General features: G+C 47.2%; 2 protein-coding genes across 5 annotated transcripts; one reads left to right on the top strand and one right to left on the bottom strand.

The window, feature by feature from the left end:
* The first annotated feature begins 215 nt into the window (after positions 1 to 215).
* Positions 216 to 18,650, top strand: LOC147103435 (schlafen-like protein 1). Its single transcript, XM_085963028.1, has 3 exons — positions 216 to 1,466; positions 5,515 to 6,192; positions 16,030 to 18,650. The coding sequence occupies exons 1-3, from the start codon at positions 1,131 to 1,133 to the stop codon at positions 16,213 to 16,215; spliced, it is 1,200 nt and encodes a 399-aa protein (XP_085819154.1). The 5' UTR covers positions 216 to 1,130; the 3' UTR covers positions 16,216 to 18,650.
* A 411-nt stretch (positions 18,651 to 19,061) lies between these two features.
* On the bottom strand, positions 19,062 to 80,031 carry LOC147103436 (CTP synthase 1). 4 transcript variants are annotated; one of them, XM_085963023.1, is made up of 20 exons: positions 79,869 to 80,031; positions 66,391 to 66,570; positions 59,327 to 59,497; positions 56,960 to 57,060; positions 55,006 to 55,122; positions 53,990 to 54,016; positions 52,940 to 53,023; positions 48,597 to 48,677; positions 47,624 to 47,775; positions 42,004 to 42,139; positions 40,464 to 40,552; positions 38,853 to 38,947; positions 37,234 to 37,296; positions 35,616 to 35,659; positions 33,534 to 33,630; positions 30,536 to 30,591; positions 29,481 to 29,577; positions 24,039 to 24,183; positions 22,641 to 22,734; positions 19,062 to 21,018 (listed from the first exon to the last, which is right to left on the bottom strand). In XM_085963023.1, the coding sequence occupies exons 1-19, from the start codon at positions 79,954 to 79,956 to the stop codon at positions 22,647 to 22,649; spliced, it is 1,911 nt and encodes a 636-aa protein (XP_085819149.1). In that variant the 5' UTR covers positions 79,957 to 80,031; the 3' UTR covers positions 19,062 to 21,018; positions 22,641 to 22,646. The 4 variants fall into 4 exon arrangements, with proteins under 4 accessions (XP_085819149.1, XP_085819150.1, XP_085819151.1 ...); XM_085963024.1 differs by having other exon boundaries at positions 42,004 to 42,136; positions 79,869 to 80,022; XM_085963025.1 differs by lacking the exon at positions 53,990 to 54,016 and having other exon boundaries at positions 79,869 to 80,030.
* Between the last annotated feature and the right edge of the window lie 64,148 nt (positions 80,032 to 144,179).

Consider the following 144,179-nt stretch of genomic DNA (forward strand, 5'->3'; position numbering starts at 1 on the left):
CAGCAGCGATCGCCGGAAATTCAGCTTGAGCGCCCCAAGAGGGACACAGGGCGAGGCTCAAGACGCTCCGCGTCCCTCTTGGGGCGCTGAAACTGAATATCGCAGCGCAACATGCTGCAGCGCCACACGCTGCGGCACGGCGCGCTGCGGTACTGCAGGCCTTCCTCCCATTCTTAAGGGGGAGGGGCCTGCACCGAGGAGAAGTGCCGGGCTCTTGGAAAACAGCTGGCAATGCCGCGGGGGGAGAACAGGAGGCCGGGGACGGAGGTGCTGGCAGGCGGCCGTCGAAAAAAACGACCACCCCGCACCTCCACCTTAATTTGCGCCACTGCCGCCACAGGTAGGCCCCGTGAACCGGGCGCGATTAGCGAGCAGCGCTACAGAGGCGGTCGCTGCCAAATATCGTGATCGGGGCGCTGCGCACACCGATGACATCATCGGTGGCGGCGCAGCGCAACAGGCTAACGTCGCCATTAGCACCCCCGCTAAATATCGCGGGAGGCGTGGCCAGTGGTGCTAAAGCCACTGAGTGCCCTCTTTAGGCGCTAACTGGTGGCGCAGTCCACCGAATTTCTCCCCCATAGACTTTAGCCCAGAGGTGGTGAAGCTGGAGGAACGGGCAAGACAATAGAGGGATTTATAGACAAGGGCAAGAATTTTCAATTTGAGACTTTGGGGAATCAGGAGCCCATGTGGGTGGTAGTGGGATTTGCTGCAGGGTAGAATATGAACAGAATCTTGGACGAGCTGCAGTTTGCAAGAGGAGGGTGATGGGAGGCCAGCGAGAATACTGGAGTATGGTGAGGTGAGCAAGGCATAAACGAGGATTTCAGCAGTGGAGGGGCTGAAGTAGGAATGGAGGAGGAAGGTGGATGTAGGTGGCCTTCATCACTGAGAGGATTTGTGAATGGGAATAGTACTACTGATTACGGTATTATGTCTGAGATGTCTGCTTTGTGCAACTTCTCTTTCAGGTAGAGAATTTCTGCCCTTAATTAAGGGGAAACCCCAGCAAGAAATTTTGACCGTCAAAATCTTATGGGACAATGGAAACATCACACGCGGCGCCAAACATCTAAGGGTTTGCTCTAGCCTCAACAAAATCCGCAAAATGCTTTGTTGGTAAAGCAATGGATGATGACAATGTCAAGGCTCCTTGTTTGTCATTATTTGTGGGTAACTTAAATCCGGATTACTCCAAGGAGCTGCTGAGTTACATGCTGAAAGATTTACTGGCTGCCATCGACATTGTCCTGCAAAGACATGACATAGAAGTCTTCAAGAAGCACAAACGAGCCCACGCATTCATCCGCCTGAAGACAGAGAGTGGCGTTCAAAACATCGTGAAACAACTCCAGGACCCTGCCATTTTGGATCACAACGACATGAAGGGGTTAGTAGTTAAAGGGAAAACGTTAAAAGTTGCCAAAGATATCCGTGACACTTCAGAATACACCTTCGACAAGGTAAGGGGAGTTTCATGATTTCATTTGCCTTGATTTTCTGGTCAATATTATTGCTTGACCATCGGTAACGAGTTTATTTTATAAAGGGATCAAGGGATATGGGGAGAAAGCAGGGACAGGGTACTGAGTTTGGATGATCAGCCATGATCTCATTGAATGGCGGAGCAGGCTCGAGGGGCCGAATGGCCTACTCCTGCTCCTATCTTCTATGTTTCTATAAATGGCCATATTTAAATAACTCCAATTGGGAAAATCTAGGTTCCAGAGTCTGTAATACAGGATGAAATCAGCCCAGGACAGAGGTTAGTGTGGGCGGTAGCAGTGGGAAGCTCTCTCTCAAAAAGCAGTGGATGCTCGCTCAATTAATTTTAAATCTGAGATCGCTAGATTTTTGCTGGCCCAGGATATTAAGGGATATGGAGCCAAAGGCGGATGGATGGAGTCAGACTACAGATCAGCCATCACGATCTCTTTGAATTGGCAGAACAGACTCAAAGTGCTGAATGGCCTCCTCCTGTTCCTAAGGCACAGGGTAACCAGGCACAACCAACACAGTTTAGTAAAGAGCTGGTTCTGCTTGACTAATTGAATTGAATGTTTTGAGAAAGCCATGGTGTGCATAAATAGCATGGACATAACTTTAATCAAACACCATACAATAGGATTCCATCGGATATATGGCACAGAAACAGGCCATTCGGCCCAACCAGTCCATGCCGGTGTTTATGCTCCACTCGAGCCTCCTCCCATCTTTCCTCATCTAACTCTATCAGCGTAACCCTCTATTCCTTTCTCCCTCATATGCTTGTCTAGCCTCCCCTTAAATGCATCGATACTATTCGCTTCAACCACTCCCTGTTGTAGCGAGTTCCACATTCTCACCACTCTCTGGGTAAAGAAGTTTCTTCTGAATTCCCTATTGGATTTCTTGGTGACTATCTTATATTGATGGCCTCTAGTTATGCTCTTCCCCACAAGTGGAAACATTCTCTCTGTATCCACTCTATCAAAACCTTTCATGATTTTAAAGACCTCTATTAGGTCACCCCTCAGCCTTTTTTCAAGAGAAAAGAGACCCAGCCTGTTCATCCTTTCCCGATATGTATACCCTCGTATTTCTGGTATCATCCTTGTAAATCTTCTCTGCACCCTCTCCAGTGCCTCAATATCCTTTTTATAATCTGGTGACCAGAACTGTACGCAGTGCTCCAAGTGTGGTCTAACCAAGGTTCGATACAGGTTTAGCATAACTTCCCTACTTTTCAATTCTATCCCTCTAGAAATAAACCCTAGTGCCTGGTTTGCCTTTTTTATGGCCTTGCTAACCTGTGTTGCTACTTTTAGTGATTTGATAGGAACTTGTTTTACTGCCATCAGACCCAGGCAGTTGAAAATAAGTCATCGTTTAATCAATTTTGCAACAGGAAACCCAGTTTATTGTTCCTTAATAAATTAAATATACTTATGATTCCGCCCATTTAAAAACAATTTTTGTCAATTTCCACTTAAGCTGCTTTTAATTTTGGTCATTTCCGTGTCCACGCTACTTCTTCGCACAAGCTTTCTGAGTTCATTAATAATTCTGCAGTTTAAATTTCCAACCTAGGCCTTCATTTATGTTTAACTTGGTGCTCAGTTAGTCGTGGAATGGGCTAGGTACATTAGATTTTGCCGACAGCTTTAAATAATTCACAAGCGCTACTTGTAAGCAGTATAAATAATTCAAGCTTATTAAGCCACGATGTGGCAAATCCATCTCCTATATTGGTTGTGAGGTTGTTCACACAAGTCTCAGCAGCACAGTCCTGTTGTACGGATTTTACTTCTGCTGTACCGTGAAAGGTCCCATTGCGTATGACGTAAGAAAACTACCAGGCACTTGGTCTAAGCGTTAAACAGAGCTTTAATTAACTGTTTTACAACATGGAGATCTAGTTGTGTCCTTCACTAGTTCCTGTTAAAGAATGTCCTGAGCAAGCTGGGCCTGTGCCCGAGTATTTATACTCTCCCTGGACAGCGCCACCAGCAGGCCGCCCAGTATTATTTCATAAGTCATTTCCACATGAACGACAAGGTTCATGTCAGCGTATACACACGAGAGAGGCAGTGATTTAACAAGGGCTTTCGCTTGGAAAGAGAGACAAGACTCGCAGACGAACCATCCCAAGCATTGCCTCACGCTTGTCAGAGGACAAATCAATACTGGGATTGGCAGAAAGGGCAGAGCAGATTGGCTGCCCTCTCACCTTAGAAAATGGTGGGGGTGCGCGGATAATCTAAAATAGGTGAGAAAACAACAAAAAAATGGACAGAAAGTATACATATATGAATTTTTTAACTAGTTTAAGCAGGCCCTGCCAAACAGACAGACCGGAGAATAACTACTAAATAATAATTTCACTGTATTTGTGAAGACTAGTGAAAGGTTATAAAAAGACATCTTGCATTTCTACAGCGCCTTTCACAACACCAGGATGTCCCAAAGTGCTTTACAGCCAATGAAGTACTTTTTGAAGTGTAGTCACTGTTGTAATGTGGGAAACACGGCAGCCAATTTGCGCACAGCAAGCTCCCACAAACAGCAATGTGATAATGGCCAGATAATCTGTTTTAGTGATGTTGATTGAGGGATAAATATTGGCCCCAGGACACCGGGGAGAACTCCCCTGCTCTTAATGCCATGGGATCTTTTACGTCCACCTGAGAGAGCAGACGGAGCCTCAATTTAAGGTCTCATCTGAAAGACGGCACCTCCGAAAGTGCAGCGTTCCCTCAGCACGGCACTGGAGTGTCAGACCTAGATTTTTGTGCTCAAGTCCCTGGAGTGGGACTTGAAACCCACAACCTCCTGACTCAGAGGCGAGGGTGCTGCCCACTGAGCCCCAGCTGACACATTTACATTGCTGCCTGCGTCTAGTCATTGACCTTTCCAAACACTACTTTGGTTTGAACAGATGAGGCCTGAAATCACACTGTAATATTAAACTGTATATGATACATCACATAGACAAACCTATAGGAAGAAGATTTAAATGCATGTGCCCCATCAATAGTTCAGAATCCAGTTGTATGGAATTAGCAAATCCCAGTTCTATTCCAGTTTCCCTCATGCCCTGATTACAGTAATGCACAGACAAGCTTCTTATATTTCCATTTATTATTCCTGGCTCTACATACATACGCAACAAGTTATGGATGAAATTTACCCTGAAAGTCTACATCCATACATTTATGCTAAACAGCATTTGAGCAACATTAAAGAAGATTCCAATATTTCTCCTCCAGCCGCACAACCCTCCGAGATCTCTGCGCTCCTCTAATTCTGGCCTCTTGCGCATCCCCGATTTTAATTGTTCCACCATTGGCGGCCGTGCCTTCAGCTGCCGAGACCCTAAGCTCTGGAATTCCCTCCCTAAACCTCTCCGCCTCTCTTTCCTCCTTTAAGACGCTCCTTAAAACCTACCTCTGTTTTGGTCACCTGCCCTAATTTCTCCTTATGTGGCTCGGCGTCAAATTTTGTTTGATAATCGCTCCCGTGAGGCACCTTGGGATGTTTAACCACGCTAAAGGCGCTATATAAATACAAGTTGTTGTTGTAGTAACATCCATCAACCTATGCTTGGGTTGATATCTAAAACTGTTACTACTTCTTGATTCGGCTGAGGGGAAAAGCTTATTGTGGGATGTTTAGTTTGGCTCTCCGTTCAATGGCCTCCTGAGATGCTGATTGGGGAAATGAGGTACCTCCCGCCACAGATCTCAGTGGGCAGGTCGATGTGATGTGTTCCACGGTCTGGGACTCATGGCCACAGTCTCACTTCGGGTCGTCCCTCCTCTCCCACTGGTGGAGCAGGAGGTCGCATCGTCCGCGCCCCGTGCGGATTGGGCTGAGTGCCGTCCACTGTCTGCGAGGGAGGTCGCAGCCAGGGACCTCTGCTGTTGGGTCAGTGACGAGGTGTCGGTTTCTTTATGGTTATGTTACTTAAACTGCAGGACCTGGAAGGGTACTGGACCTGCAACTTACTTGTGCATTTTTGACTATTCCCAGAGCAGTTCTGCAGATACATCGAAACCGGAATCCCAGAGTCAACCACAAAAGGACAAGAAGAGACTGGAACAAACACAAGAAACGTTAGGAAGCCCCGCAGTGAAACCTATCCACCTGGGAAACAAAGTCATTGACCATTTAACAACCCCTCTGAGTGGCACAAAGTCAGACAGCGCCATAACTGGTGGGGAGATTGCTGGACAGCAGCGTTTGTTTTATGGAGCACTGATGGGGAGTGAAACGAGGAATGTCGAATTCAAGCGAGGTGGAGGAGAGTACCTAAACATGGCTCTGAAGAACCACGTTAGGAAATATGTCTGTGCGTTTCTGAATAGCGAAGGGGGCAGTCTGTTTGTGGGTGTGAATGATGACGGCACCGTGTGTGGAGTGGAATGTAATCACAAAGATGAAGATCGGGTTAGACTTCTGATAGATTCAATTGTGAAAGGGTTTAAACCGCCGCTCTTCCCAAATTCCTACTCCATCACCTTCCTTCCAGTTATCAAGGATGGGGACACCGGGATGTTTCTGAAGGTTGTGAGGTTAACGGTGCATCCGCCCAGGAAAGATGGCGATGTTCTACTCTACGAAACTGACCAGGGTGAAGCGTACATACGCAGAGATGGCAGTATCCAAGGTCCACTATCGGGAAGTTCCATTCAGGAATGGTGCAGGCAGGTAATGCACAAGCTTCAATCAATCATTAAAGGAGCGCTCTGCTGACGCATTTGGGTTTGGCGATGTAATATCTTTTTAAAAATGAACACTTATTCCTCCTTTTAGGTTTAGAGTTTAGATTGAGTAGACTAAACTCTCTGGAGTTTAGAAGAATGAGAGGTGATCTCATTGAAACATGTACAATTCTTACAGGGCTTGACAGGGTAGATGCAGGGAGGATGTTTCCCCTGGCTGGGGAGTCTAGAACCAGGGGTCACAGTCTCAGAATAAGGGGTCGGCCATTTAGGACTGAGATGAGGAGAAATGTCTTCACTCAGAGGGTGGTGAATCTTTGGAATTCTCTACCCCAGAGGGCTGTGGAGGCTCCGTCGTTGAGTATATTCAAGACAGAGATCGATAGATTTTTGAATATTAAGGGAATCAAGGGATATGGGGATAGTGCGGGAAAGTGGAGTTGAGGTAGAAGATCAGCCATGATCTTATTGAATGGCGGAGCAGGCTCGAGGGGCTGAATGGCCGACTCCTGCTCCTATTTCTTATGTTCCTAACAATGAAGTCTGAGTTGAGAATTAAAGCCTGCCAAACAATCACAGTCTGAACGTGAAGGATGGCAACTTGGGTGAGAAACTGGAGGGTGACCAGCACCCGTGGAGCTGTGCTCTGGTCTCAAGGGGCAGAACATTGTGGGGAGAAATGTTATAAAGTATAATGGAGCTTAATTAATGTTCATAACTCGCCTTGAATAGTTGGTGCCAACCAGAATCGAATATCCAAGATTCCAGAGTGTGGCCTTTTTTGCCTTTAAATGTTCACAAGCATGATGCCAAATAAATTTCTGCTTAACTTAAAGCCAGAGGTGAGGAACTCTGTAATTCCTGTAACACACCCCGTTTAAACTGAAGGCATTGCCCCAGTAAAAGCCATTGGGGGAAAAATTGGGTTGATTTGCGCCGCTCGTTAGCGCTCCACCTCCTACTTGGGGCGCCACTACTGAATTTCCGGCGGAGGAGCGCTAACTTTTTCGGGGCGCTTATCTGTTAGCGCCCCTAAAGGGGCGCCACCCAATTTTTTCCCCCTCAGTATTAACTAATATTCAAATCACAATTAGCATGGAATGCTCCTTTAAAGGAAATATTTATTATCTACAACAAATAAACGCAATTGGCGATGTAATATTTTTTGCAAAATGAATACTTATCCCTCCTGTAGATTTAGAGTTTAGATGGAGTAGACGAGGCCTGTATTCCCTAGAGTTTAGAAGAATGAGAGGTGATCTCATTGAAACATATACAATTCTTGAAGGGCAAAAATCTAGCTGTACACTTTTACATGTGAATTGATTTGTGCCTATAGTTTGGAGGAAATGGTTATTATCTTAAATGTGACCATTAATTCCTGTATATAATAGCAGCTGGTTAAGAATGTGGAAGATTGTAGCATTTGTTTTTGTGATGCTACTAGGTAAAGTTGAAATTTTTCTAGAAGTTGTTTTACAGAAAGATTGCACCCTTTGAAACTGCCTAATCCAAAAGACGGCACCTCCGACAGTGCAGCACTCCCTCAGTACTGTCCCTCCGACAGTGCAGCACTCCCTCAGTACTGTCCCTCCGACAGTGCGGCACTCCCTCAGTACTGCCCCTCCGACAGTGCGGCACTCCCTCAGTACTGTCCCTCCGACAGTGCGGCACTCCCTCAGTACTGTCCCTCCGACAGTGCGGCACTCCCTCAGTACTGTCCCTCCGACAGTGCGGCACTCCCTCACTACTGTCCCTCCGACAGTGCGGCACTCCCTCACTACTGTCCCTCCGACAGTGCGGCACTCCCTCACTACTGTCCCTCCGACAGTGCGGCACTCCCTCAGTACTGTCCCTCCGACAGTGCGGCACTCCCTCAGTACTGTCCCTCCGACAGTGCGGCACTCCCTCACTACTGTCCCTCCGACAGTGCAGCACTCCCTCAGTTCTGCCCCTCCGACAGTGAAGCACTCCCTCAGTACTACCCCTCCAACAGTGCAGCGCTCCTTCAGTACTGCCCCTCCGACAGTGCGCCCTCCCTCAGTACTGCCCCTCCGACAGTGCGGTGCTCCCTCAGTACTGACCCTCCGACAGTTCAGCGCTCCCTCAACACTGCCCCTCCGACAGTGCAGCGTTCCCTCAGTACTGACCCTCCGACAGTGCAGCGCTCCCTCAGTACTGACCCTCCGACAGTGCAGCGCTCCCTCAGTACTGCCCCTCCGACAGTGCAGCGCTCCCTCAGTACTGACCCTCCGAAAGTGCAGCGCTCCCTCAGTACTGACCCTCCGACAGTGCAGCGCTCCGTCAACACTGCCCCTCCGACAGTGCAGCGCTCCCTCAGTACTGACCCTGCGACAGTGCAGCGCTCCGTCAACACTGCCCCTCCGACAGTGCAGCGCTCCCTCAGTGCTGCACTGCAGTATCAGCCTGGATTATGTGCTCCAGTCCCTGGAGTGGGACTTTGAACCCGCAACCTTCTGACTCCGAGGCGAGGGTGCTGCCCACTGAGCCACGGCTGACTGTAATGTTATGCGATCACAGTGATGATCAATATCAGTACTGTAATTGATCACAATCGCTGAGATACATTTTTGGTGTTGCATTTATGTTCTCCAGTTAAACATTTGGTCGTTATTATTTATTCGTTATTACTCCAGATTTAAAAAATGAATCCAGTGGCAATCATGAATTCCAAGACACGTTGGCCTAGAAATTCGGTTGTTTGCGCCAGTGGTTAGCGCCTAAAGAGACCGAGAATGGGGGCGTAACCTAATGTTGGGGCGGGCGCAATGAAGATAGCGACAACTCCCATATTGACTATACATTTAACGCCTGCGCTAAGTGTTTGCACGCGCCCGCGAGCGCAAGCAGATCATGACGTCATTTCAGTGTGCAACGTCTTTTAGGGGTGCCTGAGCGGATATTGGGTGGCGCCCGGAGCCTTTACGCCTAGCGCTATTAGTGACAGTTCGAAGGAGCGTTAGCAGGCCCTTCTCAGAGTCGGGGGGTGCTATTTAAAGGGGACAGCTCTAGTACAGAAGCTTCAGCCACTTGGCCTGTTCATTGCGATCATTGGTGGAGAGAGTTGGTGAGCTACTGTGGAGCAGAGTTTTTGGAATTTAGCATTAGAGTACTTGGGACCCTCAAACCTGTCCGGAGCAGTTGGAGCACTAGACCTAACAGCCTTTTGACCAACTGGCATCGGAATGGGAGATGCTTTGGAGGGCGACGGCCTCATGGCCGAACACTATGAAGGGGCAGAGAGACGGCGGGAGAGAGGGCCGGGATTGGCCAGAAGGAGGAGGGGCAATGGAGGTCGGCCAATCCGAGGGTATGCTGCGAGGGTCTGTAGGCAGCAGGTGTCATACCTTGACATGTCGGAGGAGCAGTGTGTGCGAAGGCTCCGATTCGGGATGGACGTTGTTACTGAGCTGTGCCACCTGCTTGCTGAGGATCTGCAGCCGCGTCTACGGTGCATGACCTCTCTGTCGGTGGCCGCTAAACTGACTGTTGGCCTCAATTTTTATGGCAACGGATCCTTTCAGTGAGCCATTGGGGACATCGCGAATATCTCTCAGGTTGCAGTCCACTGCTGCATCGGGCAAGTTACAGCTGCCCTTTATAGGCGAAGACGTCAATTCATCACCTTCCCTCTGACCCTGGAGAAGCAGGCGGAGGAGGAGGAGGAGGAGGAAGATGGAAGGGCCCCTGAAAGTGGAAGGGCCATCCGTCACAGGCTCACGAGGACTCGTATCGAGGCCCCTCTGGCGGAATGATGAGTGTCTTAACTGCTGCGCACTTTGGATGTTTGAAAGCCTCTGAAGGCCAGCATCACTGTAATTAGTCACGTACACCATAGCACATTTAAACTTTATTGTCACACAAGTCTTTCATTACAGCAAAACAACGTCATGTCAACAGAAACCATAACTAACAAAATAACAGTTAACTCTTCGGCAAAGCCGCTAAACTAAACAAACTATTTCCAACAATTCCAACAGGTGAGGGTCTCCTTGATTTTTGGCCAAAGAAACGTCTCAGCACCTCCCTCTACTGCTGGCCCCTTGATGGAGAACGACTTCTCTTTCGCGCTCGGCCCCTTCCTTCCCTGCTGCTCCTACGTAATTGCACCCCAGTGGCGGGGTGAAGGCTGGAGGACGCCTGCTGACTGTCTGGAAGCGCAGAAGCCCCTGAGGGACGGCCTGGCCGACCTCTGGGCTTGGAGGGTGCGGACGCAGGATGCTTGATCTGAGCATAGCTGGAAGCAGTGTGCCCTGCAGGTGGTGGCAGCTGCACTGCAGACGTGCCAGCGCTGGCATGTGCAATGGTCACCTGCCGAGAGAGGACACCTGCACCATTGTCGGACGACACACTGGCTCTCTGAGGGGACCGGCTCAGCTCATCCGCCACAATCGCATGCTCCACTGATTCCTGGCCTTGTATGGGACTGGAAGGGCTCGGGGTGATCCTAGCTGATGCAGATAGGGTGGCTGCAGTGAGAGTTTGCGTTGCCTCAATCTGGGTGTGGACGAGGCCGGCAAGTGACTGCGTGGCAGCAGTGAGGACCTGTGAGCCAGGTGCCAGTGCTTCGGAGAAGCCCTGGACAGTTCTTTCCATTGCTTCAGACAAGGCCGGTGCTGACCGCTCCACTGCCTCAGACAAGCCCTGCACAGACCTTTCCAGGGATTGTCCGAAGCCCTGAACAGTCCTTTCCATAGCGGCCCCGAAGCCCTGGACAGTCCTCTCCATTGTTGGCCCAAAGCCCTCGACAGACCTCTCCATTGTTGCCCCGAAGCCCTGGAGAGTCCTGTCCATTGTTGCCCCGAAGCCCTGGAGAGTCCTCTCCATTGTTGCCCCGAAGTCCAACACACTCTTTGCCAGTGTATCTATTGACTGAGGAATCCTCCCCACTGCAACCATCAGCTCAGTGTGCCTGAGCCGGGCCTGGGTGCTCATTTCAGCCAGGCGACGCACCTCCTCTGCACTCTGTGCAGCAGTCATCACTACCTGCCTTGCCCTCCGGGGAGACGGTGGCCGAACTTGCCTACCCCCCTTGCGTTGCTGCATGCCGCTTGGTCCGGCAACTGCCTGATCCTCAGAGCCGCCCCCCCCCTCCCCTCCAGGGAACTACTATCCCCAGTCTGTAGATGTGTATGCTCCCCTGAGATTGGAACGGATGGTCCGGCTTCCTCCTGATCCTCGCCTCCGGAGGCACTGGCACTGGCAGCTTCAGGGCGTGGAGCCCCAGTTGGTGATGTATCATCTGAAAGCAGGGAGGTGGAAGAGTGGCTTTAGCAAAAGGACAGGTTGCGGAAAGGCATGGCAGATTGCGGCACACTGAGGAAGCATGCTGGCGGGGGGACCAAGTGGAAGGAGACAGCTGCAAAAGGTGAGAGCCTTATCCTCGCTGTCGAGAATGAGGTCGGCAGCTACAGTGGTAACAGGACCAGACAGACTTCCTCCAAGAATCTGGTGCACTCTCTCCTCGAGATCCGTGAGAGTGACCACTTGTGGAGGTCCGCCACCGGTTCAACGCTGCTCCTTTCGCATCGTCGCCAGCTTAGACTGCAGGGGAAAGAAGGGGAAGTTCTGTAACATGATGCCTTGAGAGATCATCTCATGCCCCCCATGGTGCAAGAGCCCTTACATGTGGCCTTGAGTGAAATGTCCATGTGTGTTCCCAGAAAGGGCCATGGGTGCTTGCTGACAGATGGCCATTGGGGCATCATGGCAACAGGGTCCTCGAAGTTAGGTGCAGATGGAGGGAATCAGAAGTTTGCATAACCAACACTCACCCTAACGACCCGAGTGAGGTCGTTGAATTTCTTCCTGCACTGAACAGGGGTCCTGGTCGCCATGCTGTTGGAGTTGACCCTCTGAGAAACCTCCCTCCAAGATCGCCATTAAGCCTTTTGATTCGGCCTCTTGCCATTGTCAGGATACAGAACATCTTGACGGCGCTCAACTGCAGACACCAACTGGTCCAGAGCCTCAGTGCTGAAGCGCTCTGCTCTCTGTCTCACCTTCTCCATTCTCACCAAGTTTCTTGCGCCAGAGAAGGGCGAGCGCCGATTCTGAGGCCTACAGGGCGTTGAGTGTAGCAGCTCAGGCTGACTGACCCACCCCTTTAAGAACCGGCCAGCGCCTGGAAGTCTCGTGGTTTCCGATAATTGAGATCACCTGTGCTGCGCCCGTCCGCGCCGATATTGGGTAGCGCCTGAACTTTTGCGCCTTAGGAGCCCCGTGCAATGTCTGAGTTCGCGCCTCAATCCCCTTTGGGGGCGATGCAACCCAATATCTCGCCAGGCAGCGATAAGTTTCGTCTGGCTATAAACTTTGCGCAGCGCCAGTTCTAACGCCTCAAGCGGGGCTATACCCAATTTCTAGGCTATTGTGCCTTCATGCTCAATGAATGTGCTTTCCATTCTATGAATATACAAAAAAATTACCATGACATGGCTTACAGGGAAAAAAGGAAATACATTGTGTATCTAAGCAAATATTGTGCCCCTCACCTATCACATTTGGATAAATCTGTATCATTTAAAGTCTTGAGCCACACGTGCAAAGTTTCCATCTTACCATTATCTGATTAAGTCAAATAAGCATTAAAGTTAACTACTGATTTGCTCAAAGGTAGAAAGGTAAGAAAGCTGCCAATAATAAACCAATGGGCAGGTTAGGAAAAACTCCAGATTATGTTTACGGCATTGGTCCAATGCAGTTTCTGAGGTGCTGCTGCACCTTAAACGTGACGGTGATTCACGCATCGCTGCAGTATAGCAATTGTACTGAAGCTATTGTACTGAGGCAAACATCTGACTGATACCAAACATACAGGGCCTCGTGGTCCCCTTTTTTTTTTTGAACAGGGGTCACATTTGCTAGCCTCCGGTCCTCTGAGCACAATTTTTCTCATGCATAGGAACAGGAGGAGGCCATTCAGCCCCTTGGGTCTGTTCCGCCATTCAATGAGATCATGGCTCATCTGTACCATTTACCACTGACACCCTTACCTAACAAAAATCTATCAGTCTTGAAAATTTCAACTGACCACGTCTTTTGGGGAAAGCGAGTTCCCGATTTCCACCACCCTTTGTGTGAAAAAAGTGCTTCCTGATTTCACTCCTGAATGCTCTAGCTCTAATTTTAAGATTATCCCCCCCTTGTTTTGGATTCCCCCACCAAAGGAAATAGCTTCTCTGTATCTACCTTATCAAATCCCTTATAATCATGTTAAATACTTCGATTAGATCACCCCCCCGACCTTCTAAACTCAAGGGATTACACCTCAAGTTTTTGCAGCCTGGTCTAATAATTTATCCCCTTGAACCCCGGTATCATTCTGGTGAATCTGCGCTGCACCCCCTCCGAGGCCAGTATATCCTTCCTGAGGGGCGGGGCCCAGGACTGAACCCAGTCACTCCAGATGGGGTCTGACCAAGGCTTTGTACAACTGAAGCATGAATTCCTCACTTTTGAATTCCAGTCCCCTTGAGGTAAAAGCCAACATTCCCATTAGTCTTTCTGATTACTTTTTGTACCTGTGCAGTAACTTTTAATGACTTGTGTACCTGGACACCTCAATCCCTTTGCTCCTCCACAGCTCCTCGTCCATCACCAATAAAACAATATTCCAATTTCTCTTTCTCAGATCCCAAATCTCACACCTCCCCACACTGAACTCCATCTGCCATAGTTTGGTCCTCTCACTGGGTCTGTCTACGGCCCTTTGTAACTTCCTGCTCCCATCCACAACTTACTGTGCCTCCCAACAGTGCCATCTGCAAACTTGGATATACAACTCTCTATTCATTCATCCACGTCATTGATATAGGTGGTAAATAGCCGAGGCCCCAGTACAGATCCCTGGGGAACACCACTTGTCACATCCTGCAAATCAGAGAACAAACCCTTTATCCCGACTCTGTCTCCTACTTCCCACCCAATTACTGACCCATGTCACAAGGTTATCTGCCATTCTGTGCGCTTTTATTTTTCCACAATCTCTTGTGCGGACCTTATCAAAATGCCTTCTGGAAGTCCATATAGACAACATCCATCGACACTCCACTATCCACATTGGTGACCTCCTCAAAAAAAAAAAAGTCAACTAGATTCATCAGACCCTTCACAAATCCATGACGACTCTCTCACATCAGCTCTCAATTATTTCCACTTGAGTATCGTTTTCCTCAACTTTTCTATTTTTATACTGAACCTAATTGTGGCCACAATTTCTCCAATGTTCCCCTACTTTTAGGTCACCTATTTGCTCCATCTCATTAATCAAAACCAGTTTAAGAGTTTCCAGCATCCGCAGTATTTTGCGATTGTATTACTGTTTAATTCACTGCCACCTCTCTTCCAGGAATGCCCACCTTGAAGAAGTTCTGCTCTTCTCTCCGACGGGATTTCCGTTTGTCTCCTTTACCTGGTTCATCTTCATTGCTTTCTGTTTCTCTCCTGCTTTCCATCCTATCACAGACCTTCCCTTTTGTTCTGTTCCTCCCCTCCCCTCCCCCCTTTCCTGAACATCGGTTATATCTCTTAACTTTTTCCAGTTCTGACGAAAGGTCATCGACCTGAAATGTTAACTCAGTTTCTCTCAGATGTTGCACGGCCTGCTGCGGGTTTCCAGCATTTTCTGTTTTTATTCCAGATTAAGAATTTATATAGTGCCCTTCACGACCACCAGACATCTCAAAGCGCTTTACAGCCAATGAAGTACTTTTTTTGAAGTGTGGTCACTGTTGTAATGTAGGAAACACGGCAGCCAATTTGCGCACAGCAAGCTCCCACAAACAGCAATGTGATAATGAGCAGATCATCTGTTTTAGTGATGTTGATTGAGGGATAAATATTGGCCCCAGGACACCGGAGAGAACTCCCCTGCTCTTCAAAATAGTGCTGTGGGATCTTTTACGTTCACCTGAGAGAGCAGACGGGACCTCGGTTTAACGTCTCACCTCTGACCATGCAGCATTCCCTCAGCACTGCACTGGAGTGTCAGCCTAGACTTTTGTGCTCAAGTCCCTGGAGTGGGACTTGAAACCACAACCTTCTGACTCAGAGGCGAGGGTGCTGCCCACTGAGCCACGGCTGACCCTGTGGTTGAGAACGGAGTGCTGTCTTCTTTGTTGGAGAAGCATTATTTGACTGAGAAAACAACCCTGTAACACAAGAGCCTACATATTTCATGCAAAATATTTTCCTTATTCCAGCGTACCTTTAGATTATTAAAATCTCCTCGTTATAACTGTTGTGAACACATGCCTGCCTTTCTAATTTGTCTGCAAATTATATCTTTTCACTGTTCAGCAATCTCTAACATAGGATATACGGCCCAGAAACAGGCCACACAAATACAATAGCAAAACGCTGGAAAAACTCAGCAGGCCAGGCAACATCCGTGGAGAGAAAATAGAGTCAACGTTTCGGGTCTGGGACATCTGATGAAGGATCCCAGCTGAAAAGTTAACTCTGTTTCTGTCACTCCACAGAAACAGGTCACTTGGCCCAATCAGTCTATGCTGGCATTTACATAGAAGATAGGAGCAGGAGTAGGCCATTCGGCCCCTCGAGCCCGCTCCGCCATTCAATGAGATCATGGCTGATCATCCAAATTCAGTACCCTGTCCCTGCCTTCTCCCCATATCCCTTGATCCCTTTAACCTTAAGAAATATATCCAACTCCTTCTTGAGTATAAATAGAAACAGAAGATAGGAGAAACATAGAAAATAGTTTATGCTCCGCTTGAGCCTCCTCCCGTTCCTCATTTAACTCTATGTAAAGTTAGTTTTTTTTTTGTTTTCTCCTAAGAAATGGACAACAGAAATAAAGAAACTGCAGGATACAATCGACAGCTTAGTTAAGGAGGAGCATCGTTTGCAGGGAGAGCTTCGGCAACACCAACAATCAATCCTGGAATTGCAACACATGCAGCAAGAACTACAGACCATGAATTCAGACAAGGGCGCCATGTCGAATCTCTGCTGCGTAATCTAACACCGAGGGACAGCAGGCCAAGCCCAGAGGAGGGCAGCTGCCAGCTCCCAATTGAAAATCTTACCTCGAGTCACCAGGGGACATGATCACAAAGCAAGCAGCTCGGGAAAGACGGTTTAATAAAAAAAACTCTGCCGCAGAACTGAAATTCTCAACCAGCCTCAAAGGATTAATGTGGTGCTCCAGATTTTAGTACTTGTATTCAACTTTTGTCATTATTGAGGATAGGGATCGTGAGTCCAAATGGGCTGTGATTGGGACTTTATTAACTTCCTGCTCCCCACTTTTAATGCACCCTACACCCGTACCTGGTACAAAGTGGTTCATTTAGTTGCACCTCAATTTAATTATTGCCCAGAACGCCAGCAGTAGAAGCGAATGCTGCAGCATGTTAGAGGACACATGACATTCTGGGTAAGTCGAGGTGTATTCTGCAGCAGGCCAGCTCAATTGAGCTCTTTAGCAATGGAACCAAACAAAAACAACACCTTGCATTTATACGGCGCCTTTAACGTAGTAAAACGTCCCAAGGCGCTTCGCAGGAATGTTAACAAATGAAATTTGACACCGAGCCACATACAGATATTAGGACAGGCCAAAAGCTTGGCCAAAAAGGTAGGTTTTAAGGAGTGACTTAAAGGAGGTGGGGAGGGAATTCCAGAGCGTAGGGCCTCGACAGCTGAAGGCACGGCCGGCAATGGTGGATTAAAATTGGGAACGCGCAAGAGGCCAGAATTGGAGGAGCGCAGAGATCTCGGAGGGTTGTTGGGCTGGAGAAGGTTAGAGAGGGAGGGCATGGAAGTACTTGAACACAAGGATGAGAATCAAGGCGTTGCCAATGTAGGTCAGCGAGCACAGGGATGATGGGTGACCTGGACTTGGTGCGAGTTAGGACACGGGCTGCAGAGGTTTGGATGACCTCAAGTTTACAGAAGGTGGAAAGCAGGCGGCCAGCCAGGAGAATGTTGGAATAGTCAACCAGGCCACGTCAGGAGAAATTAGGGCAGGTGACCAAAAGCTTGGTCAAAGAGGTAGGTTTTAAGGAGCGTCTTAAAAGGAGAGGGGTAGAGAGGCAGAGCGGTTTAGGGAGGGAATTCCAGAGCTTAGGGCCTAGGCAGCTGAACGCACGGCCACCAATGGTGGAGCGATTAAAATTGGGGGATGCTCAAGAAGCTAGAATTGGAGGAGCGCTGAGATCTTGGAGGGTTGTGGGGCTGGAGGAGAATACGGAGATAGGGAGGGGCGAGGCCGTGGAGGGATTTGAAAACAAGGATGAGAACCTTTGATGAGAAGGCAGAGAACGTTCCCATTGCTCGCCAAGCCCTTTTTGTTCAACAGGTGTCCCTGACGCTCCTCCTAAAATGGTAGTTATGTGATTGTAAAGTAGGGAAGTCACATTAGCACATTGTTTGCCAGTGCCATTTGAGACACGTCAGAAATGAATGTGCAACAGCACAAAATCCAGCCTGGGCAGTTTGCAGCTTCTGGACCTTCTTTGGCAAATAAGAACTGATTTGCATCAGAAATCGAGGACACGACGATACGTACGATTATTATACAAGTCAGCTCGACTGATTGTTCATGCAATAAAATATTGTATTCCAAGCAGGATTCTTTTTATAACTCAAGTTGTGTGTCTGTATGGTCATATGCAAATGGTTTTAGAGTCTTTATAACTTGTAAAACTTTTTAGCAGCCCCCTTTATGTATCCGATTGAAGTCGAAGCCCTCCATACCTAATCGCCTGAGAAAAACTGGATCGGCTGGGGTTGTTTTCTTTGGAAGAGGAGGCTGAGGGAAGACCTAATGAGGTGTATATTATGAGGGGCCTAGATAGAGTGAAGAGGAAGGGCCTATTTCCCTTAGCAGAGAGGTCAATAACCAGGGGGCAGAGATTTAAAGTAATTGATAGTAGGATTAGAGGGGAGTTGAGGAGAACTTGTTTCACCCAGAAGGTGGTGGGGGTCTGGAACTCACTGCCTGAAAGGGTGGTCGAGGCAGAAACCCTCATCACATTTAAAAAGTACTTGGGTATGCACTTGAAGTGCCGTAACCTACAGGGCTACGGACCAAGAGCTGGAAAGTGGGATTAGGCTGGATCACTCTTTTTCAACTGGCACAGACCCGACGGGCCGAATGGCCTCCTCTGCTGTAGATTTCTATGATCAGTTGTTCAAGATATAGATAGAAAAAGGCACGGACCAGATTAGCACCTAAACATCGTAAGTGTACTCGATTGGAATCTAGAACTAGGGGGCATAGTTTCAAAATAAGGGGTCGCCCATTTAAGACAGAGATGCAGAGGAATTTCCTCTGGGGGTCGTGAATCATTGGAATTCTCTACCCGAGAGAGCTGCGGAGGCTGAATCAGTGAATATATTCAAGGCTGAGACAGGCAGATATTTGAGCTACAGGGGAGTCAAGGGTTATGGGGAGCGGGCGGGAAAGTGGAGTTGAGACCAAGATCAGATCAGCCATGATCTTATTGAATGGCGGAGCAGGCTCGAGGGGCCGAATCCTGCTCCTATTTCTTACGAGACCAGAGACTACTTCTGAGCAACATCATGGGCCATCAGAGTTTAAATATAGAAACCATGACTGAACGTGACCTAGACACTGAACCCACGTACCCATTCAGAAACACCCATGGCCAGTAAAAGAAAGTGTTCTTAAATGAAAATGGGCAACAGTTGCACAAAATGGGCTTTCCCAGTCTGCAGAGTAACCGACTGAAGAGTCATGAACCCAGTTTGCAAACACAGCTCATATAGGAATATTTGACAATTTTATTTTAAAAAGTGGCTCCTTAAAACTAAAAGGCATAATTCACACATCTGGAAGCGGTACAGTATTTCCATTCATCTTTATTTCAAAACTATATCAAGAGTTTGTTTCCATGATAAAATATAAAAAGCAGGCACAGTTTAATTTCAAGTTGGGTGCTGCCATGGGGGACACCATCAATACCTGCCGACTTTCCCCAACACTCGCCCTGTGGCTTCTCTCACGGTTAAAATCAAATTGCAATAAAATAAGGCGAGGGGCAAGCCCAGTGATGCATGATCTTGTTATATGGGAATAATTTGTTGATAAGATTCAGAATCTTTGCTTTTTAATACAGCGAGGCAAAATGGCAAGTGTGAGAAGAGTGCTGCGGAAAAGGGGGGGGGGGGGGGGTAGCCATGGACTGGATACATTTTTACTCTGCCATAGCAGTTTGCCAGTTCGAAGCTTCGAAGTGTTGCATACACGAATAAACAAAGCTCGTTAAAAGTTTGGCTTCCCGTAATCTATATCCTTAAGTTTGTAGTATCATCACGGAGCCAAATGGACTTCTCGTGGTTAGCGATTCCACTCTCATGACCAAACCAGGCATTTAGTCACCATCTTAACTCCAGCCTCAATATAAAGTTACTCGTCAGTTTAAGTTGGGGGGGGGACAAAAAAAAGGCATAAAATGTGTCTAATGCTAGACTTATTGAAAGCCAGTGGGAGTGTGGAAGGGAGGGGCGCCTCGAAGGTTCTCACTCCAACTACAAAGAGCATTTGATCGCGTTTTCACCACGAGCTGGCCTTAAATGGGAGTTTTGTACACCATTCTGTTCCTATCCATTTCCAGGCTCGAATCCAAAGAGAAGAGCAGCGGAGAGTAGGTGAGGCAACAGGGTCGATCCGCCACTCCCAGGCAGGATCGCGGCTTTAGCGAGTGGCTAGCCGGCCTGGGAGAGGAGCCTCGGCCGATTTTTTTTTTCTTTTAAACGGCCAGCCCTCGTTTTTGCACGCCGCTTGCCGAAGAGATGTGAAAAAATGTCTGGGAGCAGTCGGACGGGATTCCGACCACCTTTTTGGGGATCAGGGAACGTTTGAGACCACCTTTTGTAATACTGGTTTTGCTCGGAGCATTCTCAGATTTAGTCACTTGAAGAAGGCCGAGGTCCTGAGTAATTGTGCTTTAAAAAAAAAAGTTCCATATCTGCTCTGAGCGATAAAATCAGCTGTAGCTCACTTGATTGGAATGAATGGAAACATGAAACAGACTGCACCACAACCCCAATTACAGCCTGGTTTTATTTTTGTATGGCAGTACTTGGATTGTATTTTCTGAACAAAAATCAAGTGTTTTTCACCCTTGTGTAAAAATAAAAATGTTAAATCTTTCATCAACGTAAAACAAACTGTCCCAGTTTCATCCCGAGTGAGACAGAATGATGCAATCGTTCTGACCCTACAGAGACACCTGCAACATATTGAGGTATAAAGAAAATACGTCAGGAGGACCTTAAACTAATCACACACAAGTCTAAATAAAAATAAAAGTAGTACATTGTGTAGGTCACGTTTTGCAGAGGTAGTGTCGGGAAGAAAAAAATACCATCATTTAAAATGGAGTTTGGGAGATTGAAACTTTTCGAAACGAACAACTGGCGTAACGTAGCGATGTCCCAAATGAATGCCACATGATCAGCTTCCTAATTCCAATACAATGTCTCACTTTGATTTTATGTGGCTGTAGAAAAAATACAAGATTCAAAACTTAACTCTAAATCTACGCGGGCGGTCCAGAGATACGAACAAAGCGCAATTCCTTTTATAAAACAATTGGATAGAATTTTCGCTGATTAACATCACACCGCAAACAGCAACACTAAATTAAACAAACAAAAAATGATGGCTTTCTCGACAGCGTGATGAGTGGACAAGACCAACAGACCGGAGAATCGGCACGGATATGTAATACTGTAAAATTAAACAGATGTTGCAGCTCAGACGCCAACTGTTCAGATCTGTCGAATTAACCGGCACCTGGATGGAAAGAGAGAGATTGAAGATTTAGGAGGGCCCAGAACTAGGGGGTCATAGTCGTGTCAGCTGTGGCTCAGTGGGTAGCACACTCGCCCGAGTCAGAAGCTTGTGGGTTCAAGACCCCACTCCAGAGACTTGAACACATGAGGGAGCGCCGCACTGTCGGAGGGTCATGAGTGCTGCACTGTCAGAGGTGCCGTCTTTCGGATGGGACGTTATCTCAAGATAAGGGGTCGGCCATTTTGGAACGCGACGATGAGAAATGTCTTCAGAGGGTTGTGAATCTTTGGGCCGTGGGTGCTCAGTCGATGAGTATAGTCAAGACTGAGATCAAGAGATTTCTGGGCACTAAGGGAATCAATGGATAGGATAGGAAACTGGAGCTGGTGCAGAAGTTCAGCCATGATCTCATTGAATGGCGGAGCAGGCTCGAGGGGCCGTATGGCCTACTCCCGCTCCTATTTCTTATGCTCCTGTATAATAACTAAAATTTAGAAATTTTTTCCACCTATTTTCTCCTTCCGCTCTTGAAGGTGTCGAGTCCTTGTTGGGGAATTTCACAGGTGCCATTCTCCAGTATTTCACCCAAGTTTCCATCCTTCATGAAAATCTAGACAGTGTCAGTAGGCTATCTCACAATCGAGTCCAATCTTGTCCTCATCCAACGTCCACACGCACACTTTCTAGGGATCACTTGATAGCAATTGGGAACAGCAATCCTGGCATAATTGTCCCCCCCCCCCCCCCCTCTCAAACCCAAGGGCAGAGGCCCAACAATTTACTGCCGCCTTGACTGAGATGCAACCTGCTGGGACTTCCCTTACTTGTACAGCTCACCTGCTCAATACCTTTACCAGCTGAGCCACCTGGGGAGCAGATTGATGGTTAAGGTTCAATGGTCTCCAATTTGTAGCAGTAGCTGAAGATTTGAATCAAGCGTCGTCCGTGGCAAAATAGGATGGATGGAATACAAAGTTCCACTATCCAACATGGACACCAACGTTCCCTCTAACTTTTCGGCCCGTGCGACCCCTTTAACGGGCGTTTTTTTTCTATTTAAAGGCCGGCTCGCCGGCGGCGTGGGACCCGCAGAGTTCTGTGTGGCCGCGCAGCTTAAAGGGAACATCGATGGACACTGACCAACTTAGTGTGCACAAAATAAATTACACCTCTGGAAAAGAAAATATGGAAACGCTGCCACACTCAATCCCAGTGAACCAAGGAGGGTTTGGCACGGACATAAAAGATCCCACGGCACTATTTTGAAGGAGGGCAGGGGGAGTTATCCCCGGTGTCCTGGGGCCAATATTTATCCCTCAACCAACATAATAAAAACAGATTATCCCGTCATTATCACACTGCTGTTTGTGGGAGCTTGCTGTGCGCAAATTGGCCGTTATACTTCAAAGTGTTTCATTGGCCGTAAGGAGCGGCTTTAATAAATAATCACCTTAAGACAAATACTTAAAATCTCTCTCCTTATATTGCGCAAGATTTTTATTTCTTTTCCTTAAAGGAGCACCATCCAAAAACTTCTCGTGATCTATGCAGACTTACGCTGTTAACCATGGTAGAGGCTACCAGGACAGTTTCCAAATCTTAAGACCAGTCACAAAACCTACCGTCACTCATGTGCTGGAGTAGGTCGCTGGCAGCTTTAAATCAGCAATCTCAGAATCTGGTGAGCTACCTCCACTGTGATCACTGTACGTATCCCTGGAGGGAGCAAATCACAGGACAATTTACATACACACACACCCCTCCATCCCGAGCATAGCTGACTGAGAGACTAAGAGCAGGAGCCCTGAAGGAACTGTCCCGTCGCTAGCCCAGAGCAGTGCCAGTGCTCCAACCGCTGCCATGTCTGAGATCGGCAGAGAGCAGGAATCAACTCTGGGAACCTCCTGCTCGGAATGGCTTTTAAGCCTCTCCCAATGACTCAGTGGGGCCATACTAAAACACATTTTTAATCTGCAAGCATGTGCCTCATTAAAAGCCTCGTTAAATTCTACAAGCTGCAGAATACGGAAATTCAAAGTTCTCTGCTCTCACTGCCATTCAAATCCGACCAGATAGGCCAGCTAGTGTCGGCCGTGGCTCAGTGGGCAGCGCTTCTCGCCTCACAGTCAGAAGGTCGTGGGGTCAAGTCCCACTCCAGAGACTTGAGCACAAAAATCTAGGCTGACACTCCAGTGCAGTGCTGAGGGAGTGCCGCACTGTCGGAGGTGCCGTCTCTCAGATGAGACATTAAACCGAGGCCCCGTCTGCTCGCTCAGGTGGACTGAAAAGATCCCACGGCCAGAGGAGCAGAGGAGTTAGCCCCGGTATCCTGGCCAATATTTATCCCTCAACCAACGATTTTAATCGCTCCACCATTGGTGGCGGTGCCTTCAGCTGCCTGGGCCCTAACTTTGGAATTTCCTGCCTAAACCTCTCCGCGCCTCTCTCCTCCTTCAAGACGTTCCTTAAAACCTACCTCTTTCATCAAGCTTTTGGTCACCCGCCCATATATCTCATGTGGCGCGGTGTCAAAAGTTTATTTGATAATCGCGCCTTGGGACGTTTTATTACGTTAAAGGCGCTATATAAATATATAAGTTTTTGTTTCTGTATGTTTGCTGGGCTGACTGTCATCAATTACGTAGAACTTACAGCAAAACAGGCCATTCGGCCCAACTGGTCCGTGCCAGTGTTTCTGCTCCACACGAGCCTCCTCACACCCCCTTGTCATCTCACCCTGTCGACATATCCTTCGATTCCTTCCTCCCTCCTTCATGTGTTTATCCAGCTTCCCCCTTCAATGCGTCTCAGCTGTTCGTCTCAACAATGAAGTGGGGAAATATCACGGCAGCTGCATTTTGGGGACAGGTTTTTCCTGAACCAACCAGAAACGGTAGAAGCACTGCCAAATGAGAAATCTCAGCCATGGCCCTACACTGAACCGATTAGAAAGCCCACACGCCAGCCTATCTATAGATAAAAACACACAGTGAAACAGATAAGCACGCATCTTGTGTTACCTAGGCGACAGTCTGCAACCCCTTTCCAAGTAACGTTGAAGCTTCCCAGCAGCAGCCAACATAAGACCAAAGTAAGGCGGAGAAGGTTTCATGGGCCTGGAGGTGAACTCTGGGTGATACTGGACACCAACAAAGTAAGGATGATCTGAAAAAAGGACAGCAGTCAGAACATTTCCGCAAAGTCTCCGTTCAGTTACGAAGCTGCAGTTTTCTTGAATCAGTCAATTAATCTCGAAGGAAAAGAGATTTCAGCAAGAGCCATTGGGCGGAACCAATCTTAGCCTCAAACAACAAACTGAGATGAGGAGGGTCAGCCATGATCTTACTGAATGGAGCAGGTTCGAGGGGCCGTGTGCCCGACTCCTGCTCCTAATTCTTATGTTAACAAACATAGTCAGGAAATGGTATATATCATCAGAAAACCAAGACACTTCATTAAGATACATAGAAACATAGAAGATAGGAGCAGGAGTAGGCCATTTGGCCCCTCTAGCCTGCTCCGCCATTCAATGCGATCATGGCTGATCATCCAAGTTCAGTACCCGGTCCCTGCTTTCTCCCCATACCCCTTGATCCCTTTAGCCTTAAGAAATACAGGAAACTTTTGATTTACCGGCACCTAAATAACCGGAATCGGTTAACCGGCAAAATTCAGGAGTAGATTCAGATAAGTTTTACTTCATATTACTTGCCTTCCTCGATCTGTTGCTGTGCAATTGGGTGTGGCTGCAGCTGTTGCTAAGTTACAGAGACGCTTGGAGCTTGTGGCCATTGTTCTGCACCTGTTGCTAAGCAACAGGGTTTGTTGCTTTATACGAGGCTCTCAGCTCTCCGTATCTTTTACTATAGCTCTCGGTTATCTGGAATTTTTGATCAACCGGCACCACGTCGGTCCCGGATAAAAAAAAGTTTCCTGTATATCCAACTCCTTCTTGAATATATTTAATGAATTGGCCTCTACTGCCTTCTGCGGTAGAGAATTCCACAGGTTCACCGCTCTCTGGGTGAAGAAATTCCTCCTCATTTCTGTCCTAAAAAGCCTACCCCTTATCCTTAGACTGTGACCTCTGGTTCTGTATTCCCCGACCATCGGTAACATCCTTCCTGCATCTAGTCTGTCCAGTCCTGCCAGAATTTTATAAGTTTCAATGAGATCCCCTCTCATTCTTCTAAACTCCAACGAGTACAAGCCCAATCGCCCCAATCTCTCCTCATACGTCATTCCTGCCATCCCAGGCATCAGCCTGGTGAATCTTCGCTGAATTCCTTCCATGGCAAGAATATCCTTCCTCAGATAAGGCGACCAAAACTGCACACAATACTCAAGATGTGGTCTCACCAAGGCCCTGTACAACTGCAGCAAGACATCCTTGTTCCTGTACTCAAACCCTCTCGCTACGAAGGCCAACATACCATTTGCCTTCTTAACCGCCTGCTGCACCTGAATGCTTACCTTCAGCGACTGGTGCACAAGGACACCCAGGTCTCGTTGCACTTCCCCTTCTCCCAATTTATTGCCATTCAGATAATAATCTGCCTTCCTGTTTTTGACACCAAAGTGGATAACCTCACATTTATCCACGTTATATTGCATCTGCCATGCTTCTGCCCAATCACCCAACCTGTCCAAATCATCCTGTAGTTTCTCGGCATCCTCCTCACAGCACACACGCCCACCCAGCTTTATGTCGTCTGCAAATTTGGAGATAATGGCCCAGAAATTCGTGTCGGGGGCTTCCCGCGGGTGCAAGCCCCCGACCTACACTTACCTAGCGCACCGGCAGTTGAGGCCTGGGCCTGCGTGGATTTCCTCGCTGTGGCCCGGTCCAGCTCCCGGCGCGCTGTGCTTGCGTGATCCAGCGGCGTACTTAGTGCGATGCGTCGGCTGGGATCACGTGAGCACTGGGCAACCAATCGGAGGAGGGAAAAGTCCATTCATGAGTTTGACAGAAAGAACTGTCAAACTCATGAAAACTCCGGGCGCCCAAAACAGTACTTAACCTTAAAATAAATTTGAAAAAAACATCACACTATTTAAATCAACTATAAATAACATTAAATAACTATTTTAAACAATAATAAAAAAAGGTGACTCAACCGTGGCTAACAAGGGAAATTAGGGATCGCATAAGATCCAAGGAGAGGACATATAAATTGGCCAGAAAAAGCAGTAAACCTGAGGATTGGGAGCAGTTTAGGATTCAACAAAGGAGGACAAAGGGATTAATTAAGAGGGGGAAGATAGAGTATGAGAGTAAGCTTGCAGGAAACATAAAAACTGACTGTAAAAGCTTTTATAGATATGTGAAGACAAAAAGATTGGTGAAGTCAAGCGTAGCTCCCTTGCAGTCAGAATCAGGGGAATTTATAATGGGGAACAAAGAAATGGCAGACCAATTAAATACATATTTTGGTTCTGTCGTCACAAAGGAGGACACAAATAACCTCCCAGAGATGTCGGGGAACATAGGGTCTAATGAAAGGGAGGAACTGATAGAAATCAGTATTTGTAGGGAAATTGACGGGATTGAAGGCCGATAAATCCCCAGGGCCTGATAATCTACATCCTAGGGTACTTAAGGAAGTGGCCCTAGAAATAGTAGATGCATTGCTGGTCATCTTCCAAAATTCGATAGACTCTGGAACAGTACCCATGGATTGGCAGGTAGCTAATGTTATCCCACTGTTCAAAAAAGGTGGTAGAGAGAAAACGGGGAATTACAGACCGGTAAGCCTGACATCGGTAGTGGGGAAAATGCTAGAGTCCATTATAAAAGATGTAATAGCAGAGCACTTGGAAAACAGTGACCGGATCGGACAAAAGTCAACATGGATTTACAAAAGGTAAATCGTGCTTGACTAATCTACTGGAATTTTTGGAGGATGTAACTGGTAATATAGATAAAGGAGAACCAGTGGGTGTGGTGTATTTGGACTTTCAGAAGGCTTTCGATAAGGTCCCGCATAAGAGATTAGCGTGTAAAGTTAAGGCACATGGGATTGGGGGCAAGGTATTGACTTGGATAGAGAACTGGTTGGCAGACAGAAAGCAAAGAGTTGGAATAAACGGCTCTTTTTCCGAGTGGCAGGCAGTGACTAGTGGGGTACCAAAGGGATCGGTCCTTGGACCCCAGCTTTTCACAATATATATTAATGATCTGGACGAGGGAACTAGAGGTAATATCTCCAAGTTTGCAGACAACACAAAGCTGGGTGGGCGTGTGTGCTGTGAGGAGGATGCCAAGAAACTCCGGTATGATTTGGACAGGTTGGGTGATTGGGCAGAAGCATGGCAGATGCAATATAACGTGGATAAATGTGAGGTTATCCACTTTGGTGGCAAAAACAAGGAGGCAGATTATTATCTGAATGGCAATAGATTGGGAGAAGGGGAAGTGCAACGAGACCTGGGCGTCCTTGTGCAGCAGTCGCTGAAGGTAAGCATGCAGGTGCAGCAGGCGGTTAAGAAGGCAAATGGTATGTTGGCCTTCGTAGCGAGAGGGTTTGAGTACAGGAACAAGGACGTCTTGCTGCAGTTGTACAGGGCCTTGGCGAGACCACATCTTGAGTATTGTGTGCAGTTTTGGTCGCCTTATCTGAGGAAGGATGTTCTTGCCATGGAAGGAGTGCAGCGAAGATTCACCAGGCTGATACCTGGGATGGCAGGAATGACGTAAGAGGAGAGATTGGGTCGATTGGGCTTGTACTCGCTGGAGTTTAGAAGAATGACAGGGGATCTCATTGAAACTAATAAAATTCTAACAGGACTAGACAGACTAGATGCAGGAAGGATGTTCCCGATGGTCGGGGAGTCCAGAACCAGGGGTCACAGTCTAAGGATAAAGGGTAAGCCATTTAGGACAGAAATTAGGAGGAATTTCTTCACCCAGAGAGTGGTGAACCTGTGGAATTCTCTACCACAGAAGGCAGTAGAGGCCAATTCATTAAATATATTCAAGAAGGAGTTGGATATATTTCTTAAGGCTAAAGGGATCAAGGGATATGGGGAGAAAGCAGGGACAGGGTACTGAATTTGGATGATCAGCCATGATCGCATTGAATGGCGGAGCAGGCTCGAGGGGCCGAATTGGCCTACTCCTGCTCCTATCTTCTATGTTTCTATGTTTGTATGAGCTCTGCAGAGCATCCGATGGCCCACACTAGGCCACCAGGGCGGCGTGGTGCCGTGGCCGTAGCCTGGCGGAAACACTTCGTGGAGCTGTGCAGATTAAGGAGGATAAAACACAACACTAAAGTTTTATTGCATCACTCGCATTTTTCAAAAAAAGACAACAAATTTTAACGGCTTTTTGAAGTACAGGTTGAGCGTCCAAAAACCGGAGTTCCGGATTCCGTAACATTTTACAGATTCCGGACGACCCTGTCACCAATCGTCCCGGAGTCTGGAACTCCAGATTTTGGATGCTCAATATTTTGATCACCATAAAAGTTATGGCAATATCCCGAGAGTCAGCAGCCACAAGAGCTTTTTTTTCTTTACTAATCAAGCACACCATAATTAGTAACATCGTCATGCAAATTAGATAGTTATGTGACAAGAGGCTGTGTCTAAAAGGATGCCCAAATCTAAATTGACTATAAAACTAAGAGAGGTGTCATTTTAAATTGACGGAATGTTTTCCCAAGATAACATTTAAGCAGTAAATTTTACGGGGTTGCCTATTTAAAACTACAGTCAGCAGTTTGGGGATATGTTCAAAATGTTACTACTGCACGTACGACAACATTTTATCCAAAATGTTGATGCAGATAGTCTGGGCACCACACTTTGGGAATGAAGTGAAGGCTTAGGAGAGGGTACAGAAGAGATTTACTAGAATGGTTCCAGGGATGAGGGATTACAGTTACGTGGATAGACTGGAGAAACTGGGGTTATTCTCCTTGGAGCAGAGAAGGCTAAGAGGAGATTTGATAGAGGTGTTTAAAATCATGAGGTGTTTAAAATAATTAAGGGTTTAGACAGAGTAAATAAAAGAGAAACTGTTTCCAGTGGCTGACGGGTCGATAACCAGGGCACAGATTTAAGATGATTGGCAAAAGAACCAGAGGCGACAGGAGGAAAAACTGTTTTACGCAGCGAGTGGTGAGGATTTGGAATGCGCTGACTGATAGGGCGGTGGATACAGATTCAATAGTAGCCTTCAAAAGGGAATTGGATAAATACTTGAAGGTGTAAAAATTGCAGGGATGTGGGGAAAGAGCGGGGGAGTGGGACTAATTGGATTGCTCTTCGAAGGAGCCGGCGCAGACTCGATGGGCCGAATGGCCTCCTTCTGTGCTGCACTATTCTGTGATTCTATAGTAAACTTTACACAAGGACTGCGTGATCAGTGATCGAAAATATTTTTGATAGAAGAAACAGCAGAGCGTTCGAGCTCGGTTTCTAGCCGCTTTCTCCGGTTACCGACTCTCCTCACTTACCATCAAGTTCTATTATTTCCATTCGTTCTCCTTCCACGTCCTGACCAACAAACCGAAATCCCTTTTCTTCAAAGCTGCTTTTCATTTCGGGATTTACCTGAAAGACATCAACAGATCGGAGGAATTTTTTTTTTTCTTTGCTCCAACGTGATTAGGTAGAATTTTTGGGTGAAATGTGATTGGGAATTCTCTGCCCCAGGGGGCTGTGGATGCTGCGCCGTTGAGTATACAGGAATCCCGCCCCAACCGCGGTTTTGCCATACGCGGATTTCAAGTGTACACGGTTTTCTCTCTGCGACAACTTTTGCCAACCGCGGCAGTGAATTCTGTGTATACGCGGTTTTTAATTTAGGATTAAGGTAAATAGCATGATTTTATATATTTTTTTATTATTTGAACATTTATACTGTATTTGCCAACCGCGGTTTTACTAATCACGGGGGTTTTCAGGGAGGTATCCCCCGCGGTTGGGGAGGGATTCCTGTATTCAAGGCCGAGATTGATAGATTTTTGGACTCCAGGGGAAATCAAGGGCGGGAAAGTGAAGTTGAGGTCGATGATCAGCCGTGATCTTATTGAATGGCGGAGCGGGCTCGAGGGGCCGAGCGGCGGAGCGGGCTCCAGGGGCCGTGCGGCGGAGCGGGCTCGAGGGGCCGAGCGGCGGAGCGGGCTCCAGGGGCCGTGCGGCGGAGCGGGCTCCAGGGGCTGTGCGGCGGAGCGGGCTCCAGGGGCCGTGCGGCGGAGCGGGCTCCAGGGGCCGTGCGGCGGAGCGGGCTCCAGGGGCCGTGCGGCCGACTCCTGCTCCTAATTCAGATGGAAGAAAGGTTTGGCATAAAAGGATTAGCGTGCAATGAAAACAGCCAATTGGAAAAGCAGAAAAACGTACACTTAAAACTGTAAGAAAATTGAGACACAGACAGACTTGATGTTCACAGCAGGTTCGAGAAGAAATTTTTACAATAAAATGGCTGCACGTTTTTATGGACACATTAAAGAAACTGAGTTTTCCAAACTATAACTATAGAAAGCGCTAGGAAAAGCGAAGCTGTTTGTACCTCGTATCGATGTCTGTGTCGTTCTTCAACATAGTCACGATCCTTATACAACTTCCCTAAAAGTCAAAGAAAGCAAATATTGAAGGTTTTGAGAACAGTGATTTAAAAAAACACTAACTGGCCAGTTCTGATGAAAGGTCATCGACCTGAAACGTTAACTCGGTTTCTTTCTCCACGTTCTGCCAAATCAGCCTAATTAGTTAATGAGGTGCCAGTGTCTGATAAAATCGTAAGTACGAAAGCACATTGCTGGCCTGTGCAGGTGGGCAGACAGTTCAGCCCATCTACAATCAGACCTCAAAAGGGAGACCTAAGCTACCTGGCAGTATGTGGTGTTTCTATTTTCCCTCATGGTAAACCCTGTTCCAAGACGTTTGAATCATAAAAGTTTACGGCACAGAAGGAGGCCATTCGGCCCATCGTGTCTGTGCCGGCCGAAAAAGAGCTCTCCAGCCTAATCCCACTTTCCAGCTCTTGGTCTGTAGCCCTGTAGGTTACGGCACTTCAAGTGCATATCCAAGTACTTTTTAAATGCGATGAGGGTTTCTGCCTCTACCACCCTTTCAGGCAGTGAGTTCCAGACCCCCACCACCCTCTGGGTGAAAAAAGTTCTCAACTCCCCTCTAATCCTTCTACCAATTACTTTAAATCTGTGCCCCTGGTTATTGACCTCTCTGCTCGGGGAAATAGGTCCTTCCTGTCCACTCTCAGTTTTGCGGCTACCATTGACGGCAGGAACTGAATATCACAGGATCGCTGCGGGCAGCGCCCTTACCAGCCCAAGGTAACCCTGCAGTACAGGAGGGAGAGGAAACAGATGTCTTGAAATAAATGCTGCAGAATCCATGCGCTCACTGAAGTTTAATTAGTTGCAGCATCCTCAAAATGCACCTTCTCGTCGCATTTCTCAAGGTAGTTAATTTCATCCAGGACCATTTCTACGCTCCTCACACTCTGAGCTTCTCTGATGTAGATTACACTGGACCTGGCATTGGCTCCACTTACTGACAAAGCTGGCATTTCAAACCAGCTGGGAGACCAGCCAGTGCCAAAACTGCAGAAAAATATTACAGCTGCACCAAGTATCCAGGACAGTTTGTTGGATGACGCGAATCAGGGACACTCAAACCGTCCGTGCAATCTACATCAGTGGCTCCAGGTGCGAACTGAGGCCTTAAACAGCGAGACACTCCAAAGGACGAAAAGACAAAACCAATGCAACGGTCCTTAATTTTCTGTTGTTGTTGTACAGATTGCGGACGGTTGGGGGTGGGGGGGGGGAGCACGGTGCACTCTACACCTCCGCCAGGCTTTCTTTCTCCTTAAAGAAGTCAATACGCACATGCACTCTTCTTATCACAAGCTCATTAACTGGTTAGGGTCTGTAAGGGAATGGTAGCATAGTGGTAATGTTACTGGGCTAGTAATCCCGAGGCCTGGACTAATAATCTGGAGACTCGAGTTCAAATCCCACCACGGTAGCTGGGGAATTTAAATTCAGTTAATTAAATAAATCAGGAATATAAAGCTAGTACAGGTAGACTACCTTTTACCCGAACTTCCGAAAACCGAAACCCTCTAAAAACCGAAGGTTTTTTCGTTCAGCGTAAGTCGTGCGCACGACATGACCAGAGTGGCGCACGACCCCCCGCGGACACCGACCCCCACCCCCGCCGACTTACGCTGAGCAGAGGGTCAGCGTAAGTCGTGCGCACGACCCCCCGCCGACACCGACCCCCACCGACCCCGACTTACGCTGAGCAGAGGGTCAGCGTAAGTCGTGCACACGACCCCCCGCCTACCCCCCCTGCGGAACCACCTGACTCTCTTCCAAAGGCTCGAAAGCAACGAGAGCTCTGAGCCCGCGGCGGTGCCGGCCCCTGTTCCAACCGAGCACGACGACCTGTTGGTGGAAATGCGGAACTTCATTGCATTCCAGGCTAGCAGCGACGGACAAGCCACGACTGCGGACCCCCCCGGACCCCGACCCCCCCCCGCCAACGCCGACCCCCCCGCGGACCCCCGCCGACCCCCCTGCGGACCACCGCCGACCCACCTTCCAAAATCCGAAATTTTCCGAAAACCGAAACACAGCTGGTCCCGAGGTTTTCGGATAAAGGATAGTCTACCTGTATCAGCAATGGTGACCATGAAACTACCGGATTGTCGTAAAAACCCATCTGGTTCACTAATGTCCTTTAAGGAAGGAAATCTGCCGTCCTTCCCCGGTCTGGCCTATATGTGACTCCAGACCCACAGCAATGTGGTTGACTCTTAACTGCCCTCTGAAATGGCCTAGCAAGCCACTCAAGGGCAATTAGGGATGGGCAATAAATGAACATCCAGAGAATGAATAATTTAAAAAAAAATCTCCTCCAGCCTCACAACCCCGAGATATCTGCGCTCCTCTAATTCCGGCCTCTTGAGCATCCCCCGATTTTAATCGCTCCACCATTGGCGGCCGTGCCTTCAGCTGCCTGGGCCCTGAGCTCTGGAATTCCCTCCCTAAACCTCTCCGCCTCTCTTTCCTCCTTTAAGACGCTCCTTAACACCGACCTCTTTGACCAAGCTTTTGGTCGCCTTTCCCTAATTTCTCCTTCTGTGGCTCGGTGTCAAATTTTGTTTGATAATCGCTCCTGTGAAGCACCTTGGGACGTTTTACTACGTTAAAGGCGCTGTGTAAATACAAGTTGTTGTTGCTATGTGGAGAGGCCAGGCAGTTAATTTTATAACGAGTGAAACAGTCACGTAACAAATAAACATTTTGCTTTCACACAGCTCGGGTCCAATGGTTTGGTTTGGTTGTGTTTCCAATACGAACGGGCAATTCAGACCCGCTAACCAGGGTCTCACCCCAAGGCACGAGTCCGCAGCCCAATTGCTGCTCTTTCACCCATCGGAGCTTCTGTGAAGCAGCAGCTGGAAGGGATGGGGAAACAAGGACCAAAACAAGAGAACCAAAGATGTGCAACTCAAAAATATAGAAGCCAACTCCTACTTAGTATTGAATTCTTCCCCTTGAGTATTGTTTTTCTCTTGCCGAGTCTCATGGTTCCTCCCATATCCCCGGAATTGTGTTCCGGCATGTCAATCACCTGCACAAAATGCGAGACAGAATTTAAAAATCTTCAAGTAGTACAGGACACCAGCATTGAATTCACTATTTAGAATTAATTTTCCTTTCCCTCGGTGTTAAATGACCCGCAGCATGGTGCGTTATAGGTGTTAAGGCAACATGACTTCAATTGTATGTCAAAGGCAGTAGAGGCCAATTCATTAAATATATTCAAGAAGGAGTTGGATATATTTCTTAAGGCTAAAGGGATCAAGGGGTATGGGGAGAAAGCAGGGACAGGGTACTGAATTTGGATGATCAGCCATGATCTCATTAAATGGCGGAGCAGGCTCGAGGGGCCGAATGGCCTACTCCTGCTCCTATCTTCTATGTTTCTATGTACATATTCAGCATTCCATTTCAGATGCCTTGATGTTTCGGACCTCCTAGAGCAGGGCGAATTATTAAGGACACGTAGCCCTAAGTACTAAGGCTCTGTTTCCTTAATCTCTTTCTCAGTCTTGCACTGGTAATTTACTGAACTCCCCCCCCCCCCCCTCCCCCCGCTTACATAAGGAGGCTCAGGGCGTCTCGTATGTCTGTAGGATAATCAGAGTAAAACGAGCTCGGACGACACCTCAACAGCCCAATTGCACCCTTTGGCATATCTGTATCTCTCCAAGGTTAGTAACAAACGGTAACACAAGTCAATTTTACAACAGACTGAAGTAAGTATGATTCTGATAAGTCTGATGCACTACACAATCTGTTGGACCAGTTCCCCATCCTCCCGCCATACCAACCATGCTCATTGTGGATGGCAAGCGAGACAATCAACATACTTCTTTAGATAAGTTCGCCTTCCAGTACCGGCAGGAATGAGTGCGACCAGTCCACCCTCTCTCAATCAATGTGTCCACCATCCCACCTTAAAATTGCTAATCTGCCTTACAAGTAAACAGTTGTTTGACAATCAGCATTTGGAGCTCTAATCAACACTCATGCATTGCTCATATAACTAGATACTCTGTCCATGCATCATTTAGCCCGAGCTCCTAGATAAAGCCCTGTGCTCCTCTCTTTCCCCCTCTCTGCTCCCCCCTTTTCCTGCAATTCTAGAATTGGATTTAAACCTCCGAGGAGGAATAAAAAGGAACAAAAAATGATTTTAAAAAAACAAACAAAACAATACTAGGTTACAACCTGTGATGCAATACAGGACATGGGGATGGATTTTTTTTTAATTTTTTTAAATTAAATCAATTTTAAAAATCCGTATACGAGATCAGGATTAGCAATGAATGAGGCAATGAGCAAAAAAGAGAGAGCATTATATCTTCTAAAGGCTGTTGCAAGGGGAGAGTGCAATGCCAACCAGCCCAGAGACAGGCTGCAGGTGAATGGGCATTTCACAGCTGGGTCACCAGACGACCAACTCCAGAGAAAATGAATCAGGTCATGACTGGTGGAAACAAAGCACGGCGCTTTTTTGGCATGTCCTGCGCAAAGGCAAGTGGACCTTCTTGTCAAATAGCAATGTGACTAAAAGTTGAAAAGAAATAGGAAGGACCTATTTCCCCTAGCAGAGGAGGTCAATAACCAGGGGGCACAGATTTAAAGTAATTGGTAGAAGGATTAGAGGGGAGTTGAGGAGAACTTTTTTCACCCAGAGGGTGGTGGGGGTCTGGAACTCACTGCCTGAAAGGGTGGTAGAGGCAGAAACCCTCATCACATTTAAAAAGTACTTGGATATGCACTTGAAGTGCCGTAACCTCCAGGGCTACGGACCAAGAGCTGGAAAGTGGGGATCAGGCTGGAGAGCTCTTTTTCGGCCGGCGCGGACACGATGGGCCGAATGGCCTCCTTCTGTGCCGTGAATTTCTGCGATTCATTGTTCAAGAGGCACAACACAAAGATAGGCTAAACTGAAATTCCTATTTGTTTCATGGGAAACGATCAACCAATTCGGCCTGAAATGTAGGAAGTTAAAAAAAAGTTAACAGAGTAGATATATTGCATACATACCACAGGGTAGTGTGTATTAGGGTCAAATTCAGTAGAATTGGCATCTGTGAAAGCAAATATGAAACACGTACAATAAAGCGCACTGTATGTAAATCACAACTTTTATATCTTTCTTACCCCCGATGAATAAACCGAACTACAGAATTGGCAATGATATAGCGACACTGACTGGAAAAAAAAGGGCTGATTTTTGGAAAACATGTTACATCCGCACCGCGCTACTCAGTGCGCATTTTTCCCTATTTAAAAAAACGGGAGCATTAGAAAATAAATTTCCTCGACGGGAAAATTAAAGCAATGAAAATGATCATTTTGTAAAAAAATGTTTGCCAGATGCACGGATTCAACTGAAAAAAAGCAGAGTGCACGTTTAGAGCGGTAACATTGATAAACGAATATAAATGACCACATGTTTTGTCACAGTTGAAAATGGGCTCTTGACATCGAGTCATTGCCGTCATCCAGAAATACAAATGGAAGTCGCCAGGAAAAAAAATCACTTGAGCCTGGGATGGCAGGAATGATGTACGAGGAGAGATTGGGTCGATTGGGCTTATACTCGCTGGAGTTTAGAAGAATGAGAGGGGATCTCATTGAAACTTATAAAATTCTAACAGGACTAGACAGACTCGATGCAGGAAGGATGTTCCCGATGGCGGGGGAGTCCAGAACCAGGGGTCACAGTCTAAGGATAAGGGGTAAGCCATTTAGGACTGAGATGAGGAGGAATTTCTTCACCCAGAGAGTGGTGAACCTGTGGAATTCTCTACCACACAGGGCAGTTGAGGCCAATTCACTAAATATATTCAAGAAGGAGTTGGATATATTTCTTAAGGCTAAAGGGATCAAGGGATCTGGGGAGAAAGCAGGGACAGGGTACTGAGTTTGGATGATCAGCCATGATCTCATTGAATGGCGGAGCAGGCTCAAGGGGCCGAATGGCCTACTCCTGCTCCTATCTTCTATGTTTCTATGTTGAGCCAATGTTAAAAATCATGAAATCACCCCCACCCCCCCGATATTTCAAAAATTGATCAATAGCAAAATGATAGTCGGAGCCACAATTCAATAAATGCCAATTTATGTTTCTGCGGCACTGCTTGTGAGTGGCGATTTAAAAAATATCAATTTGGGATTGAGTGGCCTCAGCAATTGCAACCTGCGATTGTGCTGGCTCATAAACTTAGTCCCAGGTCTGCCCTCAGTTACAAGTTTCATCTTTACAGTTATTGCAACTTTCAAATGCTTGGTCTTTATTTCAGCAATGAAGCATAATAATTGTGTTCTCTCTGTTGTAATTCTCTGTTCTGATTGCTCCCCGCTGATCACTTGACTGATGCCACATGGCTGGCACGGGCCCCAAACGTTCCCTGCTAGCTGCATGGCGCTCCAGGGCTCCCGTGCAGCCGGTTCACCGGCTTTTAAATTGAAAAAAAAAAAATGGCACATGCGGGACTTTTGAATGTGCCGCGTGGCCCCTTTAACGGGCCAAAAAAACACAAATTACGGAGAACATTGCACGGGCCCCCATCAGAAAGCAATGCAATTAACACTACACTCGTACATTAGCACAAACACTAAATATTTCAATAAATAGATGGGATATGTCTGTCCATACCTGACCAGTTAAGCTCATTCCGTGCAAACTCCACAACTGCTAGCTGCATCCCAAGGCACACACCTGAAGAAGATAGACCGATTCAACTATAGCACAGCAAAAAGCTGGTGAGTCTGTAGCCATTTAAGAATCAAATGTGTGTTTGGGGGAGGTGGGGGTTTGAAATTTTTCTTTAAAATAGCGTGAGGCATAGATGGAAGATATTTCACTTAACACAGAACGAGATGTAGCGGTTTACAATTTACAACCCTTGAGAAGATACCCTCCTCTCAGCTCATCCCACCACAGGGTAGTGGATATGTTTAATACACTCCCGGCATAGTTGTGTCAACTCCGAACAGTGTCAGCTGTGGCTCAGTTGGTAGTAGTACCCTCGCCTGAGTCAGAAGATCGTGGGGTCAAGTCCCACTCCAGAGACTTGAGCACAAAAATCTAAGCTGACACTCCCAGTGCAGTGCTGAGGGAGTGCTGCACTGTCGGAGGTGGCGTCTTTCGGATGAGATGTTAAACCGAGGCTCCATCTGCTCTCTCTCAGGTGGGTGTAAAAGATCCCATGGCCACTATTTGGAAGAGGAGCAGCGGGAGTTCTCCCCGGTGTCCTGGGGCCAATATTTATTCCTCAATCAACATCACTAAAAACAGATTGTCTGGTCATTATCACATTGCTGTGTGTGGGAGCTTGCTGTGCACAAATTGGCTGCCAAGTTTCGGGACATCCTGAGGTTGTGAAAGGCGCTATAGAAATGTAAGTCTTTTTTGTAACAGTGGTCGCACATTGCTACTTTTAGTAAAATGATTCAAAACTTTAATTTGGAACAACGTGCGCTACAATTAGTATGGTTTCAGTATTTATTAATATCCAAGGTCCTGTGGTAGAACATTTATAAAATGATCTGAAATTAAACAAAAGACAGACTCTAGTTTATTCATCAATCAAACTGCAGCAACATAGGTCGAAGAAGCCACAACATCGCTGTATAGCAAGTGATGCTTTTAACTCAGTGCTGCATTTGGTCATCTGGGAGTGTGAAATGTTTTAATGATCCCACGCTCCCAGTCAGCGGGGTCAGGAAGTTAGCAATCCACCCCACGATTTTCCAAGTAACATCTCGGGGAATCAAGGGATATGGGGACCGGGCGGGAAAGTGGAGTCGAGGTCGAAGATCAGTGATGATCTCATTGAATGGCGGGGCCGTGTGGCCGATTCCTGCTCCTAATTCTTAGGTTCTTATTACAATTAACGGGAGCGCCGGATCAAAGAATCATCCCAAGTTTTTTGTTGTCATTAGGGTGTAACCGAGTTGTAAGAATACGGTATAATACAACAACAGCTTGTATTTATATAGTGCCTTTAACGTAGTAAAACGTCCCAAGGCGCTTCACAGGAGCCACATAAGGAGAAATTAGGGCAGGTGACCAAAAGCTTGGCCAAAGAGGAAGGTTTTAAGGAGCGTCTTAAAGGAGGAGAGAGAAGTAAAGAGGCGGAGAGGTTTAGGGAGGGAATTCCAGAGCTTGGGACCTTGGCAGCTTAAGACACGGCCGCCAACGGTGGAGCGATTAAATTCGGGGATGCAGATGGAAACTAGAAATAGACAAATGAATTAGATTTATCCTCCTACCCAAAAAAGGTTTCTTCTGTCTCCTGGCCCAGGCAATAGCGAGAATCTTTCCTTCTGTACCTCGAATACCAAAGCCGCCAGGAACCAAAACTCCACTGTAGGAAGAGACGATGGGGATCGAGTGACCACAGCAACAAAGATGCACGCAAATACAGCAATTCTGTTATTAGGTTTGCTTGCTATACTGGGCTCTTTAAGAACCCCAGGGACTTTGAAGTTGGTGATGTACCAACCTGCTCAGTAGGGAGGGACAAAAAGTAGAATTCTTTCTACAGTCTTGAACCAGGGGGCACGGTCTCAGGATAAGCGGTCGGCCATTTAGGACTGAAATGAGGAGGAATTTCTTCACTCAGAAGCTTTGGAATTCTCTGCCCCAAAGGATGCTCAGTTGTTGAGTTTATTCACGGCTGAGACAGAAAGATTTTTGGACTCTAGGGGAATCGAGGGATATGGGGGATTGGGTGGGAAAGTTGAGTTGAGGTCAGAGATCAGCCATGATCTTATTGAATGGCGGAGCAGGCTCGAGGGGCCGTATGGCCGACTCCTGCTCCTAATTCTTATACTTCCGTTTCCCTTCCCCAGCTTTCTGAGCTTGTATTGCTCTACATTACGTGACCTCTGGTATTGCTCCATTGCCTTTTCAAAGCACAATGTCTTCCTGGGTTTACTTATTGAGATCTTTACCAAAAGTAAAATTGCTCTTGAAACAGAAAATTTACCCTGAATATTTAATAACTGCAAGTTTCTACTGAGGGGGCACTTTCCGAGTTCAAGGTCTGCAATATGTCACTTCAACACCTTTCAGACATTCTTCATTGCTCTATCAACTTTTCTCAGGCAGGTAATTTACTACTGGTGTCCAAGAAACGATGGCGTTAAAAGCAAGGTGCGCTGATTCAAACAGCTAATTTGTATTTATTCTTAACTAGACCAGCCACATAAATACTGTGGCTAGAAGAGCAGGTCAGAGGCTGGGTATTCTGTGGCGAGTGTCTCACCTCCTGACTCCCCAAAGCCTTTCCATCATCTACAAGGCACAAGGCAGGAGTGTGATGGAATACTCTCCACTTGCCTGGATGAGTGCAGCTCCAGCAACACTCAAGAAGCTCGACACCATCCAGGACAAAGCAGCCTGCTTGATTGGCACCCCCTCCACACCGTGGCTGCAGTGTGTACCATCTACAAGATGCACTGCAGCAACTCGCCAAGGCTTCTTCGGCAGCACCTCCCAAACCTGCGACCTCTTCCACCAAGGACAAGGGCAGCAGGCGCATGGGAACACCACCACCTGCAAGTTCCCCTCCAAGTCACACACCATCCTGACTTGGCAATATATCGGCTGATCCTTCATCGTCACTGGGCCAAAATAGCACTGTGGGAGTACCTTCACCACACCGACTGCAGCGGTTGAAGGCAGCGGCTCACCACCTCCTTCTCAAGGGCAATTAGGGATGGGCAATAAATGCTGGAGTTGCCAGTGACGCCCACATCTCAGGAACAAATTTTAAAAAAATTCACCTCATCAGAAAAGTGCAAGAAGAGCATTTTACTGGGATATTTATGTGGTATTATGGGACAAATGGGCCAGAGAGAATTATTTTAAGTACGTACTTGGCACTACACAGGTTCTGCCAGGCCTCATGGTACTTGACTGGATCTTCCTGTTGCCTACCAAGTTCCAAATCTGCAGAGTCAATATACTGTGAAGAAAGAGGTTACAAATTAAGCTGATCTTTTCCTCACTTTGAGCCTTACACACTACACGAAAACTAGCAGACAGATCAGCAACATTAAAAAAATCTGTGGTACTACATTGTGACCTTTTCAGAAAAGACGATAACCTTCATATATATTATCCTCCTACTTAGGGATCTCCATACAACAAATAATCAAAAGGCAGATCTACTCAGGCTTCTGCCAAAGCTGCTAGATTATTGAGACGACTCGAGCTTTCCAACCCCACACAAGCTGCTTTCCTATTTAGCATCCGATAGAACATGGGAGATTCCTAACTTCAGACACAAACTTACATTCCTCTTTACTAATGAAATGGCTGTGTGTCCTAAATTGTGAGGCAGTTCAAGCCAAATAAGATTAAATTCTTTGTCTGGAAAAAAAAATGATATCTTCTAACAACGTAAGAATTCGGGCAGGAGTCAGCCACACGGCCCCTCGAGCCTGCTCCACCATTCAATAAGATCATGGCTGATCTTCGACCCCAACTCCACTTTCCCACCTGATCTCCGTATCCCTTGATTCCCCCTAGAGTCCAAAAATATATCGATCTCAGCCTCGAATATACTCAACGACTCAGCACCCACAGCCCTCTGGGGTAGAGAATTCTGAAGATTCACAACCCTCTGAGTGAAGAAATTCCTCCTCATCTCAGTCTTAAATGGCCGACCCCTTATCCTGAGACTATGACCCCTAGTTCTAGACTCTCCAGCCAGGAGAAACCTCTCAGCATCTACCCTGTCAATCCCCCTCAGAATCTTATATGTGTCAATGAGATCACCTCTCATTCTTCTAAACTCCAGAGAGTATCGGCCTATTCTACTCAATCTCTCATCATAGGACAACCCTCTCATCCCAGGGATCAATCTAGTGAACCTTTGTTGCACCGCCTCCAAGGCAAGTTTCACCTTAACACTAGTGTGAAGAACAAACAACCACCCAGTAATGTACAGTTTGATAAAAATCTGATTTAGTTTTAAAAGATTTGAAGGACATCTATTTTTATCCGTTCAACCCCATTTGTTACCGTTAACATACGAACATACGAATTAGGAGCAGGAGTCGGCCACTCAGCCCCCCCCCCCACCGAGCCTGCTCCGCCATTCATATCATGGTTGATCCGATTACTCCACATTCCCGCCTACCCCTCGATAACCTTTCACCGCCTTGCTTATCAAGAATCCATCTACCTCTGCCTTAAAAATATTCAAAGACTCCGCTTCCACCGCCCTCGGAGAAAGAGAGTTCCAAAGACTCACGACCCTCTGCGAGAAAACATTTCTCCTCATCGCTGTCTTAAATGGGCGACCCCTTAAGAATTACAGTGATGGTTCGTAATTCAAGAAATACAACTATTCAGTTATTGCACTGCAAAGTAATTAGCAAGTGCATCTTAGTAAAGAGTTACTTGGCTCACCTTGACTTCCAGTTTCTGGTTAATAGCCAGAGCAGAGTGTTCCAAGGCCTTGATGACAGAGGCATACGAGTCAGAGAGTTTGGTATATTTACCAACCAACGCAACGGAGCAAATTTCTAACATGCGATCATATCTGCTTTTAGATTTTTGCAATTAGAAAGGAAGGGAATAGAACAAATGTCACAGAAATGGCCAAGCTGAATAAAACGCACACTTCAACACGAATAAATAAATAAATCTTGTACTGGATCTTTTGCGAGGAGTTCAACTATTCAAACAGTGAGTTTCACCATCAGACTAAAAGAAAGGATTTCCATTTCTACAGCGTCTTTCACAACCTCAGGACGTCCCACAGCGGTTTACAGCCACTTAAATACTTTTGAGAGTGTAGTCATTGTTGCAATGTCAGGAAATGCAGCAGCTAATTTGCACACAGCAAGGCCCCACAAACTGCAAAGCGATAAATGATCAGATAATCTGGGTTTTTTTTTTAGTGATGTTGTTTGAGGGGTGAACTCTCCTGCTCTTCTTCGAAATAGTGCCGTGGGGTCTTTTACATCCACCCGAGAGAGCAGACGGGGCCTCGGTTTAACATCTCATCCGAAAGACGGCACCTCCGACAGTGCAGCACTCCCTCAGCACTGCACTGGGAGTGTCGGCCTAGATTTTTGTGCTCAAGGCCCTGGGGTGGGACTTGAACCCACAACCTTCTGACTCAGAGGCAAGAGTGCTGCCCACTGAGCCATTGGCTGACACTAAAAAAAGAAGGCACCCCAATTTTTATATCCTTTTATTCAAATAAATAAATATGTTCAAACAAAGCGAGTGACGAGAACATTGGCAGGAGATTAGGCCAGCGTCATTACTGATTCTGCGATGGAAGTAAATTAATTCACAAGGCTGCTGAAGAATCCTGGCATGATGCAGGCGACAGGGTAACAAAACCGAGTGTGATATATGGCACCAGATGATTGGAATAAGTCGTTTTCTGTCAGCAGATCACCATGGAATAAGACGCATGTTTATATTTCATTTAAACTCTGGTTGTGTAAAGCTGGAAAGAAACAAAATCTCAGACGGGACCATTTCCGAAGAGTTTGCTCACGTGGCACTCTTCGAAGCTTGGTTAATCAGTCAGGTGCTGCAGCCCCAACGCCAAACCAAATGAATAACATAGAAGATAGGAGCAGGAGTAGGCCATTCGGCCCCTCGAGCCTGCTCCGCCATTCAATGCGATCATGGTTGATCATCCAAATTCAGTACCCGGTCCCTGCCTTCTCCCCATACCCCTTGATCCCTTTAGCCTTAAGAAATATATCCAACTCCTTCTTGAATATATTTAATGAATTGGCCTCTACTGCCTTCTGTGGTAAAGAATTCCACAGGTTCACCACTCTCTGGGTGAAGAAGTTCCTCCTCATTTCTGTCCTAAATGGCTTATCCCTTATCCTTAGACTGTGACCCTGGTTTCTGGGCTCCCCCGCCATCGGGAACATCCTTCCTGCATCTAGTCTGTCCAGTCCTGTCAGAATTTTATAAGTTTCAATGAGATCCCCTCTCATTCTTCTAAACTCCAGCGAGTATAAGCCCAATCGACCCAATCTCTCCTCATACGTCATTCCTGCCATCCCAGGTATCAGCCTGGTGAATCTTCGCTGCACTCCTTCCATGGCAAGAACATCCTTCCTCAGATTAGGGGTTGCCCATTTAAAACGGAAATGAGGAGGGATTTCTTCTCTCAGAGGGTCGTGAATCTTTGGAATTCTCTTCCCCAGAGAGCTGTGGAGGCGGAGTCATTGAATATATTCAAGGCGGAGATAGACAGATTTTTGAATGGTCAGGGAGTCGAGGGTTATGGGGAGCGGGCGGGAAAGTGGAGTTGAGGCCAAGATCAGATCAGCCATGATCTTATTGAATGGCGGAGCAGGCTCGAGGGGCAAATGGCCGACTCCTGCTCCTACGTCTTATGCTCTATGAACACTGTGATCAACTAAATATCTGATGTCCAAAAATCCACTTCCGAGCACCTTTCATCAGCTAGTTCCTGCCACAGCACAGATTGTCTCTGAGCAACAGTAATCTCCTCTCCAGACCTCCATCCATGCCCCGAACACAACATGCACCGTGTCCTCTGCAGTACGCAACTAGCGAAGAGCATCATCACCTCATTCCATGTGTTAAAGACTGAGGCTCAGGTTGATGCTATCTATATTTTTTTTTAATGCACTCTTACCCACAAAACAAAGAATTGCATTTTCTTTCCCACTAAAGCCAATCCAAACAAAGATGGCAGCCACCCACGGCGGTAGGTCACGTCAAACCTTCGCAGAATGAGACAGCGCAGAAGGCCATTCGGCCCCTCTTGCCATTTGCAACCCTAACCAGTAAAACTAACTCATCACTTATCGTTCCAAGAATCAAACCATTACATTACCAGCACAAAACGTTAAACCAACAATGCAAAAGGAAAATCATATCGTGATTGCAGCAGTATCCTTTTAAAAAAATAAAAGTAAAAATAAAGCGGAACTTGGAAATCTGAAATAAAACCAGTAAATGCTGGGAGCACTCAGCAGGTCAGACCAGTGGCGAGAGAAACAGAGTTAACGTTTCAGGTCAATGAGCTTTCAGCAGTTCTGACGAAGGGTCACAGGCCTGAAACGCTAACTCTGTTTCTCTCTCCACGGATGCTGCCTGGCCTGCTGAGTGTTTCCAGCGTTTTCTGTTTTTATTTCCTTTTGTTTAAAAAAAAATGGTCCCCGTTTAGTGGTCGGAGCTGAATGTTCATCATTAGTAGGGAACACTGTGCATGTTCTGTAGGTAGCTCGGTACTACGCGAGACCCGGAGAAAGGCAAAGTCTGGAGACAAGCTACCCACGTCAACTCAATGAGACAGAGATTGCGTTGAAAGGTGGCTGCTGAAAGGTAGGTATATGGAGGCGCTTTTCTGTGACACCCTTCCATACTCTCTCAGTTGGTAACACACTCGCTTCTGAGTCAGAAGGTTGTGGATTCAAGTCCTACTCCAGAGACTTGAGCACATAAATCCAGGCTGACACTCCAGTGCAGTGCTGAGGGAGCGCTGCGCTGTCGGAGGTGCCGTCTTTCGGATGTGACGTTAAACTGAGGCCCTGTCTGCTCTCTCAGACGTAAAAGATCCCATGGCACTATTTTGAAGAAGAGCAGGGGAGTTATCCCCGGTGTCCTGGGCCAATATTTATCCCTCGATCAACATCACTAAGACAGATGATCTGGTCATTATCACATTGCTATTTGTGGGAGCTTGCTGTGCACAAATTGGCTGCCGTGTTTCCCACATTACAACAGTGACTACACTTCAAAAAGTACTTCATTGGCTGTAAAGCGCTTTGAGACGTCCGGTGGTCGTGAAAGGCGCTGTACAAATGCAAGTCTGTCTTTCTTTAACAAATAACCTGGCATTTATTTCTCATAAGGCAAGCCCACCCAGCTCACTTAGAGGCAGTCATCTGTTTATAGTCTCTATCACCCACATTAGTAGAACAGTTTTCCAAGCTTAAAAGTAACAAAGTGTAAAGCACAAATGATTAGAATGCAGATACCAATTCAAGATCAGGACAAGCCCATCACTGACCCTTTAACTCTTTCTACATCAATTCTTACCCCACACTTCCGCTTCGCCAGGGCATCACCCACTCATTTAAGACAGAAAACCTCTCTGACACAGTCGGGTCACGAGCAATGTTCCCTAGTTAATTTTATTTTTGGCCGCGCGACCCATGCAAATTGGTTTTTTTGCACTGTGAAGCCAGCTCACCGGCTGCGCGGGGCCTCGAGACCACTGCATGGCTGGGCAGCTTAAAGGGACCACTGGTCACCAGCCGATGGTCCCAGACCACCGAGTCACCAACAGGTTTCCTTCAACCACAAAACACAAGCAAACTAAGGCACCACAAAGTCGCGAGACGGGGAATCCCATATCCTGGATGGCAAAAAAAAAACGGAAGCAAGGAGTTGATTTCCGTCAGACATGAATTAATTTTTTCCTTATTGTCAATGAGATGGAACCAAGACTCAAATTGCAACACTTGTGTGTTGTATCTCGTCATTCAAAATTTAGCAAAGCCAAACTTGGCAAATTTAATACATTTTCTGTTACCTGTGATCTGGAAGGGGCTTATTCTGCCTTTGTGTGGGTGTGTGCGCATGTGTTTTGAGCAAATACACACACTCCTGTCTGGAAGCTTTATGTATTAATGATAATTCAAACTGGCTTCGATTGACTGCTCTCTCCAAGGAATTTCAACTGGCTTTGTGTGTGCGCGCGCGCGCGCGGGAAGAGGCAAATGTACGCCAAACAGGATTCGTAAGGATCGTCAGCCTCTGCTTATATTAATTAACTGAAGACGGATTCTTACTGGGACAAAATTGGTTTAATTCCTAGCACAACCTTTGCCATTGCGAGGGGCCATTATCTGTAACGATTGTCCCATCCGGGGGGGGGGGGGGGGGGGGGCGGGGGCGGATAACCTGCTAGGAAAACAGCGCTCTTATCAAATTCGCACCTATGACTTGAAAGGTTTCTTTTGGCATAAGGGACCCAAGATTGGTCCTGATCTTTAAGCCACCCTTACAAGTCATCGCGACAAGACAGAACCTCCCAAGTGCAACGGCAAGTGGCCACATGAAGAACATCAAAAGAATACATCTTAAACAGAGAAAGACATTTCACGGAAAAATTGGTTACGCCGAACTCAGAAAACAATTCAGTGCACCGATGAGAGTACCGCATTTCCGCTGATTCCCTCAATGTATATTTTTTGTAATAACTTAAAGCTGAGCCCGGTGTGTCAGTACAGTGTTTTGTTTGCCTATTGAAGAGATCTGGTGGGCAATTTGTTCTACGTTACTCGTCCTGAGGAGCACCACATCCCACTGAGCACACACGCAAGGTTAAGTTTCACTTCACAGGGAGGTTTGCTTATGGAGGCTGTCTTTCGCACCAGTAAATATTGGAGGACGGCCCAAATTGTAACTATTCAGAATCAGCACCAGTGTTCCCGCTAATTCTGTTTTTTTTTGCTGCGCGGCCCATTCAAATTTCCGCGCCCGATGCGCAGTTTTTCCATGTAAAGCCTGCGCGGGACCTCCGGACTGCGGCGCAGTTTAACGGGAACATTGGTCAGCACTCAAATTCATAAAACACAAAAAATATAAAAAGAGCGTCAAGAGATACTAATAGTGAGACTCAATGCAGTGACCCCGGGGCATCAAATAATCAGAGTGTTAAACAGCACTCTTTCGCTCCCTAACCGTCAAAAATCTTTCCCATTAAGCAGTAAAAAGCACTTGCTATTGTACCGACTTTCCTTTACAGTGGGTTACAAGTTAAATCTTATGTTTCCTCAAAGTCCGCTAATCGCATACATGATTAAAAAGCAAATTAATAATATCGAAGTATTGTAAAAAAAATATCAAAAGGTAAAAAGTTCACATAATTAAGCCCTGGATTCCTGCACTTAACATGCAAACTCAGGATTCACAAGTCCATTTACTATCAGGAGGAAATCATCCTGAGTTACTGTCTAAAATGAAAGTATCCTTTTACCGTGAATGTTAGAGAGAGAGATACACACCGTACCTATCTGCCATCTCTATCCACTTGTTTAGTAGTCTTCTAGGTTTAGCTTCATAGTGGAGGTTGAGTCTTTCCTTAAAATACCCGACTACACCTTCTGCTTCTAGTAACAAGGGGACTCGGTAGAGGGAACAGACATCATACACACAAATAACCTGAAATCAAACACAGCTAGTTAAGTCATTTAAAAAGAGTGCAAGTATTAAGGTTCAATGACCCACCCTCAAAATGTTACACCACTCGTACGAGTAACGGTATTGTAACACCTCCGATCAGTCCGTAAGGGGGACCCCGAGCTCCCGGTGGCCTGTCACTTTAATTCTCCGCCCCATTCCCACTCAGACCTCACCATCCTCGGCCTCTTGCATTGCTCCACGGAAGCTCAGCGTAAGCTCGAGGAACAGCCCCTCATCTTTCGATTAGACACTCTACAGCCCTCTGGACTCAATATCGCGTTCAACAATTTCAGATCATAACCTCGGCCCCTATCACATATACATATATAATATATATATTCTTTAAAAAAAAAAAATTATCCACACTTTCGGTTTGGCCCCCTTTTTCTTTCTCTTCCCTCCCACATGGCAGCTGTCCTTTATTCTGCCAGCGCAATTCACACCCCATCTAGAGCCATCCTTTGTTCCTTAACCTGTCCCATTACCATCTCCTCTCACCTTGAATATCTCTTAATGTCTCTCAATGTCTCTTAACCTCTCCTGCTTTCTATCCTATCACCGACCTTCCCTTTTGTTCTTTCATCCCCTCCCCCTTTTCCCAGCCCCTAAACTTGCTTTCCATTTCCAGGTTTTTGTCCAGTTCTGACGAAGGGTCATCGACCTGAAACGTTAACTCTGTTTCTCTCTCCACGATGCTGCCTGGCCTGCTGAGTTTTTCCAGCATTTTGTGTTGTTATTTCGGATTTCCAGCATCTGCAGTATTTTGCTATCATTAAACTGATGGCTGCTTGTAATGTTACCTGTTCAGGTTCTACGTGGCAGAACATGGAAATCTTTTCTTTGACAGACTTCTCCATGGGAGTTGTACACCGACAGACAATCTGCAGAGACAGATACGGCAACATTACCAACACAGCTTACTGAAGGTCAAATACTTACCCCTCAAACAAAGCCTCTTACCAAGGGAGGGCCTTTGCTTCTCTCACTGATGCATCTGTGGGGGTGGATGGCAAGTCAACGGCGGGCATCCACTGTCTCGCTAATTTTTGTTAGGTGACGAACTGCGAACATCACTGTCTTGCTCAGGTAGCACGAAGCTAGGCAGACCACATCCAGCTAAAGGGATCACAAAGGAGTCTCTCGCTCCCTCGTTCGTGTAGCATGTCATCATGTCGCTCATACATGCGCAGTGTTTCCCGGAACAGGAAGCATTCCAGAGCCACCATTACCGCTCCATGCTGAAGGAGGTTGATCGGCCAGGCAGATTGCCCTGCACCCAGCACCCTTGTAGGCGAGTCCACCATCACACCAGCTACTCAGGCATCATTACTGTGGGGACGGCTAATATAGAGGAATCCTTTTCAGACACTGCTCTCCTGTAACCAGCTTCTGAGCAGAGGTCTGGCCAACCTTCACTGGGTGGGGCACGGGAACTGATTGAGGTCAACTATTAGCTGAATAAATTCAGCTACAAAAGGTCCTCATAACAAGGCGTGCATTCGGCACCATGGAAATAGCCAGGACCTTCAGGCCCAGTACGTGTAGTTAAAGCATGGTTGGCTGAGGTGCTCGCTGCCTTTACACCGAGAGGGAAAGCCGACACTACCCATTTCGAAGCCCACTGTAAACTCGAGGAACAGCACCTCATCTTCCGATTAGGCACTTTACAGCCTTCCGGACTCAATATCGAGTTCAACAATTTCAGATCATAACCTCGGCCCCCATTACATTTTTATCTATTTTTTATCCACACCTTTGGTTTGTGCCTTTTCCCTTTTTTTTCTCTCTCCCACATGGCAGCTGTCTCTCACTCTGCCAGCGCATTTCACACCTAATCTAGAGCCGTCCTTTGTCTCTTTACCTGTCCTATTACCATCTCGTCTCGCCTTGAATATCTCTTAATGTCTCTTCACTTCCCTTTTGTTCTTTCATCCCCTCCCCCATTTCCCAGCCCCCAAACTGGCCTTTTAATCTGTTTCATTTCCTGCCTTTTTTCTCAGTTCTGACGAAGGGTTTCGGCCCGAAACGTTGACTCTATTTCTCTCTCCACGGATGTTGCCTGGCCTGCTGAGTTTTTCCAGCGTTATCTGTTGTTACTACCCAGTTCTTGCAGCCATGTCCAAGAACTGAAGTGAACAATGCTGGGGGCGGGGCGGAACAAAACAAATACTGGGGGGGAAAATGAACAGGTTAAAAACAAACTAATGAACCAAAGAGAGATAGCGATTGGCTTCACGAGGAGCGGGAGCAAGCAGCAGCTCGAGTCTCAGCATTTATACATCAGATTGTTTTCTTGTGTGCTGTCCACGTTTCTCAGGGACACATCAAAAGAGGGTCAACCTCTTATAGTGTGGATAATAAGGAATGAAGAATGGAATTTGTCATTTTTTCAGTGGGTAGCACCCTCACCTCTGAGTCCGAAGGTTGTGGGTTCAAGTCCCACTCCAGAGACTTGAGCACAAAAAGCTAGGCTGACACTCCAGTGCAGTGCCGAGGGAGTGCTGCACTGTCGGAGGTGCCGTCTTTCGGGTCTGCCCTCTCAGGTTGGCGTAAAAGATCCCATGGCACTATTTCGAAGAGCAGGGGAGTTCTCCCCCCGGTGTCCTGGGGCCAATATTTATCCCTCAATCAACATCACAAACAGATTATCTGATCATTATCACATTGCTGTCTGTGGGAGCTTGCTGTGCGCAAATTGGTTGCTGCGTTTCCTACATTACAGGAAACTTTGTGCTATCCGGCACCGACGGGACCGAGCTTTTGCCTTCCCATCAAAACTGCCGGACAAACCAGCGCTAATGTTGAAACATACGGAGATTTTGAGCTCCGTATCTGGCAACAAACCCTGTTGCTTAGCTTTTAAACAGTCGGCCGTACCTTGCAAGCGTCTCTGTAGCTTAGCAACAGCTTCAGTGAGACCTTGCAGACCCTGACTGGTGAAAAAAAAGCAATGAAAAGAAAAAAAACCTAACGAAACGGCTCCTGATTTTTGCCGGTGGCTCGAGCATTCCGGACAGTTAACCTCCGGATAAACCAAAGTTTCCTGTACAACAGTGACTACACTTCAAAGGTACTTCACTGGCTGTAAAGCATTTTGGGATGTCCGGTGGCCGTTTTTTCCCCTCTCTTTGCCTTCCTCACCTTTCCATTCAACTCCTCTGGAATACAAGCAGCCGGACCAGGCGGCGCTGTCCTTCATTTCTGAGTTTGAATCTACCTTCGACTGTCAAAATGAAAGTCTTCCCTTCCTGCAAGCTGCAGTGTCCCAAGTGAAGTGTATTTGAGCAGTTTTAGCCCACTTCCTGCGGGCTATTTAGAGCAAGGATGGCCTGGTGTTCGCGCCGATGCAGAAAAGGTGCCCCTTTGAGCTTATAGTAGTAGAGAGAACTTTACTGTGGAAAGAACCCACGCCACACGGGAGGGGAGCATGGCTGATGCTGCCAGTAAGTAATCAGATTAGAAACGTGGTCCATTCCCCAGCGTACAACTCGCCCTTCAACCCGAGAAGCACAAAAACGCCAAAGCAGCAAAATAGTTCACACAAATCATGTCAATGTGTATATCTGGAAGAATGAATAATGTTATAACTGTTACAGTATAAAAATGTTACTCGAGGACTAATATTTTCTAAATCATTGTGACCCAGTGGTTGTGCTCCTCTTGCCCATCATGAAGAGAAAGGTTTTGACTCTCCGTTCCCATTTCCCATGACAGCCCCCTCACTGAACCCGACTGTTCCGAAGCCCAGAGTTATTAAAGAAGCTTCTGATTTTGCTGTGCTAATTTTTTGGGGGGGGATGGTGGCCAATGTTGCCTCTTAGCCGCGCAGCCGAATGGGAAAGGCCCCGCGCAGGCCGCTCGCCGGCTTCTGCACTGTAAATACCGAGCGTGCGCAGGCGGAAATTTAAAGGGACAGCGCACTTAAAGGAACAGGCCACGCAGAACAAAGTGCAGCTTGCAGGGAGCATTGATGGTGGCAGATTCATCAATAAAAAAGTCAAAAGTCATGGAAATCATATTAATGAATAATGAGAAGTCAAATTTTGTACCAAACTATCTTTGCTTGGCTAACCTTTCTCTCTCCTGTTTCACTTCTTTGCACGCCCCTCACCCCTCCACTTATCCGTCCGTGTCTCTCCTCCCCTTCACACCCGCATCTCTCTCTCACACACCCCCTTCTTTTCTGTGCGCGACTCTCCCGCGTCCCCCTCTCCACCTTCAATTTGGTTTCCTTCTCTGTTCCCCTCCTACATTTCTGCCTCTTTTTTCTCTCCCCGCTCCTTTACTTCTTTTTCCTCCCTTATGCCTTTCGCATTCCCTTTCTCACATTTCCCATGTTTAACCTCTGTCCTACTTGTCTCTCAAAACTGACACATCCATCACTTGGGATTTTCCAAACCAACATTTTTGCAGGTAGAGAGATAGATGAAGCTTTGCCAGATCTTCTGCTTCTGCGAGGGCTTGCCGTGATGTTTTTTAATGCGTTCCTGGGATGTGGGCATCGCTGGCAAGGCCAGTATTTATTGCCCATCCCTAATTGCCCTTGAGAAGGTGGTGGTGAGCCGCCTTCTTGAACCGCTGCAGTCCGTGTGGTGAAGGTACTCCCACAGTGCTGTGAGGGAGGGAGTTCCAGGATTCTGACCCAGCGACGATGAAGGAACGGCCGATATATTTCCAAGTCAGGATGGCGTGTGACTTGGAGGGGAACTTGGAGGTGGTGGCGTTCCCATGCGCCTGCTGCCCTTGTCCTTCTGGGTGGTAGAGGTCGCGGGTTTGGGATTGATACAAACTCGAGCCAATAGGGAGTGGCCTGCCCTCAGTGGACTTTTTGTTCTGCTTAAAATAGTAAAATCATCGGATCGATGACTCAGGTACAGTCTTCATTATGAGTCTACACACAGCTCATTTCTGCTTGTCAAAGGTCAAACAACTGGGTTAGAGACAATACCACACTGGACTCAGTAACTTTGAAAATGGTTAACTTATTTTGATTAAGGAAGTCAGAAATATTAAGTCAAGAAGCTGACGCAATTGAAATGGTGTCTGCAAAGCTGAAGCCCGCAACTTTGCGCCAATCCCTGACCCACCCTGTGCAGGAACTGGCTCCCGATTATGTTAGCGCAAAGTTTCGCTTTCCACTTACCAAGTCTGGCGACAGGCCAAGTCCACGCAGCTCCCGAACGCTGTTCTGTGTTGGTTTTGTTTTTTGCTCCCCTGTGGTACTTGGCTGAAACAAATTGACACAATCAAGCGGTGTGTGTGTGTGTGTGTGCAGTATGTGATCCACAGCAAAGTCAAGAACGCACATGCTAACTGAACAAGAATCTAGCATTGGTTGGTTGGAAGTTGTAACGTAGGATGCAATTAATTTCACATTTAACAATGAAAATACCCAAAGTTGCCTGAGCAACTTGTTTTGCAACCTCTTTTAACAAGTCATCGCAATCAGATAACTATGAATAACACTGCCCTTTGTGCTTCATAGCACAGAGAACAGCCACATCACTTCATTACACACACACTGCGTATTAGAACAAATATTGCACTCAGCCCATCCAGATCCCTGGTTTTATCACTGGTTTCTGCCACGTTAGCTCAGGCACCAGCTGAACTCAGTATCCTCGGGATAGGGAGGAGCGGCAAAATAATATCAGTCGGGGCGGCTGCCTTTGATCAAGATTGAACCCCCAGTAGAGTTGCTCGTGGACAGAAATATCTGAAATGTGATAGTCCCCGTGGCCAGAAACCCCACCGGCACCCGCTTCCTGGCTCGTCCTTTATGCAGGACTTGGGATTGTGTCTGGTAGACCATTACCGCCCGTGGAACGTTACCCCGGCATGAGCTTCTCTAAGCTGTCAAATGCTGATAAATATTTGACAGATAAATTTCGACAGATAAATCGTCATATGCTGACGTCCTCTGTCACCGGCTTTTCCTTAACTGGCCAGCTAAGCCCGCAGGGCGGGCTTAACATGGTCAATCAAGGGAAAAGAGCGTGGGTTGGCCGGACGTCGCTGGGGGCGGGGCTAAAACCTGACAACCACCAGTCCCGCCCCTCAATGATAAAATCCAGCCCTATGTTTCAGTTGAGTTTTACGTGCACCGGAGGGACCCAAGAAGCTCTGTTACCAAACGAGTGGGAAAGCAGGGGATGTAAACCCCACAGTACGTTTATGCACCTAATGGCCATACCTGTATCAGAAAGGCATTACCAGGAACCTGGAAGTAGATTGCCCACCCTCAGTCAGTCGGGGACAGTGTGCGGAAAGGAGAAAAAAAAAATTACAATCACACTGGAAAAATTAAAACCTTTTTTTTCCCAGCACATCAAAATAATCCTTTAGGAAAACAGAGTGGGGCGGATTTTGCTGTAGAAATAAGAGCGAGGCTAACAGCGCTCACCGTTACTTATGTGCAAATCGGACAGCAAACTTCCAGGCGAGCGCACACGCACAGTTAAACGGGAAAATCTAGAAGTTGCTGCCCGAGATGCGCTGCTCCTCCGTAAGCTGCGCGAAAACAGAACCTTGCCGTCTGGCTCCCCGTTCAAGTGTATCGCATGGCGTGAAGTTCCTGTACTGACGTCGCAGATAATGGACTAAACTCGTCACAGAAAAGTTAGGGCTTGTCCATTCCAGTCGAAGTACCCTTTTAACGGCGTGATAAGTCTTAATTACTGCCAAACAACCTCTCTGGCACTGAAAATGAACTTTTACAAGCGTAGAGTCTCATTCCATCAGCTTTGAATTATTGTGGGAGATTTTCACTTTTTCTTTCTGCCTCTTTTATCTCTCTTAATCCAGTCTTTCTTTCCCTCTCTTTATTTCACTTTCTGTACCTGATTCGACATTGAATTCACGATTCTAACTGACACTTCCTGGTTCAGGCTCTGCGCTGCTCATTAACGATTCTTCAATCTGATTGGTTAAGGAGATACACAGTTGCTTGCACTGTTCGCACAGGTCCCAGATGGCCTGCAGAGGGCGCTGCGCTTTTTGGATGGTTGGCTGACAGCAACTTGCCGTGCCAAAGACCACAGAGTCTCTGGGCAGGGGAAATCTAGTGCTGCTCAGAGCAAAATCCAGCCCAGTAACAACGTACAGTTTCTCCAAAGTCTCAAATATCTGCAGTTCAGAAATGCTGTTCTACCTTGAGAAACAGTTAGATGCAGCATGAATATAATGTAGTGTGACAATCGGAGCACTCACCTGAGGCACTAGGCTGACATGAATATTGCAGAAATTCTCCCTTTTGGCTTTAAACTGGAACTGCCGGAATGCTTCAATGAAAGGCATGCTTTCGATATCTCCCACTGTACCACCCAGCTACGTACAGAGAAGATATAGTTAGAAGAGTCACATGCTTAGAAATCACAAGACACACAAATACAATAGCAAAATAGTGCGGATACTGGAAATCTGAAACAACAACAACAGACAATGCTGGAAACACTCAGCAGGCCAGGCAGCATCCGTGGAGAGAGAAACAGGGTTAACATTTCAGGGCTGTGACTCTTTGTCACTCAGAACGTTCTGATGAAGGGTCCCAAACCTGAAACGTTGACTCTGTTTCTCTCTCCATGGATGCTGCCTGGCCTGCTGAGTGTTTCCAGCATTTTCTGCTGTTATTACACATTTTAACCAAGTCCGCACTGGTTCCTGACCTCGTTAGGACCACAACCGCTATTGCTGTTAATTGCAAGTCTCTTTTGTTTTTTTGTAAGCATTCCATCTGCAAGACTGCCTTGGCATCTCCGATCCCCATTCTCTAACCGAAAAGGATCTATTCCCAGGCCTCTGCCGATCCCACCCTGGGAAGAGTAGATAAGGAAGAGCAGCCTTCTGAAACAGCTTGGACTTATTTTCTCTCAATTTGTAGAAAGGCACCTGGCGCCCGCCAACCTAAGCTGTGAGTGGAAACAACAGGCAGAACATCCGTGTGTGCTCAGAAATGGGGCTGAAGCACCTCTCGGCTATTGTGGGGGAGGGGGGTTAGAGGGAAGAGAGAAAATCAGCCAGCGTTCCTGCTCCTGGCTGTTATCCAGTCATCCCTGCTGAAAGCTGAGCATCTGTGGATTTTGGGTGGGAACAGAATTGGACAATGGCAGTGATGCCTTCCACAGTCGCACAGCTTGCCAACAACCACTGTCTGGACCGCAAATAATTTCCATTTGAATGAGGCACCACAGGGCTAGTGGTGCGAATGCAAGTGTACCCCCACGTGCATGCCAGTGTCTACCGTGAGGAAGGAGGAAAAAAAAGTGGGTGAAATTATAATTCAATCACTTAAGTTATCTTTACACAAACGTCAACTTTGTAATAATTTCAAGCTGAGGTTCAAAGCCAGCTTCATAATTACCCATCATCTTGGCGGAGTTGGGAGCGCTCTGGCCTTGGGAGTCAGAAGGCTGTTGCATCAAGTCTCACTCCAGCACAAAGTTTAGGCTGACACGTCAGTGCAATACTGAGGGAGGGCTGCATTGACGGAGGTGCCGTCTTTCGGAGGAGCTATATTTGCCTGCTCAGGAGCATCCTCAATTTTAAATCGCTCCGCCTTTGGCGGCCGTGCCTTCAGTTGCCACGGTCCTAAGCTCTGGAATTCCCTGCCTAAACCACTCCGCCTCTCTCTCCTCCTTTAAGACGCCACTTGAAACCGACCTCTTTGACCAAGCTTTTGGTCACCAGTCCCTAATTTTCCTGATGTGGATCGGTGTCAAATTTTATTTGATAATCGCTCCTGTGAAGCGCCTTGGGACGTTTTACTATGTTTAAAAGCGCCGTATAAATACAAGTTGTTGTTGGATGCAAAAGATACCAAGGCGCTATTCAAAGAGCGTGGAATTCTCCTGGAGTCCGGGCCAACACCACCCAAAAAACAATTAACTGGTCGGGAGAAGGAGGGTGTGCTAGAGGCTGCGGCGCTCGTTACTCTGAATGCTGTGTAATTCACTAACAACTTGAAGTTATAAAATGTTTTTTAATGTAAAAAATGCCCCATGGTATGTTACAATGGAAACGATTAACTGGGCAGTCTGTGGGGGGGCCTTGCTGTGTGCAAATTGCCTGGACAATGCTTCAAAAAAAGTTAATCGACTGGTCGCAGAGCATTTGGAATGTCCAGAGTACGGTAAATGCGACAGAACGCACGTTCGTTCGTTCTTACCTCAATAACACACACTTCAGGTTCTACCCCGTCACAATCAACCGGAATCCGAGCTTGCCGCACCACCCATTCCTGAATGGCATCCGTGATGTGCGGAACAACTGCAAGACGATGACAGTGTAAGTTCTCAATAGGGCCGCGGATTCAATAAAAGTTTCAAAAAGGCAAAAAATACATCTAAATCAGAAAATTAAACTGCAGCCGGCAGCACGATTACAGAGTGCACTTTAGAACTGACCCAACACTCGAGTCTACCAACCATACTTGTAAGAAGTACTCACGCTTAAGAACACTCAAAAGTAGCGGAAACACTTTGTGTGTGTGTGGGGAGAGGGGAGAGAGAAGCTGGCTGATTCAATAGAGGCTACAGAAAATTAGCAGCCCCTCAAAATTCATTCTAGACTGAGGGGCTAGACGCCAAGATGAGCTTCCGACCACATAGCCACATCATCAGCAAAGCCGCCTTATTCCACCTCCATAACATCGCCCGTCTCTGCCCTTGCCTCAGCTCATCCGCTGCTGAAACCCTCATCCATGCCTTTGTTACCTCTAGACTTGACTATTCCAACGCACTCCTGGCTGGCCTCCCACATTCTACTCTACCTAAACTCCAAGTCATCCAAAACTCGGCTGCCCGTGCCCTAACCCGTTCGCCCATCACCCCTGTGCTCGCTGCCCAGTGTCCTAACTCGCACCAAGTCCCGTTCGCCCATCACCCCTGTGCTCGCTGACCTACATTGGCTCCCGGTTAAACAACGCCTTGATTTAAAAATTCTCATCCTTGTTTTCAAATCCCTCCATGGCCTCGCCCTTCCCCATCTCTGTGATTTCCTTCAGCCCCACAACCCCCCACCCACGATATCTGCGCTCCTCTAATTCTGGCCTATAGCAAATCCCCAATTTTAATCGCTTCCAAATCGGTGGCTGTGCCCTCAGCTGCCAAGGCCCTAAGCTCTGGGATTCCATCCCTAAAACTCTCCACCTCTCTACCCTCCTTTAAGACACTCCTTAAAACCTACCTCCAAGACCAATTATGGTCATCTGCCCTGATACTTCCTTATGTGGCTCGGTGTCAAATTTTGTTTGATAATCGCTCCCGTGAAGCGCCTTGGGACGTTTTACCACGTTAAAGGCGCTATATAAATGCAAGTTGTTGATGTTATGGGAGGAAAAGCTCTTTGCTAATTGTAAAAGGTTCAAAGCGAAATGAGTTCAGAGCAGCCTCAGTCCAGGTTCTATCGAAGACAAAACTGCCCAGAATCCGACTCAAGCTGGCAACCGCAGTCAGAGGAGCCTGAAGGATGTCAGATGTGGGAAAATGAAAGTGATGCACTGGCGCATAAGAACATAAGAATTCGGGCAGGAGTAGGCCATTCGGCCCCTCGAGCCTGCTCCACCATTCAATAAGATCATGGCTGATCTTCGACCTCAACTCCACTTTCCCGCCCGATCTCCATATCCCTTGATTCCCCTAGAGTCCAAAAATCTATCGATCTCAGCCTTGAATATACTCAACGACTCAGCATCCACAGCCCTCTGGGGCAGAGAATTCCAAAGATTCACAGCCCTCTGAGTGAAGAAATTCCTCCTCATCTCAGTCTTAAATGGCCAACCCCTTATCCTGAGACTGTGCCCCCTAGTTCTAGACACTCCAGCCAGGGTGAAACAGCCTCTCAGCATCTACCCTGTCAATCCCCTTCAGAATCTTATATGTTTCAATGAGATCACCTCTCATTCTTCTAAACTCCAGAGAGTATCGGCCCATTCTACACAATCTCTCCTCATAGGACAGCCCTCTCATCCCAGGAATCAATCTAGCGCAGGAGAAGGAGGGTGTGCTAGAGGCTGCGGTGAACGTTACTCTGAATGCGGAGTAGCTCACTAACAACTACTTAAAGTTATAAAATGTTTTTAACGTAAAAATGCCCCATGGTATGTTACAATCGAAACAGACATGAAGGGAAAAATTAGGAGGGGAACGAAAAGCTTGTTTAAAAGGATTAGGATTTGAGTGGGGTGTTTTTTTTAATTAAAAAGGTGCAACGAGAAACAGCGGGGTTTAGAGAAGGAGTCCCAGAGGGCAGGGCTGTGGGAGCTATAGGCTCTACCAGCACGGATAGTGAGAAGGGAGGGATGGAGATGCACATATAGCCAGAATCAGATGACTGCAGGGTGTGGGAGGGGTACCAGGATGGAGAGGCTTTACAGAGATAGGGTAGGGCGAGGTTGTGACTGTGGAGAGATTTGGAGATAAGGACCAAGAGACAGCGCGTTGGGGAACAGAAAGCCTATGGAAAGTAATGAATTAGATAAAACAACTGTGAGAAGAACCCTTTATTTACTTGGCAATATTTGAAAGCTATTTACCTTGTACGGTTTTTCCCAGGTAATCCCCTTTTCTTTCCTTATTAATCACCGACTGGTAGATCTTCCCTGTCGTAATGTTGTTGTCTCGTGTTAAACGGATGTCTAGAAATCGCTCATAGTTGCCCAGATCCAAGTCTACTTCTCCACCATCATCCAACACAAAGACCTCACCTGCGGAACCAAAAGGAGCATTACTTCATACTGTTCACACGGGTTATTGCAAATTCACTCAAGTTCTGCAGATACTCTTCATAACGCTACTTCTAGGGACTATACATTGCTTTGGTACGTTGGAGCGGAGTCGCTGTAAAACCAGGTTTGTCAGGGAAAGAAAAACGATTACAGGAAACTTTGTGCTATCCGGCACCGACGGGACCGAGCTGTTGCCGTTCCCTCAAAACTGCCGGACACTCCAGCGCTGATGTTGAAACATACGGAGTTTTTCAGCTCCGGTGAATCAACAAACCCTAACAGCTTCTAAACAGTCGGCAGGCGTCTCTGTAGCGTCTCTAGCTGAAGCTGTTGCTTAGCTACAGACCTTGCAGAGCTTGACTGTTGAGAAAAAAGCAACGAAAAGAAAAAAAACGGCTCCTGATTTTTGCCAGTGGCTCGAGCTTGCCGGACATTTAGCCTCCGGATAACACAAAGTTTCCTGTACATTGCATGTCTTTTTTTTTTAAAGTTGCTAAACAACAAGTTCCGGCTTTGTCTCTTATGCCCTTATCCTGGGATACTGTGCCGACTTCCTGCTGGCAGTGTCACGTTGCTCCATTCCCCACCAGCACCTTTGGTGGACACAGCTAGAGTCGCTGCAGCATCCTCGCCGCCACCCAAGGACGCAACATGCCATTAACTACCCCGATTTGTTATAGGTCCTTACTTTTCATTCTTGTAAGGTGGTTGCATCCGACAAGGTGCTGTACAAACTGCTTTAAAGCTCTTCAATGCTACCGCAGTTTATAGAGGCAGTACACCAGTCCCTTGGATTGGTGGGCAGTAGACTGCTTGGTGCAACGTTGCTTCATGTGTCTCATTTCCACAAATAAAGTTAAAGTCGCCGCCATGCCCACTGCCTCCAAAGTTTCAAAATTCACGCCGGGTTTTGGTTAATGCGATTACATTTCTGTCAATGCCTCTGTGGCAGCAAACAAGAGTCAAATTATCCAGAAAACTCTCGTTTAAACGGCACTTTAATCATCCGGAATACTTTAATAACCGGCTTTCTGGTATCCGGCACTGACGGGACCGAGCTGGTGCCGTCCCATCAAAACTGCCGTAGAAACCAGCGCTAATGTTAAAACATACGGAGCTTCTGAGCTCCGTGTGAAGCAACAAACCCTGTTGCTTAGCAACAGCTTCAAAACAGTCGGCCGCAGCTTGCAAGTGTCTCTGTAGCTAAGCAACAGCTTCAGCTAGACCTTGCAGAGCCACGACTGCAGAAAAAAAGCAACGAAAAGAAAAAACTTATCTGAACCGACTCCTGAATTTTGCCGGTGGATAGAGCTTTCCGGACATTTAACCCCCGGATAAACGAAAGTTTCCTGTAGATACATCTCAATAACCGGTAATCTTGCCGAATCCATCAAGCACTCGTTTTGCCGAGTCTAAGTCTCCCGTGGTGGCCGAGTTAGTCAGTGGTGATGGTGAGTGGAAAAGCAGCACCGTGGCAGGTAGACCTCTCTGTTATCCAGAATTTTTCATCAACCGGCACCATCCTGGTCCCATAGGTGCCGGATAAGAAAGACTTTACTGTATTTCATGGATTCAGTGCCCATACATTACATGCAACAAGGGACTGTGCATCTACTGTCATACAAATACAGCAGTGTACTGTGCTACCGATCAGATAGAATAATAGGAGTAGGCTATTCGGCCCTTCGAGCCTGCTCTGTCATTCAATATGATCATGGCTGATCCTCTATATCTCAATACAGGAAACTCTCGATTTACCAGCACCTAAAATAACCGGAAATCTCTTAACTGGCAAAATTCAGGAGTAGGTTCAGGTAAGTTTTACTTCATATTAGTGGCTTTTCCTGAATCTGTGGCTGTGTAACCGGGGTTCCTGCACCTGTTGCTAAGCAACAGGGATGCCTGGATCTTGCGGCCAGGGTCCCTGCACTTGTTGCTAAGCAACCGGGAAGCCTGGGTATGTTGCTGTGTACGGGGCTCTCGTACCTTTTACTATACCTCTCTGTAATACGAACTTTTTGATAAACCGGCACCACGCCGGTCCAGTCGGTGCCGGATAAAAAAAGGGTTTCCTGTACCATATTCCCGCTCTCTCCCCATACCCCTTGATGCCTTTTGTGTCTAGAAATCTATCTATCTCCTTCTTAAATATATTCAGTGACTTGGCCTCCACAGCCTTCTGTGGTAGAGAATTCCACAGGTTCACCACCCTCTGGGTGAAGAAATTTCTCCTCATCTCTGTCTTAAATGTCCTACCCCGTATCCTGAGACTGTGACCCCTCATTATAGACCCCCCCAGCCAGGGGAAACATCCGCCCTGCATCCAGTCTGTCTAGCCCTGTCAGAATTTTATACGTTTCAATGAGATCCCCTCTTATTCTTCTAAACGCCAGTGAATACAGGCCTAGTTGACCCAATCTCTCCTCGTACGACAGTCCTGCCATCCCAGGAATCAGTCTGGTGAACTTTCGCTGCACTCCCTTTATGGCAAGTATATCCATTCTTAGGTAAGGAGACCAAACCTGCACAAAGTACTCCAGGTGTGGTCTCACCAAGGCCCTGTATAACTGTAGTAAAACATCTTTGCTCCTGTACTCAAATCCACTTTCCCGCCCAATCTCCATATCCCTTGATTCCCCCTAGAGGCCAAAATTCTATCGATCTCAGCCTTGAATATACTCAACGACTCAGCATTCACAGCCCTTTGGGGCAGAGAATTCCAAAGATTCACAACCCTCAGTGAAGAAATTCCTCCTCAACTCATTCCTAAATGGCCGACCCCTTATCCTGAGACTATGCCCCCCTAGTTCTAGACACTCCAGCCAGGGAAAACAGCCTCTCAGCATCTACCCTGTCAATCCCCCTCAGAATCTTTCATGTTTCAATGAGATCACCTCTCATTCTTCTAAATTCAAGAGTATCTGCCCAATCTACTCGATCACTCCTCATAGGACAACCCTCTCACCCCAGGGATCAGTCTGGTGAACCTGCCTCCTCGATACAGAGATGGTGCAATCTGAGCTACCCTACTCTAGCTTCATAGGTCACAAGAGGATGTTGCAAGACCGTTAGGGTAAATAAAATCAGAGAGTTAAATGCGTGGCTCAAAGACTGGTGTGGGAGAAATGGGTTTTGCTTCTTGGGGCACTGGCACCAGTACTGGGACAGGAGAGAGCTGTTCCGTTGGGACGGACTTCACTTGGCCAGTGCTGGGACTAGAATCCTGGCGAATCGAATAACTAGGGCTGTAGAGAGGGCTTTAAACTAATTAGTGGGGGGGGGGGGGGAGGTTTCAAGAGAGCGAAAAATAAAAATGTCAGCGGGGAAGGCAATAGAGCAAAGTAGCAGTGGGGAAATTAAAAACCAGAGCGTGTCATGAAGGGACAGAATATATAAAGATAAAGGTATAGTAAAGGGGGTAAAAGCAGGAATAAATTGTCACAAAACATATTTAAAAGTTCTTTATCTGAATGCACGCAGCATTCGTAACAAAATAGACGAGTTGACGGTGCAAATAACTACACATGGGTATGATCTGGTGGCCATTACGGAAACATGGCTGCGAGGTGACCATGACTGGGAACTAAACATCCAGGGGTATTTGACTATTAGGAAGGACAGACAGGAAGGAAAGGGAGGTGGGGTGGCTGTGTTAATAAAGGATGGAATCACTGCAATAGTGAGAAATGATATTGGGTCAAAGGATCAGGATAGTGAAACAGTTTGGGTGGAGATAAGGAATAATAAGGGGAAAAAGTCACTAGTGGGCGTTGTCTATAGGCCTCCTAACAGTTGCAACTCTATTGGTCAGAGTATAAATCAGGAAATAGTTGGGGCTTGTAATAAGGGAACAGCTATAATCATGGGAGATTTTAACTTTCAGATTGACTGGACAAATCAAATTGGGCAGGGCAGCCTTGAGGAAGAGGTCATAGAGTGCATTAGGGACGGGTTCCTTGAGCAGTATGTTACTGAACCAACCAGGGGGCAGGCAATCTTAGATCTGGTCCTGTGTAATGAGACAGGATTAATAAAAAATGTCCTAGTAAAGGATCCCCTTGGAATGAGTGACCATAACATGGTTGAATTCCAAATTCAGTTGGAGGGTGTGAGAGTTGGATCTCAAACCAGCGTACTAAGCTTAAATAAAGGAGACTATGAAGGTATGAGAGCAGAGTTGACTAAAGTGGACTGGGAAAATAGATTAAGGTGTAAGACGGTACATGAGCAGTGGTGTACATTCAAGGAGCTATTTCACAACTTTCAAGAAAAATATATTCCACTGAGGAAAAAGGGGCGTAAAAGAAGACAGCCATCCGTGGCTAAGTAAAGTAATAAAGGACAGTATCCGACTGAAAACAAGGGCATATAAAGTAGCCAAATCTAGTGGGAGGATAGAAGATTGGGAAGCATTTAAAAGCCAGCAAAGAATAACTAAAAGATTAATTAAGAAAGGGAAGATAGATTATGAAAGTAAACTAGCAAAAAATATAAAAACAGATAGCAAGAGCTTCTACAGTTATATAAATAAAAAGAAAAAGGGTGGCTAAAGTGAATGTTGGTCCCTTGGAGGACGAGACCGGGAAATTAGTAGTGGGGAACATGGAGATGGCAAATACGCTGAACAAATATTTTGTATCAGTCTTTTCAGCAGAGGACACTAAAAATATCCCAACACTGGACAAACAGGGGGCTATGGGGGGGGGGGGGGGGGGGGGAGGAGCTAAACACGATTAAAATCACTAAGGAGATGGTACTCGGTAAGATAATGGGACTAAAGGTGGATAAATCCCCTGGACCTGATGGCTTACATCCTAGGGTCGAGAGAAGTAGCGGTAGGGATTGCGGATGCATTGGTGGTAATTTTCCAAAACTCCCTGGATTCAGGAAAGCTCCCAGCAGATTGTAAAACTGCTAATGTAACACCCTTATTTAAAAAGGGAGGTAGACAAAAGGCTGGAAACTATAGACCAGTTAGCCTAACATCTGTGGTTGGTAAAATGTTGGAGTCCATTATTAAGGAAGCAGTAACAGGACATTTGGATAAGCATAATTTAATCGAACAGAGTCAGCATGGTTTTATGAAGGGGAAGTCATGTTTGACAAATTTGCTCGAATTCTTTGAGGACGTAACACAGGGTGGATAAAGGGGAACCAGTGGATGTGGTGTATTTGGACTTCCAAAAGGCATTTGACAAGGTGCCACACAAAAGATTACTGCACAAGATAAAAAATCATGGGATTGGGGGTAATATACTGGCATGGGTGGAAGATTGGCTATCTAACAGAAAACAGAGAGTGGGGATAAATGGTTCATTCTCGGGTTGGCAATCAGTAACTAGTGGTGTTCCGCAGGGGTCAGTGCTGGGACCCCAACTCTTTACAATCTATATTAACGATTTGGAGGAAGGGACCAAGTGCAACGTATCCAAGTTTGCCGACGATACAAAGATGGGAGGGAAAGCAGTGAGTGAGGAGGACATAAAAAACCTGCAAAAGGACATAGACAGGCTAAGTGAGTGGGCAGAAATTTGGCAGATGGAATATAATGTTGGAAAGTGTGAGGTTATGCACTTTGGCAGAAAAAAATCAAAGAGCAAGTTATTATCTAAATGGAAAGAAACTGCAAAGTGCTACAGTACAAAGGGATCTGGGGGTCCTGGTGCATGAAACACAGAAGGTTAGTATGCAGGTACAGCAGGTGATCAGGAAGGCCAGTGGAATCTTGGCTTTTATTGCAAGGGGGATGGAGTATAAAAGCAGGGAAGTCTTGCTTCAGTTATACAGGGTACTGGTGAGGCCACACCTGGAATACTGCGTACAGTTTTGGTTTCCATATTTAAGAAAAGATATACTTGCTCTCGAGGCAGTTCAGAGAAGGTTCACTCGGTTGATTCCGGAGATGAGGGGGTTGACTTATGAGGAAAGGTTGAGTAGGTTGGGCCTCTACTCATTGGAATTCAGAAGAATGAGAGGCGATCTTATCGAAACATAGAAGATTGTGAGGGGGCTTGATCGGGTGGATGCGGGGAGGATGTTTCCACTGATGGATGAGACTAGAACTAGGGGGCATAATCTTAGAATAAGGGGCTGCCGTTTCAAAACTGAGATGAGGAGAAACTTCTTCACTCAGAGGGTGGTGAATCTGTGGAATTTGCTACCTCACAGCTGTGGAAGCTGCGACATTAAATAAATTTAAAACGGAGATAGACAGTTTCCTAGCTGATAAGGGAATTAGGGGTTACGGGGAGCGGGCAGGGAAGTGGACGCGAGTCCAGGTTCGGATCAGCGATGATCCTATTGAACGCCGGAGCAGGCCCGAGGGGCTGTATGGCCTACTCCTGCTCCTACTTCTTATGTTCTTATGTAAAGCAAAGTCACCAGGCAAAGTAATGTAGCCTTCTACCCAGGTCATATGGTGATACCCTCCCGCCCAGAAAAATGCACTGCCCCATGTGAAATATCTGATGCTGAAAAGTCTCAATCATTAATTATTTAACTTTGCTAGAAAACACACGAGTGGCTCCCTCCAACAGAGCTTAAAGAAAAGACTTGCATTTCGACAGCGCCTTTCACAACCTTGAGACATCCCAAAGCACTTTACAGTCAATGAAGTGCTTTTGAAATGTGGCCACTGTTGTAATGCAGCCTAATGACTGCGATTAGTTGTTACCCTGTTTCACCGACTGAATAAATGTCAATTGTTCTATAATTGAGATATTTACCACAATTAAAATGCACCGTCGCCATAGAGGATAAATGTTTATCTGTTCAAATCCTTCTACCTACTACAGTAATACTACAGCACAGAATTCTGCCGGCGAGAGCTCAGACTGGAGATGGACATCAATTAGGAATGCTAAATTCTTTACCGTGCTCGTATGGCGAGAAGGTCCCAGCATCAATGTTGATGTACGGGTCGATTTTGATTGCGGTGACGTGGAGCCCACAGGACTTCAGGATGGTTCCAATACTGCTGGCAATAATTCCTTTGCCAATCCCCGAGATCACCCCGCCAGTCACCAAAATGTACTTCATTTGTGCTTTGATGTCTAGTCAGCACACAAGAAAAAACCAAGATGAGCTGTCAATTCTTAACAAAATCTAACACACGACAAAAAATCTCAGTACCATATTCTAATCTTTCACACCTGATACTCATATTATAGAAAGACAACAGAGAAAGACTTGCATTTCTCCAGCGCCTTTCACGACCACCGGATGTCCCAACGCGCTTTACAGGAAACTAAGTGCTTTTTGAAGTGGAGTCACTGTTGTAATGTAGGAAACACGGCAGCCAATTTGCGCACAGCAAGCTCCCACAAACAGCAATGTGATAATGACCAGATCATCTGGGTTTTTTTTTTTTTAGTGAATTTTGGTTGAAGGATAAAAATTGACCAGGACACCAGGGATAACTCTTCGAAATAGTGGCCGTGGGATCTTTTACATCCACCCGAGGGGGCAGACGGGGCCTCGGTTTAACATCTCATCTGAAAGACGGCACCTCCGACAGTGCAGCACTCCCTCAGCACTGCACTGGAGTGTCAGCCTAGATGTTTGTGCTCGAGTCTCTGGAGTGGGACTTGAACCCACGACCCTCTGACTCAGAGGCGAGGGTGCTGCCCACTGAGCCACGGCCGACACTGAGAGAACAAAAACTGTTGGAATGTGATTGTATAGAAATAATTTTGGGTGAACATTTCCAAATTCAGCAACCAGCCAGGACCTTCACTCTCCTGTCTCCACAACGGACTAACAAAACTTCAGGATTTACACAAACTAACAGACCATTTAGTTGCTCGGGAAGTGTGAAAACATCATCTCAATGTGTTGTTGGTTATGTCATTATTGCTATTGGTAGTATTTTAATATACAGCACATAATCTAGGCTGGCAGTCCAGTGCAGTACTAAAGGGGTGCTGCACTGTCGGAGGTGCCGTCTTTCTGATAGCATAATAGGAGCAGGAGTCGGCCACACGGCCCCTCGAGCCTGCTCCACCATTCAATAAGATCATGGCTGATCTTCGACCTCAACACTTTCCCACCCGGTCCCCATATCCCTCGATTCCCTGATGAGACGTTAAACCGAGGCCCTGTCTGCTCTCTCAGGTGGACGTAAAAGATCCCGGGGTCCTGGCCAATATTTATTCTTCAACATCACTAAAATAGATTATCTGGTCATTATCACATTGCTGTTTGGGGAGCTTGCTGTGTGCATATTGGCTGCTGCGTTTCCTATGTTATGACAATGACGGCACTTCTCAAGCATTTCTGTAGCTGTGAAGTGCTTTGGGATGCCCTGCGAAAGGCACTATATAAATGCAGGTTATTTTGCTTATATTTTCCAAATTCAATGGAAGGAAAAGTGATACTGCGGCGCAGCCACCAAAGGACTCAAAATAGATGAGTTAATGGCACAAATAACTACATATGGGTATGATCTTGTGGCCATTACAGAAACATGGCTGCAGGGTGACAATGCCTGGGAATTAAACATAGCAGGTTATTTAACGATCAGGAAGGACAGGCAGGAAGGAAGGGGAGGTGGGGTGGCTGTGTTAATAAAGGAAGGAATCACTGTAATACAGAGAAATGATATTGGGTCAAAAGATCAGGATAATGAAACAGTTTGGGTGGAGGTAAGGAATAATAAGGGGAAAAAAACACTAGTGGGCGTAGTCTATAGGCCTCCGAACAGTGGCAACTCTGTTGGACGGAGTATCAATCAGGAAATAGGTGAGGCTTGTAATAAGGGAACATCTATAATTATGGGGGATTTCAACTATCATATTAAATTGGACAAATCAAATTGGGCAGAGCAGCCTTGAGGATGAGTTCATTGAGTGTATTAGGGATGGGTTTCTTGAGCAGTATGTAACTGAACCGACCAGGGGGCAAGCAACCTTAGATCTGGTCCTGTGTAACGAGACGGGATTAATTAAAAATGTCCTAGTAAAGGATCCCCTTGGAATGAGTGACCATAACATGGTTGAATTCCATATTCAATTAGAGGGTGAGAAGGTTGGATCTCAAACAAGCGTGCTAAGCTTGAATAAAGGAGACTATGAAGGTATGAGAGCGGAATTGAGTAGAGTGGATTGGGAAAATAGATTAAAGGGTAAGACGATACATGATCAGTGGTGTACATTCAAGGAGTTATTTTACAACTTCCAAAAAAAATATACTGAGAAGAAAAGGGTGTAAAAGAAAAGACAGCCATCCATGGCTAAGTAAAGAAATTAAGGATAGTATTCGACTAAAAACAAGGGCATATAAGGTAGCCAAATCTAGTGGGAGGATAGAGGATTGGGAAAACTTTAAAAGACAGCAAAAAATAACAAAAAGATTGATTAAAAAAGGGAAGATAGATTATGAAAGTAAATTAGCAAAAAATATAAAAACAGATAGTAAGAGTTTTTATAGTTATATAAAAAGAAAAAGGGTGGCTAAAGTAAATGTTGGTCCCTTAGAGGATGAGACCGGGAAATTAATGGTGGGAAATATGGAGATGGCAAAAACACTGAATGAATATTTTACATCAGTCTTTACAGTAGAAGACACTAAGAATATCCCAACACTGGACAGACAAACAGGGGGCTAAAGGGGGGGGGGAGGAGCTAAACACGATCAAAATCACTAAGGAAGTGGTACTTGGTAAAATAATGGGACTCAAGGCGGATAAATCACCTGGACCTGATGACTTACATCCTAGGGTCTTGAGGGAAGTGGCGGTAGGGATTGTGGATGCATTGGTAATAATTTTCCAAAACTCCCTGGACTCGGCAAAGGTCCCAGCAGACTGGAAAACTGCTAATGTAACACCCTTATTTAAAAAGGGCAGTAGACAGAAGGCTGGAAACTATAGGCCGGTTAGCCTAACATCTGTGGTAGGCAAAATTTTGGAGTCCATTATTAAGGAGACAGTAACAGGACATTTGGATAATCATAATTTAATAGGACAAAGTCAGCATGTTTGACAAATTTGCTGGAGTTCTTTGAGGAAGTAACGTATAGGGTGGATAAAGGGGAACAAGTGGACGTAGTGTATTTAGACTTCCAAAAGGCATTTGACAAGGTGCCACACAAAAGATTATTGCTTAAGATAAAAAATCACGGGATTGGGGGTAATATTCTGGCATGGATAGAGGATTGGCTATCTAACAGAAGGCAGAGAGTTGGGATAAATGGTTCATTCTCAGACTGGCAATCAGTAACTAGTGGTGTTCCGCAGGGGTCAGTGCTGGGTCCCCAACTCTTTACAATCTATATTAACGATTTGGAGGAGGGGACCGAGTGTAACATATCAAAGTTTGCAGATGATACTAAGATGGGAGGGAAAGTAGTGAGTGAGGAGGACATAAAAAACCTGCAAGGGGACATAGACAGGCTAAGTAAGTGGGCAGAGATTTGGCAGATGGAATACAATACTGGAAAGTGTGAGGTTATGCACTTTGGCAGGAAAAATCGTAGAGCAAGTTATTATCTTAATGGCAAGAAACTGGAAAGTACTGAAGTACAAAGGGATCTGGGGGTCCTGGTGCACGAAACTCAAAAGGTTAGTATGCAGGTGCAGCAAGTGATTAAGAAGGCCAATGGAATGTTGGCTTTCATTGCTAGGGGGATAGAATATAAAAATAGGGAGGTATTGCTTCAGTTGTACAAGGTATTGGTGAGACCGCACCTGGAATACTGCGTACAGTTTTGGTGTTCCTACTTAAGAAAGGACATACTTGCTCTCGAGTCAGTACAAAGAAGGTTCACTCGGTTAATCCCGGGGATGAGGGGATGGACATATGAGGAGAGGTTGAGTAGATTGGGACTCTACTCATTGGAGTTCAGAAGAATGAGGCGCGATCTTATTGAAACATATAAGATTGTGAAGGGGTTGGATCGGGTGGATGCGGGGAAGATGTTCCCGATGATGGGTGAAACTAGAACTAGGGGGCATAGTCTTAGAATAAGGGGCTGCTCTTTCAAAACTGAGATGAGGAGGAACTACTTCACTCAGAGGGTGGTAGGTCCATGGAATATGCTGCCCCAAAAAGCTGTAGAAGCTACATCATTACATAAATTTAAAACAGAAATAGACAGTTTCCTAGAAGTAAAGGGAATAAAGGGTTATGGGGAGCGGGCAGGAATGTGGACATGAGTCTAGGTTCGGATCGATCATGGCCCTGTGGGTAGCGGAGCGGGCCCAGGGGCCGTGTAGCCTGATCCTGCTCCTATTTCGTGTGTCTAATTCTGTTAGATTCAGAAGATGGTTCTGTGATAGTGGATTGGCGGTTAGGATCAGATCAGCCATGATCTTATTGAATGGTGGAGCAGGCTCGAGGGGCCGATTGGCCTACTCCTGCTCCTATTTCTTATGTTGTACATAATTCCTTTAACAGCAATGTAGTTACTGTCTGTACCTTTAATTACACTGTTTGACTGTACAATGTCTAGTTACCTTTACAGCGCGGTTTCAACGTGATGACGTCATGCCGTTAGTCACGTGATTCCCCAATGGCGGGTAGAACGTGATGACGTGAGCTTTCAGACCAGAGGATCAGTCCTCGTGGAGCCTTCAAGGAGAGCAGACCTGTATTCGATGTATTCCAGCAGTTTCTAGTTAAAACCTGTTTTGTTCCATTAAAGTTCGTTATTTTGATTGCCTGAGTCGAACTCAGTCTTTTCGTTAGGAACCTCCGTTCCTACATTGGTGACCCCGACTTCTACGAACAATTTTCGTGCAAGATTCATCATGGACACGAACGCCGTGACTCTGAAACTGCCAGAGTTCTGGGAGCAACAACCAGACACCTGGTTTATCCAGGCTGAAGCCCAGTTCGCCATCAGGAACATCGTCGCGGATCAGACCCGTTATTATTACGTGGTCTCCGCCCTCGACAGCGCAACTGCCTCACGGATCATCAGCCTCCTCGGTAGTCCTCCTACTGACAGCAAGTATGATGCGATTAAGGCGCGGTTGCTTCAGGTCTTCGGGCTCTCGAAGTCAGAGTGCGCTCGCCGACTCATCACGATGCCTGGCCTCGAGGACTCCAAACCGTCCGAGCTCACGAGCCAAATGCTCACGCTCTTGGGTGCCGAACCGGAATGCTTCCTCTTCCGAGAGCTTTTCCTCCACCAAATGCCGGAGCAGGTACAAGCTGCCCTAGCCAAATCCGACATTACAGACTGCGCCGAGCTTGCTGCCGAAGCCGGTAAGATTTTCACGGTAACCCAGCAGTGCTGCGCGGCCACGAGGCGCCCATCCCCCACAGACGCGGTTCCAGCTCCTCCTGCAGCGGGCTGGTGCTCCTACCACGCCCGTTTTGGCGCGAAAGCACGATGCTGCCGCTCCCCCTGCAGTTTTTCGCCCCCCAAAAAAAAACAAAGCTCCTGCAGCGTTCCTGGCGAAGGAGGACCGGGTCTAACGGGCGCTCCGCGGTTGCGATGGCTGTCGGATCTACGGGGAAACTTCTTTATATCACCGATTCCCTATCGGGCCAACATTTTCTTTGTGACACCAGGGCGCAGTGTAGCATTCTACCTGCGTCGAAGCTCGATATGCAGGCTGGGAACCACGGTTTTTCCCTCGTAGTGGCTAATGGCGCAGCAATTCGAACTTTCCGAAAGCGGCGGGTCCAAGTCTGTTTCGGCAGTCAGCGCTTCTGTTGGGAATTCGTCACGGCCACAGTCGCAGAGGCCATCCTAGGAGCGGATTTTCTGTGTGCCAACAGCCTTCTCGTCGATGTCCAGCACCGCTGGTTGATCAACGCGGCCACCTTCCACTCGATTCCGTGCTACCACGGTACCGCCGTGTCGCGCTCTATTGCCTGCACCTTCCCTCCTCCGGATGACTTCACTCGGCTCCTCGGAGTGTTTCCGGAGCTGACAAGGCCCACTTTCTCCTCCTCGGCCACAAAGCATGGTGTTGAACATCTTATCACCACTACTGGCTCCCCGGTTTATGCGCGGGCTAGAAGGCTCGAACCCGGCAAGCTCGCGGCTGCGAAAGCGGAGTTCGACACGATGGAGCGGCTCGGGATCATTCGCCGATCTAATAGTCCCTGGTCCTCGCCTCTCCACATTGTTCCGAAACCGGGCGGCGGCTGGCGGCCATGCGGTAACTACCGACGCCTGAACGACGCCACCACTCCTGATCGATACCCGGTTCCGCATATTCAGGATTTCTCAGCCCATTTGGCAGGAAATTCTATCTTTTCTAAAGTCGACCTCGTCCGGGGGTATCACCAGGTTCCCGTGCACCCGCAAGATGTCCCGAAAACCACAGTCATCACCCCTTTCGGCCTCGGAGTTCCTGCAGATGCCGTTTGGCTTGAAGAACGCGGCACAGGCGTTCCAGCGCTTAATGGGCTCCGTGCTCAGAGACCTACGCTTCAGTTTCGTCTACCTTGGCGACATTCTCATCGCTAGTGCTAGCAAGGAAGAGCACATCTCCCATTTGCGTACCCTCTTTACGCGCCTCAGCCAGCACGGTTTAATCATCAACGCGGCCAAGTGCCAGTTCGGCCTGCAACAGATCGATTTCTTGGGACACCGCATAACATCGGACGGCGCCGTCCCCTTAATGACGAAGGTGGAAGCGGTTACCTCGTTCCCGCGCCCGCTAACCGTCATGGCCTTGCAAGAGTTCCTGGGGATGGTCAACTTCTATCACCGTTTTGTCCCTAAGGCGGCTCAGCTTATGCAACCCTTGTACGGGGCCCTCAAGGGCAAGTCCGGTAAGGATCCAATCAGCTGGACAGCCGAGATGGACCAGGCGTTTGTCAACACCAAGAGCGCTTTGGCCAACGCAACCATGCTGGCGCACCTACTTCCAGGTGCCACCATCGCCCTTACCACGGACGCGTCAGACTACGCCATCGGCGCAGTGCAAAAGCAGTGGGTCAACGGCACGTGGCAACCGCTAGCGTTTTTCAGCCGTCAACTACGGAAAAATGAAAAAAAATACAGCACCTTCGATCGGGAGCTACTGGCCCTTTTCCTCGCCATTCCCGGTTCTTATTGGAAGGACGTCCCTTCACGGCTTTTGTCGACCACAAACCAGGGGGGCACGGTGGCATAGTGGTTAGCACTGTTGCCTCACAGCGCCAGGGACCCGGGTTCAAATCTGGCCTCGGGCGACTGTCTGTGTGGAGTTTGCACATTCTCCCTGTGTCTGCGTGGGTTTCCTCCGGGTGCTCCGGTTTCCTCCCACAGTCCAAAGATGTGCAGGTTAGGTTGATTTGGCTATGATTAACACTTAGTGTTAGGGGATTAAATACGTGGGGTTACGGGGATAGGGTGGGATATGTATCGGTGCAGGCTCGATGGGCCGAAATGGCCTCTATCTGCACTGTAGATTCTGTGTGAAACCTCTAACGTTTGCCATGGCCAGGACCGCCGAACCGTGGTCCGCTCGTCAACAACGTCACTTGACGTTTATTTCCGAATTTACCACGGACATTCAACATGTGTCTGGTAAGGACAACGTGGTGGCGGATTGCCTCTCCCGTGCGACGGTCCACCTGGGAATCGACTACGCCCTCATGGCTGCAGATCAGGCCTCGGACACTGAGGTCCAATCATACAGAACCGTCCCCTCTAGTTTCCAAGTGACCGACGTCACTTTCCAGGCCACAGGCGCCACGCTCTTTTGCGGCGTCTCCATGGGCGTTCCCCGACCTATCGTGCCGGTCGCATGGCGCCGGAAGGTGTTTGATGCCATACACGGGTTGTCGCACCCTGGGATGAAGGCTTCACAACGGCTTATGTCGGCGAAGTTCGTCTGGAAAGGTATGCACCTCGATGTCCGTGACTGGGCTAATACCTGCGTAGTCTGCCAGAAGGCCAAAGTCCAGCGTCATGTTAAAGCTCCAGTGGCTATGTTCGCTGTTCCGGAGCGTCGTTTCGACCACGTGCATGTGGACCTTGTGGGGCCGCTTCCGCCTTCTCAGGGGTATACTCATCTCCTCACCATGATGGACCGCACCACTAGGTGGCCAGAGGCAATTCCTTTGGTTTCCACCACTTCGGCAGACGTCGCTAGAGCTTTCATCTCCTGTTGGGTTGCCCGTTTCGGGATACCAGCGGACATCTCTTCCGACCGTGGGCCACAATTTTCCTCGGAGCTTTGGAACGCTGTAGCTCAGGGGCTCGGCACCAAACTTCATCGCACCACCGCCTATCATCCACAGGCGAACGGCCTTTGCGAGCGATTCCACAGGTCGCTTAAAGCCGCCCTTCGGGCCAGTCTTCAAGGTGCAGGATGGGTGGACAGACTTCCATGGGTCCTTTTGGGTCTTCGTACGGCGCCCAAAGAAGACCTGCAATCGTCCTCAGCTGAACTCGTCTACGGCCAGCCTCTCAGAGTACCAGGGGATTTCCTCCCTTCTCCCACAGAGCCATGGTCCGCCTCCCAGCAACTCGTCAGCCACCAGGACGCGGGCAGATGCTTCGCTCCGGTGCCTACATCAAATCACGGCTTACAGACCTCCCACGTGCCAGCGGAACTGAAGAATGCTGAGTATGTATTCATCCACCACGATGCTCACCGGGATCCGCTCAAGCCCCCTTACACTGGTCCTTTCCGCGTCATCGAACCAGGAGACAAATCCTTTTCGGTCGACATCGGAGGAAAGCCGGATCACATCTCGGTGGACCGATTGAAGCCGGCTCACCTGGACCTGGACCACCCAGTCGTCGTCGCTCAACCGCCAAAACGTGGCCGACCGCCCGCAGCCGCCGTGCCAGATCAACCAAAGCCGCCCGCCAACTCGACCACGCTGGCCGCGCCTGCTCAACCACAATCGACTGCCAGCTCGACCACCGGTCATCAACTTCCTCTGCCAGGTTATCGAAGTCGAACAAACAGACTTGTCAGACCCCCCCCTCGTCTCACTTTTTCCTGTTAAAGACAATTCTGGGGGGGGGGGGGGGGGGGGCGCATGTGGCGGAGCCACCAAAGGACTCAGAGCAGTTGTACATAATTCCTTTAACAGCAATGTAGTTACTGTCTGTGTCTGTACCTTTATTTACACTGTTTGACTGTACAATGTCTAGTTACCTTTACAGCGCGGTTTCAATGTGATGACGTCATGCCGTTAGTCACGTGATTCCCCAATGGCGGGAAGAACGTGATGACGTCATGACATCAGCTTGCAGACCAGAGGATCAGTCCTCGTGGAGCCTTTAAGGAGAGCAGACCTGTATTCGATGTATTCCAGCAGTTTCTAGTTAAAACCTGTTTTGTTCCATTAAAGTTCATTGTTTTAATTGTCTGAGTCGAACTCAGTCTTTTCGATAGGAACCTCCGTTCCCACACTACCATGCTAATTAGTGTTAATCATGCAAGAAAACTTTCAGAAGAAAACTTTCAGTTTTTAAGAAAAAGTAAAACATACAGTGCTCCTAAATTATTTCAAGAGTATAAAATTCTGCATTAAAACAAAGCATTTCCAATTTTCTATCCTGGAGACACAACCTACAACAACAACTTGTATTTATACAGCGCCTTTGACATAGTAAAATGTCCCAAGGTGCTTCACAGGAGCGATTATCAAACAAAGTTTGACACCGAGCCACATAAGGAGAAATTAGGGCAGGTGACCAAAAGCTTGGTCAAAGAGGTCGGTTTTAAGGAGCATCTTTAAAGGAGGAGAGGTGGAGAGGCGGAGAGGTTTAGGCAGGGAATTCCAGAGCTTAGTGCCCAGGCAGCTGAAGGCACGGCCACCAATGGTGGAGCGATTAAAATCAGGGATGCGCAAGGTCAGAATTGGAGGAGCGCAGATATCTCGGAGGGTGGTGGGGCTGGAGGAGATTAGAGAGACAGGGAGGGGCGAAGCCATGGAGGGATTTGAAAACAAGGATGAGAATTTTTAAAAATCAAGCACTGCCACAGTGGGGAGTGAATCCTGTTCACACGTGTCCTTCCTGTAGGGATTCAGTCCAGGAATAGAAACACTCATCAACTTTCCCTTCCATAACAAACAATTGTAGTGACCTTACCATTGCCAGGAATACATCAACTAACTCAGCACTTAGAGTCATAGAGTCATAGAGTAATACAGCACGGATAGAGGCCCTTCGGCCCATCGTGTCTGCGCCGGCCATCAAGCCCTGTCTAATCTAATCCCATATTCCAGCATTTGGCCCGTAGCCTTGTATGCTATGGCATTTCAAGTGCACATCCAAATGCTTCTTAAATGTTGTGAGGGTTTCTGCCTCCACAACCCTTTCAGGCAGTGAGTTCCAGACTCCAACCACCCTCTGGGTGAAAAAGTTCTTTCTCAAATCCCCTCTAAACCTCCCGCCCTTTACCTTGAATCTATGCCCCCTAGTTATTGACCCCTCTACTAAGGGAAAAAGCTCCTCAGCATCCATCCTATCTATGCCCCTCATAATTTTGTACACCTCAATCATGTCCCCCCTCAGCCTCCTCAGCTCCAAGGAAAACAAACCCAACCTGCCCAGTCTCTCTTCATAGCTGAAGCGCTCCAGCCCTGGTAACATCCTGGTGAACCTCCTCTGCACCCTCTCTAACGCGATCACATCCTTCCTGTAGTGTGGCGACCAGAACTGCACACAATATTCCAGCTGTGGCCTAACCAGTGTTTTATACAGCTCCATCATAACCTCCTTGCTCTTATATTCAATGCCTCGGCTAATGAAGGCAAGTATCCCATATGCCTTTTTTACCACCTTATCCACCTGTTCCGCCGCCTTCAGGGATCTGTGTACTTGCACACCCAGATCCCTCTGACCCTCCGTCTTGCCTAGGGTCTTTCCATTCATTGTGTATTCCTTTGCCTTGTTAGTCCCCCCAAAGTGCATCACCTCGCACTTTTCCGGGTTAAATTCCATTTGCCACTGTTCCGCCCATCTGACCAACCCATCTATATCGTCCTGCAGACTGAGGCTACCCTCCTCGCTATTTACCACCCTACCAATTTTTGTATCATCCGCGAACTTACTGATCATACCCTTTACATTCATATCCAAGTCATTAATGTAGACCACAAACAGCAAGGGACCCAGCACCGATCCCTGTGGTACCCCACTGGCCACAGGCTTCCAGTCACAAAAACAACCTTCGACCATCACCCTCTGCCTTCTGCCACTAAGCCAGTTTTGTATCCAATGTGCCAAGGCACCCTGGATTCCATGGGCTCTTACCTTCTTGACCAGTCTCCTGTGCGGGACTTTATCGAAGGCCTTACTGAAATCCATGTATACATCCACTGCGTTACCCTCATCCACACACCTAGTCACCCCCTCAAAAAATTCAATCAAATTAGTCAGACATGATCTTCCCTTGACAAAGCCATGTTGACTATCCCTGATTAATCCTTGCCTCTCCAAGTGGAGACAAATTTTGTCCCTCAGGACTTTTTCCAATAATTTTCCTACCACTGATGTTAGGCTCACTGGCCTGTAGTTCCCCGGTTTTTCCCTACTACCCTTCTTGAATAATGGTACTACATTAGCGGTTCTCCAGTCCTCTGGCACATCCCCTGTGGCCAGAGAGGTCCTGAATATATGTGTTAGAGCCCCCGCAATCTCCTCCTTTGCCTCACACAGCAGCCTGGGATACATTTCATCCGGGCCTGGGGATTTATCCATTTTTAGGCCAGCTAAAACCGCCAATACCTCCTCCCGCTCGATGTTAATATGTTCGAGCATATCATAGTCCCCCCGCCCTATTTCTATGTCTACATCGTCCTTCTCCATAGTGAAAACAGATGCAAAAGATTCATTTAGAACCCCTCCTACATCTTCCGGCTCCACACACAGATTGCCACTTTTGTCCCTAATGGGCCCTATTTTTTCCCTAGTTATCCTCTTACCCTTAATATACTTATAAAACATCTTCGGATTTTCCTTTATTTTGCTTGCCAGTGTTATTTCATGGCCCCTCCTTGATCTCCTAATTTCTTTTTTAAGTATCCCCCTGCACTTTTTGTACTCCTCTAGGGCTTATCAGGGACAGAGACAGAAAGTTTACCTCCGAGTCACAGGGATGACTAAATCCAGCATTTTTGCAGCAGTACCACAGCATTAATCCCAGAAAAGCAAGTGTTGCAACCTGACAGTTTCAAACTGCTGGATAGCCATCAGGCACACACGAATCACCTTATGGGAGGTCTGGGAAAGTGCACGAACTCGCCATGATACAAAAAAAAGGCGCCAAAAAATAAAGGGAAGATTTTAAAGTGCACCGATTTAAGAGAGACAAACGTTCCCCAATTTAAGAAATACAGATAATAAATCAGTTGCCATTTGTTTGCCTGGAAATCCATCGGAGCAGCGGTGCAGGAGGTTTATGAGCGAGGTCTGCGGCTGATTGATTGGCAGGCGCCGCTTCCAATTAGAATATCCGCAATTGGGTACAATGTGGGGCTCGGCCCGAGACCCCCAAAGAAACCTGAGTCCCGAAATAACCCGGGACCCCCCCTCAAAATAACCAACTTAACCCGGGACCCCCAAAATAACCCGGGACCCCCCACACAAAATAACCCGGGACCCCCCCCCATCAAAATAACCCGGGACCCCCCCCCCCCATCAAAATAACCAACTTAACCCGGGAGACCCCAAAAGGACCCGGACAGCCCCACACAAAATAACCCGGGACCCCCCTCAAAATAACCAACTTAACCCGGGACCCCCAAAATAACCCGGGACCACCCCCCCTCAAAATAACCAACTTAACCCGGGAGACCCCAAAAGGACCTGGACAGCCCCACACAAAATAACCCGGGACCCCCCTCAAAATAACCAACTTAACCCGGGACCCCCAAAATAACCCGGGACCACCCCCCCTCAAAATAACCAACTTAACCCGGGACCCCCAAAATAACCCGGGACCACCCCCCCTCAAAATAACCAACTTAACCTGGGAGACCCCAAAAGGACCCGGACACCCCCACACAAAATAACCCAGGACCCCCAAAATAACCCGGGACCCCCCTCAAAATAACCAACTTGACCCGGGAGACCCCAACACGACCTGGGAGACCCCAACTTAACCCGGGCGACCCCAAAACGATCCGGGAGACCCCCCAGTGAGCCCGCAGCCGTTCCCGGGCCGGGTTCCCGCGCTAATGTCCAGTTGCGGACTGGGCCGCCGGTCAATCCTCCGGCCAATGCGGAGCCGGTCAATGCGGGCCCGGGGATCCGGGCTCGGGGCCGGGCCATGCGATGCGGAGTCTGTGCACCGCGGGCCGGGCCGGGGGTTTGCACCGAACTGAAGGCCGGCAACTTTGTCTCTCGCTCTCAATGCAAAGATCGCAACAACGACAAATAAATAAATAACCCACTCCTTCCAAAAAAATATCAATATAATAATCTCCCGCCCGACACTCACCGCTCGGCGCCGAGGGGAAGCGGCTGTGTTGCTGCGAGGAGAAGCGGCCCCGGTACCTGCGGCAAAGCGAGCCCAGCACGGCCAGCATCCGCTCCCGGCACTGCTCAGCACACGTGGAGACACAGAGAGAGGGGGAGGGGAGGCGCCTCCTGGCTGCATGGGGCTGCACTGCTCTGCATGTGTGTGTGCTGCACTTCCCAAAATATCCAACATTTTCTATTACTTCCAGAGCAGGGAGTCTCCTGCTGCATGCATGGTGCTGCACTTCTCTTCGTGTGCTGCATGCATGGTGCTGCACTTTTTGTGTGCTGCATGCATGGTGCTGCACTTCTTTTCGTGTGCTGCATGCATGGGTGCTGCATTTATCTTCGTGTGCTACATGCATGGTGCTGCACTTCTCATGTGTTACATGCATGGGTGCTGCACTTCTCTTCGTGTGATGCATGCATGGGTACTGCATATCTCTTCCTGTGCTACATGCATGAGTGCTGCACTTCTCCATGTGCTACATGCATGGGCGCCGCACTTCTCTTCATGTGCTACTTGCATGGGTGCTGCACTTCTCTTCGTGTGCTACATGCACGTGTGCTGCACTTATTTTTATGTGCTGCATGCATGCATGTGTGTGTGCGTGCTCCCCCCTTCCCAATCCAACAGGGAAAACTCAAAATATGCAACATTTTCAATTACTCCCAGAGCAAGGAGCCTCCTGTTGGTTGCATGGGTGCTGCACTTCTCTTCGTGTGCTGCATGCATGGGTGTTGCACTTCTCTTACTGCGCTGCATGCATGCATTTGTATGTATGTGTGTGTGTGTCCCCTTCCCGATCTAGCAGGGAAAACATTAAAATATGCAACATTTTCAATTACTTCCAGAGCAGAGAGTCCCCTGCTGGTTGCATGTGAGCTGCACTTCTCTTCCTGTGCTGCATGCATGTGTGCGTGTGCTCCCCCCATCTAACAGGAAAAACTAAAAATATGCAACATTTTCAATTCCCCTTCCCTATGCCATCAAGACAGAAAGCTCCCCTAAGTTAATGTCTTTAACAACAGCTTGTATTTGTATAGCTCCTTTAACATCCCAAGGTGTTAACAAGCAAAATTTGACATTAAAACCAACCTTTGTGTGGAGTGAAAGACTTGCATTTCGACAGCGCCTTTCACGACCACCGGACGCCCCAGAGCGCTCTACAGCCAATGAAGTATTTTCTTGAAGTGTAGTCACTGTTGTAATGTAGGAAATGCAGCAGCCAATTTACGCACAGCAAGCTCCCACAAACAGCCAGTGACAGAGCCAGGCACAAACCCAGCCCCAGCTCCAGCGCAGAGAGTCTCCGGCTGGCTGCATGTGAGCTGCACTCCTCTTCCTGTGCTCTGTCTGTGTGTGTGTGTGCTTCTGGCTCCCCCCCCACCGCCCGTCTAGCAGGAAAAACTCAAAATTTGCAAATTTTTCAATTCCCCTTCCCTATCCCATCAAGACAAACAGCTCCCCTAAGTTACTGTCTTTAATAACAACTTGTATTATTATATTATATAATAATATAAAAGCAAAATACTGCGGAAATCTGAAATAAAAACAGAAAATGCTGGAAACGCTCGGCAGGTCAGGCAGCATCTGTGGAGAGAAAAACAGAGTTAACGTTTCAGGCCTATGACCTTTCGTCCGTGCAGCGTTCTGAAGGTCTCGCGCAGCCAGCGAGCCGGCTTTTAAACGGAAAAACTGCATGCGCGGAATTTTGACTGGCCCGGGCGGCCCGTTAAAAGGGGGCCCGTGTGGGCCTTTAACGGGCCTTTATAGCTCCTTTAACGTAGCAAAAGACGCTATCGAGCACAATTTGGCATTAAAACCAGCCTTTGTGTGGAGAGAGTATGTTCAAGCTGTTTTCTTTGGTATCTAAAATTCTCAAAAGTATCTAAAATTTGCAAAAGTTAAGGGTTTGGGGCAATGTTTCCTTTAATTTTATTTTTTTGCCCACGCGGCCCCTTTAACGGGCTGTGCAGGCCATTCAAAATTCCGTGCTATTATGTCCGTGTGTAATTGAGACACGGACTGCAGGAGTGGGTTACAACAGGTCTTTACTGAGTGGAGACAAACTGGAACTAACTATGCAAAGTTACTACACAGGCTTATATACAGGGGTGGTCACTACTGGTACTGCAGTATACAGGGGCTGCAGAATATAGTTCCTTCTGCAAAGTACATACATTACAATTCCTCCCCTTTTAGCTAAACAGTACATAACATTCGATTAATAATTAAATAACATATTTACAATTACAGTTGTCATATACATTAGCTGAAGTTAAGCAATTATAAGTTCAGTCTTTGAGGAGGCTTCCTGATTCTGTCTGGATAACGCCTCTTTGGGGTATCAGGTTCTTCTGGCAGAGTTGATTCGGAATCAACGTCGTTGTTGGGTTCGTCTGCTTCCAATATTCCCGATTCTGAGGTAGATGCAATTGGTACTTCGGTTTCATCACCAGGTGTATCGGATCGTGGTGTGGAATTGACGTTTTCCAGTGACTCTAGAATCTGGTCAGCATGGCGTCTTACAATGCTCTCTCCAACGTCCACGGTATACATTAGAGGTCCTTGCCGTGTACAGATCGTTCCTGGCTGCAGGTGGCAGGTACTGCACTGATCCTTTCTGGACTGCGGCGGTCGTGAACTCGAGCGGGTGGTTTGCAACGGGGCCGAGCAGCGTTGTCGGGAAGAAGAGAGAGAGAGGGTGGAGCACGCAGGGCGCGGCCGGTGCTACGAAGCCGGGCTGCGTATAGACCCGCGAAGAGGGAGGCAAGAGTCCCACAGGGTTGTTCCACGACGGGAAAATAATAAAAAAAGAAATATTAAACGTGCAAGAAACCGCGAGGAGCTGCAGGTTGTAACGGGAACCGCGGAAAGCAGCGCTAGCAACAGCGGGGAAGAAGGCAAAGCGCGGGAGGCGCCATCTTAATCAGCGGGGAAGAAGGCAAAGCGCGGGAGGCGCCATTTTGTTAAATCGGGGAAGAAGGCAAAGCACGGGAGGCGCCATTTTAGATTTGCAAGATGCCGAAGACTGGCTGTATCACTGCTTTTGATAATACAATAGAGGACTGGACCACGTATGTGGAAAGAGTCGAGGTATATTTCGAGGCAAACGAAATAGCGGAGGAGAAAAAGGCATCGATATTGCTGAACTTTGTGCGCTACAACGTACGGCCTATTGCGGGACCTGATTACTCCAGCCAAACCGAAGGCGAAGAGTTTTAACGAAATTGTTGCTGTCCTACAGGAACACCTAAACCCTGCACCGCTGTTGATAGCAGAAAGATTTAAATTCCACAGGAGAACTCAGCATAAAGATGAAAGCAATGCTGAGTACCTTACGGATCTACGCAAGCTATCAAAGCACTGCCAGTTCGGAGCAGGACTGGCAGATACCCTACGGGACAAATTTGTCTGTGGACTCCTGAGTGAAGGAACACAGAAGAAGTTACTCTCAGAGAAAGAGCTGACGCTAGATAAGGCTTTCAGCGTGGCAGTATCGTATGAAGCAGCAGCCAGGGGAGCTGCAGAAATTCAACAAAAACCACAGGAATACGGCACCCACGAAATGACACGGGGATTTGCAAAATGTTATCGCTGCGGCAGAACTAACCATGACCAGAAGGACTGCTGGTCCAAAGACAAAATATGCAGGCAATGCGGGAAGATGGGACACATTGCACGAGTTTGCAGGTCTGGGAAGAAGACCAGCGACAACAAAAAGGCTACTAAGGAACCGTACAAGAAAGTACAAAAGATGACGGACAGTAGTTCCGAAGACCAGATGAGCGATAGTGAATCCGGGAACAGGAGACTAAGCTGTCTCAAACTTCACAATGTAATCGCAAAAGAGGATCACCGAACCATTTGGGTCACCCTCACGATAGCAGGGTCCCAAGTTAAAATGGAATTGGATACAGGATCAGCGCTAACCGTCATGAATCGATGAGACTACGAGCGGCTATTTTCACACATACCATTGAGAGAGACATCCATCGTCTTGACGATGTATACGGGGCAAAAAGTATACCCCAGAGGAAAAATAAGGGTGCCTGTCGAATACAACGGCAAGAAAATACGGAAATTGTATCTCTACATACTGCCAAATGGTGGACCACCGTTATTGGGACGGGAATGGATCAGGAAGATAAACTTAGATTGGCACTCCATGCAATGACAGTGGACGGTAAAAAAGATGAAGACGTCACTCGTGGACGATTGTCAACAATCTTAGCTAACGCCAAGGAGGTATTTCAACAAGAACTGGGCACGCTTAAAGGCCTAACCGCCTCAATAAAAATAGAAGAGAATGCAGTTCCCAAGTTTTTCAAAGCAAGACCGGTACCATATGCAATTCGCCCAGCCATCGAGGCAGAGCTGGAGAATCTGGAGAAGGCAGGCGTGTTGTCTAAGGTCGACTGGAGCGAGTGGGCGACACCCATCGTTCCTGTCATGAAGAAAACGTTAAGCAATAAGTCCGGGGAGCCAAGGAAGATTCGCATCTGTGGGGATTTCAAGGTGACGGTGAACCCAGTCCTTCACACAGTACAATATCCTCTTCCAACGATAGAAGACATCTTCGCCTCACTGTCTGGAGGGAAGCGTTTTACAAAAATTGACCTAGCACAAACATATTTGCAGATGGAGGTGTGGTAAACCACTGTATTGTATATTGCCACCTCTGGGTGGCGCTGTGTATGGAGGCATGCCTCAGCTGACTCCACCCACCACTGTGTGGGTTTCGTTCAGACTTGTTCAGTCACTCACGAAGAAGCATGGTCTCTTCTTAGCTAATAAAAGCCTTATTCATCTCTTCTTTCGACTCATCATCTCTTCTTCGACTCATCACCTTTTATGAAGTAATTGATAAGCGTATCAGGAGGTTGAAGAGTCCTCTAGGAAGTATCTCACGATAAACACTCACAAAGGTCTTTACCAGTATCATCGATTGGTATTCGGAGTAGCATCGGCTCCGGTGATATGGCAAAGAGCAATGGAACAAGTCCTGCAAGGGATTCCGGGGACTCAGTGTTACTTGGACGACATCCTTGTGACAGGTGAAGATGACAGTGAACACCTTAACAACCTAGAACAGGTGCTCACTAGACTACGGGAACATGGGCTGCGAGCCAACCGCCCCAAGTGCGAATTTTTTAAGAAACAGATATCGTATTGTGGCCACGTGATTGATGAAGAGGGGTTACATAAGTCCCCTGACAAAATTGAAGCGGTTGTTAAGGCCCCAGCGCCTGAAAATGTGTTGCAACTGAGGTCATTCCTCAGATTGGTGAATTACCATAAGTTTTTGCCGAATTTGTCGACAATTCTGCACCCACTGAACGCCCTGCTACGAACGGGGGTAGCATGGAAATGGAGCGATGATTGTAAGCGGGCCTTTCAGAAGAGTAAGGACTTAATCACGTCAAGGGAAGTATTGGCTCACTACAACCCAGCACTGCCAATCAGACTGGCGTGTGATGCGTCTCCCTACGGCATTGGGGCGGTACTGTCACATAAATTCCTTGATGGTTTAGAGAGGCCAATAGCTTTTGCGTCACGCTCGTTAACTTCTGCCGAGCGTAACTACGCCCAGATTGACAGAGAGGCCCTCAGCCTAGTGTGGGGGGTGAAGAAGTTCAATCACTACCTGCACGGTCAAAAATTTACTCTACTAACCGATCATCAACCTCTTGTCTCCATTTTCAACCCTCAGAAGGGCGTACCGATAATGACAGCACAACGGCTGCAGAGGTGGTCCCTTTTCCTAGGGGCACACCAATATGACATCGAGTTCAAAGGAACTAAACAGCATGGAAATGCTGATGGATTGTCACGCCTACCGTTGCCGATGGTGGAAGAAGAAGACCTTGCAGTGGATCCAGTGGAGTTATTCCACTCGACCATAGTCGAATGTCTCCCTGTGACGAATGCAAACATAGAAAAGGAAACACGGAATGACCCGACACTATCACGGGTCTATGATTTAATGGTGAAGGGATGGCCAGCACATGGCGAACCACTGCTGCCAGCATTCTCGCCGAGAAGAGAACAGCTGTCAGTGTGCAGAGGATCCTTGATGTGTGGATCCAGAGTAGTAATTCCACCTAAGTTGACGGATAGAGTGCTCAATGAGCTTCATGAGGGACATCTGGGTGGGGTAAAAATGAAGAACTTAGCCACAGCGTTTGTGTGGTGGCCGGGAATCGATAGAGAAATTGAAGAGATGACCAAGAGCTGTGCAAGATGCCAGAAGGTCCAAAACGCCCCACCACAAGCTCCTCTGCATCCATGGGAGTGGCCCTCATCTCCATGGCAAAGGGTGCACATTGATTTTGCTGGTCCCTTCATGGACTCGATGTTTTTAATTGCGGTGGATGCACATTCAAAGTGGCCAGAGGTAATAAAAATGTCCTCAACCACCACGGAAAAAACTATCACAGTTTTACGAACCATATTCGCCAGAAATGGGCTGCCTGAACAGATTTGCTCTGACAATGGACCACAGTTTGTGTCTGAAGAGTTCCGGGGGTTCTTAAAGAACAATGGTGTTAAGCATTACACATCTGCCCCATATCATCCAGCCACAAATGGATTGGCCGAGAGGTTTGTCCAAACATTCAAGAAGGCTATCAAGGCAATGTGTAATGAAGATATACCCCTACAACACAAGGTGGACAACTTCTTGTTTGCCTACCGGAATGCGACACATGCAGGTACCAACCAAACTCCAGCCATGATGTTCTTCAATCGAAGACTACGATGCCGCTTGGATTTGGTTAAGCCAAACGTCCAAAGAGATGTGGAGAACAGGCAGTTTCAGAATATGAATGAAAGGCCGACCAGGAGTTTTAAGATAGGTCAACCAGTTTTGGCCCGGGACTACCGCACTGAGAAATGGCAGCCAGGAACGATTTGTACACGACAAGGACCTCTCATGTATACCGTGGACGTTGGGGAGAGCATTGTAAGACGCCATGCTGACCAGATTCTAGAGTCACTGGAAAACGTCAACTCCACACCACGATCTGATACACCTGGTAATGAAATCGACGTTCCAATTGCAGCTACCGCAGAACCGGTAATATTGGAAGCAGATGAACCAAACAACGACATTGATCCCGACTCAACATTGCCAGAAGAACCTGATACCCCAAAGAGGCGTTATGCAGACAGAATCAGGAAGCCTCCTCAAAGACTGAACTTATAATTGCTTAAACTTAACCAATGTATCTAGCAACCGTAATTGTGATTGTAATTAGTTATCATTTAGTTGTTAAATGAATGTTATGTACTGTTCATCTAAAAGGGGAGGAATTGTTGTGTATGTACCTTTAAGAGAATAACTGGTCTCAGACTGCAGTACCGGCAGTGACCACCCCTGTATAAAAGGCGCTAGTGAGCCTCTGTTGTTTTCAGTTTCACTATTGACTTCCATCAGTAAAGACGTGTTTTGTTTAACTCCTGCTGTCCTTGTGAGGGCGGGAGCGGGGACTGCAGGGAGGATGAGCAACCTGGCCACAGCACCGTGGTACAGGGGGCCATTCAAGTGGAGGGAGTAAAAAGAAATGTTGTAGTGGTAGGGGATAGTATCATTAGGGGGATAGATAGGGTTCTCTGCAGTCAAGAGCGGGAGTCCCGAAGGCTGTGTTGCCTGCCTGGTGCCAGGGTTAAGGACATCTCTTCTGGGCTGGAAAGAAACTTGCAGTGGGAGGGGGAGGATCCAGTTGTCGTGGTCCATGTTGGTACAAACGACGTAGATAGGACAAGGAAGACGGTTCTGTTAAAGGAGTATGAGCAGCTAGGGGTCAAATTAAAAAACAGAACCTCAAGGGTAATAATCTCTGGGTTATTACCTGAGCCACGAGCGAATTTGGCTAGGATAAATAAAATTAAAGAGTTAAATGCGTGGCTCAAAGACTGGTGTGGGAGAAATGGGTTTTGCTTCTTGGGACACTGGCACCAGTACTGGGACAGGAGGGAGCTGTTCTGTTGGGACGGACTCCACTTGGCCAGTGCTGGGACTAGAGTCCTGGCGAATCATATAACTAGGGCTGTAGAGAGGGCTTTAAACTAATTAGTGGGGGGGAGGTTTCTAGAGAGCAAATAATAGAAATGACAACAGAGAAGGTCATAGACTTAGGTAGCAGTGGGGGAATTAAAAAACAGAATGTGTCAGGAAGGGACAGAAGGTATGGAGTAAAAAGTAAAGTACTAAAAAGGGAAAAAACAGGAACTAAGTGTTACAAAACATATTTGAGAGTTCTTTATCTGAATGCACGTAGCATTCGTAACAAAATGAATGAGTTAACGGCACAAATAATGACATATGGGTATGATCTTGTGGCCATTACAGAAACATGGCTGCAGGGTGACCATGACTGGGAATTAAACATACCAGGTTATTTAACAATCAGGAAGGACAGGCAGGAAGGGAGAGGAGGTGGGGTGGCTATGTTAATAAAGGAAGGAATCACTATAATACAGAGAAATGATATTGGGTCAAAGGAGCAGGATAGTGAAACAGTTTGGGTGGAGGTAAGGAATAATAAGGGGAAAAAAACACTAGTGGGTGTAGTCTATAGGCCTCCGAACAGTTGCAACTCTGTTGGACGGAGTATTAATCAGGAAATAGTTGAGGCTTGTAATAAGGGAACAGCTATAATTATGGGGGATTTTAATTATCATATTAACTGGACAAATCAAATTGGGCAGAGCAGCCTTGAGGAAGAGTTCATTGAGTGTATTAGGGATGGGTTTCTTGAGCAGTATGTAACTGAACCGACCAGGGGGCAAGCAACCTTAGATTTGGTCCTGTGTAATGAGACAGGATTAATTAAAAATGTCCTAGTAAAGGATCCCCTTGGAATGAGTGACCATAACATGGTTGAGTTCCATATTCAATTAGAGGGTGAGAAGGTTGGATCTCAAACAAGCGTGCTGAGCTTGAATAAAGGAGACTATGAAGGTATGAGAGCGGAATTAATTAGAGTGGACTGGGAAAATAGATTAAAGGGTAAGACGGTACATGACCAGTGGTGTACATTTAAGGAGTTATTTTACAACTTCCAAAAAAAATATATTCCACTGAGGAAAAAAGGGTGTAAAAGAAAAGTTAGCCATCCGTGGCTAAGTAAAGTAATTAAGGATAGTATCCGACTAAAAACAAGGGCATATAAGGTAGCCAAATCTAGTGGGAGGATGGAAGATTGGGAAGTCTTTAAAAGACAGCAAAAAATAACAAAAAGATTGATTAAGAAAGGGAAGATAGATTATGAATAAATGATAAAAGGGTGAGGAACAAAAAACAAAGGGCCAAACTAATTCATAAAAAATGTGAGCATAAAAAAAGCCTGAGGGTTTTATACCTTAATGCGAGAAGCATCAGGAACAAGGTAGATGAATTAGCTGTGGAAATAGAGGTTAATAATTATGACCTAATTGGGATTACGGAAACATGGTTGCAGGGTGAGCAGGGCTGGGAGCTTAACATACAGGGGTATTCAGTATTTAGGAAGGATCGACAAAAAAGAAAGGGAGGAGGGGTAGCATTGCTAGTAAAAGAGGGGATAAATGCAATTGAAAGGAAGGATATTAACTCAGTTAATACAGAATCTATATGGGTGGAGCTAAGAAATAGCGAGGGGCGAAAAACATTAATAGGAGTGGTATATAGGCCTCCAAATAGTAAAATAGAGGTTAGGGAGGGCATCACGAGGGAAATTAGAGAAGCGTGCAATAAGAGCACAGCTGTCATCATAGGTGACTTTAACTTACATATAGATTGGACTAGCCTAATCAGTAAAAATAATGAGGAGGAGGAATTCCTTGAGTGTTTGAGGGATGGTTATCTGGATCAATATGTCGAGGAACCAACTCGGGAACAGGCTATATTGGACTGGGTACTGTGCAATGAGAAGGGACTAATCAGTAATCTTGTTGTACGGGGACCCTTGGGTCAGAGCGATCATAACATGATCGATTTCTCACTCGAAATGGAGAGCGAAGAAATTGACTCAGAGACTAAGGTCCTGAATTTAAACAAGGGGAATTATGATGCCATGAGACGGGAACTGAGTAGGTCTGATTGGACAACGTTCCTGGGAGGACTGGAGGTAGATAAACAATGGCAAACATTTAAAGATAGAATGACAAAATTGCAAAAATTGTTTATACCAATCTGGCATAAAAGGAAATCTAAAAAGGTGACTCAACCGTGGATAACAGGGGAAATTAGAGACAGCATAAAATCCAAAGATAGGGCGTATAAAATAGCCAAAAAAAGCGCCAGAGCGGAAGATTGGGAACAGTTTAAGATAGAGCAAAGGAGGGCAAAGGGCATAATCAAGAGGGGCAAAATAGCTTACGAAAACAAGCTGGCGGAAAATATAAAAACTAACTCCAAAAGCTTTTATAAGTATATCAAAAGGAAAAGACTGGTGAAAACCAAAGTTGGTCCATTGCAGTCAGATACGGGGGAATATATAATGGGAAATAAGGAAATGGCAGATCAACTAAATGCATACTTTGGGTCAGTCTTTACGAAGGAAGACACAAAAAACCTCCCTGGGATATCGGGAAAAATAGGGACATTGGCAAAGGAGGAACTGACGCAAATCAATATCTCTAAGGATATGGTGTTAAGGAAGCTAAAGGGATTGAAGGTGGACAAATCCCCAGGGCCTGATAACATGCATCCTAGGGTACTGAAGGAGGTGGCCCTAGAGATAGCGGATGCACTAAGGATGATTTTTCAGAATTCATTAGACTCGGGAACAGTGCCGATGGATTGGAGGGTAGCTAACGTTACCCCACTATTCAAAAAGGGGGGTAGGGAAAAAGCAGGTAATTACAGACCTGTAAGCCTTACATCAGTTGTGGGCAAAATGCTGGAGTCCATCATTAAGGATGAAATAGCGGAGCACTTAGCAAATGGGGACAGGATAGGACAGAGTCAACATGGATTTACAAAGGGTAAATCGTGCTTGACTAATCTATTGGAATTTTTTGAGGGAGTAACTGGTAGAATAGATGGGGGAGAGCCAGTAGATGTGGTGTACCTGGACTTCCAAAAGGCCTTCGATAAGGTCCCACATAAAAGATTAGCATGGAAAATTGAGGCTCATGGGATAAAGGGGAAAGTTTTGGCGTGGATAGGGAACTGGCTGTCAGATAGAAAACAGAGAGTTGGAATAAACGGCTCATTTTCTGAATGGCAGGCAGTAACAAGTGGGGTACCACAGGGATCTGTCCTGGGCCCCCAGCTGTTCACAATTTACATTAATGACCTGGATCAGGGAGTCGGATGCAGCATTTCCAAATTTGCAGACGACACTAAACTAGGAGGGGGGGTGGGCTCAGAGGAAGAGACCAGGAAGCTCCAGAGCGATTTGGACAGACTGGGCGATTGGGCGGATAAATGGCAGATGCACTATAATGTGGACAAGTGCGAAGTTATCCACCTTGGGTGCAGGAACGGGAGGGCAAATTATTATTTAAATGGCAATAGATTGGGAGAGGGGGAAGTACAGAGAGACCTGGGTGTTCTTGTACACCAGTCACTGAAGGCGAGCATGCAGGTGCAACAGGCGGTCAAGAAGGCAAACGGTATGCTGGCCTTCATAGCAAAAGGGTTAGAATACAGGAACAGGGATACCTTGCTGCAGCTGTACAGGGCACTGGTGAGACCACACCTCGAGTACTGTGTACAGTTTTGGTCGCCTCATCTGAGGAAGGATGTTCTTGCCATGGAGGGGGTGCAGCGGCGATTCACCAGGCTGATACCAGGAATGGCGGGAATGACCTATGAGGAGAGACTATGTAGTTTAGGGATGTACACACTGGAGTTTAGAAGATTGAGAGGGGACCTCATAGAAGTGTATAAAATTCTGACAGGTCTAGACAGACTGGATGCAGAAGGAATGTTTCCCTTGGCGGGTGAGAACAGAACTAGAGGACATAATTTAAGGATAAGGGCTAAACCATTTAGGACAGAGATGAGGGGGAATTTCTTCACTCAGAGAGTGGTGAACCTGTGGAACTCATTGCCACAGAGGGCAGTGTACGCCAGCTCATTAAATATATTTAAGAGGGAATTAGATATATTTCTACGGGCAAAAGGGGTTAAGGGTTACGGAGAGAAGGCGGGGACGGGATACTGAATTAAAAGATCAGCCATGATCTCATCGAATGGCGGAGCAGGCACGAAGGGCCGAATGGCCTACTCCTGCTCCTATCTTCTATGTATCTATGAAAGTAAATTAGCAAAAAATATAAAAACAGACAGTAAAAGTTTCTATAGTTATATAAAAAGAAAAAGGGTGGCTAAAGTAAATGTTGGTCCCTTAGAGGATGAGACCGGGAAATTAATGGTGGGAAACATGGAGATGGCAAAAACACTGAACAATTATTTTGTATCAGTCTTTACAGTAGAGGACACTAAGAATATCCCAACACTGGACAAACAGGGGGCTCTAGGGGGGGAGGAACTAAATACAATTAAAATCACTAAGGAAGTGGTACTTGGTAAAATAATGGGACTCAAGGCGGATAAATCCCCTGGACCTGATGGCTTGCATCCCAGGGTCTTGAGGGAAGTAGCGGTAGGGATTGTGGATGCATTGGTAATAATTTTCCAAAACTCACTGGACTCGGCAAAGGTCCCGGCAGATTGGAAAACTGCTAATGTAACACCCTTATTTAAAAAGGGTAGTAGGCAGAAGACTGGAAACTATAGACCTGTTAGCCTAACATCTGTGGTTGGTAAAATGTTAGAGTCCATTATTAAGGAGACAGTAACGGGACATTTGGATAAACATAATTTAATAGGGCAAACTCAGCATGGTTTCATGAAGGGGAAGTCATGTTTAACAAATTTGCTTGAGTTTTTTGAGGAAGTAACATACAGGGTGGATAAAGGGGAACCAGTGGACGTAGTGTATTTAGACTTCCAAAAGGCATTTGACAAGGTGCCACACAAAAGATTATTGCTCAAGATAAAAAATCACGGGATGGGGGTAATATTCTGGCGTGGGTGGAGGATTGGCTCTCTAACAGAAAGCAGAGAGTTGGGATAAATGGTTCGTTCTCAGATTGGCAACCAGTAACTAGTGGTGTTCCGCAGGGGTCAGTGCTGGGTCCCCAACTCTTTACAATCTATATTAACGATTTGGAGGAGGGGACCGAGTGTAACATATCAAAGTTTGCAGATGATACAAAGATGGGACGGAAAGTAGTGAGTGAGGAGGACATAAAAAACCTGCAAAGGGACATAGACAGGCTAAGTAAGTGGGCAGAGATTTGGCAGATGGAATACAATACTGGAAAGTGTGAGGTTATGCACTTTGGCAGGAAAAATCATAGAGCAAGTTATTATCTTAATGGCAAGAAACTGGAAAGTACTGTAGTACAAAGGGATCTGGGGGTCCTGGTGCACGAAACTCAAAAAGTTAGTATGCAGGTGCAGCAAGTGATTAAGAAGGCCAATGGAATGTTGGCTTTTATTGCTAGGGGGTTGGAATATAAAAACAGGGAGGTATTGCTGCAGTTGTACAAGGTATTGGTGAGGCCGCACCTGGAATACTGCATACAGTTTTGGTGTCCATACTTAAGAAAAGACATACTTGCTCTCGAGTCAGTACAAAGAAGGTTCACTCGGTTAATCCCGGGGATGAGGGGGTGGTCATATGAGGAGAGGTTGAGTAGATTGGGACTCTACTCATTGGAGTTCAGAAGAATGAGAGGCGATCTTATTGAAACATATAAGATTGTGAAGGGGCTTGATCGGGTGGATGCGGTGAGGATGTTCCCAATGATGGGTGAAACTAGAACTAGGGGGCATAATCTTAAAATAAGGGGCTGCTCATTCAAAACTGAGATGAGGAGAAACTTCTTCACTCAGAGGGTGGTAGGTTTGTGGAATTTGCTGCCCCAGAAAGCTGTGGAAGCTACATCATTAAATACATTTAAAACAGAAATAGATAGTTTCCTAGAAGTAAAGGGAATTAAGGGTTACGGGGAGCGGGCAGGAAATTGGACATGAGTCTGGGTTCGGAATGGTCATGGCCCTGTGGGTAGTGGAGCGCCCCAGGGGCCGTGTAGCCTTGTTCTGCTCCTACTGTGTTCTAATTCTGTTAGATTTCAGGAGATGGTTTTATTCCTGTTCCTGGCTGGGGTGGAGATCGCCTTTGCAGAAGGTAAGTACTGTAGAAAATATAGGGACAGAGTGATCTCCTGGAAGAATTTCGATCGCCTAGATGGGTCGGAGAGGAATTTCCCAGATTTTTTTCTCCCAAATTGGCCATTGGGTCTTTATCTGGTTTCTCGCCTCTCCCGGGAGATCACATGGGTTCGGGTGGATGCAGAGTGATAGAAGATTTGAGGTTAGGATCAGATCAGCCATGATCTTATTGAATGGTGGAGCAGGCTCGAGGGGCCGATTGGCCTACTCCTGCTCCTATTTCTTATGTTCTTATGTTCTTATGTCCGTGTCTCAATCATTCACGGACGTAATAGGGCGTTTTGGACCTTGTGGCATCCTGTACAGCTCTTGGTCATCTCTTTGATTTCTCTAACGATTCCCGGCCACCACACAAACGCTCTGGCTAAGTTCTTCATTTTTACCCCTCCCAGATGACCCTCATGAAGCTCATTGAGCACTCTATCCTTCAATTTGGGTGGAATTACTACTCTGGATTGACACATCAAGGTTCCTTGGCACACTGAATGCTGGCAACAGTGGTTCGCCATGTGCTGGCCATCCCTTCACCGTTAAATCATAGACCCAGGAGAGTGTCGGGTCATTTCGTGTTTCCTTTTCTATGTTTGCATTCGTAACAGGGAGACATTCGACTATGGTCGAGTGGAATATCTCCACTGGATCCACTGCAGGTGCTTCTTCCACCGTCGGCAACGGTAGGCGCGACAATCCATCAGTATTCCCATGCTGTTTAGTTCCTTTGTACTCGATGTCATATTGGTGTGCCCCTAGGAAAAGGGACCACCTCTGTAGCCGTTGTGCTGTCATTATCGGGACACCCTTCTGAGGGTTGAAAATGGAGACAAGAGGTTGATGATCAGTTAGTAGAGTAAATTTCTGACCGTGCAGGTAGTGATTGAACTTCTTCACCCTCCACACCAGGCTGAGGGCCTCTCTGTCAATCTGGGCGTAGTTACGCTCGGCTGAAGTTAACGAGCGTGATGCAAAAGCTATCAGCCTCTCTGAACCATCAAGGAATTTATGTGACAGTACCGCTCCAATGCCATAGGGAGACGCATCACACGCCAGTCTTATCGGTAGTGATGGGTTGTAGTGAGCCAATACTTCTCTTGAAGTGATTAGGTCTTTACTCTTCTGAAAGGCCCGCTTACATTCATCGCTCCATTTCCATGCTACTCCAGTTTGTAGTAGGGCGTTCAGTGGGTGCAGAATTGTGGACAAATTCGGCAAAAACTTATGGTAGTAATTCACCAATCCGAGGAATGACCTCAGTTGCGACACATTTTCAGGCGCTGGAACCTTAACTACCGCTTCAATTTTGTCAGGGGACTTATGTAACCCCTCTTCATCAATCACGTGGCCACAATACGATATCTATTTCTTAAAAAACTTGCACTTGGGGCGATTGGCTTGTAGCCCATGTTCTCTTAGTCTAGTGAGGACCTGCTCTAGGTTGGCAAGGTGTTCACTGTCATCTTCACCTGTCACTAGGATGTCGTCCAAGTAACACTGAGTCCCTGGAATCCCTTGCAGGACTTGTTCCATCGCTCTTTGCCATATCGCCGGAGCTGATGCTACTCCGAATACCAGTCGATTATTGAAGTAAGATTAAAAAATGAGCGTAACAGGGCACGTTTAGTAGAACGCAATTGCGGCAGCAAAATGTGTAAAGATGAAATGTACTAATTATTCTATGTTTAATTGCAGAAATGACCATACCAGTTTAGAAAGATGAAACTTACAAAAAGAGACACTGACATAACCCTTTTCTGGAAAAACGAAACTTAGTAGTGGTCAAGAGAGAGAGGGTCTCGTTTCTCAGAAATCACATGTCCTGATGACTCATTTCCAAGAAATCAGAGGGTCCACAGGCCCCTGCAGTGAAAAGTGAAACTTATGTTATAGGCTACTTTGTATAAGTTAGACACACCTAGTTAGTGATTAATGTATAGACTTTTAAATCGATTGGACCTCTGGAGTAGGAGGTCTCGGAAAATGTGTATAACTGTGTGAACCTCAAGAGGTTCGGTGGAGTTGGAGCCTTGTGTTGGGACGCAAGAGCCATATCTCCCCAGGCCTGAATAAACCGTTTTGACTTCAATTATTGGGTCTGTCTTTCATACAACAAGCCGGTGTCGTCGACCATGTATATCACTTGGTCTGCACTTTGGGGGCTTACATCAATTATACTGGTAAAGACCTTTGTGAGTGTTTAACGTGAGATACTTCCTAGAGGATTCTTCAACCTCCTAGAGGATTCTTCAACCTCCTAGAGGATTCTTCAACCTGCAAATATGCTTGTGCTAGGTCAATTTTTGTAAAACGCTTCCCTCCAGATAGTGAGGCAAAAATATCTTCTATCCTCGGGAGAGGATATTGTACTGTGTGAAGGACTGAGTTCACCGTCACCTTGAAGTCCCCACAGATGCGAACCTTCCTTGGCTCCTCAGACTTATTGTTTAATGTTTTCTTCGTGACAGGAACGATGGGTGTCGCCCACTCGCTCCAGTCTACCTTAGAAAACACGCCTGCATTCTCCAGATTCTCCAGCTCTGCCTCGATGGCTGGGCGAATTGCATATGGTACCGGTCTTGCTTTGAAAAACTTGGGAATTGCATTCTCTTCTATTTTTATCGAGGCGGTTACGCCTTTAAGAGTTCCCAGTTCTTGTTGAAATACCTCTTTGGCGTTAGCTAAGATTTTTGACAATCGTCCAGGTGTGACGTCGTCATCCTTTTTACCAGCCACCGTCAGTGCCTGAATGGAGTGCCAGTCTAAACTTATCTTTCTGACTCATTCACGTCCCAATAACGGTGGTCCACCATCTTGCAGTATGTACAGATACAATTTCTGTATTTCCTTGCCGTTGTATTCGACAGGCACCCTTATTTTCCCTCTGGGGTATACTTTTTGTCCCGTATACATCTTCAAGACAATGGATGTCTCTTTCAAGGGTATGTGTGAGAATAGCTGCTCGTAGTCTCGTCGATTCATGACGGTCAGGGCTGATCCTGTATCCAATTCCATTTTGACTTGGAACCCTGCTATTGTGAGGGTGACCCAAATGGTTCGGTGATCCTCTTTTGCGATTACGTTGTGAAGCTTGAGACAGCTTAGTCTCTTGTTCCCGGATTCACTATCGCTCATCTGGTCTTCGGAACTACTGTCCGTCATCTTTTGTACTTTCCTGTACTGTTCCTTAGTAACCTTTTTGTTGTCGTTGGTCTTCTTCCCAGACCTGCAAACTCGTGCAATGTGTCCCATCTTTCCGCATTGCCTGCATATTTTGTCCTTGGACCAGCAGTCCTTCTGGTCATGGGTTGTTTTGCCGCAGCGATAACATTTTTCAAATCCCCGTGTCATTTTGTGGGTGCCGTATTCCTGTGGCTTTTGCTGTATTTCCGCAGCTCCCCTTGCTGCTGCTTCATACGATACTGCCACGCTGAAAGCCTTATCTAGCGTCAGCTCTTTCTCTGAGAGTAACCTCTTCTGGGTTCCTTCACTCAGGAGTCCACAGACAAATTTGTCCCGTAGGGTATCTGCCAGTCCTGCTCCGAACTGGCAGTGCTTTGATAGCTTGCGTAGTTCCGTAAGGTAATCAGCATTGCTCTCATCTTTATGCTGATTTCTCCTGTGGAATTTAAATCTTTCTGCTATCAGCAGCGGTGTAGGATTTAGGTGTTCCTGTAGGATATCAACAATTTCGTTAAAACTCTTCGCCATTGGTTTGGCTGGAGTAATCAGGTTCCGCAATAGGCTGTACGTTCTTGCGCCCATTAAGCTTAGTAGTACAGATGCCTTTTTCTCATCGGCTACTTCGTTTGCCTCGCAATATACTTCGACTCTTTCCACATACGTGGTCCAGTCTTCTATTGCATTATCGAAGGCAGTGATATTGCCAGTCTTCGGCATCTTGGAAATCTAAGATGGCGCCTCCCGCGCTTTGCCTTCTTCCCCGATTTAACAAAATGGCGCCTCCCACGCTTTCCGTCTTCTCCGCTACTGCTAGCGCTGTTGCTGGCGTTTTATTCCTTGATGGCGACGCCCTATGGTCCTCGCGCACTTCCCCCCGCGCTGCTGCTAACGCCGCTCTCCGCGGTTCCCGTGGCAAACTGCAGCTCCTCGCGGCTTTCTGCGCTTCTAATTTCTTTTATTTCCCCGTCATTGCAGCAACCCTGCGGGACACTTTCCTCCCTCTTCTCGGGTCTGTACGCTGCCCGGCTTCGTAGCACCGGCCGCGCCCTGTGTGCTCCACCCTCTCTCTCTCTCTCCTCTTCCCGACAACACTGCTCGGCCCCGTTGAAAAGCCACCCGATCGAGCTCTAGCCCGCCGCAGCCCAGGAAGGATCAGTGTACTACCTGCCACCAGCCCGATTAGCTGGAACACCATCGACAGGATAACCAAGCCCCGCTCGCGACAGCCTCTCCTGCAAATCTTTCACTCCGATGAATCAGAGGCGGTTGCCCATGGTCGACGCCCGTTTCTTCTGATTGTTTTTTTTTTCTTTCTTCCTTCTGGCCTCGACCTCTGACAACTTCGCTTCAGGGATGGATCCCCATGAGGTGGTGCAGACTGTAGGTAAGTTCGGATCTGCTCGTCGCCAGTATTATGTCCGTGTGTAATTGAGACACGGACTGCAGGAGTGGGTTACAACAGGTCTTTACTGAGTGGAGACAAACTGGAACTAACTATGCAAAGTTACTACACAGGCTTATATACAGGGGTGGTCACTACTGGTACTGCAGTATAGAGGGGCTGCAGAATATAGTTCCTTCTGCAACGTACATACACTACATGTGCATGCGCATTTTTTCTATTTAAAAGCTGGCTGCGCGGGACCTTCAGAGCGCTGCGCAGCTGCGCAGCTTAAAGGGGTACATTGGTTTGGGGTAGAGATTGCGCAAGTTTTAGCAGCTCAATATCCTGGTGAAATCGGCTGAAGTAGCGCGAAAGAACGCGGAATTTTAAACGTAAGTTACTTCAAGTGTAAATCAAGTTTCCGCGATCTTTAATGCTGGTTTAAAAATCATAATGTCGCTATATTTCTGAGCTGCCTTCCTCTTGTTAAATCTAGACTGCTTGTGAAAATTGGCATGTTGGCAACCATCCTTTTGTTCCTGAACACAGACTTGTCACATTGGATCGCTTAAAAATTCTGTGTTGGACTTTTCACCAAAATGATCACATTTCTATCCTTTTTAAAAATTAAGAATACAGAAATCTTGATGTGGATGCAACTGCGATTCCAAAGTCGCAATTGTCATTGTAGTAACTCAGGGAAAAAATTAACTTCCACGTTTTACATTGTATCAGAGGCTGGCATGCGTTTGCAATCGAGCATTTGGTGAACTGTCTGTGAATTGAATTGCAACCATAAAGTCTGTACTCTTCTCCCCATTACAACAACAAACTTTCATTTTATATGTATTATAATATTTAATATGTATTATAACAACATACAAGGGCCATCACCCCTGTGCTCGCTGACCTACATTGGCTCAAGTAACGCCTCAATTTTAAAATTCTCATCCTTGTTTTCAAATCCCTCCATGGCTTCGCCCCTCCCTATCTCTGTAATCTCCTCCAGGCCCACAACCCCCCCGAGATATCTGCGCTCCTCTAATTCTAGTCTCTTGAGCATCCCCAATTTTAATCGCTCCACCATTGGCGGCCATGCCTTCTGTTGCCAAGGCCCTAAGCTCCGGAACTCACTGCCTAAACCTAAATTTTGTCTTCTAACGCTCCTGTGAAGCGCCTTGGGACGTTTTACTATGTTAAAGGCGCTATATAAATACAAATTTAGGACTGAGATGAGGAGAAATTTCTTCACTCAGAGGGTGGTGAATCTTTGGAATTCTCTACCCCAGAGGGCTGTGGAGGCTCAGTCGTTGAGTATATTCAAGACAGAGATCGATAGATTTTTGGATATTAAGGGAATCAAGGGATTTGGGGATAGTGCAGGAAAGTGGAGATGAGGTAGAAGATCAGCCATGATCTTATTGAATGGCAGAGCAGGCTCGAGGGGCCAAATGGCCGACTCCTGCTCCCATTTCTTATGTTCTTATGTTGTTGTTGTTTAGTAAGGTGGGATGAGGCTTGTGTGGAGCATAAACACCGGCACAGACTTGTTGAGCTGAATGACCGGTTACTGTGCTGTAAAATTCGATGTAATTTCGCCCGAAGGCGGCACCACCCACAAGATTGGCCACGACCAGATCAAAATAATGAGGATGGCGAGTTTCCGTCGATTGCGTCTGCTCGAGGAGGGTCTTCAAATCAAGCTCGTTTTTTTCGGCTCACAGGCACTAGTAGGTACGTTTTAAAAATCAATACATATTAAAAAAATATTTAATTTACTAAGAAACTGAGCAGTGTACACTAATGAGACTCGGAAATGGTTTGGTATAGTTCTTTTAAGTCATTTTTAGTGATTTAAAATCAGGTTACTCACAGGTGGAGGACTAGACACATTGGGCTAAAAATTCAGTTTGGGGCGCCAAGCTCGCCTGGGCGCCGGAATTACCACTGCGCGCGGAGCCACTTGCGCCATCGGGATATTCAGTTTCTGCGCCCCAAATGGAAACCGGCTGCTAAACGAGGCTTCCCGCGCCCCGCTTGGGGCACTGAAACTGAATATCGGCGCGCAAAGTGCCACAGCGCCACACGCTGCGGCACGGCACGCTGTGGTACTGCAGGCCTTCCTCCCACTGTTAAGGGGGAGGTGGCTGCAACAGCGCGATCCCCGCTCGCGAGTGCCGGCAAATGAGCCCGGCACCAAGGAGAAGTGCCGGGCTCTCGGGAAATAGCCGGCAATGCCGCGGGGGGGGGGGTGTAGGAGGCCGGGGACGGAGGTGCGGGCAGGCAGCCGCCGAAAAAGCGGCCGGCCGCACCTCCACCTTAACTTGCGCCACTACCGCCACAGGTTGGCCCCTGTGTACCGGTCGCTATTTGCGGCCGGCGCGGAAGAGGCGGGCGCGACCTAATATGGCGTTCGGGGCGGTAGCGGGGCGCTGCGCACACCGATGACGTCATCGGTGGCGGCGCAGCGCTACAGGCTAACGCCGCCATTAGTGCCCCGCTAAATATCGCGGTGGTTGTGGCCAGCGGCGCTAAAGCCTCTGAGTGGCCTCTTTGGGCGCAAACTGGTGGTGCAAGCAACTGAATTTCTAGGCCATCGTTAAAAAAAAATGCTTATTTTTTTGTGATAAACCAATTTTCAGCTGTATTAATAAAAACTGCACGAGGTTACTACCAATGTTCCCATTACGTTGCACGGCCAAACGGCGGTCTGGAGGTCCCGCGCAGCTGGCTCACCGGATTTACCATTGAAATAATTGCACATGCGCGAGAAATCGAACGGGCCGCGCAGCCCAAAAAAAAATTTGCGGGGACATTGGCAATCACTCTTAAACACATTATTTTTTTATTGCAAGTAAATAAATACACAATTCCAGTCTATTACACCGACCATTTTGGCACTGGCTCGTGACAGATTTTTCGTTTGTGATTATGCAAATTCATTTCAGCAGAAATTGAACTGTAATCTAACCAGTGCAATTTCAAGCACAATTTGCATCCAATTTCCAGATGCGCTCGAAGCGGAAACACCCCCCGACCCCCCCCCTTTATCTTTAAAAAAAGAAGTGTTGATTTAGGGCAGGTCAAGAAAGTTGTGACCCGCTTCCTATCTTCATGCCTCCCTCTCGTAAGCCTGGGATTCCGCGGCACACCAAAATGTCCTGCACTTGCATGGACAACTGTTTAAAAATCCCAAAGGGAATCTGGTCCCATAACTATACTGGGTAACTCTCAATATTCCTTTCCATAACTCTGAGCCCAAGTTTCCTCAGCTATGAGAACAAAAACATTAATTGGCTTTTCCGTATACTAAAGAAGGAGACTCCATGCAGTACCAATTCTACCTGATATAGGGGACCCTTTCCACCATCTACAAGGCACAAGTAAGGAGTGTGATGAAATATTCTCCACTTGCCTGGATGAGTGCAACTCCAACAACACTCAAGAAGCTCGACACCATCCAGGACAAAGCAACCCGCTTGATTGGCACCCCATCCACCACCTTAAACATTCACTCCCTCCACCACCGGCGCACCATGGCTGCAGTGTGTACCATCTACAAGGTGCACTGCAGCAACTCGCCAAGGCTTCTTCGGCAGCACCTCCCAAACCTGCGACCTCTTCCACTGAGAAGGACAAGGGCAGCAGGCGCATGGGAACACCACCACCTCCAAGTTCCCCTCCAAGTCACACACCATGCTGACTTGGAAGTATATCGCCGATCCTTCATCGTTGCTGGGTCAAAATCCTGGAACTCCCTCCCTAACAGCACTGTGGGAGCACCTTCACCACACGGACTGCAGCGGTTCAAGAAGGCGGCTCACCACCACCTTCTCGAGGGGCAATTAGGAATGGGCAATAAATGCTGGGCCTTGCCAGCAACGGCCACATCCCATAAATGATTTTTTTTTAAAGTACAAAAGCAACAAGGTAATGTTGAAGCTTTACAAGTCATCGGTTGGGCCACAGTGTCAGCTGTGGCTCAGTTGGCAGCACTCTTGTCTCTGAGTTAGAAGGTTGTAGGTTCATAGTCCTGCTCTGGAAGCTTGAGCACCAAAATCTATGCTGAGAATCTAGTGCTGTGCTGAGGTAGGTGCCGTCTTTTGATGAGACATTAAACAAAGGCCGCGCCTGCTCTTTCAGCTGTACGTAAAAGATCCCCTGTCACTAGTTCGAAGAAGAGCAGGGGAGTTCTCCCCGGTGTCCTGGGGCCAATATTTGTCCCTCAATCAACATCACTAAAACAGATTATCTGGTCATTTATCACATTGCTGTTTGTGGGATCTTGCTGTGCGCAAATTGGCTGCCGCATTTCCTACATTACAACAGTGACTCCACTTCAAAAAGTACTTCATTGGCTGTAAAGCGCTTTGGGACGTCCTGAGGCCTTGAAAGGCGCTATAGAAATGCAAGTCTTTTTTCTTTTCATAGTAAGAATATTGCGTCCGCTTTTGGGCATCTTACTTTAGGAAGGATGTAAAGCCCATGGAACGGGCATAGAAGAGATTTACTAAGATGCTGCCAGGACAAGAGGCTCTAGCTATGCTTCTCATACACCCCAACCCAAACTATCTCTCACTGTCCCCACCATTCCTCAGCTAAATCTTCCACGTGGATTTAAATGGATAATGATCTATAGCTTGTCGGTGACTCTGGCTATCAAGAGAAGCACAAAGTTAAGGCATAGTTCCCAACTGCATGGTTCCCGTGCGGACACCATCCTGTACAGTTGTGCTGTTGGCACGGGGGACATGGAAAGAAGTTGATTTCCAGGCCCCTGTACAAATTGCGTGAACAGAGACTGAGAAAGTTGATGCCGGTGTGAAAAGCAGATGACGGGTTGACAACGATATACCTTCCCATAAACAATCCATAGAAGATAGGAGCAGGAGTAGGCCATTCGGCCCCTCGAGCCTGTTCCACCATTTAATGAGATCATGGCTGATCATCCAAATTCAGTACCCTGTCCCTGCTTTCTCCCCATATCCCTTGATCCCTTTAGCCTTAAGAAATATATCCAACTCCTTCTAAAATATATTTAATGAATTGGCCTCAACTGCCTTCTGTGGTAGAGAATTCCACAGGTTCACCACTCTCTGGGTGAAGAAATTCCTCATCATCTCTGTCCTAAATGGCTTACCCCTTATCCTTAGACTGTGACCCCTGGTTCTGGACTCCCCGACCATCGGGAACATCCTTCCTGCATCTAGTCTGTCTAGTCCTGTTAGAATTTTATAAGTTTCAATGAGATCCCCTCTCATTCTTCTAAACTCCAGCGAGTACAAGCCCAATCGACCCAATCTCTCCTCATACGTCATTCCTGCCATCCCAGGTGTCAGCCTGGTGAATCTTCGCTGCACTCCCTCCATGGCAAGAACATCCTTCCTCAGATAAGGCGACCAAGTGCAATCAAAATTGCAGAATTTTGTTCAAATTTTAAATGTAATATAAGCTGTGAGGGATAAAGCAGACATGACTATATGATGGAATGTGAAGCGAAATATTTTAATCATGAAATTTACACCAAAATAAGTTCCTCTGTAAAGAGACATTAATGCTGGTAATAGCAGCCACTAGCTGAAAAGGAAGTGGCTGTCAAAATTAATTTAAATGGCATAAATTAAATAGGTTCATTGTTAGCTGTGTTTGCATGTCGTGCTACTGTTTCCGTGGCTGGCTCTTTGTACGCTCACCTGCATCGTGAGCCTGTTTCTTCTGCTTTGACCTTTTGCACGTACCCCTACCCTATGGCAAAGCCTGAACAGCGGCGCCCCTCCTCGCCGCAGGGCACAGACAGCCTGGAAGCTCCATCACTGCTCCCTCCACGGGCACGCATGTCTGACAGCAGCTTGGAAAAAAAAAGGACCAGACACATACCACTAATGTCATCATGACCCTTTGGCAACCTAAAGCTATGAATATCATTCAGCCCTCAGTTTATAAAATGACTGCAAATGAACAAAATAATAGCCTAGAATACAGGAAATGTTCATATAAAACGAAGGAATGGGTCTATATTTTCACCGCATATTGACTCTTTATTTTCCTGGAGTTTCACATGTGCAAAAGGTTTGCAGACCACAGTTACTGCTGCATGGCTTGTAGTTTGACAAGAGACAATTTGTTTTCAAACGCTTTGTGGTGCTTGTGCAGCCCACACCAAAAATGACCTTTCATTCGGCCCTCTTAAAGTTCCGTGAGATATCGGCCCAGAAATTCGGGTCGGAGGCTTCCCGCGAGTGCAAGCCCCTGACCTGCACTTACCTACTGCGCCGGCCGTTGAGCTGTGGGCCCGCATGGGATTCCGATCCTGGGCCTGCTCCAACTGCCGGCGCGCAGTGCTCGCGTATCCCAGGGGCGCAGTTAGTTCGATGCGTTCCCTGCGATCACGTGGGCCATGGGGAACCAATGGTAGCAGGGAATGCTTCATTCATAAGTTTGACAGGAAGAGCTGTCAAACCTATAAATACTATAAGCCCCAAAACATCACTAAATCTTCAAATAATTTTTTTTTAAAACATCACATTTTTAAAATAACTATAAATTATATAAAATAACTATTTTAAACAATAACTTAAATTTTTGAAAAAATTAATTACATTTTCTAATGGGGCTAAAAATAAATTTACCTTTCTTTAAAGTATTTAAAAATAATAAACCTTTGGAAAAAATGTTTTAATTTTAATTAATTCACCACTTACCTTGTAAAAAGCAGGCCTTGTGCCTGCTTTTTAAAAGTGTAACTCCTGGAGACTTACCCTCCCGGAGAACCCTGGAAAAAAAACGTAAGTTCGATGCGCACGCGCCGCCTCTCCGGCGCACGCGTTCCACCTCTTAACCCCTTCTTTCAGGGGAACGGAAGTGCCGGTTTCCCGCGCATGCGCAGTGCCTGCACAAAACCAGCACTTCCATTGGGCTTACGGGTGAGTACCCCGTGCGTACTCACCCGTGGAGACCCGAATTTCTGGGCCAATGTGTTATGAGCAGCTGACTCAAGCGACTTGCAAGTCACACTCAAACCAAAGAGTGCTGGAGGGAGGGGCAGTTGGCAGGTGGACACCGTCTCATTGTATGGATCACATTTTTATCATTCAACACAGCACCTGCCAGAGCCTCCCAGCCAGAATCAGCGGCCGGAATCCTAGACATTTGTGTGTGTTGGCCGTGGCTCACTGGGTGGCGCTCTTACCAATAATACAATACAATACAAATCGCTTTATTGGCATGATAAGGTACATCTTATGTTGCCAAAGCATCAAAATACATTTATGGTTGAACACATAAACGCGGTTCCATTCATACAGTGTATAAACAGGTATATCCCTGAGTTTATAAATATATTTTCGCCTTGTTTATATATACTCTTGTCTTAGTTTACTGGTTGTCCCTCTGTTCATGGCAAGCTGTAACATAGTGTGCCGCCAGTGTTACACAGCTTCTCTCCTCCCCCAGTAGGAATGGGAGTTTTTGGTTGTCAGTCAGATTTCTGAATTCAGGGCATATTTGTGAGAATTTTTGATAGAAATTCTCTCTGATGCCCTGATATTTTCCACAGGCTGTGAGGAAGTGCATCTCTGTCTCAACTACTCCCTGACTGCAGTGAGAGCATATCCTGTCTTCTCTTGGCAGCCTGGTCTGCCTGTGTCTGCCTTTTTCGATCGCTAGGCTATGTTCGCTAAGTCTGTACCTTGTCAAGGTTCTTCTCAGTTTGTTATCCTTTACCATGGTCAGGTAATCAGCTATGTTGTATTGTCTGTTTAGGGCCAAGTAGCAATTGAGTTTGCTTTGGGTTTTTGTTGTTTCTGCCCAATATGACAGATATTTTTCCTTTTGCTTAGCGACGATTGTGTTGGGTCGAATTCTTTGTGTTACCCTGTCACTGTCCTGGGGCTGGTTATTGTTAGTATTGTTATTAGTTACTTTATTGAGTCCCAGGACTAGTTGACTGAGGGTATTCTTCTTTATGGTCAGCTCTTGGCATTTCAGGGCGTCGTAGTGATAGCATTGGGGGTTGCTCATTTGTAGGTGATTCCAAAATTTGGTGGCTCTTTTTTGGATAGTGATTATTAATGGGTATTGGCCTAGTTCCGCCCTGCATGCGTTGTTTACTGTTTTCCTTTGAGTCCGGAGGATACTTTTACAGAATTCCGCATGTAGGATCTCAATTGGGTGTTTGTCCCATTTTGCAAAATCTTGTTGTGTTAGTGGTCCCCAGACCTCACTGCCATAGAGTGCAATTGGTTCAATTACTGATTTGAAAATTTTGAGCCAAATGCTAATTGGGATTTCTATTTGGATTGATTTTTTGATGGCATAGAAAGCCCTTCTTGCTTTCTCTTTCAGTTCATTCACAGCCAGTTTGAAGTTTCCCGTAGAACTGATTTTTAAGTCCAAGTATGTGTAGTGAGTGGTTTGTTCAATTTTGGTTGTTCCTACTGTGAGTACCTCTGAGTCAGAAGGTCGTGGGTTCAAGTCCCACTCCAGAGACTTGAGCACAAAGTATAGGCTGACACTCCAGTGCAGTGCTGAGGGAGTGCTGCACTGTCAGAGGTGCTGTCTTTCGGATGAGACGTTAAATTGAGACCCTGTCTGCTCTCTCAGGCGGATGCAAACGATCCAATGGCACTATTTCGAAGAGGGCAGTGTCCTGGCCAATATTTATTTATCCCTCATTATCTGATCATTATCATGTTGCTGTTCGTGGGAGCTTGCTGTGCTCAAATTGGCTGCCGCGTTTCCTACATTACAACAGTGACTACACTTCAAAAAGTACTTCATTGGCTGTAAAGCGCTTTGGGACATCCTGAGGACATGTAAGGTGCTATATAAATGCAAGTCTTTCTTTTTTACAATGGCTTTGCTCCCTACATAACATCCATCAGCTTGTGATCAGCTGGGAGGCAAGTTCAGTGATCCCCAAAACAGCTGATTTTCCATCTGAACAGGGGCTGCCAACCACACAGTGACACCACTGGTGCAAGGGTGTAATTGCAGCGTGACAAGCTGACATAGGAAATTTTCATTAGAAATGTGAACATAGGATTTTCTATTGGAAATAACTAAAAATAAGGACAGAATATACAGCTTAAAAATGGGGACTGAATTGTATTGGTGTATCCTGATTGAATGATACCCTTTTTTAATATTGATTCACGGGATGTGGGCATCGCTGGCAAGGCCAGCATTTATTGCCCATCCCTAGTTGCTCTTGAGAAGGTGGTGGTGAGCCGCCTTCTTGAACCGCTGCAGTCCGTGTGGCGAAGGTACTCCCACAGTGCTGTTAGGGAGGGAGTTCCAGGATTTTGACCCAGCGACGATGAAGGATCGGTCGATATATTTCCAAGTCAGGATGGTGTGTGACTTGGAGGGGAACTTGGAGGTGGTGGTAGTCCCATGCACCTGCTGCCCTTGTCCTTCTAGGTGGTAGAGGTTGCGGGTTTGGGAGGTGCTGACGAAGAAGCCTTGGCGAGTTGCTGCAATGCATCTTGTAGATGGTACACACTGCAGCCACGGTGCAGACACCTTGTCCTCTACCTCTGCTTCACCTGAAAAGTACATTTAATCTCGATTCATGTACAATGCTAATTACAGGGTCAGTTAATAACAATAGTAATTGAAGCATGTTGGCAGAGCATGTTGGTGCACTGATATGGCATCCCTTTACAAAATGGCTCGCCGCTTAACTTGTTCCCATGATAGGTTTCTGATCTTGGCCATCGTGACACACTCACACCCCTGCTTGTACCCGGCAGGAGTAGCATAGGCACAGGTCCACCATCTTAACCAATAAGAAAATATATATACATTAAACATCCCAAGGCGCTTCACAGGAGTGTTATCAAACACCGAGCCACATAAGGAGATATTAGAGTAGATGAGCAAAAGCTTGGTCAAAGAGGTCGGTTTTAAGGAGCGGCTGAAAGAAGGAGAGAGAGGCGGAGAGGTGGAGAGGTTTAGGGAGGAAATTCCAGAGCTTAGGGCCTTGGCAGCTGAAGGCACGGCTGCCAATGGTGGAGCGATTAAAGTCAGGGATGCGCAAGAGGCCAGAATTGGAGGAGCGCAGATATATCGAGGGGTTGTGGGGCTGGAGGAGATTACAGAGATAGGGAGGGGCGAGGCCATGGAGGGATTTGAAAACAACGATGACAATTTCAAAATAGAGGCGTTGCTGGACGGGAGCCAAATGTAGGTCAGTGAGCACAGGGGTGATGGGTGAACGGGACTCGGTGCGAGTTAGGACACGGGGCAGTGAGCACAGGGGTGATGGGTGAAAGGGACTCGGTGCGAGTTAGGACACGGGGCAGTGAGCACAGGGGGTGATGGGTGAACGGGACTCGGTGCGAGTTAGGACACGGGGCAGTGAGCACAGGGGTGATGGGTGAACGGGACTCGGTGCGAGTTAGGACACGGGGCAGTGAGCACAGGGGTGATGGGTGAACGGGACTGGGTGTGAGTTAGGACACGGGGCAGTGAGCACAGGGGTGATGGGTGAACGGGACTCGGTGCGAGTTAGGACACGGGACAGTGAGCACAGGGGTGATGGGTGAACGGGACTTGGTGCGAGTTAGGACACGGGGCAGTGAGCACAGGGGTGATGGGTGAACGGGACTCGGTGCGAGTTAGGACACGGGGCAGTGAGCACAGGGGGTGATGGGTGAACGGGACTCGGTGCGAGTTAGGACACGGGGCAGTGAGCACAGGGGGTGATTGGTGAACGGGACTGGGTGCGAGTTAGGACACGGGGCAGTGAGCACAGGGGGTGATGGGTGAACGGGACTCGGTGCGAGTTAGGACACGGGGTAGTGAGCACAGGGGAGATGGGTGAACGGGACTGGGTGCGAGTTAGGACACGGGTCAGTGAGCACAGGGGTGATGGGCGAATGGGACGCGGTGCGAGTTAGGACACGGGGCAGTGAGCACAGGTGTGATGGGTGAACGGGACTCGGTGCGAGTTAGGACACGGGGCAGTGAGCACAGGGGTGATGGGTGAACGGGACTCGGTGCGAGTTAGGACACGGGGCAGTGAGTACAGGGGGTGATGGGTGAACGGGACTTGGTGCGAGTTTGGACACGGGGCAGTGAGCACAGGGGGTGATGGGTGAACGGGACTCGGTGCGAGTTAGGACACGGGGCAGTGAGCACAGGGGGTGATGGGTGAACGGGACTGGGTGTGAGTTAGGACACGGGGCAGTGAGCACAGGGGTGATGGGTGTACGGGACTCGGTGCGAGTTAGGACACGGGGCAGTGAGCACAGGGGTGATGGGTGAACGGGACTGGGTGCGAGTTAGGACACGGGGCAGTGAGCACAGGGGGTGATGGGTGAACGGGACTGGGTGTGAGTTAGGACACGGGGCAGTGAGCACAGGGGGTGATGGGTGAACGGGACTGGGTGCGAGTTAGGACACGGGGCAGTGAGCACAGGGGGTGATGGGTGAACGGGACTTGGTGTGAGTTAGGACACGGGGCAGTGAGCACAGGGGCTGATGGGTGAACGGGACTGGGTGTGAGTTAGGACATGGGGCAGTGAGCACAGGGGGTGATGGGTGAACGGGACTGGGTGTGAGTTAGGCCACGGGGCAGTGAGCACAGGGGGTGATGGGTGAACGGGACTGGGTGCGAGTTAGGACATGGGGCAGTGAGCACAGGGGGTGATGGGTGAACGGGACTCGGTGTGAGTTAGGACACGGGGCAGTGAGCACAGGGGGTGATGGGTGAACGGGACTGGGTGCGAGTTAGGACACGGGGCAGTGAGCACAGGGGGTGATGGGTGAACGGGACTGGGTGTGAGTTAGGACACGGGGCAGTGAGCACAGGGGTGATGGGTGAACGGGACTGGGTGCAAGTTAGGACACGGGGCAGTGAGCACAGGGGTGATGGGTGAACGGGATTGGGTGTGAGTTAGGACACGGGGCAGTGAGCACAGGGGGTGATGGGTGAACGGGACTGGGTGTGAGTTAGGACACGGAGCAGTGAGCACAGGGAGCGATGGGTGAACGGGACTGGGTGTGAGTTAGGACACGGGGCAGTGAGCACAGGGGGCGATGGGTGAACGGGACTGGGTGCGAGTTAGGACACGGGGCAGTGAGCACAGGGGGCGATGGGTGAACGGGACTGGGTGTGAGTTAGGACACGGGGCAGTGAGCACAGGGGGTGATGGGTGAACGGGACTGGGTGCGAGTTAGGACACAGGGCAGTGAGCACAGGGGGTGATGGGTGAACGGGACTCGGTGCGAGTTAGGACACGGGGCAGTGAGCACAGGGGGTGATGGGTGAACGGGACTTGGTGCGAGTTAGGACACGGGGCAGTGAGCACAGGGGGTGATGGGTGAACGGGACTGGGTGTGAGTTAGGACACGGGGCAGTGAGCACGGGGTGATGGGTGAACGGGACTGGGTGCGAGTTAGGACACGGGGCAGTGAGCACAGGGGGTGATGGGTGAACGGGACTCGGTGCGAGTTAGGACACGGGGCAGTGAGCACAGGGGGTGATGGGTGAACGGGACTGGGTGTGAGTTAGGACACGGGGCAGTGAGCACGGGGTGATGGGTGAACGGGACTGGGTGCGAGTTAGGACACGGGGCAGTGAGCACAGGGGGTGATGGGTGAACGGGACTCGGTGCGAGTTAGGACACGGGGCAGCTGAGTTTTGGATGAGCTCAAGTTTACGTGGGGTGCAAGGTGGGAGGCCGGCCTGGGGAACATTGGAATAGTCAAGTCTCGAGGTAACAAAGGCATGGATTAGGGCTCCAGATAGAAATGTTTGAATGTTGTACTGTAAAATATTTGTTCTGTTATTTATATGCCTTTCTTTCTGTTACGTGCAGTATTTTTGAACATAGGAACAGTCGTCCATTCAGCCCCTCGAGCCTGTTCCACAATTTTATTGAATCATGGCTGATTTTTTTTTACATGCACAACATTTTCTTATTCCTTTCTCACTATTTAAGAACATAAGAACTAGGAGCAGGAGTCAGCCATACGGCCCCTTGAGCCTGCTCCGCCATTCAATAAGATCATGGCTGATCTTCGACCTCAACTCCACTTTTCCTTCCGATCTCCATATTCCTTGATTCCTCTAGAGTCAAAAAATCTATCAATCTCAGCCTTGAATATACTCAATGATTCAGCATTCACAGCTCCTTTGGGGCAGAGAATTCCAAAGATTCACAACCCTCTGAGTGAAGTAATTCCTCCTCATCTCAGTCTTAAATGGCCGACCCCTTATCCTGAGACTGTGCCCCTAGTTCTAGACTCTCCAGCCAGGGGGAAACAACCTCTCAGCATCTACCCTGTCAATCCCCCTCAGAATTTTATATGTTTCAATGCGATCACCTCTCATTCTTCTAAACTCCAGAGAGTATCGGCCCAAACTACTCAATCTCTCCTCATAGGACAACCCTCTCATCCCAGGAACCAGTCTGGTGAACCTTCGTTGCACCACCTCTAAGACAAGTATATCCTTCCTTAGATAAGGAGACCACAACTGTGCACAGTACTCCAGGTGTGGTCTCACCAAGGCCCAGTACAATTGGAGCAAGACTTCTTCACTCCTATACTCCAACCCCCTTGCAATAAAGGCCAACATGCCTTATTTAGTTTGCTCTAAATACAATCTGAAATAATTTTTGTAATTTATATTAGGGAATAAAAAAAAAATCTCAACTACATGAGCGAGTTGTAACGATTAAAAAAGATTCCGTGACTTCTGCAAATCAGAAACTAAAAATAAAGTGCTGCAGGTGTGCAAGGGGTTGATTAGTTAGCACCTGGAAGAGAAGGAAAGAAAAAGAAAAGAATGACTTGCATTTCTATAGCGCCTTTCACGACCCAAAGCGCTTTACTGCCAATGAAGCACTTTTGAAGTGTTGCCACTGTTGTAATGTGGGAAGGGATAACATTTCCGGTGTGACCCTTGCTCAGAACCCAGGTTTGTAGCTAGCGTTGATCTGAGTTGCATAAATTGAAGAAAAAAAATCCGGGTCTGATACTGCGCTTAACTGTTGATCAAAGGTTACGAGTTTGTCCTCTGACTGAAAATCCCAGATAGTTCAACGCCTTTCGCGCTGTCGGTGTTTTCAGTTTTGGGACTTTACTCCTCACTTGAGCAGGGCTAACAGGCAGTTGTCATTTCCCAATTGAGGTACATTTGGGATTTTTTAACCGTTTTTTCACAGAAAGGCTTTGGAAAGACGAGTTACATTTAAGAGTTGTGTTTTCAAGCAAAGAATATTTACACAAGCTTTCTTTTTTTAAAAAAATCTGAAAAGTGATTTAAATTCTAATGAGCTAGGTTTTGAAGTTGAAAATCTGAAATAAAAACAGAAAATGCTGTAAATATTCAGCGAATTGATTGAAAACAAGCTTCTGTGCTGGTGGGGACCTCAGGAGGAGGCTGATATGGATCATCCACTCAGCACTTCTGGCTGAAGATGGTTGCAAATGCTTCAGCCTTGTCTTTTGTACTCACGTGCTGGGCTCCACTATCATTGAGGATGGGGATATTCATGGAGCCTCCTCTTCCCGTTAGTTGTTTAATAGTCCACCACCATTCACGACTGGATGTGACAGGACTGCAGAGCTTTGATCTGATCCATTGATTGTGGGATCGCTAAGCTCTGTCTTCCACTTTTTAGCATGTGTGTAGTCCTGTGTTGCAGTTTCCCCAGGTTGGCACCGTATTTTTAGGTACGCCTGGTGCTGCTCCTGGCATGCTCTTCTACACTCCTTATTGAACCAGGGTTGGTCCCCTGGCTTGATGGTAATGGTAGAGTGAGGGATATGAGGTTACAGATTGTGGTGGAATACAATTCTGCTGCTGCTGATGGCCCACAGCGCCTCATGTTTGCCCAGTTTTGAGCTGCTAGATCTGTTCTGAATCTATCCCATTTAGCACATTGGTAGTGCCACACAGCACGATGGAGGGTGTCCTCATTGTGAAGATGGGAATTCAGCTCCATGATGGCTGTGCGGTGGTCACTGCTACCAATGCTGTCATGGACAGATGCATCTGCAACAGGTAAATTGGTGAGGACGAGGTCAAGTAGGTTTTTCCCTCGTGTTGGTTCTCTCACCACCTGTCGCAGGCCCAGACTGGCAGCTATGTCCTTCAGGACTCGGCCAGTCGTGGTGCTACCGAGCCACTCTTGGTGATGGACATTGAAGTCCCCCACCCAGAGTACATTTTGTGCCCTTGCAACTCTCAGTGCTTCTTCCAAGTGGTGTTCAACATGGAGGAGTACTGATTCATCAGCTGAGGGAGGGCGGTAGGTGGTAATCAGCCGGAGGTTTCCTTGCCCATGCTTGACCTGAAGCCTTGAGACTTCATGGGGTCCGGAGTCAATGTTGAGGACTCCCAGGGCCACTCCTTCCCGACTGTATACCACTGTGCCGCCACCCCTGGTGGGTCTGTTCTGCCGGTGAGACAGGACATACCCAGGGATGGTGATGGAGGAGTTTGGGACATTGGCTGAAAGGTATGGTTCTGTGAGTATGACTATGCTTGACTCGTCTGTGGGACAGCTCTCCCAATTTTGGCACATGTCCAAGATGTTGGTGAGAAGGAATTTGTAGGGTCGACTGGGCTGGGTGTGCCATTGTCGTGTCAGTAGCCAGCGCCAATGCAGGGTGGTCCGTCCGGTTTTACTCTTATTGTGTTTCATAGCAGTTTGTTACAGTGGCTCGCTGGGCCATTTCAGAGGGCCGTTAAGAGTCAACCACATTGCTGTGGGTCTGGAGTCACATATAGGCCAGACCAGGTAAGGACAGCAGATTTCCTTCCCTAAAGGGCATTAGTGAACCAGATGGGTTTTTATGACAATCCAATAGTTTCGTGATCACCGTTACTGATACTAGCTTTTTATTCCAAATTTATTTAATTGAATTTAAATTCCCCAGCTGCCGTGGTGGGATTTGAACTCGTGTCTCCGGATCATTATTCCAGGCCGCTGGATTACTGGTCCAGTAACACAACCACTGTGCTACCGTTCCTGCTATTCAAGACAGAGATCAATATATTTTTGAATATTAAGGGAATCAAGGGATATGGGGATAATGCCGGAAAGTGGAGATGAGGTAGAAGATCAGCCACGATCTTATTGAATGGCGGAGCAGGCTCGAAGGGTCAAATGGCCGACTCCTGCTCCTAATTCTTATGTTCTTATGTCAGGCAGCATCTGTGGAGAAAGAAGCAGAGTTAATGGGCTGGATTTTCATTCAGCAGTTGGGAAGGAGGCGGGACTACAACTTTCGGGTTTTAGTCCCGCCTCCATCGACGTCCAGCCAATCCACGCGATTTTCCCTTGATTGACCTTGTTGAGTCCGCCCAGCGGGCTCAGCAGGCCAATTAAGGGCCACCCGGCAACAGGTGACGTCACAGACTGAAATTTCATTTGTCAAGAGATTTTGACAGATGAAATATCATGTTTCACAGCTGTTTGAAGCTGTCAAACACTGACAGTCTGACTTCTAACCTGAGTCCTTCTACACAGACTCAGTTAGAACTCTCACCGGCACTGAAAGCTGAAGGCTGCCACTTTTGACAGATTGCGGCCATTCTGCTTTCAGTGCTGGCTGAGTGATGGACTCCCGACGCCTAGAGGAAGAAAGGCTGTTAAGGTAAGTACAGGTAATTTAAACTTCTTTACACACTTTAGACACACCAAACACACTTACCTTTGCACTCATGCACCCATCACTCACCTGAACACTGACATCGTGACCCCTCCAAGTCCTTCAACCCGACGGCCCGCCTCCTCTAACCTGGCGTGGTTTGGAGCTGTTGGGAATCCCACACGACACCCCTCAAAATAGGGATTAGGCTAAAAACTGCCTGTTAACTACCTGTTAACAGGCAGCTAATTGGCACTAATCCCTTCCCGCCTTGGGTCGGCGGGTCCCAGTGCGGGGCAGGTACCCGCCTCCTTTGAAACTTACGTGGAGGCGGGTTTTGGGCAGGATGGTGTCGGGACCCCCGAATTCGGGATTTTAGCCCCCCGCACGCCTGAAAGCCCGCCTCACGGCATACTGAAAATCTAGGCCAATGTTTCAGGTCAATGACCTTTCGCCAGACAATAAGCAATTCCCATACCCATTATATTCTGACAGGAGCATTGAGCAGGGGTTGTCCAGCCTAGGTTTATCCCTGCTGGTTGGGAACACAAAGAGATAAGATAGAGACTGTGTCATTTGCTGGCACTCGGGTTTTCAAACTGGAAATACCTGCAAGAGCAGACGGGGGCCTTGGTTTAACGTCTCCTCTGAAAGATGGCTCCTCTGACAGTGCAGCACTCCCTCAGTACTGCACTGGATTGACAGCCTGGATTTTTGTGCTCAATTTGCTGGAGCGGGACTTGAACCCACAACCTTCATGACTCAGAGGTGAGAGTACTACCACACTGAGCCACAGCAGACTCGTACCATACGCTATTACACTCAGGTGTTGAGATTAACTGGTTTGTTTTTGACAAATGGGGTTGAGTGTTTGGCAACAATAGGAGCAAATCTTTCTCTCAGTTTGATCAATTGTGGACAGATCAGTTCACCAAGTATTCAAGTATAATATTGGCTGATCCTTCATCGTCGCTGGGTCAAAATCCTGGAACTCCCTCCCTAACAGCACTGTGGGAGCACCTTCACCACACGGACTGCAGCGGTTCAAGAAGGCGGCTCAGCACCACCTTCTCAAGGGCAATTAGGGATGGGCAATAAATGCTGGCCTTGACAGTGACGCCCACATCCCATGAACGAATAAAAAAAAATAATAGCGTTGTCTCTTGCACTTTCAAACCAAAAGCCATTGTTGTCAGCATTTGCAAGGGAGAATGATGGTAATAATCACTGTCATGAATCTTATCATGACTCATGAAGTAACACTGGGCGGCCAGCTGGTGGCGCCGTCCAAGGAGTATAAATACTCGGGCGTGGGCCCAGCTTGCTCAGGATGTTTCTGTAACCAGGAACTAGTGATGTAACTAGAAATCTCATGGTTTTGAAACAGTTGATTAAAGCCTTGTTTTATACTCAAACCAAGGACTCAGTAGTCTTTTTACATTAATCACCAGTGGTATGTGACAGAGGCATAAGGGAGAACAGCGATGATACTCTTAGCTTGTAAAAGTAGTCTAAGGGCAGCTGCCTCAAACATGGTGCTGTGACCTGCCTGCACTGCTGTCCCTATCTATTTCCTCCTCCGCTCCAAACCAAGGCCGTACACCTGCAATCATTGTTCCCCTCATTTTTTTTTGGCGGGTCGGGGGGTGGGGTGCATGGTTCCTTTAGAGAGCTGCACGGCCCATTCAAAATTTCGCGAAATCTCCCATTGAGATGCCGATAGGCTGCCTGCGTGCAACCTCCAGACGGCTGCGCGACTGCATGACTGCGCGACCACGCAGCCTAGTGGGCGCATTGCCTGCAATTCCCACTGTTAAAGTGGAGTGAATCTGACAGCGTGCTTTTTCTATTAGTTGGAGGCCAATGACAGCTGCGAAACACATAAATATGGTACCCTGATACTTGTTTGTCTTCAAACATTTATATTGAAGGTTGCCATTGACAACACGAGTACTGATTGGCTGCCACCCGATGATGCATGTACTCTGCGTCTCCCATCGAGCACTCCCGATATGTAAAACCACATTTTGACACGCTATCCACAAGCGAGAACGAGCTAACACAAATAAGCTATGATTTGTGTGCGAATGGCATAAATTTTGTTTTTGTCATTTGATATCAGGAAGTGTTCTAAATTTTCCCTGGTTTCTGTGAAGTGTACAAGGGCTTGTAATCGGAGAACATGACCGTGGGATGACCTCTTCCCATCTGTGTTTTTTCATCTTTCCTCTATGATCTCGGAGATCGTCCTTCGCGAGGGGCTGTGTGCTTAGCAAAATAAATTGGGCTCTTCACAGCCACGTTCCGCTCAGTTCCTTGTGCAACACTAAATTGCAGATATAAAGTGAAGGTCGCTCTTGCACTAGAGGGCATGCCAGCAAATCATCAAAAGATTTTGCTGTAATTGCAAGTCATGATGACCATGGGAGGTTTGTTGGAAGAGAGCTCCAATTACCATAAACATGTCCTTTTAACCAAAAAGGAAAGGTAGTCACGGCACAGAATTGTTTTTTGAGTTCACCAATTTGCTTCCATCTCTCCTGAATTTTATGATTCAAGCGTTTACATACTGGTAACCTGGCAGTAGTTAAATCCAAAATAACCGTGTGGCATTCGTAATCTATTTACAGTATTGAAAAAAGCCAATTTGTTAGATACTGAGGGCACGATCTTGCCAGCCCTGGGGAGCGGGTATGGAGGTGGGACTGCTGGGAAAATGGCAGAATCTGGGGGCGGGTACCCATCCCGCCCCCAACCCGCCTCCGTGCCATCTTGCCAGGAGGCGGGTAGCCGACCCGCGCCGGGTCCCGTCTCCTTGGAGGCAGGAAGGGGATTACAGCCACTTAACTGCCTGTTAACAGGTAGTTAACAGGCAGATAAGAGGATTATCCCCATTTTACCCTCACAAGTGCGGGCTTCCCGAAGGCAGCGAACCCCGCCAGGGTCACCGAGGCGAGCAGTGGGTCTGCGGAGGTCGGAGGGGTGCAAAAGTATGCTGTGAAGGTGAGTGATGGGTGCAAGTGTGGAGAGGTGAGTATGTGAGGTGAGTGGAAAGTGATAGAAAAAGTTTACTTACCTTTGTTTCTTCCTGCAGGCTTCAAGAGTTGGGTATGCGGAGAGTCTCGCACCTCTGCGGCAGAGATGACAGATGGCTGCTGCATTCTCCAATGCAACAACCATCTAATTTCTGCAAAAGAGAGAGGTTTGATGAGTCGTGAATTCAAGAACTCATCAAACTACATAGAACGTCAGTGTTTGACAGCTTCACAGAGCTGTCAAACGATGACAATTCATCTGTCAAAAATTTTTGACAGATGAAACGTCATACACTGATGTTCTCTGTAACTGGCTTCCCCTTAATTGGCCTGCTGAGCCCGCTGGGCGGGCTTAACAAGGTCAATCAAGGGAAAATAGCGTGGGTTGGCCAGAAGTCGATGGAGGCGGGACTGAAACCTGACAAGTGGGAGCCCCGCCTCCAAAAGGTGAACAAGGGTCCAACATTTCTATCTTGCAGGCAGTACATTGAGTGCAATTAGAAAGAGGAAAAAAGAGCAACAGCAACTGTTAATGTTGATAGCACAAAATAGGGCAGATCCAAGAATCTGTTTTATAGCTTCCCCATCGTTCACTGCCTGGTGGGAAGCTGAATTGTACAGCCCTGGAAGGCCAACTTGTTGTGGTCCTAAATCAGGGCGGAGGAGAAAGGATTGGAGACCCATTTGATGAGAAATTTGACTTGCACCCAACAACAACAACGTGTATTTATAAAGCGCCTTTAACGTAGTAAAATGTCCCAAGGGGCTTCACAGGAGTATTTCTAAAACAAAACTTGACACAGAGCGACATAAGGATAAATTAGGGCAGATGACCAAGAGCTTAGTCAAAGAGGTAGGTTTTAAGGAGCGTCTTAAAGGAGGAGAAAGCAGTGGAGAGGCGGAGAGGTTTAGGGAGGGAATTCCAGAGCTTAGGACCTCGGCAGTTGAAGGCACGGCCGCCAATGGTGGAGCGATTAAAATCAGGGATGCTCAAGTAGGGGTTGTAGGGCTGGGGGAGATTACAGAGATAGGGAGGGGCGAGGGCCGTGGAGACTGGCAACTGGTGCTCCCCATAGTCCATACAAACGGCCCTGGAGGAAGAAATGCACAAACCTTCTTTCTCATTACTGGTATTTCCATTCTGGGTGTATCAAAAACCTTTGCGATTAGATTTTAAAATAAAGCAGAACTGGTTCCATGAACAAAGCCTTTAACTATACAACAACAATAGAACATTCTGGCAGTTGTCTCTTTTGGTTTGTGTACTAACTTGCCATAACAATTCACCCCTAATTTATGAAATATTTTCTTTTTTTTTGAAACAAGACAGTTTTTTTTAGCCAATATATTATTCCTCAGGCTCATAATATTTATTAACATCTCAGCTTGGCTCCGAGTCAGAATAAAGATACTCTCCAGGACTTGAGTGCATAATCTTGGGAGTATTCCATTTAGGTGCCCTCCTTTGGATGATCTATTCAAACCTTTCTGCCTTCCAGTAGTTTATACGGATGTTAGCAATCCTACAGCACTAATCCTACAGCCAGAATGGAAATACCAGGAGCTTTTATGCATTATAGTAATGAGAAAGAAGGTGACATGAATCAGTCATTCATGAAAGAAAGACTTATGAAATAATACTGAGCGGCCTACGGGTGGTGCTGTCCAGGGAGAGTATAAATACTCGGTCACAGGCCCAGCTTGCGCAGGACATTCTTAACAGGAACTAGTGATGGACATTCTTAACAGGAACTAGTGAAGGACACAACTAGACCTCCATGTTGTAAATCAGTTGATTAAAGCTTTGTTTAACGCTTAGACCAAGTGCCTAGTTGTTTTATTACGTCAGAAGGTACATGCATTTCTTCCTCCAGGGCCATTTGCATGGCCCATTGGCAGTTCTCCTGGTCGCTGGCCAGAAATGATGAACTGATCATTAATCTCATGGCTGTTTGTGGGATCTTGGTGCGCGCGAGCTGGTTGCCACTTTTGCCGACGTTATCTGTGATTTAACGTGCGTGAAGCACCGGCAGATGTTTCTGAGAGACATGATATAAATGCTAGTTTTTATTTCAATTTCACAATGCACAGAAGGTGTTGACAGCACGACAAAGAAACCCGTGGAATAAAAACAGAAAATGCTGGAAACACTCAGCCGGTCAGGCAGCATCTGTGGAGAGAGAAACAGGGTCAACGTTTCAGGTCGATGACCCTTTGTCAGAAAGAAAACTATGGTGTTGAAAAGAAGAAAAGAAATAATGGGGAAAAAATAAAGTATGCTTTAGAAATGTGAAAATTCCAGGCCCAACATTTCCTACCATTAATACTACACTTACGTATATTATATACACACAGAACAACAGCAACTTGTATTTACATAGTGCCACTAACGTAGTAAAACGTCCCAAGGCACTTCACAGGAGCGTTATCAAACAAAATTTGACACTGAGCCACAAAAGGAGATATCAGGGCAGATGACCAAGAGCTTGGTTAAAGAGGTAGATTTTAAGGAGCGTCTTGAAGGAGGAAAGAGAGGCAGAGAGGTTTAGGGAGGGAATTCCAGAGCTTAGGACTTAGGCAGCTGAAGGCACAACCGCCAGTGGTGGAGCAATTAAAATCGGGGATGTTCAAAAGGCCAGAGTAGGCGGAGCGCAGAGATCTAGGGAGGATTATAGGGCTGGAGGAGATTACAGAAATAAGGAGGGGTGAGGCCATGGAGGGATTTGAAAACAAGGTTGAGAAATAATTACAAATGAAATAATTTTTTAAAAAAGGTAGAAGGGACTTGCATTTATGTAGCATCTTAGCCCATCTTCAGGATGTCCAAAAGCACTTTACAACCAATTGAATAGTTTTGAAATGGTTGTCACTGTTGTTAACTGGACAAAGGTGACAGACACTTCACACCGGTCAAGGTCCCACAAACAGGAGATGAATGATCAGATCACCTGTTTCTCTTGGCGCTGGTCAGATGAGAAATGTTGGCCATGACACCTCCCTGCTCTTCAAATAGTTCCATGGGGTTGTTGAGGTCCACCTGAGCAGGCAGACATGGCTTCAGCACTTTCAACCACGGAGCAGTCCCTCAGTATCGCACTGAAGTGTTAGCCTACATTACCTTCCTTAAATCTGTGGTGGGGTTATGAGCCCACAACCTCTGCACTAGAGGCAAGCATGTTACCAACTGAGCCAAATTGACACGCACACAAGAGAAACAGGGATTTTTTTTTTTAACTGCTTTTCCCCTCAAATGCACTCACTCTGTCAAAGATTAATAAATAGAACAGACATTGCACACCTGGCCTGGGACATGACTCTGTTTCAGATGGCGAGGGGCAAGAGTTAGGATGTAGCAGACATGGCAGATGGCTCTCCACAAAATGACAGACAAGAAAGTGATGTCCACTTTCTGATGCGCTCACAGTGTGTGAAAGAGTGGGTCATAAGAAGATGCTGAAAAGCTGGCCACAAACCAAGCCTCCAGCTTCCCATTCTCCTGTTTCCTACAGAATCCCTGCCTTAGCTCTTTTGTGTTGCAGGCATATTCTGTAAATTATGCCGAACCTGGAAACTCAGCTAGGTTCAGCACTCATCGCAGTTACACCGGAATTAAGACAATCACTACTCCGATGGGTATGCAAATGAGCCGAGCCAGGAAACTCTCATGTAAATACCTCTCCTGTAGTGGGGCATCCTTTACCTGGTTTACGGTAATTTACCTGGTCAGGCAGCCTTGCCACTGCACTGTGACCAATTCCAATCACCGGTTTCGAATCGCTAAACCCTCCTTCCAGTTCTGACTGGAGGAACTTATAATTAATGATATATTAAAACGGACAAATGGTCTGGATGCAAGAAAGTCAAATTTGATTAAAACTAAAGAAACTACACCACACGATCAAAGTAATCATGGTAAAATTGCTTAACAGGGGAAGGTAGACGGCAAAAACGAGGGATAAATGGCTACAATGTTAATCTTACAATCTTAGCAACATTTCCCTTAAATTACCACCCCTTTACTTCTCACTAGGTTGTCTTGCTAGTGGGTCTGAAGCCTTGCTCACCTGCAGTCCAAAGAGTAGAAGAGAAGAGAGAGAGATGCTTCTGGGAAGCTATCTTTTATACCCCTTTTTTGGGGGCCCGCCCAGATCTGATGTTTCTGGGCTAAAACAAAAGAGATCCAAACTATCCACTTGTCTGGGATGGGTTTGGATAAAGTTGCAGTTTAAATGTGTCCATTGTTTGTGATGGCTTTCGAATAAAGCTGCAGTGGTTTGAATGTGTTCTCCCATTCATTTAAACGGTTCCTCCTCTGTTTGGATGTGTCCACTTGATATACAAACAAATGCATTCAATTGCTTTGTAAACAAAGCATTGTCCTGTGGTCATCTGGAACCGCAATTGATTGACAGTCTTGAGTGCTTAGCAAACAAAGTCCCTTTGTTCATGCTGGCAGTTTCAAGCACTTGATCTTAGAGTCAACATTGTAGAACATTCTGTAAATGGGCATCGATTGTCCTGCTGCAGGGTGGGGGAAACTCCCTTTTGATTGACAGATTTGACTGCCACTGAACCTTCCTTCACAGACGCAACACACAAGCTGTTTTCCAAGTCCTTTGTCTTTGGCCATGTGGTCTGATGGCCATTTTTATCCCTGGGCAATTTAAGCAGTCCAAAACTCAAGAGTACATCTTTTAATAAAATGTACAATCTTAAAGTGTGCGATTTTCACAAAGTTCTTTGATTCCAGTGTCCAAGTGCTGCCCAGCTTACGAGCTTTTTAACGCAGCCTTTTGTGGTTCTGGGTATGTTTTAAAACATTGTCCAACCCAGAGACAATTTAAATCACACAAGTCTTCGTCCATGATGTGGATTAATATTTCCCGATCTTCGGGGACTGAGGGGATTTTGCGACCCCTACACTCCAGACTATTGGTGGGCAAATTCTTTTTCCATTGGTGTAAAAGAGGAGCAACTCATCGCCTTTGTTCTATTCCACTGTAATTGATCCAATCGTACCCAGGGTATCTCTAGCAATTGCTTCCGATCCCCACACCATCACTTCCAGACTCCACCCACCCCCCCCCGCCAGCCCCCCGCCCTGCCAAGAATCCATCCTTGGCCTTCTCCTCTTCCTCATTTACATGCTGCACTTGGAATATCATCCTACTCCTGCTCCTATTTCTCATGTTCTTATAAAGGCTGATAGATTTTTCGGCACTAAGAGAATCAGTGGACATGGGGATCGGGTGGGAAAGTGGAGTTGAGGTTGAAGATCAGCCATGATCTTATTGAATGGCGGAACAGGCTCAAGGGGCTGAATGGCCAACTCCTGCTCCTATTTTTTGTGTTCTTATGTTCACAGACGCGGGAGAATATTTTCACTTTTGGGGGTAGCAGAAAATGGACGGTTTTGACTTCGATGGAAAGTAAAATTGGGCGGGGTGTATAATGGGCGGTTGATCCACTATCGCCTGCTGTTCCACCACCGTGGAGAGTGAAAATCTATCCCAGGGTCAGGTTACATATGTACAACCCTTGACACCCAGATCTACCTCTCCACCATCTCTCTGAACCCTTCCATTGCCAGAAGCACAAACTCCGTACCCTTGCTGCTGACTCCATCCTCTTCCCTGGCCATTGTTGCAGGCTGTTCCACCCTCCGTAAGCTTGAGCTCATCCAAAACTCGGCTGCCCGTGTCCTAACTCACACCGAGTCCCGTTCACCCATCACCCCTGTGCTCGCTGACCCATGTCCTAACTCGCACCCAGTCCCGTTCACCCATCACCCACTGTGCTCGCTGCCCCGTGTCCTAACATGCACCCAGTCCCGTTCACCCATCACCCCCTGTGCTCGCTGCCCCGTGTCCTAACACGCACCCAGTCCCGTTCACCCATCACCCCCTGTGCTTGCTGACCTGTGTCCTAACTCACACCAAGCCCTGTTCACCCATCACCCCTGGGCTCACTGCCCGTGTCCTAACTCGCACCGAGTCCCGTTCACCCATCACCCCTGTGCTCGCTGACCCATGTCCTAACTTGCACCCAGTCCCGTTCACCCATCACCCACTGTGCTCGCTGCCCCGTGTCCTAACATGCACCCAGTCCCGTTCACCCATCACCCCCTGTGCTCGCTGCCCCGCGTCCTAACACGCACCCAGTCCCGTTCACCCATCACCCCCTGTGCTTGCTGACCTGTGTCCTAACTCACACCAAGCCCTGTTCACCCATCACCCCTGGGCTCACTGCCCGTGTCCTAACTCGCACCGAGTCCCGTTCGCACATCACCCCCTTTGCTCACTGCCCCGTGTCCTTACTCGCACCAAGCCCCGTTTGCCCATCACCCCCTGTGCTCACTGCCCCGTGTCCTAACTCGCACCAAGCCCCGTTCGCCCATCACCCCCTGTGCTCACTGCCCCGTGTCCTAACTCGCACTGAGCCCCGTTCACCCATCACCCCCTGTGCTCACTGCCCCGTGTCCTAACTCACACCCAGTCCCGTTCACCCATCACCCCCTATGCTCGCTGCCCGTGTCCTAACTCGCACCAAGTCCCGTTCACCAATCCCTCCTGTGCTCGCTGACTTACATTGGCTCCTGGTTAAGCAATGCCTCGATTTTAAAATTCTCATCCTTGTTTTCAAATCCCTCCACGGCCTTGCCCCCTCCCTATCTCTGTAACCTCCTTCAGCCCCACAACCCTCCGAGATATCTGCGCTCCTCCAATTCTGGCCTCTTGTGCATCCCTGATTATAATCGCTCCACCATTGGTGGCTGTGCCTTCTGCTGCCTGGGCCCTGAGCTCTGTAATTCTCTCCCTAAATCTCTCCGTCTCTTTACCTCTCTTTCCTCCTTTAAGATGCTCCTTAAAACCAACCTCTTTGACCGAGCTTTTGGTCACCTGCCCTAATTTCTCCTTATGTGGCTCGGTGTCAAATTTTTTGTCTTAAAATACTCCTGTGAAGCACCTTGGGATGTTTTACTACGTTAAAGGCGCTATATAAATACAAGGTGTTGTTATTGTTGAACCAGACTGTTCGCAACCTTGGCGTCCTGTTCCACCCCCAGCTGAGTTTCTCACTCTATTTCCATCACAAAGACAGCCTCCTTCCACCTGCATCAAGCTGCCTGTCTGCACCACGACCTCAGCTGATTCATGCCTTTGTCACCTGTAAACTCAACTCCACCAATGCTCTTCTGGCCGACCTCCTATGCTGCACCCTCTGTAAATTTCAGCTCATCCAAAACACTCCATATACCCCAACATCCATCCTTCTCACACATCACCCCTGTCCTCACTGACCTAAACTGGCTTCAGATTCCTCCAATGCCTCACCCCTCCTGATCTCTACAACCTTCTCCAGCCCTACAAATCCCACACCGCTCTCTCCTGTCCTGCGACTCCATACCTCTTCTACAAACCCCTCCTTTACTCCCACCATTGGCGACTGTGCCTTCAGTTGCCTAGGACCAAGGCTCTGGAATTCCCGCCCTAAACCATCTGCCACTCGACCTCCCCCTCCTCTTTTAAGACCCTCCTCAAAACCCATCTCTTTGCCCAATCATTTGGTCATCCCTCCTAATCTTTCCTTCTTTGGCCTTGCATCTGGTTTTTTTCCCCCTAATGATGCTATGGAACTCCTTGAGATGTCTTTCTGTGTTAAAGGTGGGACATAAATGTAAATTTTTATTGTTGTTAACATACAGCAACATTTAGCAAATCCTGTTCACTTACATATTCCCTTTTGCGGACTGATTGACTTGTCCGATCTGGATCTAATTGGTTATATATTTGCAGCACTGATACACCACTTACTAATGTTGAGATAACATTTTTAAATTCTCATGCTGAAATTGATACATCATTATTGTCAAGAATTAATTCTGAATTGTCAGCATCGTTATTTGGCAACTTTTTGCTTTCTGAACCTCATTGGGATTCCAAATTGCCACACTGCACGATACAAACCCATTTGTACAGAGTTACTGCCACACCATCTGCCAACATGCAAATCATACGACATTTTCATGGCAGACACTATCTTGCATTCGTTGATCTCCGGGGCAGGACAGTGATTGATGTTAATAAGATATATTTGTTATATTTGCACCGAAGCGTTTTTCCTAAATTAATTTCCGCCCGCCCTGATTTTCTGAATTCTTTTCCTGAAGGCACTGACTTGTGCGGGGGTTTACAGTCCCACTGACGCTGCCCCCCCCCCGCCCCACTTCAACCAAGTGAGCCTCTACACAGCGAGTCTTGACCGGCTATTTGACCAAGGGAGACCACAAAACTCAGCCTGATCCTGTCCCCAACATAGCCACGCACACGCAGCCCAGTTACTGGATGGTGATCAGAAAATGATTTCTTTTCTTCCTAGCCCAGCGGCACTCAAGTTATTTGTAGTGCTTCAATCACTGGCCCAACTGACATTAGTTTCAGTACAGAACAGGCATCAAAACCTAAGATTCTGAAGAGGATTGAGAGGGTAGATGCTGAGAGGCTGTTTCCCCTGGCTGGAGAGTCCAGAACTAGGAGGCACAGTCTCAGGATAAGGGTTCGGCCATTTAAGACTGAGATGAGGAGGAATTTCTTCACCCAGAGGGTTGTGAATCTTTGGAATTCTCTACCCCAGAGGGCTGTGGATGCTCAGTCATTGAGTATATTCAAGGCTGAGATCGATAGATTTTTGGACTCGAGGGGAATCCAGGGATATGGGGATCGGGCGGGAAAGTGGAGTTGAGGTCGAAGGTCAGCCATGATCTTATTGAAAGGCGGAGCAGGCTCGAGGGGCCGAATGGCCGACTCCTGCTCCTAATTCTTATGTTCTTATGTTCTTTTTCGATATGACCCAGTCCCAAACTGGAAAGTGCGCTTACAGCCGGAGTCATCGGGGGGCTTGCCTGTAGCTGTATGATAGTTTAGGCTATTAACAGAAATATCCAAATCAGGTTTAAAGCAACAACAGACATTCCATTCATATTGCATAACGTTTCTGGGGGGAGGGGGGAAATCTCTTTGTGTAATTGGTTGCATTCCATACATGTGGAAAATATTTGTTAAATGTATCTCTCCATTAAGGAATACATTTAACATTGTGCAACATTGCAGCATTGGACATTTTGCAGGTAGAAGTTGTCGACTGCACATTATAACAGATACTTTCCATCTCACTTCAGCTATGGAACAAAGGCTCAGTTTTACCTCCAATTGCAGCTACAATGGCATATTGGCACCAGGAAACAGATAATAATGGGCCAGAATGTACTGTAAAAGTAACGGTGAGGCTAACAGCGCTCACCGTTATTTATGCGCAAATCGGACTTCAACTTCCGGCGAGCGCAGATGCGCGGTTAAATGCGAAAATCCGTAAGTTGCTGTCCGAGATGCGCTGCTCCTCTATAAGCTGCATGAAAACGGCATCTCGCCTTCTGACTCTCTATTCAAATGTATTGAAGGGCATGAAGTTCCTGTACTGACATCGTAGATACAGACTAAACTTGCCAAAAAGTTAGGGCTTGTCCATTCCAGACTAAGTACCCTTTTTAACGTCTTAATTACTGCCAAACAACCTCTCTGGCACTGAAAATTAACTTTTACAAATGTGGAGTCTCATTCCTTCATATTTTAATTCATGGAGATTTTAAAAATGTCTCTTTAATTCTCTCTCTCTTAATCCAGTCTTTCTTTCCCTCTCTTTATTTCGCTTTCTGTTCCTGATTTGACGTTGCATTCACTATTCTAACTGACACTTCCTGGTTCAGACTCTGCGCTGCTCATTAACGATTCTTCAATCTGATTGGTTAAGGAGACACACAGTTGCTCGCCCTGTTCGCACAGGTCCCAGATGGCCTGTAGAGGGTGCCGTGCCATTTCCATCTCCCACTTCCAGCAACTTGCCGTGCGAAGGCTTGTGGAAATTAAACGGGCAAGGTGTTGGTTCACCGGTTACAGTAAATTCTGGCCCAATATTTTAAAATATTCTGTCCACTGTAATTATGGAACAGCCGTATACATCTGGGAAACATATTTACCTGGAAGCAGGAGCAGTATCAGCTGTATCAGTGCTAGGACACGGACAGCCATTCATATCAATTGTCTCGTGAAAAATGTATTTCTTCAGCAGCTCTGCGCTTGTTGTAGTAGCAGACAATTTTCAGCAGGTGGCAGCAGAATATAAGACGATGAAACAGCTTTCGCCCATTTCCTTGGGCTTGGTCTGATGGTTGGACTTTCTGAGTGGCCTCAGTTATAACACCGGCGTCAACATTAGAGCAACATCGAACAAAACAAATCTTGATTTATGAGTTACGAAGCAGAAAGCAAAGATAAATCACCAATTAAAATCATGTGAAGTTAGTGAGGTGAATTTCTCCTCTCTGACAAAGAATTCCGAACTGGTGGAAAAACCTATGTATGGGGGGCCAATCGTCTGGCCCCACCAATGCCTGGTTGCAGGTCAAGTGGAGAGCACCCAAACTTGTCTGTATTTCCAGGTTCAGCTCAGCTGCAGGGGCATAGCAACCCCCCGTGCTGACCCGCCCCTTGACATGGCGAGATCTCTGCGCTCCTCCAATTCCGGCCTCTTGAGCATCTCTGATTTTAATCGCTCCAGCATTGGCAGCCGTGCCTTCAGCTGCCTGGGCCCTAAGCTCTGGAATTCCCTCCTTAAACCTCTCCGCCTCTCTACCTCTCTCCCCTCCTTTAAGACGCTCCTTAAAATCCACCTCTTTCCAGCCCTAATTCCTCCTTCTGTGGCTCGGTGTGAAATTTCATTTGATAACACTCCTGTGAAGCGCGTTGGGACGTTTTACTACGTTAAAGGTGCTGTATAAATGCAAGTTGGTGTTGTGCTCAGAAATAAGAGAGAAAAGCCAACGACCGCTGCATGTTTGGGTGACCCGCAGCTCCAGGAATGAGCCACCGGCTTCAGCACCTTCTGCCCGCTGTCCCAAAACAGCATCTGGAAACACTCAAACCTCGATGGTCATCTTTCTGGAGCTGTTTAAAGAAAGAAAGAAAGACTTTTCTGTTTTCTGCCTCCTTGGCGTGGCTCCCAGGCTCTTCTTGGATGCGTTGATCTGAGATGATTGGGCCCAAGCAATAAAGTGTACCAGCTGTGGGCACCCCTACATTGGGGCACCTGCCAAGCAGAAACATCTGGAAAATGAAGTGGGCGGTGAGGTGACGTCATTCCCACTTCAACAGCAATGACTACAACAACTTGTATTTATATAGCGCCTTTAGCCTAGTAAAAGTCCCAAGACGCTTCACAGGAGCGATTATCAAACAAAATTTGACGCCACATAAAGAGAAATTAAGGCAGGTGACCAAAAGCCTGGTCAAAGGGGTAAGTTTTAAGGAAGGTCTTAAAGGAGGAGAGAGAGGCGGAGAGGTTTAGGGAGGGAATTCCAGAGCTTGGGGCCTAGGCAACAGAAGGCACGGCCGCCAATGGTGGAGCGATTAAAATCAGGGATGCTCAAGAGGCCAGAATTAGAGGAGTGCAGATATCTCGGGGGGGTTGTGGGGCTGGAGGAGATTACAGAGATAGGGAGTCATTAACATATTATTCCCATACTGGCGCCTATCCTAGGTGCAAGCGTCTCCGGCAGTACGTGGACAATGTGAAGGGGCCTCTGACCCTTTTTCTTCTGCTTTGTAACCTGGGCAAAACTGTCTGCGAATTCTTTGCCGAACTACTTTTGTTCCTGAGTGTCAGCTGTGGCTCAGTAGGTCGCACTATTGTCTCTGAGTCAGAAGGTTGCAGTTTGCAGACGACACAAAGCTGGGTGGGCGTGTGTGCTGTGAGGAGGATGCCGAGAAACTCCAGTATGATTTGGACAGGTTGGGTGATTGGGCAGATGCATGGCAGATGCAATATAATGTGGATAAATGCGAGGTTATCCACTTTGGTGGCAAAAACAGGAAGGCAGATTATTATCTGAATGGCAATAGATTGGGAAAAGGGGAAGTGCAACGAGACCTGGGTGTCCTTGTGCACCAGTTGCTGAAGGTAAGCATGCAGGTGCAGCAGGTGGTTAAGAAGGCAAATGGTATGTTGGCCTTCGTAGCGAGAGGGTTCGAGTGCAGGAACAAAGATGTCTTGCTGCAGTTGTACAGGGCCTTGGTGAGACCACACCTTGAGTATTGTGTGCAGTTTTGGTCGCCTTATCTGAGGAAGGATGTTCTTGCCATGGAAGGAGTGCAGCAAAGATTCACCACACTGATACTTGGGATGGCAGGAATGACGTATGAGGAGAGATTGGGTTGATTGGGCTTATACTCGCTGGAGTTTAGAAGAATGAGAGGGGATCTCATTGAAACTTATAAAATTCTAACAGGGCTAGACAGACTTGATGCAGGAAGGATGTTCCCGATGGTCGGGGAGTCCAGAACCAGGGGTCACAGTCTAAGGATAAGGGGTAAGCCATTTAGGACAGAGATGAGGAGGAATTTCTTCACCCAGAGAGTGGTGAACCTGTGGAATTCTCTATCACAGAAGGCAGTTGAGGCCAATTCATTAAATATATTCAAGAAGGAGTTAGATATATTTCTTAAGGCTAAAGGGATCAAGGGATATGGGGAGAAGGCAGGGACAGGGTACTGAATTTGGATGATCAACCATGATCTCATTGAATGGCGGAGCAGGCTCGAGGGGCCGAATGGCCTACTCCTGCTCCTATCTTCTATGTTTCTATGTTCAAGTCCCACTCCAGAGACTCGGGCACATAAATCTAGGCTGACACTCCAGTGCAGTGCTGAGGGAGTGCTGCACTGTCGGAGGTGCCGTCTTTCAGATGAGACGTTAAACCGAGGCCCCGTCTGCTCTCTCAGGTGGACGTAAAAGATCCCACAGCTACTATTTCGAAGAAGAGCAGGGGAGTTATCCCCGGTGTTCTGGGGCCAATATTTATCCCTCAATCAACATCACTAAAAAACAGATTATCTGGTCATTATCACATTGCTGTTTGTGGGATCTTGCTGTGCGCAAATTGGCTGCCGTGTTTCCTACATTACAACAGTGACTACACTTCATAAAAAGTACTTCATTGGCTGTAAAGTGCTTTGAGATGTCTGGTGTTCGTAAAAGGCGCTATAGAAATGCAAGTCTTTCTTTCTGATAGGAATAAACTAGAATATGCAGCGCAAATGCTAAGTCCAAGAATGATACAGAAGAATAGGGCAGTAATCAAGTAATACGATAGCAAAATACTGCTGATGCTGGAAATCCAAAATAACAGCAGAAAACGCTGGAAAAACTCAGGAGAAAGGTCTTCGACCTGAAACGTTAACTCTGTTTCTCCCTCCACGGATGCTGCCCGGCCTGCTGAGTTTCTCCAACGTTTTCTGGTGTTATTTAGTAATCAACTAATCCCTTGGAAATAGCACTGCTGCCAATGAATGGTCTGAAGACTGGGATTTAGGTCAATGTTGATGGTGGTCCCTGCAATTAGATTTTGAGCCTATTGTTTTAAATGGCACAATGGAATATTCTGAGCAATTCCTTCCTCCAAGTGTTCACAAGGCAAGACATGAACAACGCGCCCTCCCCCGAAAAGGAATGCCAAGTCAAAATTCGAGACTTTGATCCAAGCGATATGGACGTCCTGGACCAGCAGAAAGGGGCGAAAGGAAATAAATGCTCAGGGACAGCGGTTAGTTATCCCAGAGCTTTGAGGGCGATTAGCAAGGAGATTTGTGAGGTGCTGACAATCATTATGAGGGAGTCAAGAACATTGGGAAGGGACCAGTCAGTTGGAAACAGACTAATGTAGTACCTATCTTCAAAAAGCACGACAAAACAGACAGAGGTAATTACAGACCTATCCGTCTTCAATTCCGCGTGAAATAATGGAGTCAATTATCAGAAATAATGATCAAGCTAAGGGGGGTAAACTCAAAACTAATCTGCAGAAACAATATTTTTGTGCGTGAGTGGTCAATCTGCGGGAGAGGCTCCCTGGGGAGACGATGGCAGCAGTTAGTATAGATTAATTCAAATGCAAATTAGAGAGATTTCTTTCAGAAAATAACATTTTGGGACACAGTATCTGAGTAATTTGAGACATGACGTGTGGGGAGTGTAGTGAGCTCGGGAGGAAAAGATTGACTCTGGGCCTCTGGTTCCCAAAGCTCGCCACCACTGGGGGTTTCCTCGCCTCATGCCTGGGTCTGTTGTAGACTCATTGATAGAGATTGATCGCTGCGATTGGTCAACAACTCCATTATCGTTGTCTCATGCGGCTACCAGTAGAAGGCGAACTAGATGGGCCTTGGTCTTTTTTCTTCTAGCAATCCCGATGTTCCTAAATAAATTTGCAGATTATTTATACAACAACCTAGTAAACAGCTGTCAACGCGACTTTAGACGGGGAAGATCCTGTCTGACCAATCTCCTCGACTCTTTGCAGAAGTGACTGTGGTGTGAACCCTACAATGTTGTGCACTGAAATCTCCAAAAGGCATTTGATAAAGTGCCACATGAAAAGTTACTCATTGCGCTCCAAACTGGGGATTCAGGGCAAAACTTGAGTATGGATAAGAAATATGCTGAAGGGTAAAGAATGGATGCTGGCTATAGCAGTAGTGGCAGTGTGGGGGGAAGCACAGAGTGGGATGCGCCAGCTTTAGGACCAACGCTGTTTCTAATTTACATCAATTACTTAGATTCAGAAATTTAATGCAAATTAGTCAACTTGGAGGGGAAGTGGAATTGAAGGAAGCAGCCCAGAAATTACAGAATGAGCTAAACAAAATATGTGATTGGGCAACACACATCAATGATGTTAAAATAGCTAAGGCTGAGGCTGAAGGAGATCTAGTAGACTCAATGCTTAACATCCCCAACCAATGGTCCTTTTGGACTCAATGCTCAACATGTCCAACTAATGGTCCTAGTAGACTCAACGCTCAACATGTCCAACCAATGGTCCTAGTAGACTCAACGCTCAACATGTCCAACCAATGGTCCTAGTAGACTCAATGCTCAACATGTCCAACCAATGTAGAACAGCAATCAACAAAACCAGTAGAATGCTGAACTGCACAACTGAAACAGTAGAATATAAGTCACAGGAAGTTGAAATCAAACTGTACAGTGTTTGGAACAGAGGAGGCTGAGGGGAGACTTAATTGAGGTGTATAATATTATGAGGGGCCTAGATAGAGTGGATAGGAAGGACCTATTTCCCTTATCAGAGAGTTCAATAACCAGGGGGCATAGATTTAAATTAATTGGTAGAAGGATTAGAGGGGAGTTGAGGAGAACTTTTGTCACCCAGAGGGTGGTGGGGGTCCGGAACTCACTGCCAGAAAGGGTGGTAGAGGCAGAAACCCTCATCACATTTAAAAAGTACTTGGATATGCACTTGAAGTGCCGTAACCTACAGGGCTACGGACCAAGAGCTGGAAAGTAGGATTAGGCTGGATAGCTCTTTTTCGGCCGGCACAGACATGATGGGCTGAATGGCCTCCTTCTGTGCTGTAAATTTCTATGATTCTATATGTTCTGGTCAGTCTGCACCCTTAGTGCTGTGTCTATTTCTGATTGCCAATAAACCAGAGAGACATTGGAGTTCTAGAGGCAATGCAGAAAAGAGTCACGAGACTCATCCATAGTGTCAGCGATCTGAGAAATGACTGGAGAAACATGGGGGGTGAAATTGGGAGCCTTTGCCTCTCCCTTTAGTGCCCCCGGGTGGTGCTAATGGGTTGCAAGTGGTTTTGTGACCGGGAGCGGCGCTGACATTGACTCCCGCCATATTCGGCAGAAGTTTTGCGGCAGCGCTACGGCGTTGCGCCCCGATCTACTTCGCCCGGAGATCATAGAAACATAGAAGATAGGAGCAGGAGTAGGCCATTCGGCCCCTCGAGCTTGTTCCGCCGCTTAATGAGATCATGGCTGATCATCCAAACTCAGTACCCTGTCCCTGCCTTCTCCCCATATCCCTTGATCCCTTTAGCCTTAAGAAATATATCCAACTCCTTCTTGAATATATTTAATGAATTGGCCTCAACTGCCTTTTGTGGTAGAGAATTCCAAAAGTTCGCCACTTTCTGGATTCCTCCTCATCTCTGTCCTAAATGGCTTACCCCTTATCCTTAGACCGTGACCCCTGGTTCTGGACTCCCCCGCCATCGGGAACATCCTTCCTGCATCTAGTCTGTCTAGTCCTGTTAGAATTTTATAAGTTTCAATGAGATCCCCTCCCATTCTTCTAAACTCTAGCGAATATAAGCCTAATCGACCCAATCTCTCTTCATACGTCATTCCTGCCATCCCAGGTATCAGTCTGGTGAATCTTCGCTGCACTCCCTCCATGGCAAGAACATCCTTCCACAGATAAGGCGACCAAAACTGCACACAATACTCAAGGTGTGGTCTCATCAAGGCCCTGTACAACTGCAGCAAGACATCCTTGCTCCTGTACTCGAATCCTCTCGCTATGAAGGCCAACATACCATTTGCCTTCTTAACCGCCTGCTGCACCTGCATGCTTACCTTCAGCGACTGGTGCACAAGGACACCCAGGTCTCGTTGCACTTACCCTTTTCCCAATCTATTGCCATTCAGATAATAATCTGCCTTCCTGTTTTTGCCACCAAAGTGTCACCTCGCATTTATCCACATTATACTGCATCTGCCCAACCACCCAACCTGTCCAAATCATACTGGAGTTTCTCTGCATCCTCCTCACAGCACACACGCCCACCCAGCTTTGTGTCGTCTGCAAACTTGGAAATATTACATCTAGTTCCCTCGTCTAGATCATTAATATATATTGTGAATAGCTGGGGTCCTAGGACCGATCCCTGCGGTACCCCACTAGGAAAAAGACCCGTTTATTCCAACTCTTTGCTTCCTGTCTGCCAACCAGTTCTCTATCCAAGTCAATACCTTGCCCCCAATCCCATGTGCCTTAACTTTACATGCTAATCCCTTATGCGGGACCTTATCGAAAGCCTTCTGAAAGCCTAAATACACCACATCCACTGGTTCTCATGATATCATCGCCGTGCGCATCGCCCCGGTAGTGCCCCGGTCCCGAAATTGACTTCCGCCTCCTGCAGCAGCGTCGGTCAAAAACACCGACAGCTGCAGGAGGCGTGCATCGGGTGGGCGGCTGGCAGCTTCGGGGGCGATGATTGAAGGCGAGGCGGCCGAGGTAAGTGGAAAAAAAATGTACCTTTCCTGTTGCAGTTTTTTTCGTAGGTTCCTGCCCGCGATCGGTCAGCATGGCGCGCTGCTTGAGAGCCGGGCTGATCGCGCGAGATCGTGGCTGCCCTGGTTGGTCCAGGTAGGTACTTTTTACATTGCAGAGCCTGCAGCGATGGCCCTTCCCTTTAAGGGAGGGAAGGAGCCTTTGAACGCGGCGGCGCTGCACGGCCCAGTGCGCAGCGCTGCTGGAGTCTCCGTCCCGCCTGCTGCCCATTGCGCTCCAAGAAGGAAGTGGTGCGTTTGATTTAACGTTTGATTTAACGATCCACTTCTTTTCTGGAGCGCAAAACTGAATTTTTTAAAAGTTTAGAAACATTAGCGCTTGGCGCTAATTTTCTCAACTTTTATAGGTTAGTGCCCCAAACGGGGTTATAATGAATTTCTCCCCCAAGGATATTTCAGCTTGGAAAGGAGGCATCTGAGAGGTGATCTTGAAGCAAGAGGAATGTAAGATCATAAATGGCATGGAAAAGGCTAATCTGGAACATTACTTTAATATAAACAGTGGGAGCAGGACAGGGGGACACATGAGGTTAAACTAGAAAAAGGTAATTTTAGGATTAATTTCAGAAGGTTCTTCTACATGCAGAGAGTGATTGACAGATTTCTGGGCAGAGTGGTGAATGCAAAATCCCTGGAATCATTCAAGAAACAATTAGATACTGCAATGGGGAGAGGGTAGGGTTGTTCTGGATGACTAAGTTAAGATGGGTCAAATAGGCTCCCTCATCGGTGAGTGTCTTGTGATCTTGTGTATGGGGCATTAACTGATTGACACGTTGGCCTGTATTTTCAGATCGGAGGCTTCCTGCGTGCAAATGCCTCCGATCTGGAAAAAATCTACACCCTTACCTGAGGGCTCCCGAGGTCTGGACTCCTCCGCTCCTGGACCTCTCCTGGTGCGCGCGCACAGAGACGCAGGTATCCCAGGGGCGGCGCAGGCGGTTCGAAAGCGTCCCTGGGATCACGTGGGCCATGGGGAACCAATGGGAGAAGAGAATCCCCCTGCACACTTTTGACCGGTCTCTCAGCTTAGACCCGTCAAAAGTATGAATGGGGATCACTCCAAAAACACATCAAAACATTAAATACATTTTCTTTTTAAATAACGTTTTTAAAATTAGTTAAAATTACATTAAATTAAATATTTTAAACAAAAATGTAATTTTTTGAAAAAAATAATTAAAGTTTTTTATGGGGCTAAAAATAAACTTACCTTTTTTAAAAGTATTTTTAAATTATAAATGAGTGAAAAAAAATTATTTTTTAATTTTTAAAAACTCTTATGCAGGCCTTACGCTTTTACCAGGCGTACGATTTTTAAAGGTTGTCAGCAGGTGGAGGTTCTGCAGAAAGTGGAACTCTCAGCCCGTGGAGGCCCTTCTCCCGGGCAGGCGGAGGATCTGTCAAGAGGATTCTCGGCAGATCGGAAGTGCCAGGTTTTAGCGCATGCGCTTCACACGCCTAAACCCAGCACTTGCGAGGCCCGTACGGGTGAGTACACACCTCGTACACACCCATAGGGATCAGAAAATACGGGCCCATGTTATTAAGGATGTCCAAAACATGACCTGTGGGTGAAATGCAGTCCAAAAGCTGCCATATCTGGCCCTCAAGGTCTGAGGCCAATTATTTTCAGTTTGTACGTTTGTGTAAATGAGTTTCTTCTGTTGGTTGCAATATTTTGAACTCTGCGGGCCTGGGAGATTAGAAAGGACTACTCCCTCTTTGGTGGGTTTTAGGCCGGTCAGAGAGCAGCCTTTTCCTATCAACCAGAGAATGGCCTTTAGCAATCCTCTGTGTCTGGGAAGTTCGTAATGCTGCACACAAGAGAATTAACAGCAACTTGAGAGAGCTTGCAGCTGAGAAGATCACGGGGGCAGCAACATCGAGTGGAGCAAACTAGGCTAAGCCAGGAAGTGGGAATCCGAGACAGAACACTACTTTGAAAAGAAAAAGAAAGACTTGGATTTCTATAGCGCCTTTCACGACCACCGGACGCCCCAAAGTGCTTTACAGCCAATTAAGTACTTTTGAAGTGTAGTCGCTGTTGTAATGTAGGAAACGCGGCAGCCATTTTGTGCACAGCAAGCTCCCACAAACAGCAATGTGCAAATGACCAGATAATCTGTTTTTGTTATGTTGGTTGAGGGATAAATATTGGCCAGGACACCGGGGATAACTCACCTACTCTTCTTCAAAATAATACCTTTTACCTTCACCTGAAAGGGCAGACGGGGCCTCGGTTTAACGCCTCATGTGAAAAACAGTACCTCTGACAGTGCAGCACTCCTGCACTGGAATGTAGTGTAGCTTTATGTGCTCAAGTAAGTTCCTGGAGTGGGACTTGAACCAATAACCATCTGACTCAGAAGCAAGTGTGCTGCCCACTGAGCCACAGCTGACGATCTGTTAGTCAGTCACCCACCCAAGTGGGTTACTTTAACACCTCATTATTGTCTACTGTGTTATATTCAGTGCAAATATATTTGAAAGAGAAAGAGAGATTTATCACCACCAGATGGTTGCATGAGGCCATGATGACAGACAGGCAAGAAGGTCTGAAAACAATGCTGGTGACACTGTAACAAGCAGTGCGTTCTCCCTGCAGCTCCTGTCTCTCCTTCGATATGCTAAGATATGGAACTCATGCCAGACACATTGGCCCAGAAATTCGGGTCGGGGGCTTCCCGCGGTTGCAAGCCTCCGACTTGCACTTACCTAGCGCGCCGGCCGTTGAGCTGTGGGCCCGCGTGGGATTCCGATCCTGGGCCTGCTCCAGCTGCCGGCGCGCAGTGCTTGCGTATCCCAGGAGCGCAGTTAGTTCGAAGCGTCCCCTGGGATCACGTGGGCCATGGGGAGCCAATCGGAGCAGGGAATGCTTCATTCATAAGATTGACAGGAAGAGCTGTCAAAACTTATAAATACTACGGCCCCAAAACATCACTAAATCTTCAAATACATTTTTAAAAAACATCACATTTTTAAAATAAACTATAAATTACATGAAATAACTATTTTAAACAATAATTTAAATTAAAAATTTTTTTTTTTTAATTTTCTAACGGGGCTAAAAATAAACTTACCTTGCTTTAAAATATTTAAAAATAATAAACCTGTGGAAAAAATGTTTTAATTTTAATTAATTCACCACTTACCTTGTAAAAAGCACGCCTTACGCCTGCTTTTTATACGTGTAAATTCTGCAGACTTACCCCCCCGGGAAAACCTGTAAAAAAAAAACTAAGTTCGATGCGCACGCGCAGCCTCCCCCGCGCACGTGTTCGAACTCTGAACCCCTTCGTTCAGGGGAACGGAAGTGCCGGTTTCCCGCGCATGCGCAGTGCATGCAGGAAACCAGCACTTCCATTGGGCCTATGCGTGAGTACACCATGCGTACTCACCCGTGGAGACCCAAATTTCTGGGCCAATTTCTTTTTAAAATCCAGGGTGAAGCGATATTGCTTCCCTAGACATGACAGACAGGAGGATTCTACTGCAAACATTTCACAAATCCTTTAAAACCAAGTGAAATTGGAGAGATTGCTTGAAACAAGAAGTATTGTCACAATTGAATAATCACATCTACACTAAAAGTCGGTACTTCCTTCTCTTCACATTAAGTGGCCTAACTGCTATTTCTGTACCAGAAGCATCTCAAGGCTGTTATGGAATAGGTTTATGGATTATAAGTATCTAATCTATCAGAAAGCTGGGTTAAATAAGTGGTTGCACAATATGATTTGGCTTCTCGAGTTCTGAATGTGGCCTATTTCCACTGCAGAATGAAGAGCAGCATCAGAACCATTGCAAATCCTCAACAAAAACAGAGAATACTGGAAATACTCAGGAGGTCAGGCAGCATCTGTGGAGAGAGAAACAGAGTTAACGTTTTGTTAAGTCTGTGTGTTATAATGAGAATTACTACACAGACCACAAGAGTAACTTTTAACAGATTTTTACTAGTCGAAGGTCAGGGCGGAACTGCCCAATAAATCCTTACACAGCACTTATATATCGGTGTGGTCACTGTCGGTATTACAGTATACAGCAGCCAAGATAAAGTAGTGCAACTCTTAAAATAGTTCTCTTAAAGGTGGAACGGTTACATACACTACAATCCTCCCTTTTTAGCTTAACAGTATATATGTTCCCCATTAAACATAACATCATAACATATATACACAACTTCATGTAAAAACAGTTCACAGATTCAGTCTCTGCGGCGGCGCCTCCTGCGCTTCCTGACTCGGTCCGGATAATGCCTCGGTGGTGTAGTAGTTCTCGGTGGTGTAGTAGTTTTCGGTGGTGTAGTAGGTTCTTTTGGCAAGGTCGATTCGGCTTGAATGCCAGTGTCGAGTTCATCTGGTTGCAGTATCACCGGATCGGAGGTAGATACTATGGGTATCTCTGCTTCATCATTAGACGTATAAAGTTGTGGTGTAGATTGTCCCTTTTCGGATGACTCTATGATCTGGTCAGCATGGCGCCTTTCAGGGGTCTCTGGTTCTCGTTGCTGGGATGACTCATCTAATGGTCCTTCACTGGACTTAACAGCTTGAACTTTCGTAACTTCAGAACCAGCATTGTTGACTTCTAAAGGCTCGAGTACCTTGGGAAGTTTTTCTACTTCCAGACTGATTTGGCTCAGTTCGGAGGGACCACCTGCGTGACCTGGTAGGGGTGATAATGGTTCAGATGAGTCATCATCTTCTGCTTCTTCTCTATTGTCTTCTATTTCCTCCATCACTTCAGCTTTTGCCTCTGCCACCAATTCCCTGAGTGGCTTATTACTGCTGACACTGCTCACAAAAGGGTGCTCTTTCTTCTTAGCTTTCAACTGATCGATGAATTTGACATATTCCCTTTCTTGCTCAGCTTTGATTCGTTTGGCCTCATCGCGCAGACGGTTTGTGTGTTCCTGTTCCATTTTCTCAATCAGCTGCTTCTGCTGTCTTTCCAGATTCTCCCACTCTGTGTCAAAGAACTTTTTCTTTGCATTCATCTCTTGCTCAAAACGGCGAATCATTTGTTCAATTGCTGTTGTAGTTTGAGATTGAATTGAGTTCGAGCCCGGTGTTCCTCAGAAATGTGCATGTCTGTAGACTGGACAGACTCAGAATTCTCTGTCAAACTATGTTGTTGTTGTTCAGTGGAATTCTGTTCTGATACTTTGTTCTCTTCTGAAGCATTTATGCACTCCTTCGTTTTTCCGTCATTAGTCTGCAAGTCCATTTTAGACTTGTCTTTTGCACATGGGCTGATCTTACCATTATCAGTTCCAGAGTCTGAGCTGATCCTGGGTAGGCGGCAATCTTCCTCGCCGTCAAAGAAACTGCACGGCTCGAGTCTTCCCTTGCGATCGGACGTGATGACAGTTCTGGTGAAATTGTAGTAGTATTCCATATCCTCGTCAGAAGACGTGCTTGGATCATCGGCTCCGTCTACCTGCCCTTGAGTTGACTGCTCTCCTCTTTTCTTCCCCGAAGGATCTCGGTAGAATGGAAAATCCTCTTCACCATATGACTTGCCCCCATAAAAGGGAGTCAACCCGAAAAATGTAGTTGAGCGGGCCCGGGCACTGCGTCGGGGGTACCTCCTTTTGGTTGAATCATTATCCTGGGCTTTGTACCCGTCACCATCCTCCTGTGAAGTCTGGTTTCCGCACTGCAGCACGTGCTTCTGAAACAGGTTTTTCACCCTTTGTTTGTAGACTTTGTTGCACGTTGGACACCTCAGGACTTCCCGCTCATTTTCTGGACTTCCCGTCATTGCTTTTAGGGGGTGCCAGTCCATATTTATTTTCCTGATCCACTCCCGTCCCAGAAGTGGTGGACCTCCCTCAGGTAGTACATATAAGTCCATTCCTTGGTGTTCTTTGCCCTTGTGTCTCACCTTGACTTTTATCTTTCCGATGGGGTATACTTTTTGCCCCGTGTATGTCTGCAATACTATCTCCGTATCCCGTAGGGGAATATGTGTGAATAACTTTTTGTAATCTTGCTTATTCATGACCGTCAACGCCGATCCGGTGTCCAATTCCATCTTCACGTGGACTCCTGCTATCTGCAGTGTGACCCAGATAGTTTGTCGGTCAGCTTCCTTACTCACATTGTGAATTCTCAGACTACCCAGTTCCTTGCTGTTGGAGTCTGAATCCGAATTCTGTTCATCCGAACTCTTCTCAGCCACCTTATGTACCTTTCTGCACTTTTCCTGCGGTGACTTTTTGTTGCTGGTCTTCTTTCCTGACTGGCATACTTTAGCTATGTGACCAAGCTTGCCACATTTTCTACATTCCTGGTCTTTAAACCAGCATTGGTTCTGATCGTGTGTTGTCTTTCCACAACGATAACATTTCGTTGTACCCCAAGCCATTTGATCTACGCTGAGTACCGCTGCCTTCAGCTGCATTTCCGCAGTGCCTCTCGCGGCGGCTTCGTGCGATGCTGCAATAGTGACAGCCTTATCAAGTGTAAGGTCATTCTCTTCAAGCAACCGCTTTTGTGTTCCTTCTTTCGACAATCCACACACGAATTTGTCTCTCAGTGCCTCTGTCAGTCTTTCCCCAAACTGACAGTATTTCGCTAGCTTACGCAGTTCAATTAAGTACTCCGTGTTGCTTTCCTCTTTCAGTTGCGTTCTCGCATAGAATTTAAATCGTTCCGCTAACATCAGCGGTGTGGGGTTCAAATGATTCTTCAGGACAGCAACAATATTAGCGAAAGCCTGGTCCGCCGGTTTAGCTGGTGATAGAAGATGCTTCAATAGCCCGTATGTCTTCGCACCCATTGAGTTTAGTAAGGTTAATGCTTTATCTTCATCTGATATTTTATTTGCCTTACAATATATCTCTATGCGTTCTACATACGTGGCCCAATCTTCAACATCGGGATCGAAATCGTTGATGTTACCATGCTTAGGCATCCTTGCAATCTTCTTGAGAGACAAAAAGAAATTTTTCTTTTCTTTTTTTTCAAAATGGCGGTTTCCCGCGCTCGTCTTCTTCCCCCGCCTACGAAAATGGCGGCTTCCCGCGCTCGTCTTCTTCCCCCGCCTACGAAAATGGCGGCTTCCCGCGCTCGTCTTCTTCCCCCGCTGGCTGTAATGGCGATTGCTGTATTGCTGCGTTCGCCCTCCCCAGCGGTTTTCAAATCGCGCCTCCCAGCCCCTCTTGCAGTCCGGTCCTTTCCCCCCCCGGCTGCGGCTGAGTTCTCCGCGGTTTTTTTATTTTCTCCCGCACCTTACGATCGTGCCTCCCAGCCCCTCTTGCAGTCCGGTCCTTTCCCCCCCGGCTGCGGCTGAGTTCTCCGCGGTTCTTTTTTTATTTTCTCTCGCGCCTTACGATCGTCCCGGTCGCTGCGCCTCGCGGCCTCGGTAGCTGCCCGGCCTTTTCACCGGTCGCGGTCGAGCTCTCTCTCGACGCTGTTGCGTCTCCCAGCCCGCTTGTAGCCCGGTCTCTCACACCGGCTGCGTTTGCATTCACCGCGGCTTCCATGCCTTACACTGCCCCAGTCTCAGCGCCTCTGGCCCCGACTTCTGTCCGGCGCTTTTCCCCGGCCGTGGTCGAGTTCTCCGCCCTTATATCCTCCGTTTTTTTTTTCTCCCCTACTCACAGTCAACGTGGCCGACTTGCTGCTCGTCGCTGATCGGCTTACCCACCACCGTGATAGAAGGGATGATCACTGCCTATTGCTGATGGAAGGCTTCGTGTCAGAATTCTTCCTTTGCTCTGCAGACCCGAGTCTTTTCTCAGCAGAATGATGAGGGCGGATGCCTCTTCTCGACGCCCGTCAACTGCCTTGGATGTATCTCTGCCGCAGGGTAAGATCGTACTCGTCGCCACTGTTAAGTCTGTGTGTTATAATGAGAATTACTACACAGACCACAAGAGTAACTTTTAACAGGTCTTTACTAGTCGAAGGTCAGGGCGGAACTGCCCAATAAATCCTTACACAGCACTTATATATCGGTGTGGTCACCGTCGGTATTACAGTATACAGCAGCCAAGATAAAGTAGTGCAACTCTTAAAATAGTTCTCTTAAAGGTGGAATGGTTACATACACTACACGTTTCAGGTCGATGACCTTTCCTCAGAACTGAAAAAAGTTAGAGATTATAACAGGTTTTAAGCTAAATCAGGCTAAATATAGAACGTTCAGAGGAGAGGTGAAAAAGAAAATAAGAGGGGCAAAGAGAGGGTCTGAGAATAGAATGGCAGCCAACATAAAAGGTAATCCAAAAGTCTTCTATAGGCATATAAATAGTAAACGGGTAGTAAGAGGAGGGGTGGGGCTGATTAGGTACCAAAAATTAGACCTACGCATGGAGGCAATGGGTATGGCTGAGGTACTAAATGAGTATTTTACATCTGTCTTCACCAAGGAAGAGGGTGCTGCCATAAACATAGTGAAGGAGGAGGTAGAGGCATACGAGAGCATGGGCCTTACACTAAACATCCGTAAGACAAAGGTCCTCTACCAACCTGCCCCCGCCACACAGTGCTGCCCCCCGATTATCAAAATCCACGACAAGGCCTTGGACAACGTGGACCACTTTCCATACCTCGGGAGCCTACTGTCAACAAGGGCAGACGTCGACGACGAAGTCCAACACCGCCTTCAGTTTGTCA

This window comes from Somniosus microcephalus, chromosome 20 (assembly GCF_052327205.1).
Source record: "Somniosus microcephalus isolate GS21.2 chromosome 20, FLI_Smic_1.0, whole genome shotgun sequence".
Taxonomy (NCBI): domain Eukaryota; kingdom Metazoa; phylum Chordata; class Chondrichthyes; order Squaliformes; family Somniosidae; genus Somniosus; species Somniosus microcephalus.

Coding starts and splice junctions, on each gene's coding strand:
- LOC147103435 (XM_085963028.1), top strand. CDS start 1,131: ATGGATGATGACAATGTCAAGGCTCCTTGTTTGTCATTATTTGTGGGT. Junction 1,467..5,514: donor CAGAATACACCTTCGACAAG/GTAAGGGGAGTT, acceptor GACTATTCCCAG/AGCAGTTCTGCAGATACATC. Junction 6,193..16,029: donor TTCAGGAATGGTGCAGGCAG/GTAATGCACAAG, acceptor TTTTCTCCTAAG/AAATGGACAACAGAAATAAA.
- LOC147103436 (XM_085963023.1), bottom strand. CDS start 79,956: ATGCTGGCCGTGCTGGGCTCGCTTTGCCGCAGGTACCGGGGCCGCTTC. Junction 48,678..52,939: donor TTGGCCTGTCGCCAGACTTG/GTAAGTGGAAAG, acceptor CTGTCTCTGCAG/ATTGTCTGTCGGTGTACAAC. Junction 47,776..48,596: donor GCCACGTAGAACCTGAACAG/GTAACATTACAA, acceptor GTTTGATTTCAG/GTTATTTGTGTGTATGATGT.